The sequence below is a fragment of the Podarcis vaucheri genome (genome assembly GCF_965113315.1).
Source record: "Podarcis vaucheri genome assembly, chromosome: 6".
NCBI lineage: Eukaryota > Metazoa > Chordata > Lepidosauria > Squamata > Lacertidae > Podarcis > Podarcis vaucheri.
This window is the reverse complement of record NC_138764.1, coordinates 76,437,799-76,554,898: the sequence shown is the minus strand read 5'-3', so window position 1 is coordinate 76,554,898 and position 117,100 is coordinate 76,437,799. Positions and strand designations below refer to the sequence as shown.

At 44.8% G+C, this 117,100-nt stretch overlaps 1 protein-coding gene across 4 annotated transcripts; it reads right to left on the bottom strand.

Annotated features, from left to right (window-relative positions):
• Positions 1-12,369: 12,369 nt before the first annotated feature.
• Positions 12,370-110,034, bottom strand: MTCL2 (microtubule crosslinking factor 2). 4 transcript variants are annotated; one of them, XM_082228623.1, is made up of 15 exons: positions 109,619-110,034; positions 86,015-86,239; positions 73,376-73,534; positions 60,632-60,694; positions 53,039-54,268; positions 51,875-52,048; positions 51,337-51,462; positions 49,713-49,943; positions 44,811-44,918; positions 42,950-43,120; positions 32,558-32,809; positions 31,131-31,202; positions 29,845-29,915; positions 26,435-27,893; positions 12,370-25,144 (listed from the first exon to the last, which is right to left on the bottom strand). In XM_082228623.1, the coding sequence occupies exons 2-15, from the start codon at positions 86,210-86,212 to the stop codon at positions 24,995-24,997; spliced, it is 4,464 nt and encodes a 1,487-aa protein (XP_082084749.1). In that variant the 5' UTR covers positions 86,213-86,239; positions 109,619-110,034; the 3' UTR covers positions 12,370-24,994. The 4 variants fall into 4 exon arrangements, with proteins under 4 accessions (XP_082084749.1, XP_082084752.1, XP_082084751.1 ...); XM_082228626.1 differs by having other exon boundaries at positions 31,131-31,196; XM_082228625.1 differs by having other exon boundaries at positions 42,950-43,117.
• Positions 110,035-117,100: the final 7,066 nt, after the last annotated feature.

Below are 117,100 nucleotides of genomic sequence, written 5' to 3'. Positions count from 1 at the left end.
TCTGCTGCAGAACTTTGCTGTAGATGCCTGCACTCTGCACCTTGCTGTCAACAGTGGTTTAGGGCTGATCACATCCTTCTGTTCAGTATAGACTGAAATGGCTGAGAGCACTGCTCAGGACAGGACCTTGTCACTTAATGTGGCTGGCAGACGCCAGCAGCTGCATTCACATAAGGCACCTTTTAGTGGCCTTTGAGAGCTTAGTAGAAGGAAGGGGGGGAAGCTTCCCCAGGACTGAAATAGCCTGTGTGATGCACCTGAGGACTTCTACAAACTAAAGAATTAGATGCAGAGATGTTATTCCTTTGAATTGGAGACCAGAAGAAAAGTGCAGCCCAAGTTTGAGTGAGTTGAGGAATAAAAGATCAAGGGAACTGGAAGGAATTCAGACTGACATCGGCAAATGCTTGACATGACTCCACAGTTGGGAACTATTGAAAGGCCAAGCTGAGCCTCTATGAGATGGTATCAATTTACTGCTTGGACAGTGAAGATGAAAGGGCACTGTCAAGGTTAGTTAAGTGAAATAGACTTGTGTTTCCATTGTCTCTTCTGGTAAGTTTCCACTCTTGTACTTCTTGTACGTGTGGAAGCGTGTAAGAAAAATCGAGGGAGCTTATTGTGAGCCTTCTTGTGAGTGGGAGCATCTAGATCCGCCTTTCTCAACCTTGGGTTCCCAGATGTTATTGGACTACAACTCCCATCATCCCTGACCACTGGTCCTGCTAGACTGGGATGATGGGAGCTGTAGTCTAAAAACATCTGGGGACCCAATGTTGAGAAAGGCTGATCTATATCATATCAGAATAGCAATACACAGTGAAGCTGAGCACGGTGGGTGGGTTCTTGTTTCCTCTGGATACTAGAGGAAACATCACACCCAACAGCTTCTGGAGGGCAACAACATTGATAATCCCTGAAGCCAGCTGGGGCTGGTGGAAGCCCTACAACATCTGGCAGACGACACATTGGCTATCCTTGCTGCATACCAATAGTATAAATACAGCCTTCCTTCTTAACTGAACTGCTGTCCAATATTTAAAAAATCCTTCCAGTAGCACCTTAAAGACCAACTAAGTTAGTTCTTGGTATGAGCTTTCGTGTGCATGCACACTTCTTCAGATACACTGAAACAGAAGTTGCCAGATCCTTCTATATAGTGAGAAGGTGGGGAGGGGTATTACTCAGAAGGGTGGTGGGAATGGGAGATTGGCAGATAGCTGAGTCTTTAAGGTGCTACTGGAAGGAATTTTTTTATTTTGACTATGGCAGACCAACACGGCTACCTATCTGTAACTGCTGTCCAATGTAATTAAAGTATTCCTTCTACACATCCATCCCAATGGCATGAACGTGCTGCACAAAAGATTTCAAAACAAAGGCAGTAGATGGAAACACAAAGAGACAGTGGAGAGTCTGTCAACCTGACTTACCTTTCCGATTACTCCTTCCTGTCAACTTCCTGAGTGGGTGCATGAACTCTCTTTGGCCAAACTGCTGAGGGAGGATAATGTTATGGCTGGGGGGGGGGTCATGTGGCCCCCAAGTAGCTTGACCAAGGAGAGCCTCACTTTATTTTATTTTTTTTGCTTAGGTACCCAAAGGAATGATAAATAATGCTGGTTTCCTGATTTTAACCTTTCATTTGGCTGACCGTTGTTTCTGTGTGTGTAGAAGATAAAACTTTCAGCAGGATTGCAGGCAGGGCTTTCATATCGTCCTTTTTGCAGGACTGAGGGTCAATGGAAACATCCTAATGCAGAGCTCTAGAGAAGAAGAGGAAGAAGAGTTTGGATTTGATATCCTGCTTTATCACTTACCTGAAGGAGTCTCAAAGCGGCTAACATTCTCCTTTCCCTTCCTCCCCCACAAGAAACACTCTGTGAGGTGAGTGGGGCTGAGAGACTTCAAAGAAGTGTGACTAGCCCAAGGTCACCCAGCAGCTGCATGTGGAGAACTGGGGATGCGAACCTGGTTCACCAGATTACAAGTCTACCACTCTTAACCACTACACCACACTGGCTCTACATGCTTAACTCTTCCCCTCTAAGTCATTCTGCTCTTCCATTAGTTTTAGATCTTTTTTTTATGGACTCCAGAACCCAGGTGGGAGAAAGTGGCTTTGGGGAGACATTGGCAGATAGGAAGAAGGGGGTGTGGGAAGGGCCCAAGGTCTGTGCAAACGCATCTGTGTTGCAGACATCCACACTGTGCACATAGATTCCAGTGGGCAGCGCAAGCCTGAGCATCATCAGCAGGGCTGTCGGACTCCCCCAGGGCTGACTTGAAGTCTCCAGATTTGCCTGGCCACCCTCAAGTGACAGGGATAGGGCTTAAATTTCCCACTGGGAAGGGTGCCTCTTAAATTTGGATTTATTTATTAAGGGGACTGCATGCAGCTTTGGGCCCTGAAATCCCAGGGTCTGGGATGCTCCTGACCTGGCAGCCATAGACATAATAGAATCATATAATTGTAGAGTAGGAAGGGGTCCCAAGGGTCATCTAGAATCCCTGACAGATGGCCATCCAACTTCTGTGTGAAAATCTCAGATGAAGGAGTCCGCCTTCCATATGCCAGCCCTTAACATATTTGAAGATGGCTATCATATCACCTCTCTTGTCTTCTCTCCTCCAGGCTAGATGTACCCAACTCCCTCAACCATTCCTCACAAAGATAGAAGTGGGGCTAGTTAGCACGGCTCCTTCACACATTTCATCTTCACAATTGATACTTCTGAAGAAAGCTTTTGTTGGCTTTGCTGTAAAGCTGTCAGTCTTAAGACTCTGGACTTAACACAGCATCATCACCTAACTCTCTTGCTTGTTTCTGTTCTGACGTAATCAGCTACCAGAATGTAGCTTTTTGACCAGACACATTTTCTGTAGATGTGCACAGAGGAGAGGTTTGTATAGGAATGGCATGGTCAACTTGTCAACAGAAAAAGTGGGGGTTTACTGCCCTCTGTTGGAGAAACACAGATTCTGCAGGAAGGCAAAGTATTTGACGAATTGGCTTAAATGCAAGCTCTTCAACAGGGGTCCCCAAACTAAGGCTCGCGGGCTGGATAAGGCCTGAGGGACTTGTTTATCTATCCCACAGTGACCCCCGCTACCGCCGCCCACTCTTACCGGTGCTGTGCGGCTGCCCACTTCCAGGTTGGAGGAGCACCGGAAATAGCTTGTGCGCATATGCAAGCGTTATTTGTGCACGTGCAAGCGTTATTTCCAGTGCACATCTGGGTTGGAGGAGGCCCGTGCACATGCGCACAAGCTATTTCTGATGCTCCTCTGACCTGGAAGTGCGCCGGAAATAGTGTGTGCGCATGCGTATGGGCAAGCGCTCCCCCGCCCTCCGGCCCGCCACGCGATCGGCGCTGGAGACGCGGCAAGTTTGCTGACCCCTGCTCTTCAACCTGATGACGAATTGGCTCTTCAGCCTGATGCTTAAATCACCTTTGAGCCTCTCTTATGCTATTCTTATCTGATTGGTGTTTCTGTAGACAAGAATGCAGAGGAGAAGCATTCTGGTCAATACACACTTTACATTGCTATTATAAACCTAAGTGAAACCAGCAAACATTGAGCATTCATTTATCCCGCATCTATCCTGATTTGCTTGCAGGATGTTTAATCATTCATTCATCCCACATTTGTTTCAATACATTTCCAATCCACTTTCAATAGCAAAAACCTAAATTTCCTGCTATGTGCTTGAATCACTCCTACAAAATGCTGACAATCCGAGGACACTCTTAAAATATATATAAAAGTGATCACAGAGATCATCCAGAGGAGAGCTGTTAGTTGCTCTGCCTGTGACAGAGACCCAGCTGACCTCAAGCAGAACACCAAGGAAAATTCTTCTGGCAGAGGTTTGACAGGCATCCTCACTCCTGACTTGCAGGCATCTCTTGAAAACTTTTTTATGTCAACAGGCCTTTGCAGCTGTTTACAAGTTTCTTGAGTAGGCAATCATTTTAATGATTGTTCTGTACTGATTTTCTTTCTTTCTTTCTTTTAGAGTTCTTAATATTGCTTCACAAATTTATGAGAGGAAAGTATATAAATACCTTTATAAATCAATAAAGATACTATAGTGTTATGAGGTACCATTAATATTTATAAATGCTTAAAAATAAATACGACCAGATCCTGTTTTTATTCATTTTTATATGTTTTCATGCTTCTGTTTTATGTTGTACACTACTTAGAGATTTAAAAAAAAATATTAAGCAGTTTATAAATGCTTTTAATAAATGAAGACATAATCCAGCTTTTGCTAGGATAGTCTGCACTTGAGAAGAGTTTTGTTTTGGCCCAAAGAGACCATATATGATTTTGCATTATAGTAACCCGGGGCTTATCCATCCATCACTGGGTATGGATAATAAGCTTCTTGTACTGACATTAATTTTGTGTCACAATGTTAGTCAAGCTGTGTTCACTGTGGGGCTTGGTACTACAGTGGTGCCCCGCAAGACGAATGCCTCGCAATACAAAAAACTCGCTAGACGAAAGTTTTTTCCGTTCGCGATTTGCCTCGCAAGACGAATTTCCCCTATGGGCTTGCTTCGCAAGACGAAAACGTCTCGCGACTTTTTTTCTTTGACTAAAAACAAAGACATGTTTTGTTTATAAAGTTAATTTATTTTCCCTTAAATTTTTGAACTGCTCTTTACAGTATGTGTGACTTTAAAGAGCAGTTAATAAACTGTTGTTGTTCCAAATTTGGCTTTGTTTGGACTTTTTTTGACCATAGGAACGCATTAATTGATTTTCAATGCATTCCTATGGGATTTCGTGCTTCGCAAGACGAAAAATTCGCTAGACGACAAAAAATGCGGAATGAATTAATTTCGTCTTGCGGGGCACCACTGTATAAACAGCTAACTTGTGCCTTGCAACGATTTTATACTCAGCCACAGAGCACAGAAAGCCACTGCCTTGACAAACCCTAATTGCTGTGCACTCTGCAGAGCCTAGGGCAGAGTGGCTGGGGCAACTCAGAAACATGGGCGGGGTATATATATAATAAAATTATTACTGTATTATTATAACCTGTTTGAAGGAAGGTTGTTTATGCTGGCTGAACGCCAGGGGGCAGTGCAGAATTAGAAATTTGCTTCACATACGTCCTCTCAGAAGGGATTTTAAGAACAGGCAGCAAGCATGTAATTAGCATTTTCACTGGACAGCTGTGTGACTGTGCTTACTTTATTCCTGGCCAATCCTCACAATTGACACAAAAGAAATACGTATCCAGTTCCTCCGGTGACTCGAGGGAACTTTCAAGCTATAAGCTGGTGATTTAGTAAAGTACAACCATAGAGTGCTGTTCATTGGGATAGTGCAGGAGTGGGGAACCTCAGGCTCAGGGGCCTAGTGTGCTCCCAGGCCCTCCCCAGCCCCACCCATTTCCCCCAGGAATGGTTCTTCACACATCCCAAGGGTGTTTGTGCCTTGCTGGGACGTGTATTTAAACTCTGATCATCCCTCTTGCTAGCTTGGATGGAGGACAGGGAGGTGTGTTTGTAGAACATAGCCTACAGAACAAAGGCAAAAATTTACATTTGTCGCTCCTCCCATTTTTGCTTCTGGCCCTTCTTGGGCATGTGACCGAGAAGTGAATGCACCTCTTATTGGGCTGGGAAAGGTTCCCCTAACTTGAACGGATGGTAGGGCATCCCTGTGTGGCAACTGTTTATATGTTAGTTATGCAGTTCATATTGAACAGATGTATTAGCCGTAAGCAGAATCTTGCTGTCCCTAAATAGACACACAGGTTTTGGGTCAGATGCAAAATTGCAGCTTTCGCTTGTGGCAAACAATTTAAACGATCTGTTTGCCACGAGCAACTACATCAAAAAAAAACAGCCACGTCTTCTGCCAGTTGCTTCATATGTCATCTGTGCGGAAATGCTCACCCTTTCAAGTATGTTATTTTATATTATATTTTGGTCTTTAGGTTATGTCAAGGTCACATTTCAAGCTTTATTCTGTATCAGCGCTTCCTAGGAAAAAAAAACTCCCATAAGGTCACAGTTCAGCAGAAAACAGTAGCTGTTCTGAGATTTAAACCCAAAGTTTAACTGGACATCTATATTTGGTTTAGATATACAAACAGGGTAAGACTTGGTCTTTTGCCAAGCAACTGCTGCACATAAGCATCTAAGATTCTTTGTAATATCACATAGAATGATTTGTTAATGTGATTGTTTTTGATACTGAATAAATCTTCGTTGAGATTATTATACCACTGCAAAGATTCTGAAGGGCTTTGAAACAAACTCACATCCTAAAAAGCCTTCATGAATAAAATAAATATTAACTTGGCACTGAAAAAGTAACAGAGACAAAGATGAGTGAGCTCTGCTGAGGAATGAGTTCCAAAGGTGGGGAATTGCAATAGAAAAGGCCCTGTCCCGGATAATTCCCTGCAGCTACAAGGATCCACTCAGGGTCCTGTAATGTGGATCTTGGCAGGTTTGTGTGGGAAATGATGGGATATCTTGATATAAAAACTGTTAGGACTTTGAAGGTTATAATCAATAACTGGGCCAGGCAATAGATTGGAAGTGAGTGAAGCTATTCCAAGGCTTCTGACAAATGTGTTCCATTTGTCTGGTCCCAGTTAGCAATCTAATAGGAAGAATAACTCTTGGTTACTGTGCACTCTGACACAGATGGCTGTAGGACATGACCCGAGTTTTCCTCTCCCTCTTAACCCCCTTTTCCTTTTGTGTTGTGGCTTTTAGATGGTTAGCTTTCAGGCATGAATTTCATTTTCCTTGTTCTTACATAAGCCACTCTTGTGAGCCTTTTCACCCGAAAAGCATTTAAAAATGCTTTAAATAACACACACAGAGCGACAACCAGACTCCTATACCTTCATTCTAGAATATTCCTCTGTCCTCTCTAGTCTAGTATAAGTCATGGAATGGACTATCTGTGATTGGACCAAGGAACAGATCTGCTGACACAAACTTTGCACTCCCCATTTATGGCAAATGTGTCTCCTGACCCATTCACAAAGAGAACTAAAAATCTGCATGCCATTTCTCAGCTCCCAGCAAGATGGCTTGGGCTGGTGCACAAAACTACATCATCATCATCATCATCATTAGCCCTTGCTGATCAAGCCAGAAGTGTCCCATTTGCCATAAGCTGAGTCAGGAACAGCTATCAGATTGCAGGGAAAGAAAAAGAAAAAGGGTTGGGTTGGGGAGAAAGAAAGAAAGAGAATTGTACACAGCGGTGACTAGTGCTGGTGGAGACTGGAAGGGTAGAAGGCAGGAGGACCAACAGGAGGTGGTGCCAGAGCCAATGACAGGCAGAGTACAGTGGTACCTCAGGTTAAGTACTTAATTCATTCCGGAGGTCCGTACTTAACCTGAAACTGTTCTTAACCTGAAGCACCACTTTAGCTAATGGGGCCTCCCGCTGCTGCCGCGCCACCAGATCACGATTTCTGTTATCATCCTGAAGCAAAGTTCTTAACCCGATGTTATTTCTGGGTTAGCGGAGTCTGTAACCTGAAGCGTATGTAACCCAAGGTACCACTGTAAACTAATTTTAGTTTTGTCCCTGTCATAATTCCTGCAGGGGCAACACTGAGACTGGGGAGGAGGAAGCTGACAGGCAGTGCCACCTGCTGAACTGGTTGCAAATAGGTCAGCAGGCCGGTGGGAGGTGGTGGACGGAAGGCTGAGGTTAGTGGGGCAGCGATGGGCTTCCACCAGCTGCATGTCCCAGGCCTGTACTCTTGCTCTCCTGTACCATGCTGTGCTAAAACCTCACAATTATTCTGGCCACCCTAACCTAACCCCTGTCAAAATATAGCAGGACAAACAAGGCAGCTGTTGGGTATAGAAGCCACCTCATTATTCTGCACCCCTTCGCTCTTCTTCCCACTGTCCAGTCCAGTTCCAGCTCCATTTTCTCAGGCTGGCCTACCCTGCGCCTCTCTCTTGGATTGTTTTCTCCTCCGCTGCCTGCTCGCCATCGCCTTTTCAGCTCTGTCAGGTTCCCCACATTTGTTTTCATTGCGGCTGAATCCAAAACAATCACCTCTGTTTCTATGGAAACAAATTTGGTGGCTTCTATGGAAACAGGAGCAAAGGAGAAATGGAAGGGGATGGTGGGGCGGGAGAGCTGAAAATCCCTGTAGAGTTGTGGCTTTTAGAATTGCGCCCACCCACTGCTAATGCAGCCGCCTGAATGAATTGATAGGGAGGTGTTGCTGCTTCCCTAACAATAATCTAACAATAATCTGCGGCGCCTGGCCCAGTTGTGTGGGGATGCCGAAGCCCCTACAGCCTCCCTCCCAGCGGCTTCATGTGTGGCTCTTGCCGATATGGGGCTTCCCCTGTATTTCCCCTGGTGGAAATACTGTCCCACCCCCACTGCCAAATTACCCACCACCAACTCTTACAATATACTACTGGTCAGAGGGCAGGAGCTACTCCCTTCTATTGTTTATCTAGGTATTCCTCTCAAAGGGATGCTCTCACCATGGAGCTTCATTCACCGGCCATACCAGGCTAGGAGGCAAGTGACAACCCTTTTGGGTGGACTGAATTTGCTTTTCTGGATCTTCAGTGCTGTATGGGGATTAAGATTACACACACCATACATTCAAAGCAGATTTAAATCCCCTTACTTTCCCCCAAAGACTCCTGGGAACTGTAGCTGTGAGGAGTAAACTACAGTTGCCCCATTTTTTTTTTGAGAAAGGCATGCACTTTACATGTATCATGCATACCAGGGCTTGCCGCTGCTTTTTAAAAAGGAATTTTCATGCAAGTTCTGTAGAACTTGCATCGTTTTTTATTGTCATGTGAAAAACTCCCATTAAACAGGAACTTTCTTACTGGGATGTTCCCTTCGTAGGCTTGTTTGAACACTTCTCAGCATGTTCAGCATTTTAGCCATTGTCTTGCTACTCTGAAGAGCTTTTGTTCATTAAAAATAAACAATTCTACCCATTCATAGTTCTTCCTGTGGAGTAATCCTGTTCCATTTTGCAACTGCTGCATTAGTGATTTAGATTAGATACAAGTATGTGCATCTTCCTCTCGGTTGGGGGTGAATATACTTGTACTAATGATCTATATTGGAAGCAGCAGCCCAGGGCACTTGTGGAAATTCCTTCACCAGATCCAGTTTCTAAATTGTTCCAATTAAAATAAACTATCTAGTGTTTCTGCCACTCCACCTCCCAGCACAATGCTGAGATTAAGGGCCTATACAAATTTTGCCCAGAGAGCTGGGATATAACAAGTAGTCCAATGGCAAAATAATCCTGTTTGGATTATTGAAAGGCCCTCTGTGGGGGGGGGGCAGCCCTTGGCCCTTAAGCTGCAGCCAGTGCCAATTTCTTTGGCTCACCTTTTAAGCTGAACAGGCTGCAAAGAACAGAGTGGCACCCACCCTGTGGAACGCCCTCCCACCAGATGTCAAAGAGAAAAATAACTACCAAACTTTTAGAAGACATCTGAAGGCAGCCCTGTTTAGGGAAGCTTTTAATGTTTAATAGGTTATTGTATTTTAGTGTTTTGTTGGAAGCAGCCCAGAGTGGCTGGGGAAACCTAGCCAGCTGGGCGGAGTATAAATAATAAATTATTATTATTATTACTTATTCAACTTTACAGAGGACAGTCCTCTATCTGAAGGGGTGTCCAGTCCACTTTAGGTTTACAAGAAACACAGGAAGGGAGAGCGGGAGGGGTCTTAAAGTTGCCCTTCAGCATTTAGCAGGATGGCAGACTTGAGTGCCACCCACGGAGATGCATTATATCTCTACTTAAATTATAGTAATTATTTCTGAATTTACATCTTATGAATGAACTTATTCAAATCAGTGCCATCTTTTTGATAGGCAAGTGGTTGCCCTAGGATTCCATATTTCTCCATATTTCGCCTTAAAGAGCCGTCTTTCATATATATTCCTTACCATTCACTGAAGTCCACTGAGAAGACTCCACTTTGGATTCCAGCTTTCGAGGTTACACCGCTGAATGTTGGAAGCTGAGCCTTTTTCATGTTTGCATCCACACTGTGGAGCTCCTTGCCCAGCAAGAGCAGTCTGGCCACCACCCTGTTCTTCTTGCTGGCAAACAAAGAGCAGCTGAGTCCATTCTTTGCACCCATCTTGCAATAGATGCAGAGAGCCAGGAGCAAAGTGACTATATGCAGCAGGTGTGCTTACCTTTTATTTTTCTCCTTTATCTGGAAAGAATACAAACTGCCTATGAACCCCATGTGTGCTGCCATGGAGCAAGGCGAGGATCAGACTCCAACCATTTTTAAAGAACTAGGAGGTAGGATGCAAGATTGTTATATGTAGTTGCTCCCAGCCACAGCAGTAGCTCATTATTTCCTACTTTGCTAGTAGACTGAGAGCAGTGTTAAAGCAAAAAATACTTTTCTCCTACTACTCCATGCATGCATTTTGTAAACCAGAAATGGTGAGATTTGTTGCAACATTTCTTAGCACATACTCCTTTTTTAAGAAAAGCATAGGTTGCTGTTCCAAATGCTTAAAGTGCTAATAAAACATTGATATATAATTTAAAAACAGCTTCACTGCAGGTAAATTTGCCTGTTTGTTGGTTTAGTGAATTTGGCCCTGTACTGTGCCTACCTATATGTTGACATTTTCTCTATATCTTTGTTCGCTGTAGAACAACACCAGTGAAGAGACCTAAGTGAGTCCTTCTGAATCCCAGAGGACGTCTCTAAAAAATAATGTACCGTATTTTTCACTCTATAACACGCACCTGACCATAACACGCACATCATTTTTAGAGGAGGAAAACAAGGAAAAAAACATTCTGAATGAAACAGTGGATGTATCATTTTTGTGCTTCATGCTGTGGCCACAGACATGTGATCTGATGGTGAATTTGGGCTGACCCAATGCAAAGATCCTGAGGATCCATGTGGATCCATGCTTTGTAACCACGTTTTTGCACCATTGCAGCCCCAGACAACAGTGGGTGCATGATTTGGGGGGGGGGGCAGGCTGTAGCCATGGACATGTTATGTGCTCTGATGGTGAATTTGGGGGTGACCCAATGCAAAGATCCTGAGGATCCATGTGGATCCATGCTTTTTAGCCACATTTTTGCACCATTGCAGCCCCAAGCAACAGTGGGTGCATGATTTGGGGGGGGGGCAGGCTGTAGCCATGGACATGTTATGTGCTCTGATGGTGAATTTGGGGGTGACCCAATGCAAAGATCCATGTGGATCCATGCTTTCTAACCACATTTTTGCACCATTGCAGCCCCAGACAACAGTGGGTGCGTGATTTGGGGGGGCAGGCTGTAGCCATGGACATGCTATGTTCTCTGGTGGTGAATTTTGGGGTGACCCAATGCAAAGATCCATGTGGATCCATGCTTTTTAACCACATTTTTGCACCATTGCAGCCCCAGGCAACAGTGGGTGCATGATTTTTGGGGGGCAGGCTGTAGCCATGGACATGCTATGTGCTCTGATGGTGAATTTGGGGTGACCCAGTGCAAAAATCCTGAGGATCCATGTGGATCCATGCTTTTTAACCACATTTTAAGTGGGGAGGGAAGGAAAAACACAGAAGGGCTAAGAATGCAGGAGTGGGGTATAACGGGAGGGAGGAAAGGAAGGCAAAAGTTTCCCCCACGCACCCACCCAAGCCAGCCAGCACACTCTCTCTCTCTCTCTCTCTCTCTCTCTCTCTCTCTCCACCTGCATGTTTTCAGCAGCACCAGAGCACAGAGAGGAAGGAACGGCACTCTGCTTTCCCCTCTTCTTGCCTGGGGGGGAGGGGCTTTCCCTGCTCTTTGTTCCGTTTCAGCAAACACAGCAACGAAACAGAGCGGGTGGGCAGTAAGACCCTGAGGCAGAGTGCAGGAAAGCAGAAACTTCCTCTTTTCAGGTTTCCCTTCTCCGTGAAGCACGGTTTGATTTTTGCCCGATTTTTCGGCTCCAGGGACCACACATTCGCTCCATAACACGCATAGACATTTCTCCTTCCTTTTTAGGAGAAAAAATCTGCGTGTTATAGAAAGAAAAATACGGTATGTGTGGGACTCCATATAACAGTTACTACAGCAGTGATATTTCCTGGGTATTCTACCTCTTTCTTTCATGTATGAGTGATAGAATCCTAAAGATGCCACAATGACACCAGATGTCAGACTTGAAGTTGAAAGCAACAACATAATGACTACTGAAGTAAAATGACAAAATGGAGACAGGTTTTTTTTAATAGAGGTTTTTTTAATGGCTCTTTCAACAGATTTTAGACTCTCATTTTCTACAACAATTCAGTGTAAAACGCCCGGAGACCATTTACAAGTGTTTGAGAACTTGGAGTTGTTTTGCTGTTTTTTTAAAAAAAAATCCAGCTTGTGGACATTGAAGAAATTGACCAGACAGAACCTTTTCAACCTAAAGACTGGAGAAACAGCCTCCCACAGAAACCCTTTGCCAAAAACAACGGTCAAGACATGCCCCAATCCAAAGTGAATATTTACAATCCTCTTGGCAAGCGAAGGCATTAGTTGACTGGGCACATGGCTGCCATGTTCACACAAAACTAGGTCAGAACATAACAAGAAGGTGCAACTACCAGGAGGGCCAATTTGAATCTCTGGACTATAGCAGCATGGATCACAGCAATAGTGGAAATGGTTTCTCTTCCAAACTGAAGAGCTAGAATTTTGGAGGTGGCATCCAGACACTGTGTAAACAATGGAACTCACTACCACAAAATGTTATGATGGCCACTAACTTGGGGGCCCTTCTTATTGTGAATTTGTGAGTATTTGTGCTCATGGTGCTCTCAACCAGGTAGAGGGAGCTCTGGTACAGCTTTAAAAGGGGATCAAACAGATCTAAGAATATTAACAGCTACCAGTACTGTAGGAAGGATGCTTCAGAATACCAGTGCCTGGGAACACGAGTAGGGGAGAGTTGTTGTGCCCATGTCCTGCTTGCAGACTTCCCACAGGCAGAATGTTAGGCCTTTGGTCTGATCCAGCAGATCTTAGCTGGGAATCATAAAGAAACCATAAGCATGAGCTGCATCCTGCCCTTAACAGCACAAACAACCCAATTGTTTCCAGAATGTTAGATTAGGTGTCCTCTTTTTAAAGACAACAACTCTGTAACAGGAGCTGGAAAGGACTGAAGACACGTTCAATTTTTGTTAAGAGACACATACCAAACTTTGCATGTGTACGCCCTTCATACTTGATGGGGCATGTTTTTTCTCCTTGGACATGTGCCCCTAGTACAAAATGTAAAATATCAGCTATTTTGTGCTAGCACTGATGACATATTTTGGGAATGTGGCTTTCCAGGAAGAAATGGCTGCCTCCTACACCAGAATATGGACAAAGGATAATTTACAGAGTGGTGCAATGCATAACAAGACAACCCTTTATGCAGTGGGAGTGTGCAATAAATGCCTCCCCTATTGCACAGCACAAGGAGTGCCTGATATGGATGACTGTTAAATCTACCCTGCAGTGTAATGAATGTGGCGTGTTATTTTGATCAGGGCTTCTTATGAGCTGAAGCCAGGAAATCAGGAAAAGAAGAGAAATTAAGAACTTGGAGGGGAGGGAATTGCCTGCTATTCAAAGCTGTCAAAGGAGTGATGGGAAATATGGAATAGTACCACTACAGGCTAATTTCAGAGAGAAACCGTATCCCTGGAATAACAGAAATGTGTAAGATCTGGAATAAGAAGAGGAAAATGGAGGGTTGCACACATGGACAAAAGGGAATGATAAATGTGTGTTTGTGTGTGTTCACTACCAATGAAACTGAAGGAGCACAATCACCAGCATCACAGAGCAGTAAATGTCGATGGTGGACCAAATAAGAAATGCAGAAAGAAGAGATACAAGAGCATTTGAATATGAACAAGGGGACTAGTATAAGTAAAAAAAATATCAGGGAGCAATGTGGGACTGGGGAAGCCAGGGTTAAAGCAGAAGGACAGTAGAAAAACACAGAAGGGAAACGGAGATACATGACTGAAGAAGTACAGAACTTGTGTGCATGGAAGATGGTCAGAGAAAAAAGCAGGATAGAAGTGTTGAAAACAGTAAAGGGCCTGGGAGATGGGGTATTTTGAAGGATAAAGAGAGGAAAGATGGGAGGAACCACAAGAATGTGAGAAAGATAAATGACTCAAGGAGAGTTGAGATGCTTTGTGGAAAGTGACTGATAAATGAAATGAACAACAAGAAAGACTAAAAAGAAAGGCATTTGAGGAAGGGTTGGGAATGTACTCAGGGAGGGAGCAGATGGAAGATAAGGGCAAGGGGGAAAGACAATCAGGACTGCCAGGGCCTCTGGATTGAAATTAAATTGAGGAGCATGAAAGCATGTGATGGGCAGAGGGAAATTGGGATGAGAACAAGGAGACAGGGAAGCACAAAGTGAATGTCTGGTGAACGCTGTGAAAGAAAGAGGCATAAAAGCCATGCACTGTATGCAATGCAGAAGTTGAAGTCAAAACAATGAGAAGAAATGATCACGTGTAAGGAGGGAGTAATGGAATTGTTGAAGGAGATGAGGAAGCACAACGTGCTCTCTGAAAATGTGGAGTAAGCAAGCAAGCAAGCAAGCAAGCGTCAAAGGTGAAAATGTCAACAGGCCAAAATACATTTCCCGATGAGCAATTATGGTGGCTTAGTAGGATCTGAAAAGGACAAAAACAAGGAGAGCAGAAGATTAAGTAGTTGTCAGACTCTGGAATACAACTGGGAGTAGTGACGCTTGAAGAATTTGGTGGTTCTGAAATCAAAAGACAACTCGGCTTATCTGCACCAATATGCAGATTGGAATGTGGTCTGCTTTGGACTCTACACCTTTACCAAATTCCACAAGTTGCTCTTCTGCCTGGCTTTGCACATTATTTTTAACTGATAATGGGCACTTGGAGTAGCTAGAAATCATGGCTCTGGCTGTACATGTTGGAAATGGAGCAGCAAATGTCCCTGGGAGAACGGGGATGTGATGATGTGCCATCCTTTCCAGGGAGACTGTTAAGAAGGAAAAAGCATGACTGCACTCATGGACCCATTGTGCAAAAAAATGGCTACCCCTATGGCAGTTGCCATGTTTTTCCTCAAACCATCTCCCTGGGAGGGATAACTTCTTATTATGTACCATTGCTCCCAGGGACACTTGTAGCTCAGTTTTCAATGTGTATGGCATGAGTTGCTCTAGGTGGCTATGACCTGTTTAAAAAGAAGGAGCAAAATGAGCAAAAATCAGCCCTTGAGCTACTTCATAAGACAGATAGATGATAGATAGATAGATAGATAGATAGATAGATAGATAGATAGATAGATAGATAGATAGAATTGGTGCAGATTTTTGGAAGGGTTGGGGATGCACCATATTTCATCTGGAAACTGGATGGAGCAGATTTACAGGTGTATACATGAAAGAAACACAAACCAGTTAGGAATGATTCAACCTTCTAGAGAACAATGCTTTTAAAGCCAAGGACCATGATTTGTGGTCAAGCAATAATGAATGGAAGGCATATGAGGTGGAAGAAAATGCTAAATAAAAAGTTGCAAAGAGGAACAAAGCGCTGAAGAAAAGAGAAGCAGCAACAGAAAAAGAAAGATGAATGGTAAGACAATGGAGCAAGTGGTGATTAGCAGGAAGAAAAGGAAGAGGGGGTGGATTCAGGAAGATACAGAGGGAAGAACGTAATATATAACATATGAGGATTAAAATAATAAAATTGGAACATTGAAATATGCATGTGAAATAAAAATTAGACATATACATTGCTGGGGACTACAGAGCTCTGTTCACACTGCTGAATTTGCCCCTGCAGTTGTGTGCTAAAAATGCAGCAGCCACAATCAGAGAGTAAGTTTACATGTACAGGATCATGTGGTGAAATTTAGTGATTTGAATCAGCCCTGAGACAGCACAGTGGTGCTTATGGTGGAGATGAGGAGTGCCAATGGGACGTCATGCCAAGGAGCATAAAGCATTAGGGAAGTGGAAAAGTGGAAGAGGGCTACAGCAACCTTTGCTAACCTGGGGCCTTCCAGACGTTTTGGACCACAACGTCCTCCAGCCCCAGCCATGCTGGCTAGGGGGAAGATGGGAGTTGAAAACATCTAGAAGGCACCAGGTTGGCAAAGGCTGAGTGAGAGGAAGGCAAATAAAGACTAAATGATCAAACAAAAGAAGAGAAGCAACATCAAGAATGGAAGGGAATCTCCACTGCAAACAAGGAGGTGAAAACAAAGGAAGAGGCACCTGCCAAAGCAGGGAGGGCACAATTAAAGCAAAACATTGCACGAAAAGGCCAGCAGAAGAAATGAGGCCAAGACTCAGTGCTTGCTGATGCAACGAAAGCAAAAGGGGGAAAAAGTGTTTGAAAATCTGTGAAGGGATATTGCAAAATCCAAGGGAATGGGACCTGGTTGAAACATGATAACAGCACATTAAAAACGACGACACAAGAGTTTACCCACATGGCATTCCACTAGACAGACATCACTGTTTAAACAGGGGCACCAGTCACTTAGGCATTTAGCATAGGTAAGATTCAAACCCCGGCCATGGATCCCTGGCACACACCTGAAAGGGGCAGCAAAAGCAGTCATATCATGGCACTAGCAATATGCAGTGTTGTGTGTATCAGTTTGTCTTGAAAACATGCCAGAAACGTGTTTAAACTGGGTATGAATAGGAAAGTTAACAGGGTAAGAGGAGAAATGCCTCTCCTTAAAAGTCTAGTCTGAAAGCTAGGATAGACTCTTGTTTCCACTTGAGGCTCTAGGAATTCTTCCCTTACACGACAGACCCCCTTGCCTTTATTCTTTTTAGGGAATGGGAATGGGGATGGTTGTAACAGGAGTTTGGCCATAGCCTGACCACTTCTAAGGTGGCAACATGATAAAGTGTGAGCACCTGTTGTCACTTGACTCCCTTTTATTAGGCAAGAGGGGAGGATTTCCCTATAAAAGCCAGACAGCTGCAAGTGCTCCATGTTCTACCAGCAGGAGGCACAAAGCTTAGGGTATGGTCTGCTTGTGGTTAGCTATATTTAGGACCAGCATTCAACAGTAGTGCCATGATGAAATTCCAGGAGAAAAAACCCACCCAATGTCAGTAGGTCACCTAGATGCACACCCACCCGACTGATTAATAGTATTGTAATCTGGAAAAGTTCCTCTTCTTCTAGTTTTGTATGTGATTATTGTGCCCTTCAGTACACAGACTGGCCTTATTAGCACACCGTTCAGTGCTACGTACATGAGTGGCAGTGAGCTCCTCTCCTTGGCTGCAATTGCCTAAGGAGATTGAAAGCTTTCCTTTCCATTTTCAACAAACTGTGGTTGTTATCTCCGAACCTGGACAAACCATGCCTCGCGTTAATTATGATTTAGGGAAATAAGCCGTCTTCAAACCACAGTTACCTATCCTAGCTTGTTTTCCTACATCACAGTTAACACAAACCACAGTTCTCAGTTCAGACATAATGAGCAACATTGGTTAGCTGAAAATGAAAGCGAAAGTTTTCTGTCTCCTCCTGGCTGAACACAAGAGAGGAAGCAGGAGCCCTTGAACCTGAGACTCACTGCTGTTCATGGGCACAGTGCTGAACTATGGTTTAGTAGTAGCCACTTCCTGTGATCTCTGTTCGAATTGGTTTTGTTGTGCTTCAAAAATCCGGCAAACCCATTTTACTATAGCAGGATGGGAAAGGGGGCAGATAAGTGTGCGTAATACAGGCATCTATGGCCCTTTCAGACTTGGGAAATTTATTGTATGTACTCGGCCCCAGACTGTTGAAGCGGCAAAGTCCTCACACAATTAATTTATTGCCTCAGTCTCATATGGGAAGCTGCTTATGTGTAAAGAGTTGTAGTGGTGATGACTTAAGAACCCTTCAACACTAGCTTGCTTTCCTCTCTTTCTAAGGCGCCATTTATTTTACCCTTACTCGCAAGAGACCAGCTGGATCAGACAAACATCCCTCTAAACCGGTGCCGTTTCCCACAGTGGCTAGCCAGATAATTATGGGATGCCCATAAGCAGGGGGTGAAGGCAACAGCTCCCCCCTCCCATCAGCAACTGGTATTCAGTGACATAGTACATCTACACATGGGTGTTCCATTATGTCTAACGGTCACTGATATAAAGATCCCCATTCACAAATTCATTTAATTGCCTTTTGAATCTAAAGAGTGGCCATCAGCACACACTGGAACAGAGAATTCCATATATTAATTGTGTGTAGGGTGGAGAAGTTTTGTTTTCACCTGTGAGTTGGGCTGGGGGGGTTGCAGAGAGAGCAAAGAGGTGACAGAACAGATAAAAAGAGTTGGCAGAGTTATCTGTGGGAAGACTGCCCCAGTTTGGGAAGAAATGGTTGCAAACCAGCTTTCTAGCAGAAGCAGGAGAAAATGGCAAGCAGAGCTTTTTCAGACAGACCCCTGACCCCTCCCCCCCTACTGACAAAAGCCAGTGTCATGGGCAAATGAAAAATTATATGTAAAGTGCCCCCCAAAAAATCTTCAGGCGGTTGCAATTTTTTGCAGAGTTGCGGGAGAAGGAACTCAAACCTTTCACTGCAGATTGCTGCTCTGCTCAAAATGCCCCAAGTTGCTTCATCCTTATGGTGCTCCAGATACTCATTTATCCTTGTATATATACATCTGGAACTGCTCATGAGGAAAAGCAAGGAGGCAGTTCTGAGCAGGGAGACAACTGAAATGGAAAGGGTTAAGTATTTTTCGAATTTATTTGACACTCAGAATTGCAGCCTCCCGAGAATCCTTTCTATAAGAATTTTTTTTCCTTATATTTATATGCCACCTTTCACCCATCATGAGACACCGCTCCCAAGGTGGCATACATACATGGGGGTTTGGAGATGGTCACCATCCATGCACTGACCACATCCAGACCTACTTAGTTTCAGCAAGATTGTGGCCTCAACTGCCTTCAGACCATACACAAGTGCTGTGTTGCACACAACTCAGTTCAAAGTAATTGCGCATGCACAGAGCTAGGATCCCTGCAGGAAGCATGAGAGCAAGGGGTGATGGACAGAGATTTCAGCATGAATTGAACTGGCAATAACTAATAATCCACCTGTACATTAAGTGCTGCAGGGTTTTACATGGGCTGAGAGCACACATGGGATGCATGGGAATGGAGGAAGACCAAGACCCTCAGCTATGCACAGATTTTCTTGGAGACAGGGGGGAACTAGAAAACAGGACAGGACCAACTTAACCAGTTGTGAGCACAGGAAACTTAGTAGTTGAATTAGCTCCTGTAAAATTTGGATGGAGCCATTTTTACAACAGCCAGTCCCCCCAGGGATGCTGATCAGGGTGGCCCAGTTTCTGCTGAGATTCCTTCAAAGCTGTGGATCAGATTGCACCCTCTGTCCACATCTCAGGATGTGCTCAGTAACAAGCCTTCCACACCAACCTTGCCAAGGTAAAGCCCAACTGCTGTGGGAATGGAGACATGTTGCTGATTGGAGCGTTGCTGGCAAAAGGGATGCTGCAAGTTTTCTTTTGCCTGGGGGCAAGAGCTGCTACTTGCTAATGACAAAGTATCTCAGGATCCATAAACTCCAATACTCAAGAAATAGCACAGTTATTTACAGAGTAAGACAAACTTTTAAGAATATACAAATAATTAAAAGGCATTTTTGTCAAAATGGGGGATGGGAATCACAATCCAAAAAGTAGAAGATTCTTTTTAAAAAAGGATTTCCCAATGAAAATGCTAAAAACCATCTCAAAAGGAAGTATTTACACCAGGAGTTAGCAAGCATGTTTTAACCCCCACTCCCTGCCCACCCCGTTTTACAAACTCATGCAAGGAATAGAAAGGGGCTGCCCCAGAAAATCCTGCCCAGCCCTGAGCCGGACAGCTGCCAGTGTCTGCTTTGCATTTCTGCTCTATTGATGAGAATAGACCCAGCTTCTGCCCAGCTCTGCATGTGGAAGATAGCAAGAGCAAGGCAGACCATCTCCGTTCCCCTGGCACAGTAAGGCGCTTGGTGGCGACGGCACAGCCTAGTTGCTACAAGCTCTGCATTTGCTAGTGGTAACTGAAACACTCACACAGTTGGATGGAGACAGAGAACAAGGCCACAGATGTGATATTTGCATGGATCTTGCTGGCCTGCCAAAAGGAAGCAGCTCAGCCACCTAGGAAAAGGCTGCAGCAGTTCACAGGAATCAATGCTAAATCGGCTGTGCTGAATAAATAACCTTCTGAACCCACAGCCCTGAGAGTGAATAATGTGAGTCCCACATTATCGGGGGTGGGGGGCTATAATGTGCTTGTTGTAGCTCCTGCCCGACACCATTCCTTGTGTATTTTGCCCCATTGTCTTTCAGTAGCTGCACGCTATTTTGATTTTGACTTACAGTGCTTACCAATAGTCCTTATGTCACTTTAAATGTGCTTGCCCACAGAAGCAATAATGCCTTGGGATTCAGATTCCCTGCAATTTTGCCTGAAAGGGAATGTGGAGGGCCCTTGCACTTTTGCAAGTGAATGCCGTTCAAGTAATGCAGGAACTGGCTTCAAGAGAATCCTATACCTGGCAATGTGGTGCTGGCCCTTTTTTCCCTTTGCTCTGCCAAGGCAGTGTTAGCAGCCTGTCTGTTAAGCCAAGCAAGTATATCCAGGCAATTACCAGCATACAGGTTCTTAGGCTGGGAATGTCTGGCCGCATTCCGCAGAGTTGCTTCCAGCCTCCTCCAGGCCCCTGAAATAATTTTTCACCAGCTCCATATTAGATGTCAGGGCTGATTTTCTCCCCCGAGAATGAGCCAAGTATCCCCGTGAAACACAATCAGCAGATCCACAGACTGTCATACAAGGACAGTGCCCCCGGCTTTGCACCTGCAATCTCATAATCCAATAGGTATTTTTATTTTAGCTCATCTTCTGCCTGCCTCACCTAGCTCCCTGCTCCCAAATTTAGAGAATAGCAGTATTTAAAGAAACTCCTTCGGAGATCAAGGATTTAAAGATACGCTGGTTTCTCTGTCCCTTGGCCAGTGCTCAACATAGCCTGTTGCTGCATCAAAACAGGAAGCAGAGAGACGCTTTCAATGAGCCTTCGCTGGGATTTAGTTTAACCTCACCAGCTATACATTCTGAAGGTGCCCAAAGCACAGGAAAAAAGTATACTAAACTGATCAATTGGCTGCAGGGAATACCAAAGCCCTGATGTTGTTTTGCTTTTCCTGCTTTTAATGCAAACCAAACAGAGACATCTTGGAGAGCAACGCTATGGGGAGTGAAACTGTTATGTCTCCCTTCGGCTGCAATCCTATGTGCGCGTCTTTGAAAGCAAGCACAAAGAACTCAGGTAGATGAAGTTGCAGGTCCCCCTGAAGCATCTCTGTTGCTAAAAATAGGAACATGGGGTAGAATTCAATACAGCACAATGGAGGTCACTCCATCAGCACAAGCATTTACTGCCCGACAGAATGATCTCAGCTTTCCTCCCACTGTACACTGCACTGACCTTGCAGAGCAGATCTGGAGGAAGGCATGGGGGGGAGAAGAGCAGGGAGAAGCCCCAAAGTGCTAGTGAGAGTCCTTGCACTGGCTTCCGGTGGTGGAATGGGCTAGCTGAATCTGACCCATGGACCTTTAATAATAAACATAATGGACATGCACTTCAGAACAAGGAAGGCTGTAGGAGGATCAGGTGCCCGTCACTTGACGAGAAAGCAAGCAGTAGTTTTCTGTAGAGTAAGAGGCACTCAAGATATGATTCCCAGAGGAATCATTCATTCCTCAAATACCATTTTATGAATGGCTTCTTGGTCTCTTTCAGCTAATGTTTTTGTAAAGAAACAATAGAGCTTACAATTGAAGAAGATTCAGTGGAAGGACCAAGGCAGATGGACTATGATGTGTTAGTGATAAGTGAGCTGCAAATATTTGAGACCAATCAATCAGAAATATTCCTCGTTGGGGATGTGGAGAGATTGCAACAGCAAAACCTCTCAGTTCTAGCTCATATGAGAGCCACTCTAGTCCTTAAAGCAAGGATGTGCATGAAAGTATATGAGAAATGGGATGAGTGGTCTTAGTTAATTCCGAGGAGCAGAGGATATGGGGCTGAGCTGGATCTCCAGGTGCCAGGGTGAAGTCACCCTGTTCTGCCCAGAAATTGCCCCTCTCCATGCCTTGGAGAAGCAGAATAATAGTAGGCAAAAATAAGCAAATATAGTCAGCAGAATTTATTCACTGCAAAATTCAGCTTAGCTTGGTGCAGAATTTAGAAGGAAAGAAAATTAGCACAAAGTACACCAAGCCATGTCTATGGTCTCTTCAGTTGTAAACATGTCAAAAGTTTACAAAAAATAAAACAAACAATATTTTTCCTGTTTTGCAAGTTATTTTAAATAATATGATGTCACAGACATTTACATTGCTGCATTACTAATTAGCTACATAATGAATTGAACTTCTGAATTTTATCACACATATGACAAAAACCTAAAACTCAAATTAAAAATACAAATTAAAAATTATGACTTGCAAGGTATCAATTGAAAGTCAGCCAAAATGCATGCAGGTTTCAGAAGATTATTTTTTTTAAAAAAAGTTGCCTGCTTGCAAAGATTTGTGGGTTTAAGAAGCTTCATGTTCATTTCAGCTTTCCAAGCCTCTTTTTTAATCTCACTGATAGAGGCGGCTGTGATAATCTTCTCTGCAGACTATAAGGACGACCCGCTGTTTTATAATAATAACAAAAAAACTGACCCACTGAGCTTCTGATATGGATCAGTGAGGTTCTACTGCACCTCTAAAGAATATTCCTCCCGAATCCTCTCTGAAGGCAGATGTATATTTTTAAACAAAAAGCCACATAGTACACAGCCCTTCCATGTGACTATACCACTTCACGAGTGGGTGACGTGGCTAGTTTAAACAATTGCTCACATCATGTGTCCTGCCTGTGGAAAGCGGACATGTCAGAGGTAGAGTGTGTTCTAGCTGATTATTCTGCCTGACATTCAAGTTTTCTATCCGCTGGGAGATTTGAGTTGCTTTTTCTCTTTTACATGGACAACCACTCTAACTTCTGATCCCCCAGCTGCAGTCTCAAGTGGTACAGTTCCTGAAGAGCCAGCTCTCTTTGGAAGGGTACTTCCAAGGAAGCCAGGGCTTGCTCTCGCATACTGTCCTACCTTTCAGATCACATCCCTGCAGAAGTGTTGCAATACACACAAATCTGTGCTACTGAATCTGGAGGTGGGGAGAAGCAAAACCTGCCTGCTCCCCAAATCCCTCAGCAAAGCAGAAGAGTCCATGAAAAGAGAGATCCTTTGCTGGAGCCCTGAAAGTTGTTTGTATGAGCAGATAATGCACTACACCGGATGCTGAAGGATCCCCATTAATACCTTTTCTCTAGAAGAGGGTTGACTCACAGGAACTAGCAACCATCAAAATATTTAGTAGAGCACTGGCAGCAACCATTGGAGAGTGTGACATAGGAGAAGCTCTGCCCTGAGATATGCAGCTGGCACACAACCCCCAGCCTCCTGTGGAACTTGGAATGTTCTGCAGCACTGAAAAGATGGTACCTCTTCTACCCATTCACTGTCTCACCTGTGTTTTCATTCTATGGGCTCTGTGCTTGTTCACCTATGCACTCAAGCAATTTCCTCTCTGTTAAACTATTCTTAGAGGCAAATTGATCACAAAGGGTTTTGAGATTTCCAGTTGAAAAACAAGCAACAACAAATGACAGAAGCAACTCTCCTTAGGAATAACTACAGCTACCCATTGTGTGGGATATGGAGAAATGGAAACAGACTGGAATTGTAGACATGGAGGACTCAGCATAATCTTTCTGTGAACTCCTGGTGCTCAACTGCACCGCAGCAGCCAAGCACAGAGGCGGATACAAAGCAACAATTGTTCTGAGCCATGGAGATGGCATCAGAGGCCTGAAGAAGAAAAAGTCCAGGTCTACTGATGCTTTTCAGTAATCATGGGAAGTCTGATGCATGTGGACAGGAAGGCAACACAGACCATGCTTGCATGGCTGTTTCCCACAGGTCAGGTGCAGGAGAACTGGTAGTGCAAAACCGTACTCTTGTTTTATTAAGAGTGTCAGCACTCTGAATAGACCACAGTGCAGGCTGGGTGCATGGCCCAGTGCTGGTATTGTATGCTGGGCACACCTGGGGAAAACTACCCATGCAAATATGGTTGCAGAGCAAATCCAGGGCTTTCCCAATCTACTTGTACACAACGGCCTGGAGCACTTATGCTATGGTGGCATTTCCTGGTGGCAATTTTGCTAGCACCCTCCCCCCGCCCTCTTTCTCTGTACACCATATTGAATGCCTCGTTCTGGGGAAATCCTATAGTACAGCTGTTCTGAGAGGAGTTCTTAAGGCTTTGAAACCAGCTGTCTAGCGTTTCCTGAAGGACTGCTGTTTTCCTTCCCCACCAAGGCAGGGAGGGCCAAGCAGCTTTGTTGATACTGCGCTCCTTAATCCCTCACTGTGATGCCTTTTTCACAAAGAAGAGAGATGCATCTCCTCGAACTGGCGACACACACTCTCTCTCTCTCTCTCTCACACACACACCCAATGCCATGGAAACAGCACCGACTGCTTCACGAGACTCTGGCAACGTCCAGCTCTTGTAGGTCATGTTCCCACTGAGAGGGGGGAGGGACAGAAAGGTTTTCAGTGACCGAGAAACCACACCTCTAGCAAGACTCTCCCACTCTGTCCCCTGCCCACGTAGCACAGCCTCTGTGCTGCCGGTATCCCTGTTGAGCTGAGGTGAGACAGGAGATGCGTGGTGTCACCCTGGGTATCTAAGAGCAGAGCCCCTCATCTGCAGCTGGCTCAGAAGTAGCCAGTCCCAGAGGTGTCAGAGGGACTGGCAGTTCCAGCGCATAGGTTGCTCTTCCATCAGCACGGCAGCAAGCACAGCCCTCTCACTCACTCAGAGGCCCTGCTTTCTCTTCTACCCGGCTGCCGTCAGAAGGGTGCAGCTTGCACCTGGAAGGGGAGTGGCGGACAGCTGAGCGGGACGGCCGAGCAAAACAGGAAGTCAGCGACTGGGAGCTGCAATCACAGGCAACATCCTGCAAAGAGAGACAGAAGGAAAGGGGAGCGTGTGAAAAAGGATGGACAACTTGAGATCTGTCACAGCGTGGCGGTTAAAGGACATGAACCTTGTTCGGATCTTGCTCCAGCAAGAAACTCCCTACATGGCCTTGTTAAGGTATACCATTATGCTCTGACCCACCCCCTGCAACAAATCCGCAATATGGAGATGATAATGCAGTAGGACTTCACAGGGATGATATGAAGATAATGTATTTGAAGCACAACGAATAGCTGAAATGCATCATTCAAAGCCTAGCAACAGGTGAAGTGCTGTTTTTAACTAAATAGTTTAGGACCCGGTTATTGCCTTCTCCCGCACGTACCTGCTTAGAGTTCCCCCTCAGAATGAAGTGAGGCAGGTAATTACCAGGGAGAGGGTCTTTTTGGTAGTGGCACCCTAGTTATGGAACAGGGAGGTTTGCCTGGTGCCACTGGGATTTTTCTGGAGCAAGACATTTCTGATTACCTGTGCCTTGTGTAAGCTGAGCTGACACAGCCCAACCCTCTGGAACATGGCACACACAGGAAGAGGAGAGAGCAGGGAAGTTCCACTTGCCAAACCTGACCCCTTGTCTCTTTAAGTGCTTAGTGGTGGCCAAAGCAATATACGATGGTGGTTGTTGACATCCTTGCTTCTGGCCCTTGAAGTATGCAGTGGACAGGAGATAATGCTACAGTGGTACCTCGCAAGACGAATGCCTCGCAAGACGAAAAACGCGCAAGATGAAAGAGTTTTCCGTTTTTTGAGTCGTTCCGCAAGACGAATTTCCCTATGGGCTTGCTTCGCAAGACGAAACGTCTTGCGAGTTCTTGCGAGTTTGTTTCCTTTTTCTTAAAGCCGCTAAGCCGTTAATAGCCGCTAAGCTGCTAAGCCGTTAATAGCCGCTAAGCCGCTAATTCGCAAGACGAAGAGACTCGCGAAACGGATTAATTTCGTCTTGCGAGGCACCACTGTATGCTACATTTCAGCTCACAGAAGGGCTGAAGGCAGGGGCAGGTTAGTGGTGGAGAACCTTTTGGTTGGAACAACTGATGTAAATTATACTTTTGTACAGCAGGCTAGTTTCTATACACATGCACACCATCCTCTATCCAGGCAGCCAAAAGGGGTTATCAGAGTTCAGATATATTTTAACCATGCATAAGCACTTGGGGTGTGAAGAAGGGTCAGCAAGGGGTATATTCTGGTTCTGAGAGCCAGGTAGAGAGATTTGGTCCCCAGGCCTGAAGTCTCCCACCCCTGTCTTAAAGCAAGCAAGCACTACCTCATTGGCAATAATAGCAGAGATGATGTCTGGCTCCTTTAAGGCTCTGTCCTTGCCACCTTGGCCTGGGATGGACAGCTTTGGTTCCTCACTGCAGCTCTGCTTCAAGGGCTTTTTGTCAAGGACCTTGGGGGCGTTTTCCGACTGCTGGAGCACAACTGAGGAGGAATGCTCTGGCTTCTTGCTGCTGCTGCTGTTGTTGTCTCCTCCTACCAGGTCTTTTTTCTCTGGAGCCAAAGTGGGGCTCTGAGTTCTGCCACACACATTCCGGAAAAACTCCTGCACTATCCCGTACTTAGGAGTTTCTGGCTTGGCTTTGCTTTCCTGGCATCCTGGCTTCCAGATGGACTCTGTGCTCCCAGAATGCTCCACAACATTGAACAAGCTGGACAGGCCGTCGTTAATGTTGCTGAGAACAGGGCTGTCTCTAGTGGTGGTGGAACGAGCCCAGGCTGAGCCATTCTGTTTAGTCTGATGGAGGTTCCACAGGCTTCGGTCCTTGGAGTTGTCCAGCTTAGAAGATGATCTTCTTTGGAGTTTCGGAGAGCCATACTTGGGGGAGCAACAGGGCCGTTCGATCCTGGAGTGGACTTTGTCCAGAGAGGTCGAGATCTGCTTGCTGCGAACGGATATAAGGGAGGAGCTTCGTGGGGACCAGCTCTTGCTGCTGTGTATGCTGCCCCTGGGCATGTCTGTCTGCAGACCGATGCTGACAGACTGGGTAGTCTGGGTACCAACACTGGCCAATCCCACTGTCTGGCTGGAAGTGCTCTTAACCTTTCTCTCCAGGGAGCTGGAGCGGATAGCTTGCCGGACACAGTTGGTGATCTCCTTCATGTCATCGCTCATGTTGCCGGAGATCTCAAGGTCATGCAAGGAAGGCGGAAATCTGGGCACAGGGGCCACAGCTTTCTCGCTAACAGTACTGCTGTCAAGCAGCTCTCGGTGCTGCTTAGAGAAGTTGCACAGCCACCGGCTGTACATATTTTCGGAGCTGTCCGATTCTTCCTTGGGCTTGGCCATGGTGAACAGGAAGCCAGGCTCAACCATTATCTTCCCGTCTCTCTTGTGTACTAGGGGCGATTCCAACCTACGTACCACCGGTGGGCTATAATATATGCGGATCCCAGTCTTGTCGGGAGCAGTGTGGCTTCTCTGCACATGTTTCTGGGCCTGATCCTGCACAGAGAAGCTGCTTGTCTGGGTGAAGTTGCATGACGAGACATCCAGCTTCTCTGTGGTCAGGCTCTCTGGCATGGGCTGCTCACTATTCAGATAGGCACAGTTATTGGGGGCAAACCCTGCAGGGTCCTTCAAAGTGTCAGGCAACACCTGTGTAGCTGGAGAGCCCTTTTTGCTGCGGACGTTGTCTGCGATGACGGGACTGGTTTTGCCAGGAAGATAAGGAGAACAATCAAGCAAACTTTCAAATTCAGACATTGAGGAGACTGACTTGGTCCTGGATAGAAAAGAGAAGGGAGCAAGCACATTTATTAGGGAAGGTGTCTTATTTCTACCTCCAAGCTCTGTCCTTCCTAAGTAGAAGCTTTTTCCTGGTTGGGCTATATCTACTTTCCTGCTTCATGGTTCCTACAGATGATGGCCAATTCTCCTATTATTTTCCAAGTCATCTCTTAAGATGACCAGGAAAGCAAGAAAAATAGGATGGAAGGCATGCCTTCAATAATGTCAGAATGGACAGAAGACAGATGGATGTCTGCAGACCCGCCTTTCAAATTTTGTATTCCAAACTTCCATTTGGACATTCTGACATTAGAAAGGCTAATGTCTTCTGCCATTCCCCACTATCTCCATTATCCCATGAGTTATGAGTAGGGTAAATAATGTTGGGAAATGACCCCCAGATCCATAATTGATGCATGTGCAGAGAAGGCTGTGCATTGCCAAAACAGAAGTGAGAGTAACTGTGGTGAGTTCATTGTATTCACATTAATGCCACCTAATCCTGTCTCTCTCTCTCTCTCTCTCTCTCTCTCTCTCTCTCTCTCTCACACACACACACACACACACACACACACGGGGTGTGATTCTTTGCACAGAGCTTTAGTCCTAGGCTCTTATTGCCTCTGAAAGTCGTGACTCCACACAGAGAGAGCACTTCTCTTGCAGTAGAATTGCTGTGAAGCTCAACAGAAGGTCCCACTTCCCACTCCTGTATTGTCCCATACAGTGTGAAAAGGGAAACAACTCATTTTGCACTAAGAATCTCCTAAAAGAATATATGGGGTACTCTTTTGCTCAGGCTCACTAGGAATTATTGTCTGCATTTTACATATTTTTTTTCTAAATCAGGAATGTGGAACCTGTGGCTCTCCAAATATCGCTGGGCTACAGTGCCCTTCATCCCTGACCAGCGTTCAAAACTCCCATTGTTCTAGGCACATTTTGTGACAGGGAATTTCATATAGTTTGAGCAGTTTCTGAGCTCTGGGTGCAGAGCTCTGGTACTGCACTTGAGATTTCAAATTAAAACTGCAGAGTGGTAGGAAAGGAGGACCTTTCTCTGCCTCCCCACTTCCAGCCACTCTCTGAAGACTAGAGAAGGGACTCTCATAAGAATATCAGGGGGGCAGTCAGGGGAAGTATGGCGTTGGTGGTGGTTTTTTTTGCAGTCTTCAAATGAGGCCTAGATCATGTGAAAAATGAACATAAGGTTTTAGTTGCAGTTCATTCTTTTTCAGCTTTGTATTCTTGTTATAAAAAAGCACACCTAGACACTCCACTGTGGTGCCTATAACCTAGGTTTAAGGTGCTATTTAGCTCCTAGCTTTCATATCTCAGTTTCTAACACTGTCCCTGACCAGTAACCTTGCTGACTGGGGCTGATGGGCATTGGGAGCCTAACAACATCTGGGTGGCCACAAAATCCCTACCCCTGTCCTAAATAATCACCTACAGGGAACACAAGGAAGACAGGTGGGGGGAAATAATAGCATACAGTGATTAAAAGGCAATACCATTATCAAGGTAACATGTTTTGTGTTTTCAACAAGGGAGTAGAATAAAAGCATGATAAGAAATATGAGCATGCACACCATTTAGTTCTGTCCCTGAGAGATGCAATGAGGGTCAAATAGTTCCATGGTAATATGCATCTTGTGTATTTACACTTGCTGAAGGCAGAGGTATGGAAGCTGGTAAATTATACAGATAGACTCACATGCAAACAACCAAGCAGTCTATATTTTCTGCCCCAATGTGGCATCAGGTATTGCCAGCTACCAGTTATACACAGAGAAGGAAAACATATGTTACCGCACCCCATGGCCTCAGTGTGCTTTTCTCGCCAATTGTTAAGCTTGAGTATGGCTAGAGGAGCCAGCTGACTGTTTTCCAGATGGTGAAGAGTTGAAGGAAGAAGCAAAACTTAGAAGCTGCACACATCTCACCTTTTTAAGTTGCTTCCTTTCATGTCTGTTTCGGAAACAGTTTCTTTGTCGGTGATTTTCTCATTGAGAGTCTGAAAGGAACATTAGAGAGGCCTTTTATCATCAGTAGTGCCTTGCAACATCATGGCAGGCCTAGAGAAGCTTAGCTAAAGAGGGCAGAGGGGTCAGCTTCCCAGAGGAATGTAAGGCTTCACTTTGCACTTAAGCAACAAAAAAGGGTTCTGTGGGGATTTCCCCTAAATTTCAGAATTCAGTGCGATGTCAAGAGCTCAGTCAAAATGCTCATTGCTCTAGGTCATGGGTAGACAAACTAAGGCCCAGGGGCTGGATCCAGCCCAATTGCCTTCTTAATCTGACCTGTGGACGGTCCAGGAATCAGTGTGTTTTTACATGAGTAGAATGTGTCCTTTTATTTAAAATGCATCTCTGGGTTATTTGTGGGGCACAGGAATTCATTCATTATTATTTTTTTCAAAATATAGTCCAGCCCCCCACAAGGTCTGAGGGACAGTGGACCTGCTGGAAAAGTTTGTTGGCCCCTGCTCTAGGTGTTACAGTTTTCATAGAAATGCACTGCAAAGTTAGCTGAAATCGGAAGTGCTATTAAGAGATCAAAAATAGCAATCATGACCAAGGCTAGGATATTTTAATGCATGCAGGTAAATTCAACAAATGCAGCATTCCTCAGCACAAAGGCGCAGAGTTGGAAATAGCTGGCCCTGTTGAATTTCTGTCTGTCACGCAGCCCCTCTCAGGAAACACATTCCTAATATCCTCACCATAAGTAATAAGAGACATATAACCTATTAAGTGAATGCCTTGCTGGACCAGGAGAAGGTAAAGCTAACTCTGCATCCAAAGAAGAAGAGGAGTTTGGATTTGATATCCCGCTTTATCACTACCCGAAGGAGTCTCAAAGCGGCTAACATTTTCCTTGCCCTTCCTCCCCCACAACAAACACTCTGTGAGGTGAGTGGGGCTGAGAGACTTCAGAGAAGTGTGACTAGCCCAAGGTCACCCAGCAGCTGCATGTGGAGGAGCGGAGACGCGAACCCGGTTCACCAGATTACGAGTCTACCGCTCTTAACCACTACACCACACAGCCAACCATAGGCATCTGGAATGCTCACAAGTATCAAATGTGATCATTCCCTTATAATTTGTCCCCAGCATAATTCTACAGCTTCCATTCACCTTTCTGAGGAAAGGTTTTAGTTCATACCCAACACATGTCATCTCTGCCTGAATTTTACAGGTTAGGACAAAGCCGTTCCTGCCCAGCTTACCTCTTTCCAGCTACTGCCATGCTTCTCCATTTCAGAGTTTTTCAAAGCCCAGAGGTCAGCTCCCTTCTGCAGCTGAAAGACAAAGCAATTCTAGTGCTGGGCCTGCACATGAGCCAATTTGTCCTCTACGTGGCATTGCAGTGGACAATAACCTTTTTTTTGTTCAGTTTCTAATGAGTGCATTGCAAAGTTCAGCCCCTGCAGGGACATCCCACTGGCATCACAGTACTCGGGGGATATTGGGTGTTCCTTGCAGCACCCACATATTTCTGGCAGAGACATTGTTTCAAAAAATCAATCACTAATAGAGAAACTGGAGCTTGGGGGCAGATGTGTTGCTTAGGATCCATTTTGACAGAGGGTCAGGCTGGGGATCAGTCAATGAAACATTAACTGCTGGCAAAGGAATGTGTTTAGTGTGCCACTGGGGGACAGGCGGATCTATTCCACTGTTGCAGATCACACAAAATCTACAGGAGAGATGATAGAGGGTCTCAATTTTATTTAGGTGCCTCATTTGTAGCCTACTGATGTCCAAAACACACATGCATCTACAGTAACATAGCTGGTTCACAATTCATGAACCTTGATTTCTCTGCATGGTTTGGGATGGGATGTGTGGTGGTGGAGGGAAGGCAGGGCTTTTGTGTCTGTAACAGCTGTGAGGCAGGCAGAAATGCAACAGGTCAAGCCTCTTCTAGTCTGGAAATCATGGGGAAAGCTTAATATGTTGACACTCCGGCTGCCAGTCAGCTTATTAATTGTGTGTGGATCCAGATTTATATTTGGACCCTGTACCCCATCTGCAAAAAAGGACATAAAATTGCATATAATGGCAAGTGCAGTCAGATTATATACAAATTTATCTTCTTATATAAGGTTGTATCGAATGTTAGTCCTACTCAGCATCACCCAGTAGAATTTTGTTGGAACCTGGAACCAGAAAATCATGTTGGCAGCTCTGCACAAGAGGGGGGTTATGTGTGCCCCGCTAGCGTGTGTGCTACATGCAAGCACATGCATGTATTCATGGGAACAAGGAAGCCTAGGGGATAGGCATTTGTTGGCCAGCATCATTATCCTGATTCATATTATTATTATGCTTTTATCCTGCCCTTCCTCCATGATGCTCAGAAAGCATGCAGAGTTGTCCTTCTCCCAACCACCTTGAGAAATAGGCTAGTTGATAGTGATTGGCTGGAAGTCACCCAGGGAGTTCTGTGGCTGGGCAGGGATTTAAATCCAGGACTGGACTTGATCCCCAACACTCTGCATCTATACCCACACTTATGCTCATGCAGGAACATCCATTGCTGCCAGCCTATATTGATTCTGCTAAGGGTATGCACATTATATTCACACTTGCTGAAATACTCGCTGAGACTTTGAAGGGCGAGTTGCACCCACAAAATGTATTCCGTTCTCACCTGATTTATTTTGTTCTGCAGCTCCTTCACTTGCTGCTCTGCCTGCTGCCGTTCATCCTTGAATCGGTCCAGGAGCTCCAGTTTCTCCTGGTCCCAGTTCTTCTCGCTGATCTGCAGCTGCTTGGTCAGGTCCATGACGGCGCTGTACGACTCAGCCAGGAGGTGCTGGTGCTCCTCCCTCTCCCTCTTCAGAGCTGTCTTCCAGTCAGAGAGCGCTCGCTCTGTCAAGCCTTTCCCAGGCTTGGATTCCAGCTGTGCGGGACAAAGGGAGTGGCTGTGTCAAGGAACCCAATTAAATCAAAGGCTGCAGCTTCCTTGCCTTTGTCTAAGATTGGTTATGGGAGACTGTTTGGCTTGCTGTGCTGGAAAGGTGGACAGGTTCAATGGAATATATTCATGGTAGAATTACTGGTTAGGAATTGGAGAGAGATGGAGCACTTCATATCCTTTCTCCAAAGCAGCCAATATTTAACACTGTCAGAACAAGGTATGTCAAAGTAACTAAAAACTTGGTTATGTTCCCCTTTTTCCATTTGGCAAAAATCAGACTTGGGCCACATTCACACCATACATATAAAGCACTATGATGCCACTTTAAATACTCATGGCTTCCCACAAACAATTCTGGGAACTGTAGTTTGTTAGAGGTGCTGGGAGTTGTTAAGGGACCCCTATTCCCCTCACAGATCTACAGTTCTCAGTGTGCATAAGCAAGCAATCCCTCTTCACAGGAAACTCTGGGAACTGTATCTTTATTTTAGGGAAGTGTGGTGGGGATGAAACAGGCAGTGGAGGAAAAGAGATCAGGGCAGCAGGCAACCATGGTGCTGGCAAGTTGGGGCAATCCACGGCTACGTTTGATAGCACTGTGTAGTCAGAATCGGGAGACTGGCCAGCCCCATGATCTCCAGCTTCATCTTTGACAGCCTCCTGGACTGCACAGCTAGCTATCAATTACAGACAGAGACTGTGTAGCTGGCCAACCCCATGATCTGCAGTGACTGCACAAGTGAAGTGCAAGTCCCAATCTGACTCTGGGTAAGCCTGAAGGGGCACTGTGTTTGCCTTTAATTGGAATTGTTCTCATTCAAGCAGTGGTTCTTGCATTTCTGAGCACTGCTGCTTTAAATAATTACCTATTTCTAGCAGGACTTAATACTAATACGCATGAGTCTGGGACCCAATGAGAGAGTTATAAAGGTCAGCTTTTTAGATGTTGCACATCATTAGTCCGCTTGCAGGAGTATGATCTGGGCTTTAGCCCTTTTTATGGAAGGAGTTACTTTAAGGAGAAAAATACTCAGTTTTCTCAAGGATCAGCACATAGCTGATGCAGCAACCAGCTGTCTGGAAACAGGGAGATAATGGACAAGGTTCCATAACATGAAGGAATGACTCCCATAACAAATGGAGATCAAGGCCGGAGAACTGCTGGAGAAATAGTTTGTTCCCATAACATACTAACCGTAAACTGCCACAGACAGAAAACAAATTATGATATTCCCCTTTCGAATATGATAGATTAATTGCTATTGCTGATGCAGAAGAAATAGAGGATTGTGTATGGCAAGCTTAAAAAAAAGTTTAAGCATAACTTTACGAAAAATACAGAAGCTTTTCTACTAGGGATAACGGACACAGGTATAGCAAGAGAAGATCAGAAAATATTCCTCTATGCCACAGGAGCAGCAAGGATCCTAACTGCTAAAAACTAGAAAAAAGAAACTGTTCCATCAAAAAAGGAATGGCAAGATAAACTGTTAAGAGTATATTGAACTGGCCAAATTAACAGACAATTAGAGATCGCACTAGAAAAGAGTTTCAAAAAGCATGAGGAAAATGCAGAGAGTCCTTCACAAAACAGTGCCCTAAAATACATACCTGGACTTGTTTCGATTAATGTCTGCAGGAGAGTTTGTGGATATTTAAGTTATAATTAGAAAAATCTTAATAATTATTCATAAAGGAAACAGTTTATAAGAAGTAAATAAGGAGGCCAGATACAGGATAAAGGAAATCTTTTATTTGTCTGTATTGTTGTATGTTATGCTCACTGTATGTTATGTTAATGTTTAATGAGCGTGGATTTGTGTATTGGAGGGGTGGGGGGTTTGTGGTATGTTGTAAGTAAAATTCCAATAAAAATGAACCTCACCAGAGAAGAAATAGAGGACAGTGTTAAATCCTATTAGAGCTTCTTATTTGCTTGATGTTTTGGGAGACACTGCAAAAGCCGATAATACTTCCAGGACTCTAGATGTCTCTGGAAATACCTACCGTCTCTGGAGGACTCACCAGCTACAGTGCTAAATCCTACTGAAAGCCTCCATGAATTAGCTCCCTCATTTATCTGTATGTAACAGTGACCATGAGGATGATTACCACACTCCTTCAATTCCACTTAAAACATCGTGCAAAAGAGACTGCTGCTTCTGAAGTGTGGTGTGTTAATAATGGCAGTAAAACATTTCTATAGTGGTAAACATCTCCATAGGTAATATGCTTTTCAGAGGTGGAAAAAAGGAGGAAGAAACATGAAATCTGAAATTATTTACAGAACAGAATAGCTCACAGCAATCGTAGAATCTTTAGATGAAACATGCTATTCAAACATGCCGATATCAATTAGGACATGGCTAGTACAAGAGCGTTCCATTTGTGGATCTAAATATATTCAATAAAAGCCACGCTGGCCAACAAACTGCAAAAGCCACGCTGCCCAGCAAACTGCAATTTCTGAAAGGGGAAGCGTGAGCTATAGCAAGGAAGAGCCAGCATCAAGGGACTTCCAAAGCAGACGCAGAGACAAATGCCTTGGGAATGATTGGCTCAACAGTGCAATCAATTCCCTTCTGAGCAGGCCAGGCCCCCAAATCATGATGCTCAGCAAGTGAGCTCTTGTAATCAGCTTACAAACAGAATACCGGTGTTGTGGTCACCCAGGAGTCAGAGACTCTCCAACAGTCTTTCCTTGTATATGATGGACAGAAGGTGAGTCGGCAGCCTCTGCCAAAACTGCTTTCGGGTGTCCAGTAACAAGCTAACTGCATGCTGATGCCAAGGAAGTTGGTTACATAACTGCTATCTGGGAGATTAGCATTAAGGGCAATGAGAATCCTTGGGGTTAACACTTTGCATACTACCCATTGTTACAGCTGTGTGAGATCAGAGGCAAGCACGACGTACTAGGTGTGCAAGTTAAATGCATGTCCCAACAAAATAAAGGCCACAGCACTGCACTTCCAGAGAACAGCAAGCTCATTCTAGGAGCCCCCTTTCTCAGGCCTGCAGGCACTTGACAGCTCAGACAGCTGAATAGGAAATGATTATTCTAATCAGATAATAATTGGACATGTTTGCTGCATTTATGCATAGCAGCAGTTCAGTCAGATGCCATTCTGGGTGAGTAAACAGATAATGGGCATCTGGGGGAATCCATGGAAGATCTAATAATGGCATCTCCAGAGCAAAGTACCAGCAAGTGGGTTATTACTTGAGACTTCATTATTATAACCCTAATGTGTCTCCATGCAGCTGCTGAAATGAGGCTGTAATAAAAAGAAAGTAGCATCAATTTACAAGGGCTCAACCACGAGCTGCCACCTCATTGTATAAGTAAGTGGAGAGATTATGACAATGAAGGACTAATGCGTCAGCAGCTCTATTCCTTATCCCCACCCCCCACTTGCCTGTTCAACGGCAGAACAAGGGCGCAGAGGAGCCACACTAGGAACAAGAAATGCTCCTGGATTTGCAGAATGACTGTATGCAATGATATCTTGGTTTTAGCACTACTTTTATCTTCTAATGCTATGCTGGAAAACCTGTGGCTCTCCTGGTGTTGTTTGAGTCCTGGCCTGGACAATGGAAAGGGATGGTAGTAGCTGAAATCCAACAACATCTGGAGGGCCACGCATTCCCCATCTCTGTTCTAAGGACTCACCCAGGCAGCAGTTTCTACATTTCTTGGGCACTTTTTCTGCCCTAGGATAATACCATGCTTAGCACAGGGAGTCAGCTGCGCACACTGTACAACCCGAGCTCCTGGTGAAAGCGCATCCTGTCCAATGCCAGTGCAAGACGAAGTGTTCCACATAGCTCTGTTGCAGGGGCATAGCATTCCCAAGGCTCTGCATCAGTTCCATTTGGACATGCCCTAGAAAACTATTCTAGTAGGTGCAGTATCTGTTTTATCACATTTATCAATTGTCTGGGCACACTGAATTTGTTTCCGGTAACTGCAGCTTATTTGCCAACTTATAGTCCATTAACAAACTTTGCTATCTGGGTGAAAAGCCAAATACATGAGTAGAGGGCTCAGGCGGTGCAGTCTAAACACTTTTATTTAAATAATATTTATTGAGTTTCCAAAAATTTAAACACTACAAACAAATAAGCAAAAAGAAAAAACAAACAAAAAACAACACAATACAATGCAAAAACACTACAAAACACTAACACATAAGACAACTAAAACAAAACAAAGACCATTTAAAACACATTAAACAATTTCGATGTCATATCTTTCGTTCGCTTATTTCCACGACTTCCTCACACCTCCCTTTTGGTATTCCACATCAGTTAATTACTTCAGCAATTCCTTTCCATCTTCCTCTGTTTTCTATCCTATAATTATCTTAACACATTCTAACCTTATTTTGTTCCCTTTAATGCTCAATTGATCTATTTATACTTAATTCCTTATAACATATCTGCTAAAGCCATATAGCTTCATTCCAACTTTGTTCTAACATTCATTAATTTTGCAGTATTTCTATAAATAGTCTTTAAACTTCCAGTCTTCTTCCACCAGCTCTTTTCCCTGGTCTCGGATTCTGCCGATTCTCTCAGCCAGCAAAAAGCAGATGATTCACAACAAAATTTAAGGGTCTGGCAGGGCAAGTCCACCTCCTTCTTTAGCATCCGTTAACATCTTAAATTTTACTCGGGGCTTCCTGCCCTGCCAAACAGATCTAGGGACGTCCCTCTGCCACCTCCTGAAACAATCCCTCCCATCCAAAACTTGCAATGCAGCCTAAACACTTTTATGTGCTTGCAAAAATTACCTCCCCCAACTCCCTGCCCAAATTCCTCAAACTACTCATTGTGTAGCATGTAAATTGCTAGCAACCTAAAAAGCAGGAATCTCCCAGAAGCAGAAGCTGGCATGTGTTCACTACATATAAGGCTACCTGTGGAAGAAGTGGGTCAGATTTGTTAGGCTGGGGAAAAACTGGGAGCCTGCTGCCTGCTCTCCTCCAATACAATAAGCGTCTATGTCTGTTTTCTTCTCTGAGGAAGTTGTGGCAGGTCTCTACTTGTTGTATTTGTTCAGCTAATACTTCAAATAGATAAGCTGTGCATTATCTCTGATCTGTGAGAACATTTATTCATGCAAGCCATCAACTTGTAATTTTTTGTGGTTGCATTTTTTGTAAGTGTACATTTTTAATGCTGTGTCTTAAGATTGTTGTATGCCAGCCTGAGGGTGAATTATGATTAGTAATACTAGTACCCCAGAAAGTTCCCAGTCAGAGACTGATCAAGACCTTCAATTAGTCAGCCATGCTGGTGAGAAGGAAATCCCAGCTCATGGCAGCTCCTCCTTATATGTCATGATGAGAGAGTAAGGTTCTTTGGTATTAGTGCACAAATAAGAATGGATTCAGCCTCAGTTTTACAACTGCATCTCATTCCATGTTGGGGGGGTGGGCATGGAATCAGTTTGGCAATGAAAATATACAAATCTATAATTTGAATAGGTGTGTGCATGTGTGATATTTTGGCAAGGCCTGCCCATCAAGGCCTATAGAACTGACTCCTGTTTGGATTGTTCACTGCTGTTCCATGAGCCTTACACTTCCTTAGTAATGTATATCAAATGTGCTTGCTAGGCTTTGTTGGAAGGAGTGAATCACACCTATAGTATTATCTCCTGCTCAGGAGCAGGTTCCACTTCTCTCAGTGCTGCAAACCACAAGTTTCTTACAGTTCAGCTTGACCAGAGCAATCAGTATTGATCCCTACAACCCTGAACAAGGACAAAATTTCTATCAATTGCCTATTTCCCCAAAGACCCTGGGTAAGGTACACATAATGCTGCGTATCTTTCCTTTCATCTCAGTCAAAGCAGGGAGGGAGGGGAATCAATAAAATGCATGAATAAAGCCAGCTTCAATTGCTGCCATTAAGATTCTGGTGATGTTAGTAATAGAAGCTAAAATAGAAACAGCTTAAGAGCTGCACCCAAATTCTTCATGTGGTGCTGATCACTTGGCTGGCTAGAAGATGAGTATTTATAGACAAGAGTGATTGATGATGGAAGGCAAGGTGGGGCCAAGCATGTGCCTTCCTTAAGGGGAAAGCCCACAAAGCAGATATTACTACGACAATGGAATGGCCCTTTGCCCACCTAAGAAGACAGATCATCAATAATAAGCCGAGTCATCACCAGGAATCTTGTGAGATCAATTACAGTGGTACCTCGCAAGACGAATGCCTCGCAAGACAAAAAACGCGCAAGACGAAAGAGTTTTCTGTTTTTTGAGTCGTTCAGCAAGGCGAATTTCCCTATGGGCTTGCTTCGCAAGACAAAACATCTTGCGAGTTCTTGCAAGCTTGTTTCCTTTTTCTTAAAGCCGCTAAGCCGTTAATAGCCGCTAAGCCGCTAATAGCTGTGCTTCGCAAGACGAAAAAACCGCAAGACGAAGAGACTCGCAGAACGGATTAATTTCGTCTTGCGAGGCACCACTGTATCTTGATGCAAGCTTTGAGTGTATTCCAAAAGGGAACTAAAAGTGGAATTGGTTGGTTTGAAGACAAGGAACACACCCAGCATGCCTATCCTTTTAACCCAGTGGTTCCACCACTTTCTTCCCCATGAACCATTTGAAAAATGCTGAGAGTCTTGACAGACCACTTAATGATTATTCTGCCTTCTATAGCAATTGCGATGCACAGTGCTAAATGCTATATGACATTTAATTGTATTTTTGTTGCTTCTTTTTATAAATTGAATTCAAATTGTAATGCAATAAAATACAAGAAATGAAAGAAGCAATGAATATACAATTAAAAATCTGTATGAATTATCATTTATTTATTCAATTTATATCTCATCCTTCCTCCTTCCTCCCAAAGGAGCCTGGCCAACAATATTTAATGCAATGGATGTGTTGTCTCTTGTCTTCAACCGCAAATCCATAGACCTAAGTGAAACTCACAGACCACTGGTGGTTTGCAGGCCACAGTTCGGACTGCAGCCTCTGAATCAGTTTCAAGACTGGCAGTGTGTTTTGTAGATTATGGTCCATCCCCTCCTCCATCTTGAAGCAGAGAATGTGTCATTCTTCTACCATTTCAAAGTAAGCAGCAAACTAAGATAACCATTTAGCACCACTATGCCGAGTGTTGCAGGGAGGGAGATGGAGTGTCTTCTGTTGGAGCATTTCCTTTCCACATTTTATGTTAACCTGAACGATCCATTTAATCTGTGTTCACAGAAAGCAGAGTATCCTATCCTTTTGACTTCATGCTTCACTTCTCACCTGACTATTTTGCATCAGCGGTATTCTTAAATTTGGGCTGCTTTTATCCTCTAGTTCCCTTGGAATCCACAGTAAGACAGAAGAGCTGTTTGAAGGAAGAGTCACTCCAAAACCAGCTACAGAAGAGGATTCACACTTGCTCCAGCTGACTTAAAGCAACAAAACCAGGCAGTGGGGGGGACGGGTTGGGGGGGACGACAAAGGCTCACTGGAACTCCCAGGTCCATCCAGACAGGACACATGAGTTGCTTTTCCCCTTAAGATTGGGCCTAGCTCAGACTTGTCAGAGCTTGTTCAGAAATTAAGCATTTGAACATTCTTTTCAATAGAATTTTGGAACTCTCTCTTTAAAAACAATAGCACAGGATAGTAACATAAGGACAAAAGCAAACAGGGGCTTTGGAAAAAGAAACCAGAGGATCGCATCCAATGGTTGTATTTAGGCTTTGCCGGAAGACTTTAGGAGATTACCAAGTCCCAAACTCAACAACAGGTTGTTATCTTTTTTAAAAAAATCAAGGTTTTGTTTTTCCCCTTTGCAGAAAGAGTCATGGGATTTCTCTCACATTCTACTAGAAAGGTACCAGATTTAAAGCAGGAGAGAACAGAATGGCACTGTTCTTATGAGGACAGAGTCCTTGCCAGTACTGTTCTGCATCTATGGGTAAAAAACTGGAAGTGTTATATGCACAGCAAGATGTGAATTTGTGCTTGGGTTGAGTTATTTCTGGGTGACAGAAGTGGAAGGGGAGATGACTCAACCCTTCTCCAAGACTGATAATGTTACTGTTGGTTTTAGCCACAAAACCAGCCAGGAGGCAGACACAGTCTTCTCACTTCCGTCCTTCAAGCTCCCCCCAGCTCAACACACATGTTATTTAGAAAGCTGCTGAATAAGCAACTCGAAGCATTAATGCTGGGCATGCACCTACATGAATGTGAATACACTTGAGACAGAAGATGTGCTCTGTGATGTCAGGGTGACAGATCTCCAGACATCAACTCCAAGGCACATTAAAGAAAAAGGTTCTTCGATGTGGAGAGGTAGCTGTCATACTATCAAAATATTGATGTGTTGGTGTTTTCCTATCCCAGAGGGGAAATCTTATCCAGAGTTCAGGAACAACCAGAACACAAGAAAGCAGAAACAGAGCAGCGAAAGTGCAGAAGAGAAGGAGAGAGACTCCTGCCTCCTCCCTTCATTCTTACTGACAGACCACTGGACCTCTGGTAGCAAAGAGGGGGCATAAGAAATAGTTCTAAGGGCCCTAAGGCAATGCCCTTGTACACTTTTCTTCTGAAGAATAATTCTTATAACAACTAGAGTGGACAGCTGGCAATGCCACATGCTCCCAGAGTAGTTATATGACCCTTAACCTGCCTAACAGATCAGGGTTTAAAAGACAAACACACTGGGGATAGTGGCATTACTAGGGCCAACTCACATAAGCCAAAGCTGCTATACTGTATATGTTGTTGCCAAACTGTCCCAAGGGTGCAATTATGTGCTGAATGCAATGTGCGACCCAGCGCATACCTGGATACAAATGCAACTTCCAGTATCTGTTGTCATGACAACTTGAAAAAGTGCCACCAAGATCATGAAAAATAGCTAGCAGCGCAGTGCTGTTCATGCGCTACATCTGCCGTGCGGTTATAGGAATGTGCACACATGAGGACAACACAGGTTACACTCTATGGACAACCCCTAGGCTGTATGAAACAGACCACTGTGTTAACAGGAGGTGGGGAGGGAAGAGGACAAAGGATGCCCAGATGCTGCCGTGCCGCTTGTGAGCAGACAGACTCTTCTTAGTTGATGCAGCGGCAGCCTAGGAAAGCCACAGGATCTGCTAAGGAAACCCTCCTCATGAGTCAGCTGTATGTGTAGAGGCATAATGCCAGAGGCAAGGTTTGCAGCTGCTGCTTTGTACATATCTGGAGGCTCCCTCGTGCATCAACCAAGAAATGAGAACACATGGAAGGAAAGCCCGTGGGCTGGCTTACAGCTTCCTCTGAAGGGAGCTCTTGGTCAGAAGCACTGTCACTCAGCCATTTCTGCAGCAGGCTCCCACACAGCTACAGTCAGGAAGCTTGAGTTTTATTACCTCTTTGCAAGAACACACTCTAGGGCAGAGTGCCAGATTATGTTAGTCCTGGCTGGCAAAAAGGCTTTTCTTGCATAATACACTAGATATAGCAGAAAGAAAAAATATATAAATACAAAAGCAGCAGAACACCCTGATCCATTTTGGACCCATCTCATGTACGTACCACCTAGATACAACACTGTCCTCCCAGTGGTTCCATTGGGATAACAATGGAATATGAAAATGGTTCATAATTGGGTCTCTGAAACAATGGATCTTTTTTGTTAGCCAAGCCCAGTTCCAAATCACAAGCTGTGGGACCCATTCCCACTTTATCAAAACATGCCCTGAGTTTGGGTATTCCACTTCACCATAAAGCATCACTTATTTCACTCCCGATGGCCCCAAAATCATCAGAAATGACTGAAGATCTCAATACAGTGACAGACCTCTCAGGCAACAGGCTGATCTAAACATAATGCCAAATGATGGCATAATTGGGCTTATGTGCTTCCTCATCCATTTATGAACCCCTGATGGCCCCCATCACACTTGGTCAGACATGCCATTGTTTCCTGTTACATACGAATCGGCAAACTATGGTTTGCACTTGCCCACCCCTCGCCAAACCTAAATGAAGCTCATGATTTGAAGCATGCAAGGTAACACAGAGAATGTGGGCTGCTGCCTGTTTAGAGTGAAGATAAACTTTAGGCAGTTTGAGAGAGTAAAAATGTGATGTTTGGATATCTGACCTGTGCAATGAGACACTTGAGCTCAGTTCTCTCCATTTCCCAGGTCGCCTTAGCCTTGGCAAACTGTTGCTGCAGTTCGTTCATGCCTCTTCTCTCTTCACGCAACTCTGTGCACAGCTCCTTCAAGGTCACCTTCATGTCTGATAGGGTCTTGATATACTCATTGGCCTGCTAGAAATACAAAAAATGCATAATAAAGTATGACTGCCATACACACACCACGTTCTAGACAACGGCCATCACTTTTGAGAATCCTTATGCAGTCAAAAAGAGAGGGGGGTTTGAAGGAGAAGCATGCACTCTGAACTAAAGGAAGGGAGAATAATAGAATCATAGAGCTGGAAGGAACACCTAGGGTCATCTAGCCTAACCCCCTGCAAGACAGCCCATGTGTGTTCATGTGTAATAGTTAGGGTGCTGGACTAAGACTGGAGAGACCAAAGTTCAAATCCACACTCAACATTCTGAAGGGCCAATCATAATCTCTCTGCCCAACCTGTTTGGCAGTATTGCTATAAAAAAGCAGTGGGAGGGGGCCTGCTACGCTTAGCTCCTTGGGGGAAGGGTCAGATATAAATGATAGTGAAGAGAAAGTAATAAATGCAATAAGGAAGCTCATTAACTGATTTGAAAAAAACAACCAAACCTGAATTTAAACTATGCCACTTCTCTCCGAGTTGGGAGTTCATGGGAAAAGCAGTTTAGTCTGAATAATCAGTTTAGGGTGAGCAAAAGCAGACATCTGTGCCCTGCCCAGCCTCAAAGTACTTCTCTGTGGTTTGTGGGGATTGGTTAAAAAGCAGGAGAAATAAGCAGCCCAGGTTAAACTGACCTGAGTAACCAAGTAGTTACTGAATCAGCAGCCAGAAAAATGCTGGTGAAGAACATCTTCCCTGGATAGGTGATCTAATGACTATCTAAGACTTTTTGCACACATGGGCATTGGCAGGAATTTTTTCTGGGAGAGCGTGGGGCAAAAGTAAATACTCCAAACAAACAAAACACAGTGAACATCAGAGAACAGTTCTAGCATTTATGGTGGCTGAAGAGTGTGGCATGGTCTGGATAGACAAGCCTTCTGAGCAACTTGTGCTCCAGCTTTACCCCTCCATTGGTTCTCAGTGAGTACTACTGCTGTCCATCTAAGGGTTCTTTCCCTTCACCCATTAATTAATTGCACTGCTGCTACAATCAGCTTCACAGAATGAGCCCCTCTTTGTTAGGGAGTGCACCACTTGTTGCCCTCATCCCTCCTCTCTTGTACAGAGAATGTGCACTGTACAAGAGAGGGGAAATTATCCTGGAAGGTAAAAAAAAAAAAATTGCACTAACCCCTCCCCTTCTTTGGTGCTCCATGCAAAACCAAAGGATTACTTAGGGTCTAAGTCTCAGGAACAGACATAGGAAGCTGCCTTCTATGCAGGCCTTTGGGGAGCATCCAATAAAGTCGCTGTGCGAGGGGAATGATTTGCACAACAGAACTTCCCCTCCTTCTCTTCTCCCCAAGCACCACCTCCCAGATCTGCGCAGGTGGTTTTCCAAATCTGGGTGGGAAGAGCAGAGTGACAGGAACTTCTGTTACACAGACAGAAGTTGTTCCACCAGCACAGCTTGGTTGGACTCAGCCTATACTATCTGTCCTCCTATCCCAGAACTGTCTTCTGTGACTGGCAGAATTCCAGGGTCTGGGGAAGGGAGAGGTCTTTTGCACCTCTTGCTACCTGATCCTTTTAATGGGAGATGCCACGGATCTTCAGCTGCCACAGAGGTACAGGCCTAAGTGCTCTTTGTGGGGAACTTTCTTCACTGCATACCAAGCAGAAAGAAAATTCCCCCAGCAGGGCACCTCATCACATCTCACCGAGTCCTGAGACCAGGTATCTCCGATACACATCTTGTTATCTGCTTGCTGCTGGGGGTTCAGCTCCTCCTCTTCAATCAGCAGGTACAGTTCTTTCATGCTGTTCACCTGGAAAGCACAGGGCAGGGCAAGTAGTTAGTGGAAGTCTTCAGTGGCTGCATCCTAGTGCTTTGTGCATAGAAAAGGATCCAACAGTAGTAGCCTGACCTACTGGATCCTTTAAACAGAGGTAACAGGTTTAGGATGATTAACAGTGAGATAAAGGATACAGACTGTAACAAGATAGGAATGTGCACCCTCGAGAGATGCTTCTGTGTCACATTATCACAGTGACTTTCAACAGCATTCTTCTCTTTGTGTTTATGTCCCAGGTACATTTTCTGTACATTTGTGCCTAGCAGAATCATCTGTTGGATTCCATGCTAGCCTAGTTTACCAAGAGGTTGTTGTTCCCAAGTCTTCAGTCACTAAGTTTATGAAAAGATGCCTTGCGAGTCACTTCTCTTAGAGCAATTTAATCTGTGACACTAAAAAGTGCATTTATGCCTCTCTTGTGATTCTCCGTATCACTTATAAATGTAGTTCATGCAGCAGAGAAGAAACTGAACACACACAGAGATCAATGTAGAGACTTCATATTTCTGTGAAGAACCTCACTTTTTCATGAAGAATCTAAAACAAAGTCCATTTAAGCCTCATGTGTAAAACTGCCTTGTACAGTAGTGCCCCGCAAGACGAATGCCTCGCAAGACAAAAAACTCGCTAGACGAAAGGTTTTTTCGTCCGCGATTTGCCTCGCAAGACGAATTCCCCTATGGGCTTGCTTCGCAAAACGAAAACGTCTCGCGACTTTGTTTCCTTTGTGCAAAAACCGTTAAAACCAAGGGTGCTTAGCTTGAGCAGCTGCAGTTGCGACTTGGCTTCGAGGAGCAACTGTTAGCACGTGGTTTGGTAGCCTTTTATCAGACTTTGCTCACTTTTGAAGATTTTCCAGAACTTTTCCAGAACTTCTCTTTCATCCATTTGGTAAGTTAAACTTTTATAACTTTTTTGGGGGGTTTTGGATTTTGGGTTGGGGTGTTTGGGATTCAAGGACTTGGTGTTGGGAAGGGGTTTGCGATAATCTGGGGGCTTGTGGGCCTTTTTTTGGAATTTTTATGATTTTCTGTGACCATTGGGCCAGGTTGTTTATTTTTGAAAATTTTTCTGTGTTTGAATTTCTGAGTGCTGGCTGGCTAGGGGAACAGTGGGGGAGGTTTCTGAAGAAATCTGGGGGCTTGTGGGCCTTTTTTTGGAATTTTTATGATTTTCTGTGACCACTAGGCATGGCTGTTTATTTTTGAAATTTTTTTTTCTGAGTTTGAATTTCCGAGTGCTGGCTGGCTAGGGGAACAGTGGGGGAGGTTTCTGAAGAAATCTGGGGGCTTGTCGGGGTGTTTTGGAATTTTTATGATTTTCTGTGACCACTAGGCATGGCTGTTTATTTTTGAAATTTTTTTTCTGAGTTTGAATTTCTGAGTGCTGGCTGGCTAGGGGAACAGTGGGGGAGGTTTCTGAAGATATCTGGGGGCTTGTGGGCCTTTTTTTGGAATTTTTATTTCTGTGACCACTAGGCATGGCTGTTTATTTTTGAAATTTTTTTTTCTGAGTTTGAATTTCCGAGTGCTGGCTGGCTAGGGGAACAGTGGGGGAGGTTTCTGAAGAAATCTGGGGGCTTGTGGGGGTGTTTTGGAATTTTTATGATTTTCTGTGACCACTAGGCATGGCTGTTTATTTTTGAAATTTTTTTTTCTGAGTTTGAATTTCCGAGTGCTGGCCATGTTGTTATTTTTTGAATTATTTTTTTTGTCTGGGTGGGGAAGCAGTTGGGGAGGGGTTTGCAGCAGTAGGGGAGGGGCTGGGGGAGCAGTTGGGGAGGGGTTTGCAATTTCTGTGTTGTGGGTGGGTTGGTGCGTGTCTGTGGGAGCAGTTGAGGTTTTTGAAGACATTTTTGAAGCCTTTTTGAAGCTTTTCCTAAACTTTTTTTGCAGCCATTTGAGGTTCCTGAGGACTTCGGTGGTTGATTGTTGAAGCTTTTCCAGAACTTCTCTTTCATCCATTTGGTAAGCTAAACTTTTAAAACTTTTCTGGGGGTTTGGGGATTTTGGATTTGGGGTTGGGGTGCTTGGGATTCAAGGAAGGCCTTGGTTCTGGGTTTTAATTTCTGTGTGGTGGGTGGCTGGGTGCTTCTGTATTTTTTGGGTTTGAAGCACATCACTGATTTTTTTTCCTGTTTCTTAGTTTACGAAGGTAGGACCTGTGCTGCCATGGGACCCAAGAAGACTGCTGCTGCGGTGGCCGGCGAGAGGAAGAAGGAGAAGGTGACGCTGGAAATGAAGAAGGACATCATCCGGAAGCACGACGGCGGAATGCGTGTGACGGACATCGCCAGGGAGTACGGCAGGAACCCATCGACCATCGGGACCATCCTGAAGATGAGGGAGAAGATCATGGCGACTGATGCAGCCAAGGGAGTCACCAGGATCATGAAGAACCGCCCAGCTGTCCTGGAGGAGGTCGAGAAGTTGCTGCTCATCTGGATAGAAGAGAAGCAGCGTGCAGGGGACACAGTGTCTGAGGCCGTCATTTGTGAGAAGGCCAAGGCCTTGCACGCAGACCTCGTCCGGGAACAGCCAGGAACCTCAGCCGAGCCAGAAGTCTTCAAGGCTAGCAGAGGTTGGTTTGACCGGTTCAAGACAAGATCTGGCATCCACAGCGTGGTCAGGCATGGAGAGGCTGCCAGTTCTGATGTTCCTGCGGCTGAAGAGTTTGCAGCGGAGTTCCTGGAGCTTGTGAAGACGGAGGGCTACGTTCCGCAGCAGGTCTTCAACTGCGACGAGACCGGGCTGTTTTGGAAGAGGATGCCCAAAAGGACTTTCACCACTCAGGAGGAGTCCAGGCTGCCTGGCCACAAGCCCATGAAGGACCGTCTGACCCTGCTCTTCTGTGCCAACGCAAGCGGCGACCTGAAGATCAAGCCCCTGCTGGTGTACCACTCGGAGAACCCACGGGCCTTCAAGAGACACAAGATTGACAAGGAGCGGCTGAGTGTCATGTGGCGATCCAACAGCAAGGCTTGGGTCACACGTGTGCTGTTTGTGGACTGGGTCAATCTTGCTTTTGGCCCTGCTGTCAAGCAGTACCTGCTGGACAACGACCTGCCGCTGAAGGCTTTGCTTCTGATGGACAATGCTCCTGCCCATCCTAAAGGCCTTGAGGTGGACTTGTTGGAGGAGTTCAGCTTCATCAACATCATGTTCCTGCCGCCTAACACCACGCCACTGCTCCAGCCGATGGATCAGCAGGTCATCGCCAATTTCAAAAAACTCTACACCAAGGAGCTTTTCAGGCGATGCTTCGAGGTGACTGACTGCACCACCATCACCCTGCGGGAATTCTGGAAGGACCACTTCGACATCGTCACCTGCTTGAAGATGGTCAACACGGCCTGGAAAGGGATCAGCCAGAGAAATTTGAATTGCGCTTGGCGCAGCCTGTGGCCGGACTGTGTGGCACCAAGTGACTCTGATGCACCAGAGTCAACAGTGGTGCAGGACATTGTTGCCTTGGGGAGGACCATGGGCCTGGAGGTCACGGAGGAGGACGTCTGCGAGCTGGTGGAGGGGCACGACGACGAGCTGACCACCGTGGAGCTGGTCGAACTGCAGGCAGAGGCTGCGCAGGAGCAGGTCTCACTGGAAGAGGAGGAAGCAACTGAGGAACGGCTGTCCTCCGAAAGACTGAGGGACATTTGCCAGAGGTGGAAGGAGGTGCAGACTTTTGCAGATCTACACCACCATGAGAAGCACGTGGCACATGACGCTGGGAACTTTTATGATACGAGGGTCATGTCGTATTTCAGGGACCTGCTGAAAAGGCGGATAAAGCAGCAGACTATGGACAGGTTCTTGACCAAGAAGCAAAGAGTGGAAGAGGAGCCTTCTTCAAGTGGTCCCCCAGAGTCTTAGAAAATGTACTGTATACTTTGTTGATTTTTAAATGTTTTTCTGTCATGTTTATAAAGTTAATTTATTTTCCCTTCAATTTTTGAACTGCTCTTTACAGTATGTGTGACTTTAAAGAGCAGTTAATAAACTGTTGTTGTACCAAATTTGGCTTTGTTTGGACTTTTTTTGACCATAGGAACGCATTAATTGATTTTCAATGCATTCCTATGGGAAACCGTGCTTCGCAAGACGAAAAATTCGCTAGACGACAAAAATTGCGGAACGAATTAATTTCGTCTTGCGGGGCACCACTGTATTTCAGCAGCCAACCTTCCCCAAGCTGAACTTTATTCACAGTTGAGAAAGCAGCTTACATGCTAAAGGCAAGATAGCAGTTCTTGAGAAGGTCATATGGAAGACAGGAAGCAACTGATAAATTGGAGCTGATATGAGCCTCATTCTTGGCAAGTTTTGATAGAGCCCAAAAGAGAAGCCAGGATACCACCCACTGCTATCTAGGAGACATAATATGTAGTCTAAGAGTGGCTAACCTGTGGCTTCCAGATGTTGTTGGACTCTACCTCCCATATGGCCCAGCAGGAGCCAATGGTCAAAGAATTTGGGAGTTATAATACCACAATATCTGGAAGGACACAAATTAGCCACCTGTGATGTAGTTCATCCACACTATTATTGCAGTCTCATTCACTGTGTTTCTCTCCCTTCTGTGATACAGCAAAAATACATGGGTTGTGGCTATCTATGCAATTTATTGAAGTGTAGAAAAACAAACTCAAAGCAATTAATAGAAGCAAAAACACATGATTAAAACAAAAGGTTAAAATTATCTGCTTTAATGGAAGAAGTATACTTTTGACTAGTCAGCAGAGAAGCTCATGCTCAAAGCCTGCCATACCTCCAAGAAGTCATTGCCCTCATTTTGTAGGATCTTTCCCTGCCTCCAGTGCTTCAGAAACCACTTGAGCTTCATGAAAAGGAGCAAGAAATTTTGCTTGAACTGCTGGGATTCCTGCACCAGAAGGTTCTTCTCCTGGCTCCAGAACTTTTGCTCCAGCCTCCTCTGAAGATTCAGACTCTGCAGCTCAAATTCTCGCCTCAAGAGGGCCTTCTGGTGATCTTCCTTCAACTGACAGAGGATGGGAAGAGATGGAAAGCAGGTGTGTTATAGGGAGAGAAGTAACAGGGTGAGTACACCAAAATAATCAAGGATTGCTGAGCAAAGAGGAGACATTCACATCCTTTTTAAAAGAATTTTCACATCCACACAAGTTCACTTTAGCTGCTCAGTTTTGGGGCTATGACTAGTTTTAGGGGGAATGAGTATTTTGGAAAGGACCAGGATGGTGGCAGACAGAGAAAGGATAGAAGCAGGATTGGTTTATGAGCACATGTCAGGGGTTACATCAATGAAAAACCACAAAGATGGCTTCTGGGCTAGGACATAGCCATCATCCTCCCCATCTCAAACTTCCAACTCAGTAAATGTCTTGACACTTCACATGCTTCCCAAAATTTCTGCAGCTAGAAATCCCAGACTTCTGGGGTTGCTACTTTTGTGTTTATCAACTGTATTTCCCAGGCAGCTGCAATTCATGCCTGTTGCCTAAATACAAAACTCACAGGTAAAATACACCCAGAGGCCTGACTAATAACTCCCGTGAATGGCCTTTTGCCACAATATTTTACTGGCACTTGTTGCTGTGGCTGATGCATCTGGGCAAATAGCTAAGTTCCAGACATGACTAGAGGATTCTAGTGATTGCCATTCATCACTCAGAACAAAGTAGGCAAGAGAACAAGAAGAACAAGGTTGAAGGTCCATCTAGTGCAGGACTGTGGCTCTTTTCACTGTGGCTGAACAGATGCCTATGGGAAGCAGAACCTCAGGACAACAGCACTCTCTCCACCTGGGATCCCCAGCAACAGAAGTATTTAGCCTCCAAGAGTGGAAGCAGAACACAGACTTCATGCCTAGTAACCATTAATAACCCAATTTTCCATGGATTTCTCTAGCAGTATTTTAAGCTCATCCAAATTGACAGCCATCACTATAACCCACAGAAGCAAATTCCACGATTTAACTGTGGGCTGTGCGAAGAATTACTTTCTTTTGTCTGTTCTGAATCTTCCAACATCCAGCTTCCAAGTTTGAGAGAGATTTGAGAGACAGAAGAGGTCTCACAAAGAATGGCTATCTTTATATGGAAGCTAGAGAACCCATAGCTGACTCCACCAATTCTGCTTGGCTGCTAGAGGACTGCCGAGTTCAGGTTTGTTTTGGGAGCAGGCTTGTTATGGATAATGTACTCTCAGCATGTTGAGGGGTCATATGGAAGCATTTGCCTCTTTCCTGGCAGCCAAACAAGGTAGCAGCTGCTTTGTGCTTTCATACAATGCTGCACTAGGATGTGCCTGAAGTAATGGGAGGGATTAAGCCCTGTGCCTTTAGTCCCTCCTGTACTCTTGTTGCATGTCTCATCTTCCAGCCTGGAGAGTGGCTCCAGGCAAATCTCACTGACCTGGCAGATTTTCTGGGTGAAGTTCTCTGCTTCCTCTTTCCTCAGTTGCCTCTCCTGGGAGAGCTGTTCTTGTAGGCCCCTCAAGCTCTCATTAGCCTCTGAAAGGACCAGTTGCAATTCTTTGATCTGCGGGGAATAGTTTAATCAAAGCCAACAACAGTCAGGTATGTCATCCTTGCAAAAACTAATCTCTCCATGTCTTTTTTAAAAAAAATATTTTTATTAAAGGCCCATGGAAGAACAGCCAACTTCTTGCAGGGAGTGACCTTGGCCTGTTGTCATGGTGAGGAACCTCCGATCTGTAGGTCAAGTTAGGCCCATTAGGCTATTTCCCCAGTCTCCAGCCATGTCCACTGTTTCTCACTTGTCATATGACATTGGGATAGGTAACACAAGATTTGTATATGGGCCATGCCATTCTTTTTTCCATCCACATGAAATGTGTTGATTTAGTATTTCTGCAGACAACTTATTCTCCCCGGAGTCTCCAGCCTTCTTGCCTCCCTTTGGAAACATAATCACAGACTTTGACACCTACCTCAGACACATAGGAGTCCTTCTCCTCTGGTTGATATGACTTGTAGCTCCGGTCAAGTTCCATGTTGGGATCCACATCCATGGTGGCGGTGCTATTGCTGCTGCTACTGCGGTAGAGATCAGAGGTCCTGCTCTCCGTGATGTCCCAGTCGGGGGGCTCCCTAAAGTCAGACTGCTGCATGCATGGGCAAGTTAATGAGAACAAACCAAAAGAGCAGAAAAGAAAAGAAAAAACAAACAAAACAATGGGTCTCAGGAACAATAAGAGCTACAAGACAACAAAAAGGATGAAGAGGAGGAGGAACTTCACTACCATGGCAGAAGACAAAGTGGAAAACAAAAGGAGACACAAAATGAGCAGACACGTGGGCTGGATTGTTTGGGGAGGGGGGAAAAGAGAAAGAGGGAAAAAATGTGCAAACACCAGTTATGGTGCCATGCAGTGCCTGGGGTGGGGCTAGTTGAGGGAGGAAGGGAGGGGGGCCAGGAGCATGCACAAAAATAGAACTCTGAAAAACTGGAGTGTGCTTCAGGAGGTTGCAACCCCTCCCCAGATCCCCTTCCCTTTCTTAGGTCTTACCTTAGATCAGGAGCAGCCATAGGGAATGGCAGCAGCATGTACCTGGCCTCCTGGCAACAGCAGCCGTACCGTTTACCAGAAGGGATGAACTGGAAGGGAGCCAGGTACTACATGGGCACATTGGTGGCACCAATGCGGTGCTGTTGCTGATGCAGCCCATACAATGCCACTACCTGCAAGCAGCAGCAATTCAATTGCCAGGAGGCCAGGTGTGCAGTGATGCTCCACTAGCTGCTGTTGTCCTAGACCAGTCTTCTCCAACTTAGTGTCCCCCAGATGATGATGGACTGCAGCTGGTACTAAATAATTCTTCAGCAGCAGCTGTAATGTGGTTTCCACTACTCAAAGCAATCTTCCTCCTGCCTCATGCACACTCCACTAAACCAGAGTCCTACCTTGTCACTAGCCACAGTTCCATGCAGTGAGCCAGTTGTTAGTTGTCATTTCAGAAAAGAGAGGCAGAAAAGGGAAGTTACATTAACAGGCCCAGGTTCTGATTTGTTAAAGCAGGAGAAAACAGCATGGGCAAATAAAGCAATAATCACTGCCAGGGAGTCACTGTTGACATCTCAGGGAAAGCCTCACCTGGAATTCAGAGCCATGAGCTTTCTGCAGAGCCTCTTTTGTGGAATCCTGGGAGCTGGCGCTTGGCAAGGAGTCCTTCTGGTCTTTCAGGTGGTCTCCAATGTAGTCCACCTTCCTCATGAAGGTGTTTAGCTCCTGCTGAAGGACCCCAAGCCTCATCAAAATGGCACTGATCAGCTTAGAGTCAGTCATACTCTCATTATCCATGGCGTCGCTCAGCACCAGCTCTGCACAGTCATTGTCCATGCAGAGCTTGAGACTGGAGGTGAAGCCATTGGCATCAGAGATCAGGACATCAATGGCTTTGCTGACAAGCGCAGCCTGGTCCCTGATGTCAAGGAGGGTCTCAAAGTCCTTGGACTTGAGAAGCCTGCAGGGGCTGCTTTCATGCGACTTGCTAAAGCCATTGCCAGGTGCTCTCTCCTTGGCATCATTCTCTCCCCCAATGGGCACCTCTCTCCAAAGTGACGTTGGGATGCACTGGGCAGAGTCACCAGCCTCAGCATCCGTCTCCAGCATGGGCCGAGTGGTCTGGCAGGAAGCAAGGTCACAGCGCTGCAAGTTGGAGAGCAGGACACGGTTCTCATACTGGAGCTTCTTAACCTTGCCACTTAGCTCACTGATTTGGACCTTGGCCGTGGCCAGTTCTTCTTGGGAGGTCTCACTAATCACTGAGCAGCTGTCCTCAGACAGAGTGATGTCCAGGTCATGGTCTGACTTGTACTTATTGAGCTCATTCATGAGGAGCTTGTTCTGCTCCTCCAACTCCATCAGTGAGCGCCTCAGCAGTTCTGCCTCCTCCTCCACAAACTGCAAGTGCCGCCTAAGCTCCACCACACTGTCCCCAGAGTCCCCGCAGTTTGTCATGGAGAAGGCAAACCGGATGTCTTGCCCTAAGAGTTCTTTGTCTCCTTGGCCCCTCATGTCTTCCATCTCTGCTCTCAGCCCTCGGTTCTCAACCTCAAGCTCTACTATCCTCCGGCTCAAGATGTTGGCTTCTTCCTCTACAAGCTTCAGGTGGACTTTTAGCTCTGCCTCTCTGGAATGAGGGGAGTCAGCCAGTTCCTCTATGGAGAGGGAGCTCTCCAGGTCCCCATACAAGGATCTGTACTTCGTCAGCTCCTCCTTCATACTGTCGTTCTCTTTGGCTAACTTGGTCAGTTTCTTGCACATCAGAGCAGATTCCTCCTTAGCAAAATGCAATTGACACTTGAGGTCTGCGCTGTCCTCCTAGCATAAAAGAAAGGTACAAACGGTGCAAGCATTACTAAAAACGACACTTTGGGCAGGGTGCTCTGTGCAAAACAGATTATCCTTGAGGCTAACCTTTATTATGGCATGACGGTTAAAACTAACAATCCACATCCTTGAACTTTGTAACATCTACATCCATGTCACACAGGCAAGCCAAGATGGGGCAAAATCTGCTGGCCATCTTGTTTGTTTCCAGTGATTAACCTCTTTATCTCAATGATCCTGGAATATTGTCTTGCTTCCCTTTTGCTTGAGTGGCGGAAAGTTTGGTATACCTTATGCTAGGGGCAGCCTATGTGTTGCCTGGCAGATGTAGCTGGACTACAATTCCCATCATCCTTGACCACTGGTTGTGCTAGCTAGGGCTGAAGGGAATTGGAGTCCAAGAACATCAGGAGGGCACGATGTTGGCTAGCCCTGCCCAATAAGGAACCAGTTCCTTTTACACGAGTACACTGTGGTATCAGTTTTACTACCTTTGAAGTATACATGTGAGCCTTCCTACACACACTGCAGATTGATTGTTTCCAGATACAATACAAGATTTGACACTCCTGCTTTAGCTAGTCTGGTCCCTTCTGCCCCCAAAGTAGCCCCCTCAGGAACTTTCCGACACAAGTGGCAACAGTTTATAGAAAATAGTGTTTCCCTTGCCATTCCAGTCCTCAAGGCCAGAATGGTCACACTTTTCAATTTCTAGAAACTTGTCCTTTGGGCTACATTCTGTAGAATATAAACAGAATGAACAAATCTAGTAATAGAACAGCTTTGCCCTGGGTCCACAGTGTTGCACATCTCTAAGTTAGCTTAAACTCTGACACACAAAGACTGCATTTTTAGGCTGTACAATTTACATCTATAATCTGTGATACTATTTGCAAGAAAAAATAAAATAAGGCTTATTTTGTCTGTGGATTAAAAGTGCCAGCTCAAACACAAGGGGTTTTTTATTGGTATGGCTTCGAACAAAGAAAGCCTTGTCACAGAACTCTTTAAGTATTTGGTCTTTCCTGAAGTTCAATAACTGAGGGGAGATGAGAGGGGAATAAGATTGGGCCCCCAACTCCAAAACTGGGGTGGAGAAGACTTGTCACTCCCCAAGTAGATCACCCTGCCTCATATTACTATCATGTGAAAATGCATATGCTGTGTACTCCCATGCGTGTTTGCTCAGAACAAAGCCCCACTATGCTCAGCTGAACTTATTGCTAGTTTGGAGTTTGGGGCTACAATTCTAAACAGATCCTTAAAAGAGGCCAGCTGTCTAAGACGAACACTGGCCAAAGGAACACCACTCCCACCAGGAGAAGAGAGATTCGTCTCTCCCATAATTTTGAAAATTTGAATCTTATACAGATGAAGATTTTGTGCTTAACCCAGAATGAAGAGGGTAGTTTGCTAGGGAAGGAGACAGTCAGTCTGACAGACTAATCTGAATAATTTTAAACATATACTTTTGATATATTCACCAACAAAGAAATACACCCTCCACCCAAAAGTAAAGAATCGATCAGCTATTAAAAGGAACAATTGCATCCATACAAAGAGAAATACTATAAATGAGACTCAAATGATCCAGAATCACCCACATTCTGGATAATCTATTTTGCATATGTGATATTTCCAGAGCTGTACTACTAATTTTTAATGGACTATATTGGGTTCTGAGGGGGTGAAGTACAGGACTTTGAGAACCAGAGATGATCTGAAGCAGATACAATGTATCCTTTTCCATAACGTTATATTATCTCCTGTCCCCAAACTGCAAATGAACTGATCCATCACTGTCTACAACACACAGTATTTTCTTCCTACCCCCTTCTTAATTTTCCTTTCCTTAAGATTTCAGTAATTGCCCCGAGAGGCACACTAAATATGATGTGTGTGATCTGTGATTGGATCTCCCAATGCCTTTTTGTTTTCCTAAAATAAGCCACAGGGGATTATTTGGATTTGGACAATTGCACTTGGGGTGGGGGAATTGAGAGTTTAACACTTTGCCCATCAACTGTTTCCCCAAGGGGAATCCTTCCTCTCCAAGCTGCAATTAGCTGCAAAGAAAGAGAAAAATCAGGTAGCTCTATGCACCCTTCAGAACTAACAACCAGTTTGCCGAAGGTTCAGTAATGGAAAGGTTTAGTCATGCTCCAGGTTTCAAGAGAAGGAAAAAATTCTAAGGAGTCAACTTGCAATTGGTTACTGATTTAGCAAACAGAAGAGAGCTGATCAAATTCCAAAGTATCTAATTCTCCATCTATCCTAGCATCATCTTCAAGTCCTCCACCAAATGCTTATGTTCACATGATCACAAAAAAACCATGATGCATTTAGTACTAAGTGGCATGGTCAGGACAGCCTGTTCAATACATTTTTTAAATGTATGTTTGAATCAACTCTAAGATTATGTAGGACCGCTGGGGGCAGGTTGAAGTGGGTAAGGTTAAGGAAACAGAACCTTTTTGACCTTTCTAGGTCTTACGAGGGCTTGCTCCTAAATAAACCCCACAGATGAAACCAAGGCACGGTTTTTGTATGTGTGAATTCACCTCAAAGGCGGAGCAACGTGCTGAAACAGAGGAAAACATTTCCCTTTTGAAAGGCCCCATGACATGGCAGGGAAGGAGGAAGTCAGCTTTTACAGTTGGGAGTGTGTTTTGGCTCATTCCAAAACAGAGCCAAATAACTGTGACTAAATGCACATTGCTAACGGTTGAATCTGTTCTCTTCCCTGCAAAAGACAAGGGCAGAGAGAAATCCCCGCTCTGCTCTCACAGATCTCCCAATGCCTCCCCTCCCCCGCCCCACAACCCCCGCCCTCCAAACCGTTAGGAAATACTATACAGTTTGGAGACTTATTTGCTCAAATTCCCTGTGGAACTCTGAGGATTTGAATTTTCCCCTCAAGGAATATTACCTCATAAGAAATGACTGTTTGGTTATAAAATTAGTTCATTTCCTGTTTCCATAGCTCACTGAGGGAGGGAAAAAAACTGACAAATTCCTCCCCAGAAAAGAAACTCTCCACCAGGCACTCAATGCCTCCTTTGCAGATGGCCAATACAGTGTGAACATTCAGTTGCAACGGTCAGGCCTGACATTGCATCAGCCACAGTTGAAAAAGGCAGCTATTATTAACTCTCTAGAATGTCCTGCATTGTTGTCCTTGCGCATGCAAAAAAATTCACCGCACCAGATCCAGGCACAGAAAAATCTCACATGAAAGAGAAGAAAAGACAGTGACTGTTTATCCTTTGACGCAAGCAAGTGAGCATTCATGCTGCTTTGGAATTCTAAGCACAGCCTCCACACCAAGGTTCAATGGAAATCCTGCACAGCAAAGTTAACTTACAAAACGTAATGCTTTTGGAGCCTGGTTTTCAAATGCTTGAACATCCCTCAAGGGGTTTAAATGTCAAGAAGACTTCAGGCTGAGGCCATATGGATGTGGGCATTGTAGCTGTAGTGCTCCCAGTTTGGAGATTTAATACCAAATCAAGGAGCCTGCCCCGCAACGATGAATTTTACTGCTACTAGCAGTACTAGTAGTAGTATTAGCCTCCTTCGGCCATACAGATTTGAAGAGATGAGCTGCTATCTGTTTACCGGGATCTATTTACCCCACCCTTTGTGAACATTTATCTCAAGGAAGTTTACAATAGAATTTAAAATCCAAAACAAACAACATGAAAGATATCCTATAAAACTCAGGAGTCCAAAAAGAAGGTATGAGTCAAATGGACAGGGGGACAGGGTACCCCTACAAAGCACAAATTTAATCCCAGTCCCAGTCCCACTCTCCTCTCCCTATATATCCATATCCTCAACAATACTTCTTCATGCCTCCCATCCCTTTCCCTTGTTTTCGGATTTAAAGAAACACAGACCACGTGCAATTTGGCAAACTGCATAAAGCATTTAAATTGAGGTGATTTTTGAACACTGGCCATATTTATGTTATTTATTCAAAGAGCATTTTTTTGGACATAGAATTCCAAGCACAGCTACACAGAAAGTTTAGCTACAATATTTTATTTGTACTCAACAACTGCTAATCTATCAGCCTGGAACCACCAATTAAACATATGGCTGCCAAGCATTTGCACAGAGAAGGTAGATGGACCTTGTACAGTAATTTTCTGCTAAGGTTCTTTTTCATTTCACACAAATCATATATTTATATGTAGCTAGATGTTTTTCCAAAAAAGGGGGTTGTGCAGAGCATGCTTGCAAAAGTGTGTGTGTACATAATAGTCTTATTCATATATTTAAGTGCAGCAGACCAATATAGGTGAACAGGAAGTCTAAGAACTCTCAGGAAGAGTGAGGAGACTGGGAATTCAAACAGACTCAGATTACAGTGTATAAACTTTCTCCTAGGACGCTACATCCTCCCTACAGATAATTATTCTCTTTGCCTGATAATAGAAGTGTCAGAAAAGGGAAAGCGCTGATGCAACATGGACTAGATCGTCTTTCCAGATGTTCTGATAGTACGTCTTATAACTGTACAAATGGAGGATCTTCAAAAGGACTGCTTCAAACACTGTAAATTCCCACATGGAAAGCACTTCATATGCGTTGCCTAATATTTAAGCTCTGCTAAAATACCATTAATAAAACTCACCCATCAACCCACACCCAGTTCAGAACTCTTCCTAGGGTGTGGTGGAGGCTAATGCTTGTGACCCTATCCTTTCATCAACATTTATGGTATATAAAGCTGCAGTGTATATTACAGGACAAACCTTGGTCTTAGTTACAGCAGCATTTGAGGGAGACATGCCTGTAATTATTTCTGTGAAGATGATAAGTCTACCACTGCTTCAATCTATCATGTGCTATAAGCATGCATAGGTGCTATTGTTCCTTAAATGTATCTGGACAAAAGCATGAATATACAGTACCTGCCAGATCACTGCTAACTGGCCAAAATGAGGAAGGTGCGAAGTTTCAGCAGAACCATGTGCATTTCCCCCAGCTATTTGTGTAACAAATGGTTGTATTCTGAATACAATTTTAATTTTGGTTTCAATTTGGGCTTCAAGAGAGGCAGGAACTCAATTTAAAAATTACCAATGCAACGCAATGGACTGGAATTCATTCCAGCTTTGTTTTATTCTGTCACCAAGCTATTTCCTTTGCATCACTGCATCTTTCTAATGCCACCCCCTGGCATTATTACAGGGGATTTGGATAATGTATTCCAGATATTCCACTGCTACTCAGGGTCAACCAACGCGATGCAGAGCATTTAACCACTAGAATCCAAGAATCGAATGCAAAGGCAATTTTAAAATAATAATAAAAATGCCAGCCTGTTCTTCTACCTGATTAAAATGTGGTCAGTACCTTTCTGTATAAAAAATAATAATTGCACAAGCACAGAAACAAAAATATCACTGGTGCACAGTTTCAACATCAGCTTTTATCCTTTGCATCATGGTACCAGCTGCACTTGAGGGCATATAGGATAACCTTTCACTTTTCAGAAAGTAAAAATATTTATTTGCCAGAGCATGTTGCAACTGGTAAATATGCCGAGGCAGGTGACATGCTGGAACATTTGAAAATTCGAAGGCCTGTTGCCTATTCCTCTTACAGCGCACACCTCTGCTTGAACCCTAACAGCTAAAAGTGGCATCTATTGCAAGAGAAACAAGGCAGGGCTCTCTGCTTTGCTTACCTACAAAATAAAAAATAAAAGATCCCGAACTTGCACTGCATACTAGCACGGTGGGTCCACTACCCAGGACTCTATGGTGAGAAAATAATTACGGGCAATGGTCAGTTCTATCCCCTCCTTATCTTGAAAAAAGATATTTGCACAACTTTCTTGCTAGGGGGAATAGGGCTGGCACCCTATGCCAGGTCATGCACACAATAAGCTGAACATACCTAGTTTAGGTACATTCCAATAGCTGGTGTTAAGACAACTAAGGCAAATATGTTTGCTAAGGCAAACACATTCCACATATCTGTTCCTCAGGAATTGAAGACCAGCCGAAATGTACATTTTGAAGTAGCCAGGTGCTAAGTCAGCTCACTGTTGCATATAGACTGGTCTATTACTCAGACTAGCTGTGGTCCTCCAGGTTATGATCATTCTCAGCCCTGCTAGCAAAGTTCCTTTTCACTGGAGGTGCCAGGGATTGAACTTAGGACGCTCTTTATGCAAAGTGTGTTGCTCTACCAGTGAGCTGGAGGGTCTCCCTTGATGGGGTTAAGAGAAAGAGAAGGTCGTCCTCTGGTACAAGGTGAAGCAACTACACGAGTGCCCAGCACTTCAGCCCTTCCGGCAAGTGCATTTTGCAAGCTGCTTTGCAGGAACGTGTTAGGTACCTGGACAGATGACTTCTTGTCTGTCTTCCCAAGAGAACGTGATCCTCTTTTCTTCAGAGAATTCTGAAACAGAAGAGGTAATGGAAAGGATAGTTATTTACTGAATTTATTTCCAGCAAAGTTTCACAATACGTTGCACACATTGATCAAAATTATTTTTACGTGATGAATCTGTTAAAGAGGCAATGAGTTTAAGTAATATGAGCCCTTCATTAATGAAATATTGTGAATTATATGGATATTTAACAAAAGTATTCATTTTCATAACTACATCACTCTTTCTATATCCTACCATATTGTCTTTTATTACAACCCATATATTTCTTTGTTCTTCAGAACTTATCAAAACCATACCAAGCAATATATTATAGAAAGAGTCTGCATTTCCACAAATTTATTCTATTTTAGGCCCATTTCTCTTGAGCTTATATAGTATTTTGACATTAAAGCCAACTCCTAAAGTTTGTTGATCCAGTCAGCAGCTGGGAGTACTTTTAGGGGCTTCCTTTTTTTTTTTTTTAGCATTCTACATTTTTACTCCCAGAATCCTATATAAGTTTAATTCTGTATGTTTTGTATTTATTGAATGACACATATAATTTAGCAACAAAATTAATGACGCTGTATTATATTGTAATGTCTCAGATATTAACTTTGTAATAATCTTTAAGCACACACAAAAATGGAATTAAAAAAAACCTAGAAAACGAGCTGAGCGCTATTAACAGGCACAAGTCCTTAACATATTCCTCCTCCTTTTCTATCACCGTGAGTAAGGGCATTATCCTTCACTCACAAACTTCTGTAGAAACTGACATGGCTGGAGTCCACAACAGTCTGAGATTCCACTTCCCCACCCTTAAAAAAAAAGAGAGAGTATTTCTGCCCAACAGCAATAGTATGCATAATACAGTGGTACTTTGGTTTTTGAACATCTCCATTGATGAACATTTCGGTTTTGAACGCACCTCGGAAGTCAAACATGCCACGCGGCTTCCGCTGAGTGTGAGATCCTGGGGCCTAGCTGTCGGCTGTTGAGTTTTCGGTTTTCGAAAGTTTCAGAACTCGGTCTTCAAGAACGGATTACGTTCGAAAACCAAGGTACCACTGTACTTTTAAAAAGGAATCTGACAAGACATTTCCTAAGACTGGCAAGGTTTCACTAAACTTTGACCATTTCATGAGAACCCAAGCAGGAGGAGTGAAGGAAATAAGTATGAGTGAAGCTGAGAAGGCTTTTCTTGAGCCCAGTGAGGGTGGGCCAGTGAAGAAAATGGCCATGCGACAGAAAAGCATGGTAATGCAGTGTATATCTCATTATTAACAATCACCAGTCACATCGCAACAGCATTTAATCTGAATCTAGTTTTAAGGAAGTTTGGACTGGCATCTGGAGTAGGCAAGCATCGCACACTTTCTGCATAAACTGAAGTAAGTGTGGACCACAGGGCTGGACCATAATGGTAGAAGTGGAACAATTGCACCAGAGCCTATGTCTGTCTGCAAGGGGCCATCTTGCCTCCATTTACTCACTGCTATTGCACCCACTGTCTGCCTCGCCACCTCTGTCTGTTGTGATATACAAATATGTATATTAAAACTAACAAATGATTTTAATTCAGCATGGGTTTTGGGTTTTTTTTAAGTTCCTGCACTCCTTTGGGGGATGGGGAGGGACCCTTTCTGAAAACCGCACCTGGGTCTTCCCCATCACCTTAATCCAACCTTGGTTGTTATGCTTTAAATGTCACAACTTGTATTCAGGTGTGCTATGCATTAATAGAAGCCAGCGGATGAGGGTGGGTGGGATATTCCCGAGTGATAATTAAAGCTCTTGGAAATCCATGCGTGACTTTTGTTGAAAACTGTCGTTTTGATCTGGGCAGGCACAATTCCTGTGCGCAAAGCCAGAAGAGCAGCATACACAAATGACTCTAGCTTTCCTGACAAAATTGGAAAATAGAAGCCACTTCGTATGGGAATCGACACATCTCTATAGCTAAGTGGTGTCGTCTGACATTTGGAGAGCAGCAGAAACACATCCTACATAAAAACACAAAGGAAAGGAAAGCACTGTAGAGAATAAGGTGCCATATCTGAGATATCAAAGGTCGAGATTTCTTTATAAAGGGCTAGAATGCTTTGAAGATTCTTGATCATATGGGCACAGCCTGGCTATTCATAGTCAAGACATGTGCTTTCAAGTTGGAGAAAAGAATAACAGTGCAAGGTCCAATGAAAAAAAGATTACATCTTAATCACCTTGGCTGAAGCTTTACAGAAAAACCACCTTTGCAAGGCTCAGACAAAATGCAAGCAGTTGATTATTACCTTATATTTCCAAGTCACTATGCTTCCCATAAACTAGGGTCTCCTCCCTTCTATTTGCACGTTAAACCACTTTTTTTTGGGGGGGGGGTGTTGAATCAATGCCCCAGTAGCCTAGTAATCATTGGAATGCCTTATTCGCCAGGTAGTTAACAAACCAGATTAAGTCTTCCAACAAAACAAGAGATAGAAGTATTCCGAGATTCTATTCACTCTCCCAGTAGAACACTGAATTGGGGAGACGACAATGAATCCATCAATTTGGAACCCAACTGTTGTGTTCGCATTATGTTGTATAGGAATTGGTAACATCCAGTGATGAAAGCTATCATTATTCTGTGCCAAGCAAGTAGCAGGGGGCACACTGGGTTGTTCAATGTTCAGAATTCCTCTGATTATCTGATGCTGGGAATAAACAACGGCAGAGCTGCTTGCCTTCATACCCTGCCTTTGTCTGATGCAGCAAGATAACATGTATGTCCAGATTCCAAAGGAACAAGGATCGTACAATTTTAAAGTGGCTTTAGAAATTGGCTGTGCTTGATTCAGAACTTCCTCTCCCTCCTCCTTTTGTCAGGAGCTGCTAGGATCTGTGGGGTGGCTGCCCCATATGGTGAACCACTGGACTCAGAGATTGCAGCCTTTTTGGCAAAGAACCAGAGAGAAATTCACATTCCTTTGGTTGTTCTTCAGTCCTGACTTCTGACTTGCTCTATGCCTATGGCTTATTACTTGACTTGCCCTCACACTGGTGCCCACAGCCCAGCCCTGGCATCCTCATAACAGATGACAGCACAATCCTAACCAGGTCTACTCAAAAACAAGCCCTAATGGGGTTGCAGTCAAGTAAGTGGGTTCAGTGCATCAGCCTATCTGCCACCCTTTGTGTCAGAGAAGAAGAAGCCCACGTGGTCACAGAAGATACCACATTTGTCTTGGGAGTGTGGAGACCTGGGCTTAAATTCCAGCTCAGCCAGGGATTCATTGGGCAGAAAGAGGTACGCTGCCACCACTAAGCCTCATTCCCCAACCAGCAAGTCTGAAATAAAACACAAATTTGCTGTGATTAGGATTATAATGTCATGGAGAACAGGGCTATCAATGACTGCTAGCCACAATGGCTGTCTTCTAACTCTGCTGTTGGAGGTATGTCTCTGGATGCCAAGTCACTGGGAATCGTAAGTGGGAAGAGTGCTGCTCTGCTCCGTTCCTTCTTGCAGGTTTCTCACAGGCACATGGTTAACCACTGTGAGAACAGGATGCTAGACTAGATAGGTCACTGGCCTGATCCAGCACAGCTCTCCTTATAAGACATCTTATGCCCTCAAATTTATTTTACTACTAGGTAAGACTATAGCCTTTTGCTGGGCCAGCTTTTGAAGCTCCAAATCTTGTAAATACTTGCCAATAAAAGGTTTCTCCTTGCCTAATTTATGTCTCTCTTCTGCCTCCTAACAAGCACCTCCTCACTCTGCAGGAGAGACGGAATGCAGCCAGTGCTATTAAAACGCTCGCTATAATGAAAAGCTGGTCTGCCGCTCTAATACTCCCACAAAGCGTTCAGTAAACCAAGCAGGGAGATACGCATCAATAAAAGTCATAACACAGGTCAGAATGATGCCCCTTGGACGCCATTCTGTCCACATATAGTGAGCCAAAAATATTCAAAAGCTGGTGCTACAGCTCCATAGCCAAGAAATGCTGCTGTGAAATGTGAGCCGCTGCTTGTGCCAACGCTCAGAGATCCAGGCCACTCCTATTAAGGACAAACCTATTCTTCAAAAGCCACAGCTTCTCTCAGTGGCTTGGCACACCCTAGACAGAAAGCTGGAGGTCCAAGGGAGGGATATGGAGACAGCAGCACCCAAACAGTGCTGCTTGATCCCATCTCCAGTAGAAATCCAACACATTTGCACCACAGCAGTAAATGATCCCTGATGAGGTTGGTGAGCCAGCCATTCCAGCTCCCACCCTTCCACACAAGCCAAAAAAAAGAACAAGCCAGTGATGAATTTCACCAAGGCCAAGAACACACACCCAGCAAGCTGCCTGTGAGATAGAGGCTAGTTGGCTCTGTTTGCCGGACAGACAGCTTTGCGGGGTCCCTTCTGCAGCAGTCTAGAATTCCTTGTAGTGTTTTAGCACTTCCAACCTCCACAGACTATGGCAACCCATTCTGGTGGTCTCCACTCAGAGCTACAGGTATGCAGTGGTCATATTTTTCTGTAAACTGCCTTGAGTGTTTTTTTTTATTATAACCAGCAGTATATAAATTCTATGAAATAAGTAATAAATAAATGCATGTTTTTATGGTTTATTTATTGGACAAAGGACCCAGCATTCTGAATACCGAGCTCTTAAAAGCTGAAGAGTGTACGAATAACGCACAGGGTAGTAGAAGAAGGGGTCAGAGGATTTCCAGTGGTCAGGGGGGCCTGTCTTTAATGACCTTCACCATGATTACAAAAAGCACAATGATGCAAACAAGTGATCATGTGCAAGGATGCAATTTTAAAAAAATATAAAAAGCAAGAGAGAAATGTGCAAAACGCAAAACAAATTGCAGAATGAAGTTGGGGTTTTTTGCACAGGACATGGCTCACTATGAGTCAGGAGTCCAATGTTTGTTTTATCACAGAATATGTACAAGTGCAGAGCAAATAGCTGGTTTTCCACAATGAGTGAGGGGTGTAAGAAGAGGAAATGCTCCCCCCCATTTTTCCAGGGGAACTTCCTGTCGATGGACATGCTGCATCAGCAGTGCAGGAGAATATAATAGTTATAGTCACTCTGTCATCACAACAAGCAATTCCCATGACCAGCATTGCGCTGCCGAGTTGGCTGCCACCACTGGCTGCCAGACTGGATCTGGCTGGTTTTATAACTGCTTTGGCTGCCCTGCTGTTTTCAATGCCCCCCCCTTTTTTTGCTGCAGTTTGTGCACATTCGATAGCAAAAGCTAACAAATGTGATTAAATGTGACTGCTACCATGTTGATGCAACCAGACACACACATAAGCTCCCTTTCAGACCCCTCCAGGCTCCAGCATAAACAAGTCTTTCTGAATCCCTCCCCCCTGCAAGACAAATGAAGCCACAGGTGCAAACAGTGCGCGTGACAATTAATTGGCCTTTCCAACACTTATCCAATTATCAGAGATGCTCCCTCCAGCTGGAGAATAATCAGCACATAATCCCCTTAGGAGCAAGCCCCCTCCCACCGCTCAGAAGCCTTCCAGAGGTAGTTTGTGCATGCCCATAGCTGTCAACTTTTCCGTTTTCTTGCGAGGAATCCTATTCGGAATAAGGGGGTTTCCCTTTTAAAAAGGGAAATGTTGACAACTATGTGCATGCCTGAGCACCATTCTCTAGGTTAACAGGCAACTGCAAAAGACAATGGATGGGATAACTGAAGCTGCACTGCAGGAAATAGACCCTAAACTGATTGTTCTCCAGAGTCTCCACCTCAAACATATATTGAAGAAATGCAACTGCTCCAAGTTTGCACCTAGCTGGTTTCTTCTTAGAATGGTGGTACACTTGGAACCATTGCCAAGGATGATGGTATAAATAGGCTGCTGAAAGGTGTGAATATCCTAAGGGAAGCCAGCTGGATTTCATCGACTGCCATCACCCAAATATTTGTGCTGCCTGCACTTTAAAAAAATGTAAGCGATTCAATGCTGAGTCCCTAAGCCTAGAAGAAGGAGCTTCCCTTCCCCACCCACCAGCATTTGAAAAAGGAAGCTGGCTTACCTGCCCACTGAAAAAGGAATGCATTAAAAAGTAACAGGTTTGCAAAGATTTAAAAGGGAGCCTCCCCAAATAAATGATCAACCTTTGGTCAAGTTGATAAAAATATGACAAACTGACCCCTTCACGCAATACACATGTGGAGGGGGCTGCTTATGTCTTAATGAACTTGTTTCCAATGACACACAAGAATCTTGGGGCAGCTGCATATTGTGGCAGGTCACTGAAAAATGGCAAAACATAGTAGCTACAGAAAATCCAGGAGAAAGTATAGCAAAATTTTTGGGAAAGAACAACAGCAGCGAGAATGTTGGCCGCTGAAGATTGGAAGGGAGAGAAAACCCCAACGAAGGAGGAATGGCAGATAAAATTGTTTGATTATTTGGAACTTGCAAAAATGACAGAAACAATCAGGAATCAAACAAATCCAAAGTTTATAAAGGAATGTGAGTGTATTTTAAAAAAAAAAAACATTGTTCCCAACTAAAATCTTTAGTATGCTTGGATTAATTTTCGCAGATTACATGATTGATAAATAATGCATTGGATATAACATAGATTATGATAAAGAACACAGTAAAAGGGGAGGGGGAGAAAAAAGGGGGAAAGACCCACAGTGAGGTAGATGGAAGTCACCTGTAAAAAGTAGAAGACTATTTAATCATGATTTAAGATCCTGAAGACATATGGTGTTGAAGATTTTCATTAAGTATGGGCGTTTCTTCATGATCTTTTTGCTGTGTATTTTGTGTATCTTGTGTTGTTTTGAAGATGAATGAAATACTTGTAATATCTAATGAAACTAATAAAAAGCTTTGTTTGTTTGTTTGTTTGTTTTGCAAAACAGGGATTCTGTGATTAGATATTAAGTCAAATGCCTCTTGGCAAGGAAGAAAACAGAAGGTGAAATTGGTGACTGGGCTTGAATCCTGCCAAGTCCCCAACAGGCTAGGGATCAGCCCCCTTCTCCCTCCATTGAAAGACATAGCAGCTACATGATGCAAAGTAACCTCTTCATCTTCCCAGGAGGTGCCAGTTCTTGAGTGTGAAACCCAACTTATATAGAGCTAGTCTTACAGTGCATTAATAACAATGAAATATGTAGTCATTGGAGACAGCTGCACAGCTGGTTGGAGCCAATGGAGACAGCTAGTTAGCCACCTCTTAGACCAGCGGTTCTCAACCTGTGGGTCCCCAGATGTTGTTGGACCACAATTCCCATCATACCTGAGCTCTGGCCTTGCTAGCTAGGGGTGATGGGAGTTGTAGCTCAACAACGTCTGGGGACCCACAGGTTGAGAAAGGCTATCTTAGACCATGGGTAGGCAAACTAAGGCCCGGCAGCCGGATCAGGCCCAATTGCCTTCTAAATCCAGCCTGCGAATGGTCCAGGAATCAGTATTTTTACATGAATATAATGTGTCCTTTTATTTAAAATGCATCTCTGGGTTATTTGTGGGGCCTGCCTGGTGTTTTTACATGAGTAGAATGTGCCCTTTTATTTAAAACATTATTTGTGGGGCATAGGAATTTGTTCATTTTTTTTTCAAAATATAGTCCGGCCCCCCACAAGGTCTGAAAGACAGTGGACCGGCCCCCTGCTGAAAAAGTTTGCTGACCCCTGTCTTAGACAAAAGTACTGCCTTTCATAAATTTGGGGATTTAGGAAGTGGAGGTGGGGAAAGGATCTAGATGGAGCATAGAGACTTACAATTTTGCCTGCACACACACTGGTAATTCAGAATGAACAGTTTCAGAAATCAACTGCTTTCAACCCCCAGATGCAATCCCAGCATGCACACACAAGGAAGCAGTTGACAAGACACAGAACTGTAAATACATGGTTAAGAGGTGCTAACCAACAGCAGGCGGGAAAAAGGCAATTCACCCACAGCACCAGCACATCCTTACAAAAACGGAGCTCTGTGGAGAAAATCAGTATTAACAGCATCCTGGTCTGTGAACTATGGAACACTCATCCTAGAATACAAAACAGATTCTAATGGAGCAAGATATGGTTCTGCTCCAGAATGCCACAGAATCAATAGCCTTCTCTCTAAGATATAAATTCTCAATATGGGATATAATACTCCTAGAACTGTGGCTGCTAACTAAGAAGTATGAAACTTAACACAACACTCTTGCAAAAGCCCAGCAGCATTATAAAGCTCCACTTTACTCCACCTGATCTTAAGGAGGCATCAGACGTTCAGCAGCAATTTGGATTTTGAGATCTTCCTCCTCTTGCCTTGCTCTTCCAGTTTCCTGTCTTTGCTTTGGCCACAATGCTTAGGAGTATTATATCCCACATTGAGAAATTAGATGCTTTTTAAACAAGACCGCACACCATTCTGGAGCTATAGCAATGCCTTGGGGAACCTACTGAAGAGCTTTCCAACGTGATCCAGAAAGCCGATGAGTTCTATTCTCATTTCTCAAGATATATTCCAGGGGTGGAATAAGAGGAAGGCATGGCAGCAGAAAGAAAAACTGGGCTGCAATGTGTTCCAATCCTTCACTTTCACAACAAAGATGCTACTACACTCTCTCCCTCCCTCTGTGTGTGTGTTTGTGTACACACACACCACCCAAGTCATCTGTATGCAACACCAACTGTTCAGGTCTCTGTGTACACACATCATGTGACTCCAGTCTGGCATGCTGGCCACAGGACAACCCTCTCCTCGCCTTCATCACCCATCTCCCACTGACAGCTACTGCACTTCTTTTCACTTGCTATTCAGATCATGCACACAGACTGCTCAGAAACCAATCTCATGCCCATTAGTACTGTCTGCTGTGTGGATGGGCAGACAGGCTGCCTAGAGAACAATAAGCAAAGGGAAAAGCTGCAAGTCCTATCCAGTATTGTTACGGAGGGCTGAGGCTTCTAAGCTGCCCTTGCGGCCATTTGCTCTGTTCTGAAATTTGTCCTAGGCATTACTGCAGGGATTTACAGGTCCACTTGCACCCACTAACATTTCTCCATACAGCTGTGCAAGTAGATACAGAACTTCAGGAATAAAAAATTAAAAGTGTAGGAAAGGGGTTCCAGCAGCCTGTCACCATGGCTGTGGTCAAGGAAATGGCTGTGTGTTCCCTATGTATACACCAGCCTTTCTTCATACTGTTGTATACCCACATTTATAATTGCATATTGGAAATTAAATTGTCAATAAGAGCCTGTTGCAAGTCTGTTAGCCATTCACATGATTAGGGACAAACCCCCATGTATCTGCAAAGAGAACTGAAGACTTTGAGAGAAGGCAAGATACTGCAGTAGAACCAAACTGCCCATTAGCAGCAATTCTAAGTCAGGGCAAAGAACTATTATTATTATTATTAATTATTATTATTATTATTATTTATATAATGCCCTATACCCACAGATCTTAGGGCAGCTCACAGGATAAAATCACAATATAAAATCACAAAATACATAATCAAAATAAAAACAAGAACAACCCAATAACCTCCCACAATTAATCAGGGAGGGAAAATAGAATTTAAAACACACACAAAATATCTGTAATAAAACATATAAAAATAAGTACCCATCAGGTATCATCAAGGAGCAGGTTAAAAGATCGATTTAACTGTCTTTCAAATCAAAACATTTTAGCCATTGGGTTTTTTCCAATTGCAACGATTCAAAGATGCTCTTTGATCCAGTGGATCAAAGCCTACAACATGCAGAAGGGCTGGCTGGGCATTTCCTATGTGTTAGTTTTATTTGCTATAAGATTTAAGTTCACACAGAAACAGCACTGCAAGTGCAACGGAGTACTGCTCCGGAAGGGTTTAGTTTTATAGAAAAAAGGTAATACGAAGGTGTGTCAACTTTGGGCTAAAAAAACTGGTCATTGTATTTTTTTAATGCAGAATGAATCAGGATAGTAAAGCAAGGGAGTTTGCCTGGCCTGACTCCAGCTAGGGTAATTCCATGTTGCAGACACTTAACTCTTGCTGTGACTGCAACTGGAAACCAGATTCCTTTTGGCCTACTTCCCTGACCTCACTCACAGTTCCATTCTACACCACGTTTTTGGCAACCTTGTGAGCACCAAGAACTGGTTGCTCTCCCTTAAGATAATCCTGTAGGGAGCTATTGAACATGCATGTTTTGTCAGCTTTGCTACCTAGCACTTCAGCAAGCCCCAACTATTTTATGTTACACTGCCACTTTCCTGCAGTGAAGTGCCTAAATACAGCATCATTAAAACTATACAGCATAATGGTACCAGAAGACCGTTATGCTGAGAGACCAGAAACAGAACCTGATGCCAAGGAGATTGTTAGTGGTCTGAGATCCATTCACCTACACTTCCATGACCCCATTTGACTGCAAGTCCATCAAATGGATATGAAAAGTGCCTAAACTATACATAGTTTCTCTTGGAGGAAGCAAGGATATGGCACATTCCAGCTGCTGGCAGCAAACACAAGAACCAAAAGGGCAGACATGAAAAAGATAAGACCACAATGTGTTTTAAATGGCTAGCCTAAAGCTATTGATCACCATCAACCACAGGTCAATATCCATTTTGCTCTGTTCTTCCTTGACTTTGTAGGAAAGGTTGACTATACGTACCGTATTTTTCGCCCCATAGGACGCACTTTTCCCCCTCCAAAAATGAAGGGGAAATGTGTGTGCGTCCTATGGGGCGAATGCAGGCTTTCGCTGAAGCCTGGAGAGCGAGAGGCATCGGTGCGCACCGACCCCTCTTGCTCTCCAGGCTTCAGGAAGCTATCCGCAAGCCTTGCAAGCCCAGCGGGAGTTCCCGCGGGCTCACAAGGCTTGCGGGCAGCAGCCTGCAGCCCCGGTGAGTGTCCGCAAGCCTTGCGCGCCCGGCAGGAGGTCCCGCCGAACCCGCGAGGCTTGGGGCGGCAGCCTGTCGCCTGAAGCACGGGGAGCCCTCCGGAGGGCTCCCCCTGCTTCGGGCGAGTGTCCGCAAGCCTTGCGCGCCTGGCAGGAGGTCCCATCGAGCGCGCAAGGCTTGGGGCGGCAGCCTGCAGCCCGAAGCACGCGGAGCCCTCCGGAGGGTGCCCTGTGCTTCGGGCAGGTATACGCGCCTTGCGGCAGCAGCCGCAGCGGGGGGGGGGGGGATACATTTTTTTTATTCATTTCCCCCCCCAAAAAAAAAAACTAGGTGCGTCCTATGGGCCGGTGCTCCCTATAGGACGAAAAATACAGTAGTTCTCTTTTACTGCTTGCATTTGATTTCCCAGAATTGAAATTACAGCCTTCCATTCAATTCCAATGATTCATAATGTAGAGTCCAAGAGAAGCCCTCCCTTCCTAAAGAACCTCAGCTTCAATCATCTGGCTAGGATGCAATTAGGGGAAATGGTTTTGCCCTGGTACCACTCTTATCTGGAGGACAGTTCCCAGAAGTTGATGCTGGAGAACTGACTCTTGGCTACATGGCTACTAGCCTATGGTGTTCCTTGGGGCTTCCTTTTGCTTCTGTTGCTGTTTGATATCCACATTGAAACACCAGCAGAGATTGTCTGTGGATTTGGGGTTGGGTGCCATCAGCATCTCACTTTTTCATCAGATACAAGGGAGGTGGTAGAAGTTCTGAAATATTGTTTGAGTGTAGTTGCAGGCTGGATGTGAGCAAATGTGTTATCCGGACAAGATGGAAGTGCTGTTGTTTAATAGGAAGACTAGTTCAGGATTAGGTGTACAGCCCATTCTGGATGGAGTTGCACTCTGCTTAAAGAGTCAGGATCAGAGTTTGAGGGTGCTCCTTCATCTGGCATTGCCCTAGGACATTTAGCCCCTCAGGCTCTCTACTAGGCCCCCAGGGCTATCACAGGCCCTCCAGACCACACACCACCAACCCAGGCCACTCTGCCCAGGCTCTGCTCCACATACCCCTTTAGTGGGTAGAATGTGCCTCTTGAACAGCACCAAGTGCCTTTTGCTAGTCTGGAAGCAGAATGCAGTGTGTGTGTGTGTGTGTGTGTGTGTGTGTGTAGAGAGAAACCTCTGGCTTCTGCTTAGCTGGAATGTAAACCCAGGGGTAAGCATCACCTATGTTGCTCCACTCACTTTTGCCTCTTTTCATCACTGGTATGTGGCCCCGGAAGATTATCTGTGAGACGATGTGACTCTAAGACTGGAAGAAACACAAAATACCCCTGTCCTAGGCACTCACAGATAGCCACTGCAGCAACTTTGTACATCTTTGGCTAGTGCCCCAGCCCTTTCCTGGAGATCAGCTACACATGCCTTGGTCACACTCACATTAGATTACTGTAATGTGCTCCACATGAAATGGCCCATTGAAAGTGTATTAAGGAGAGAAATAAAAGAAAAGGGGGAAAGCCAAAGATACAAATCTTTGTACAGTAGATGTGTGTAAATTTGGAGAAACAGGGAGCTTTAACAAGCAAGGAACTTGATGGTCATCCAAGTTCATGTCTTTTGCATGTTTCATCCACTTCCCAACACATGTTTAGAACACAACTTACTAGTAGCAAAGAGGTAAGCAGGAGACCTGGGAAGATGTAATGTTGTAGATTCTATATGCCTTGAGCAAGTCACTCCTCCTCAGCCTAAGCTAACTCGTGGGCTTGCTGTGAAGCTGAACACTGATCAAAGCTCCTTGGGAGAAAAGAGAAGATAGAAATGCAATCCCTTAGGATAGTACTTACCTCCCGTAGCTTATCCATCTCATTCTGCAGCACCTGCTTAGCCAACTCACTCTCAATGAGCCGTTGGCGCAAGTCCTCATTCTCATCCTCCAGCTTAATCCGTTTTTTCTCCACTGTCTCCAGTTCATTATGGAGCCTCACAGAGACATCTTTGGCTACCTATAAACACAGCAAAAAGTAATATGAGGTTTGGTCCTCAGATCTGATGCACAAGTTAATATTACCAGCAGTACTGGCATTGGGCTTTAGTTTCTATTTTGATCAGGGATATATATCCCACCTGACTGTCCCTCTTCCAAAATCCTCACTGGCATTTAGCTTTCCTGATCTATTTAGAAAGAAACAGATTTTCTTCCAAAACGCATGCTAACATTCAAAATTGCTTAAGTAGGAGCTACGGCTTGCAGTGTAAAATTGTAGGTAAGCATTTTGCACAGATTTCATTTTTAATCCTTTAATTCAAGTTGTACCAGCATAATTGTGTTCAAGATACGAAATGTTAGCAAGAGACACATTTTGCAGGTCCCTCCCTCCTCTTATGTGGCCCGAGACTTTATTCTTAATGAAGAATGCAGCCATCTTGGGAACACAACATGGCTTTGCACATTAGAAGCATGCACTGAAAAAGGAAGCAAAAGTGATGATATCGGACAATATAAAAAGGATTTGTGCAACTCTTCATGAGGGAGCACAAGAGTTGTGCCTACATTGAATATATACAGGTCAGTGCTGCTTCAAGATCCTAGCTCACAGAGGATCACGCTAGCCAGCGGTCACTTTGTAAAAGTCTTTATTGAGTTACAGTTTCCATTCTCAAGCGGCTGCGTGCAGCTCTACGTCTTAAGGGTTAGACCGGCGAAGCTCCGTCTGAGTCTCCGCCCCCTGTACACCAGCTAAGTACCCTAGCCTTACTCCACCTTTTCCGCCTGACCGTTCTTCTCTGGGTCCCTCTGCCCCCTGTGGTCTCTTCCTTTCGGGACGCTTCTGACGCTGACCCCCCGGACCCTTCTGTCTCCTTGCGCCGGGCTTTAGGACCTGGTTCCCTTTCCGGGCTGCTTACTGCGCCACCTTCCTGTGTATTTGAACTTGGCGCGCGCGCCCAACCTTCCACTTTCCTCCAGACCGTTTCCTCGCTCCCCGATGGAGGTGTGGCCACTCCTGACTCATGTCCTCCCTCCTGCTGCGAGCTGCCAGAACTCGGTACCTGGCGCCCTTCCTCCCCACTGCGTTCTGCTGGTGATGCTGGCCCCGATTTCCAACTGCTGCTCTCTGAGCCCCCTCTGGACCCTTCTTCCTGGGGTGCCCCCCTAAGCTCCCCCCTTGCCCTCGCCACTGGCGCTCCTTCCTGTGAATCTTCTGATTCACTGGAAAGACTAGGAGATCTCGGGTCGTCGTCATCACTCATCTTTTCTTCTGCCTCCTCCCCCTCGCTCTCTGTTTCCTCCCTTGCCCTCGTCTCTGCTCCTGAACCCCTGACATCCATCCCCCCCTCGAAGCCCCCCCTTCCCCCCTCCCCTCCTTCCGGTGCGGGAGCTGGGTGCTGCAGTGTCCCGGGGACGAACGTCGGATACAGTTCGCTTCCCGTGGCGGGCCTCCAACTGAAGACTTCCGGTTCTTCCTCCCCGCTCTCGTCGACGACGGTCACCTCTGCCTCCATCTCTGTGCTGCCGTGCTCGAACCCAAAATCCTCCCCTTACATGTCTGCGTCCGTCTCTGCCTCAGGCGTTCCCGGGTCCGTCGCTCGGCTTGGAACCTCCAGCCACTTCCTGCTCTATAAAGTCAGCATTGCTTCCTGAGTCAACGGTGATTGGCACATCCAGAATGAGGCCATTGGGTAGCTGGAGCGATGCAGTGAGCTGCACTACCGGTTTGGGTGGGAGGGGATCCATGGGCTGCAAAATCTCTGGGGACTGCTTCACTGACTTGTCTGGCTGGGCCCCAGTGCCTCTGTCTCCAGCCAGACTCCGTCGTTTCCCTGCTGTGATTCTCCGTGCTGAGGAGCTGCAGTCACTGTTGCAGAGGCTGCATTGAGCTTGTGGATCCTCTGGGGACACTCTTTCGCCATATGCTGCGGACTTTCGCAGATGTAACACTTCCGGTCCCCTCTAGGAGGCTTCGCTTTGACTGCTCCCGGTGCTAGGGCTCTGGTTGCTGACCTCCATAGGTTCCGCTCCCCCTCCTGGCGGAGGTGTGGATTGCGCACGCGCAGCTTCCCTGGGAACGAAGGAGAACCCTCTCGCTGGTTCGCGCCCTCCACGCCCTTCGTCCCTGCTCCATGGACGTTCCTCCAGCCGCACCCCAACAGCCAGTGCCCTCTGAACGATCTCCTGCGTGGTCCGGGGTCTCTCCCCCCTTGCAATTTCGTCCTTAACCGCGCTGTTCAATCCTTCCCAAAACAGGTCTCTGACTGGAGCCGAATCTCTGTCCCATTCCAGGGCATTGACCAATGCAAAAAAGCAGGCGTGGTACTGTCTTACACTGGCCCTCCCTTGCTTCAGCCCATGCACCTCTTTCCGGGCAAGATCCACGTCTATGCTTGATAAAAAGCACCCATCCATCGCTTTAATAAAGGCATCCGCATTTTGGAGTGCTGGATCCTTATCCCTCCACAAATTGCGCAGCCACGCTTTAGCATCTCCATGCAAATGGGACATGATGAATCCCACCTTCTCTTGCTCATCTCTAAAGTCTTTGTTCAGCAGTTGCAGTGCACACTTTACATCTGCTCTAAAGTTGGGGTACTGTTGCAAATTCCCATCGAAGTGAGAGACCAGACCGCCTGTTCTTCTCCCCAACCCAATCCCCTCCGGTTTGGGTGTCAGTTGCCCTTGCTTCGTAAGCATTTCCAACCTGACCTGGAGATCCCTGTAGGCGGCAGCTGCGTCCTCCTCTCTCTTCCTGGATGCAAGCGCCTCGGCATTCAGTCATGTCACTGCTTCTCTGAGTTCCGCTATCTGCTTTTCGGCCGTCATATTGCCTGCCGTTCGTGAGCTCACAAGTAGGCACCCGCTTTCTCTCCTCTCCGCGAGGCCGTAGAGGCCCACAATACTGAGACGGAGCTTACTGTCAGTGCTGCTTCAAGATCCTAGCTCACAGAGGATCACGCTAGCCAGCGGTCACTTTGTAAAAGTCTTTATTGAGTTACAGTTTCCATTCTCAAGCGGCTGCGTGCAGCTCTACGTCTTAAGGGTTAGACCGGTGAAGCTCCGTCTGAGTCTCCGCCCCCTGTACACCAGCTAAGTACCCTAGCCTTACTCCACCTTTTCCGCCTGACCGTTCTTCTCTGGGTCCCTCTGCCCCCTGTGGTCTCTTCCTTTCGGGACGCTTCTGACGCTGACCCCCCGGACCCTTCTGTCTCCTTGCGCCGGGCTTTAGGACCTGGTTCCCTTTCCAGCCTGCTTACTGCGCCACCTTCCTGTGTATTTGAACTTGGCGCGCGCGCCCAACCTTCCACTTTCCTCCAGACCGTTTCCTCGCTCCCCGATGGAGGTGTGGCCACTCCTGACTCATGTCCTCCCTCCTGCTGCAAGCTGCCAGAACTCGGTACCTGGCGCCCTTCCTCCCCACTGCGTTCTGCTGGTGATGCTGGCCCCGATTTCCAACTGCTGCTCTCTGAGCCCCCTCTGGACCCTTCTTCCTGGGGTGTCCCCCTAAGCTCCCCCCTTGCCCTGGCCACTGGCGCTCCTTCCTGTGAATCTTCTGATTCACTGGAAAGACTAGGAGATCTCGGGTCGTCGTCATCACTCATCTTTTCTTCTGCCTCCTCCCCCTCACTCTCTGTTTCCTCCCTTGCCCTAGTCTCTGCTCCTGAACCCCTGACAATACATCTTGCCATCTTTGCACAAGAACCAGAAGTATGGAGAAAACCAAATCCTCTTGAATCCCTCTTCCTTGTAGTAAACAATGCACCTCTTGTTATTCAGCAGCATTATGGTGTATGCTTTGCTGCACAGCCCCCCAAAATCAGAACTTTCACAAAAGTTCTATGCCCTTATGTCCATGATCTTATGCCCAATGGTTCTCTGAATGCCAGCTTCTCTGGATACAGAAGAGGGAATAACTGTCACATACAAGACTGAGATGCCAGTCACTTCTGAGTTTGTTCGCTGCGATGGCTGGCAAGTTTTAGATGCACATCGGCAAGTTTCAGAAACTGTGCAAAACGGGAATTAAAGGGAATCTAGACACATTTAGATGCACCAAGGTCACCACCTAATAATTCTCTGTGAATCCACAGGCATAGAAGGGGGAACAAGTTGGTGGTGCTACATTATGCTCTCAGAGCTTTCCCCATTGACCAGGATAGATTTTTTTTAAAAAAAAATATATTGAACTGAAGAGCATGCATCAAATATTAAAGTTACAAACAGGTTCACTAACGTGAATATTAATGGTGCAATGGGTAGTCTAGCAATTACAGTAGCACACCAACCATACCTCCTACTGTAATGTGAGGATATAAAAAACACACGTAATTCTCTATCATGGGTGCAGAAGCATCAAATGGGCTTTGCCACTGGCACTTAGATATGTCAGACTCAGATTGTGCGACCAAAGTATAGCCAGGAAGAGCATTCAGGAGGGAAAGGGTAAGTCAAATGCCAAAACTGTAAAATGGGAAAGACCACAATTCATGTGAATCTGTTGAGCAGACTGAATAATACTGAATCTAAACTATTTGAGACTCAGGATTCAGACTTTCAAACGAAAATGTCAAAAATGGGGCATGGTAGAGCTTTACTGTCTGTTCCATGGAAGAGTCATGGAACACTGAATTACTCTTAATATGGGGCATATCTCTTAAAGCATCTGTAGACACAGGAAGTAGTTCCACAGTCCTGATGACCTTATGTTCACAAACATTTTCCAGCAAATCCCAAGCAATGAATTCTGGTCCCCAGGGACCCTCTGGGCTTGACCTCTTCTGCAGTAAAGCTCTCACAATATGGCTTTATCTGATAATTAGGGTCATAGGTAGTCCTTTATCACAGCCCAAGGAAAGAAGAGAGGTTATTCACTGGGAAGGAGGAAATTAACTTTACAAAAAATGAACTTTTGCAGGGGGCGGGGGAAGAAACCGAAAGACCAGATGGCAAAACATCAATATCTAATTCCAAGACCCTCCGCAGTGTGTGATCCCAAATAAAACAGGGGTACCCTGTATGGAATCTCTAGGAAGCACCACTAAGCCTATATAAAACTTTAGACTGTATGCTGCCAAACCTGCAAACATAAGTGGGTTTTCCAGCTGCGGGTTGAGTTCTGCTTTCCACACACCCACACAGACTTCACCCATTATAAGCACATAGCTTCCAATGAATGTTGATTGCCTCCTCCTCTTTTTTTAAAAAAAAATATTTTTTCTTTATATTTTCATTTTACAATAAACACAAAACATAAATTTGAATTATTCCACATCATATTTCAACTCCCCTCCCCCCTTTCAGAGGTTTCTTACACTTATACTGTTTTTTTACTGCATTTTTGAGACTGACACAAGGGCTAGCCAATCAGTACTGTGCAAAGAACAAGTCTCTGCTGAGCTCAATCCGAGTGGGGTTTTTTTTTGGGGGGGGGAGTGCGTATTGAAAATGTTACATGTCCCCAAAAAGAAATGAGAGTCTTTCCACAGCAAGCTTACAATTAAAATTGCATACACCTCTATACACACTTAATACTGGCACTACCTCACTGTACAGAGAACCTCCTTTGTTTCTTTTGCGTGATGGTAAAGAAACTGCAAAGGTTAGAGAAGGCCATTACATTTATATTCAAGTGTCAGGAGGAGGAACTTCGGTTGACAGGGCTTTCTCCCTGCTAGACAGGAAACTGGCATGGGTTTTACACCACAAAGATGTGAAGGGCAAAGGACAGAAACCGAAGGCATTACCAGGGCAATTGTGATGGACAGGGCAGGTTGGAGAGGCAGAATGCTACAATGGATTACGGAAAAAAGCATGCAGTGACCTACAGTGCACAGCTGATGCTAGAAAAGTCACCCTGTGTCCCACATTTTGTACTTATTTATACAAATCCCCAGTTGCATCCTGACTATGGGAACTGAAAACTGAGCTAGGAAAGAGGCAAATGGTAGTACAGCTACTAGCATGGAATCAGCTTAGCCAGAGGCTCCAGCAACACCATTAAGGTTGGGGGGGGGGGAGTTCCAGTTATTTCCTGCTCCTGCAAGGAAAACACTTGATCATAGCAAATGGTAAGGCAACCAGGAGGCAGCTGTTACGGGGTTCAGGGAAGGAGGAGAGCGAGAAAAATGCACCGTGACAAGCATATGGCAACTATCACACTACATCTAGCTCAGAAGAGGCCAGTCCATGCAATGACCTCTTTGGAAGAAACTACAGTGGACGCTCGGGTTGCGAATGTGATCCGTGCGGGAGGCATGTTCGCAACCTGCAGCGTTCGCAACCCTCAGCGTTGCGTCTACGTAAAGCGCAATTTAGCACTTCTGCACATGCGTGAGCACTGAAACCCGGAAGTAACGCGTTCCAGTCCTTCCGGGTTCAGCGTGGTGTGCAACCCGAAAATGCGCAACTTGAAGCATCTGTAACCCGAGGTATGACTGTAAAGGGTGAATGGCTAAATCAGGGGTCAGCAAATGTTTTCAGCAAGGGGTTAGTCCACTGTCCCTCAGACCTTGTGGGGGGCTGGACTATATGGGGGGGGGGCAAATTCCTATGCCCCACAAATAACCCAGAGATGCATTTTAAATAAAAGGACACATTCTACTCATGTAAAAACATGCTGATTCCCGGACCATCCGCGGGCTGGATTTAGAAGGCAATTGGGCTGGATCTGGCCCCCAGGCCTTAGTTTGCCTACCCACGGGCTAAATAAACACTACATTTTGAAAACACAACCTTCTTCTCTGGAAATGCGACATATACTCCTACAACATGTATCAGCTCATGAATCGATAGCTATGGCTATCAAAAGTTCTAACATCCCTAATATCCTCATTATGATGTGATAATGCAGTTGAGATTAAATCTGCTTGTATATCACTAATTATGGCTATCTAATTTATAAATACAAATGGTGGTGTAATTAACATCTGGAATGTGAACGTGTTTTCTTCATTGTTATTTTTTTAAAAAAAAGTGTGAACATGGTTTTAACATTTCAATGTATTTTCACACTTAAACGTCTTTTGTTACATATTATAATGTTGCTTTTTGTAACTTTTCTATGTTTCCAATTAAGGAAATCAGCCCCCAGGCATCACACTCGATGAACACAGCATGCGTGGAACTCAGGGGTGGGGAACCTGTAGTCCTCCAGATGTTGCTGGGACTCCCATCAGTCCCAGCCCACATAGCCAACTGGCAGCAGTGATGGGAGCTACAGACAAGCAACATCTAGAAAGTTGTAGGTTCCCTATCCCTGATAAAACTGGACATCATGCACTATAGTGGGGGAGCATGTGTCCCTTGACCTGTCTCCATACGGCTCTCAACCCAATTTCATAAGGTTGCAGCAGACCTCTGGCAAGAGCAATCTGTCCCTCCCCAGACAGCCTGCTGAGGGAGCAAAGGGGTGCCCCTTGTCACCTTTTAGCTCAGTATAAGGTAGCTCTATATTACGTAATTGGCAGGGTGTTGGCCTGAGACTAAGAAAACGCATTTCAATAGCTACACTTAAACATTTGGGCACCTGGGATGTTTTTCTGCCTCCAGGGGTCTAGGCTTTGCTCCTAGTCCTCATTCAGAAGCTCTGGAATGACTAATAGTTTGCATACAGAAGGTCAAAGATCAAACCTTGACACCTCCAGTTAAAAAGGTTCAAGTAGCAGGTGATGGGGGAAAGACCCTCTGCCTGAGACCCCAGAGAGCCATTCGCAGTCAGAGGAGACCATACTAGGCCAGATGGATCACTGATGGTCTGTCTCAGTACCATGTGGCTTCATATAGTCAAAACATATGGTCAAATACTTTGAAGAACCATGTGTTAAAAAAAACTACAAGCTGTGGAACAAGATGTTATCATTCCCAACACCAAGACAGAAACCCTAACTGAGTGGGGGGGGGGCATGGAGCAAGGGACTCTCCGTGGCATTTGCAGCCTGACTGGCTCCTGCTAGCCAGGAGGAAAAAATGGAGCGCAGTTTTCCCAACTATGTTGGCTGCACCAACTCGCAACATGCGCCCAAATCAGGTCCCTTACCAGGAACTGGACTGGCTTTGGATCCAGAAGAGCCATTGCTCTGCTTCCACCCTATCATTGAAACACCCCCATTGGGGAGCTTTATTCCAGCTACTGCTGGCAAGAACACCAGTGGCAGCATATACTCCTCCATCATTTCCCTGGGCACAGAAAGGGCCTCCATGGTGGCCAAGTTCCCCTGCCGGTGGTGTCAATTTCTAATCCCTGCCAGCAGTATGGATCAATGGTTAGGATTGCCCCACTCATTCCAGAGTATCAAAGCCTCTTCTCAAAGCTATGGTGATATAAATACTGAGGGGCAGAAGGCATGGAAAGGAGCTGTTTGGACCAGAACTGCTGGCCCTTTATAAAGAAATGGGTTGCGTCCATAAGTAGACCCACTGAAATCAAGGAGTATGAGTAACCTAGGTCCATTGATTGCAACGAGTCTACTCTGAGTAGAACTTAGTTGGCTGCAACCCAAAACCTGCAGCCGTTACAATGATCAGGCAGTAACGCCTGCCTTGTTTTGGCCTATTTGCATAAATAAGCTTCTAAGGACATGTTCCCTGCAGTTCTCTCTTTTCGAACTAGCTGAGTTGTGGCATACAGGTTAAATCCTCAGCTTGCATTCCTCAAGTTGCTAATTTAAATCATACTGCAGACTCAGATATTGGCATATGGAACTGGGCATTGCCAACATGTAGCACCCACAATAATGGCAGCTGGAAATTTTTCAAATGCCCAAAGCTCTAATCAACAATACTGAGCAAAGCAGTATTGCCCCTCGGGATCGAAACAGGGAGGACAGTAGTGTTTAGTAGGGCAGGATATTTACTACCTCATTCCAATGCACGTATCATGCTGAGAATACATTCTGTTGGACCCCATCAGGCCCAGGTGGTAGCTACATTTACTTTTAAACAACTGCACAAGCATATCCTCTTAATTACAGAGCAGTTAGCGATGGATGCTTGGGTGGAGATTGTCATCCGTCACTTGTGGCAGGCTTCATTTCCAGAAACTGCCATTTTCTGGAGCCTGGGGCACTTGGCAGCAGGTTCGGTCCTTTGTTTAAAAGCTTCCATTTGGCTCAATCCCAGGCTTTGCTGAGCTGGGATAAAAGGTACTGCAACAATGAAAAAGTGTTTTGTAGCTGAAGAAGAACAGCATTCCAGTGTAAGTGGAGAGGCTGCTGCACTTACTCTCACTGAGTCATGACCAAATACAAGCACAGGTGCTGCTACAGAAAGAGTTACAAGCAAAGGCTGCCCCCGCAGGGAAATGGCCAGCAGTGCCGGGCATTGATTGCCCTTCTCTCCTCAGATGGGTAGGTTCGAAAACACCTGTTTTGTTAATTAAAATTGCTCAACAGTTGATTGCACAGAGAGAGCTGCATACTTTGCCTGCCATGTCTCTATGCAAGTAAAAAAAACCACCTCTACATTTTATTACTATTTTCTCTTCCCCCCCCCAGTCTACTAGAAAGGGGGACCATGCACAGAGTCTGGGACTTCTGCCCAGTTGAAAGGCTTGCTGATGTGGACTGACAGCACAAGGGTTGCTTCTCAAATTGCCAGCTCTGTAGGGCCATGAGATGGCCAACTTCTCACACAGCATACTGCCTTCCTTGACTCACTGTGAGCCCAGAGGATAAAAGACCACAGAATATGTGACCAGAATAAGCAGGGGGATGATAATTGTACCAGCTAAATGCTTCCTGTTTTCAAGTCTATGCACCACAACAGGGGAACTCACACAGAGGCCCCGTGGAAGGGCCAGGGGCACAACTAACAATGCAGGTGAACTTGCAGATTCATTTTTAATTGTAAAGGGGGAGAACAAAGTATTTGCAAAGAATCGAATTCTACTGTTTAGACAGTTATAAGGCTAGCCAGTGCTATTTGCTTAGGATGTTCATCCAAGTCGCCCCTGGAGAATGTCCAAAGGGCTGGAGCTCTGGAGCTAACATGTCTGCTTTTGTTAATCATGGGGGAAATGCCCCCCCCCTCCACAAAGAGCACAACCTTCCCAGTATTTTATTCTCTCATCCACACCATGCCGGTCGCCGTCGACATGCCTAAACATTTTACAGACTCCCTCATCCTGCCCTTTGGTACCCCAGCTGCTTGCGCTTCCGCTCCCTATCAAATGCAACCCAAGAGTCACATCCCTTTGGATCAATGTTCCAGGGGCCTTGTGACAGTGGTAGGTGGAGCCAGAGGCAAAAGTGGGAGGAGCAACAGATGTAAATGTACAGTAGGCTAGTTTCTACACACACTCACAAACCTCTCTCTATCCTCCATCCAGGCAGGGGAGAGGCATTATCAGAGTTCAAGGACACATCAGGAAAAAACACTCAAGGAGAATATGAAGTGCATCCAGTGAATGATATGGCTGGGGGAGGGGGAGTATGATGTAGGGAGAGGCTCAAGGAACAGATAGAGAAGCTTAAGGACTGTATTTGGGCCCCAGAGCTGAGGTTCCTCACCCTGGCCTATGCCATTAGGCAATGCAGCTTTGTTCAAAGGGCTACAGCAATGGAACAGGCCTTGGAGGCAGCAAGAAAGGAGGCATTCCTCCAGCAGATTGTGTTACTGTGCAATGCCAATAAAGTGCCATGCCTAAACAGCATATGCACCACCCAGCTGGCCTGTGCAATCATCAAGAGCTAGCTAAGGCCCTTGGGCAGCTCAGGGAAGGGGCTCAGCCTCTCTGGTCAGCTGCTTAGTTCCCATGACTGTAAACTGAGCTGACAAGAAAGCATATCCTTATCACTAACCCTTCCCAGGTCTGCACCTCACAAGAAGCCTAGTGTCTGTGCAATGGAAAAGGGAGTGAAGTAGAAGCAGAAGTACAGCAAGGAGTCCAGCTGCTGCTAAAAATAGGCCACATTGTTTGGGGAGCCCAGGTTTCAAGGGATATGCAGCTATGACAATGCACACAAAGGTTGCATGCGATATGTGATGAGCCAGATTGTAATAACAGCACGAGGAATTGGAGCAGGGTTAACCCACAGTCCTGATCAGAATCCTGATGGGAGCTTTCCTCCCAGTACAGATAAATAGGAGTCAAGTCCAATCAGGAAAAAAGCAGGAATAAAAGGGAAACGAGGGGGGGGAATCCCCTCTCCCACCATGCCATGGCCCCAATCTGGCTCAGGAGCCCCTGTGCTGGTTATTTGTTCAAGAAAGACCAATTACACAGCAAATGTCACATCTAGCTTGGTCTTAAGCTCTATGGTGGAAGTATGGGATAAAGGTGCAGGATTCTATAGATCCCATCACTAGTTCTGTTCTCCAAGGCAAAGAGATGGGTTTTCTCTCCATTTCAGCCTGCATTATGTGTAATGCAACACCAGCTTAAACCTGGCTCTCTGCAGGATTGGTCAACTCAACAATATACAGTAAACTAGACAGCAATTAAATGCTAAAGGGGCCCCGATCCTCAAAGGAATCATTTCAAGCAGAGCAAGCTGCAGTTCACTCTCACCACCAAGGCCTGAACTAGAAAGAACTTACGCAGAATTGCCTATGTGCAGGACCATCAAAAACAGCAAAAAATAAACAAACCACAAATTCTGCAAGAAAATGATCAATTCCATGACATCTATGCAAATTAACAATACATGCATATATTTGCTTAATTTGCATATTCTATTCTGCTTCTGTTGGTCATAGGAGAATGGAGCCATGGCGGGTAATGAAACCCTGGCCTTTCTGTCCCCCCACCTACTTGGCTTCTGAGATTTTACTTAGCATTGCCCACACTTCCATGCCTATTTTCACAGTCACAAGGGCCAGAAATATGCTTCTTTCAAAAGCTGAGATTCTCAGGATACTTCATTCTGCACCCAATGGAAATTTCAATGTTTGCCCAGTAAAATTATGGAAGCATTAAAATATAAAAGACTTGATCTGCTGCTGCCTCTTACTCAGATCCAAAAGGGCATGTAGATGAATTGAGTCTACTCTACCACAACTCCAATCTCTGTTTGTCTTTACTTGCCATTATCTTGCCCTTATTGACTTAGTAAGAGGTGGACTACGTTTGTGCAAAGGAATCCAAGCCTCGTGGTTTCCTCTGGGAAATTGCTACAATGCCCAACAGCAGCATTTCACAAATCTTCCAAGTTCTGCTCTAGGTCAGTATGGCAACAGATCCATTTTCGAGCAAGTCATTTCTAAGCAGTTATTTTTGCAAAACATAACTTAAATGCACACCAAATAGAGCCTGTACCCCAGCACTGGCGGAACACATGCTTCGCATGTAGAAGAGCAAAGGTTCAATACCTAATACCTCCAAGTTAAAGGATTTTTGGTATCTGAGCCAGGAAAGGCCTCTGCCCAAGACCTTGGAGAGATATCAGTAGCGAAAATAAACAGCACAATGGACCAATAATCTGAAACAGGACAAAGCAGGTTTTTTAAAAATCCCAGGACCATTCAAATGTCTTCTCTCTTGTAACTGCAGGCTTACCTTGACATCTTGTTCAAGGCCGTGGATGAGCTCTCCATCCACCTGGCCAGTCTGTGCCACACGAAGGCTGCGCCGCTCTGCCTTTCGCAAACGGTATTGCAAGATGCGGCAGGTCTTACTGGCTTGGTCCAGTTGCTGCCGGAGCTCCTGTAGCTGGTAGACATCTTCTTCCATGTAGACATCTCTCATCTCCAGCATCTCAGCCCTCAATTCCTCAATCTCATCCTAAGGAAGAAAAGTACAATGGTCAAAGAATGGACAGGGCAAGCGTTACAAAGCTTGCATGTGACAACATCAGAAAAGAATACGACAAGGGAGTGAGGAGGGCAGTTAATACCTGTGTGTTTATATATTCTACACTGCTTGTCTACTATAAAAAGTCCTCAGGCAGCTTGCTTGCTTGGTTTATTAATTAATTAATTAACCAACCATATTAAGAATCCTAAAACAAACTACTGTATGATCCAACAGAACAGCAGGGTCCTTCTACAAAGCTATTTCTTATCAGGTAAAACCAGTAGATTAACGAACAAAAACAATACCCCTCACAGTTTAAAAGGCCATATATGGTTTAATTAGCCAAAGGCCTGATTATAAATATGGTAAGTAGATAGATAAAATGTGGGTTGGGAGGTTTCAATGGAGAATCGATTTAAAAAACCCCTATTGTGAAGGGGCAAGAAAAAGAGTTAATAAGAAGAGAATGAACTGCAGTTCCCTCCAACCCAAACTACCAGGGATGTGGACAGTGCTTTGCCCTGGACTTCTATATAACAGTATATTACTATTATACTATTATTAGAATAGTATTCTACTGGTTTACTATTACAGTGGTACCTCAGGTTAAGTACTTAATTTGTTCCAGAGATCTGTTCTTAACCTGAAACTGTTCTTAATCTGAAGCACCACTTTAGCTAATGGGGCTTCCCGCTGCTGCCGCGCCGCCGGAGCACAATTTCTGTTCTCATCCTGAAGCAAAGTTCTTAACCTGAAGCACTATTTCTGGGTTAGCAGAGTCTCTAACCTGAAGTGTATGTAACCTGAAGTGTATGTAACCCGAGGTACTTCCTTTACATCTATTTATAAGGGTGGGGGTAAATAAGCGATTTGTGAATGCTTTAAAACAATTACCTGCATTGAAGTAACCAATGCAATCCTGACATGGGACTGTGAACATGTCAGAAAATGTTTCCACTGCAGCACTAAGAAAAATTCCTCCACGTGTCTGCACTACATAATTCAGAACATTTAGGCACCAAGCAACGGGTGAGATTAACAGCTAAAAAGCCACCATTTACAGGCAAAATTGGGGGTTGGGGTTGGGGGGGAACTCCCTACGTAAGACCACCCAGAACTAGAGTGCAGCCAAGCAATGCCAATCCAACTAATTAGCCCTAGGAGATTAGAAGCAAAGGCACTGAGTGCATAACATGCAACTCTAGGATAAAAGACTGCACAGCAAGAAGAAAGCTACAAAGCACCAGTTACAAGGCCCAAGAGCTGTCTCCCTGAGAAATTGTCCTTATACTTGCAGTAGCATCCTTACTTCTGACTTTATACCAACAGTAATGTCAAAAGGGCTCCTGTCCTTTCTGGAGCTCCTGGTTCCCCTAATTAATAGGAAGTCTCAACTGCTCTGTCCCAGCTAGTAGACTGTAAACCTTGGCTCTAAAATGGCTGCTAAAAGTCATTAACAGCCATGATAAAAAAAATACATGACAAATCAGAAAATATATATTGTGCTGTAGAGAGGAAAGACTTTTCCTTATGGATCACAAAGTTATTTCCTTCCTCTGTCTGCCCCTGAGTATCTTACCTGCAATGCTCAAGATCATGAATTTTTATTGGAACTCATCTTAGAATAAGAACTGGGTTTAATATATTGTACAGCTGCTTATCACACACAGAATTGTTTTGTTTTTTTTAAAATCAAGACCCAAGACATGCTATATAATTGTCAATGATAGCACAGAGAAACTGTTAACTCTTCAGTACAATGGTATATGTGCCTACTTCAAAAGTAAACCTCTTTTCATTTATTGGGGCTTACTCCTAGGTAAGTGGTTACAGGGTGGCAGCAGAGGCATTGGTTTAGGATTTGCACTTGGGAAACCAATATTCTTGTGCCTTTGACAGCTCTTCCTCCACAGTCAGGACCATCAATACATAGCTGATTTCCCATAAGATTGTCAGGGTGGGTGGGAGAGATGAAATTAGCAATGATTGTACTCTCTAATCTTCAGCTATGCCATGTCCCCCAACAGCGGCCATTTTGTGACTGGCGCTCTCAGCACTCCCTCAAAATGTGCCCACTGGTCTTAAAAGGTTGCTGATCCCTATTCTATTTGATTGTATTACTTTCTCTTTTTTTGCCACACCTGCTCCTGCATTATTCTGATGGTGGTGCTCAAACTGGAGATTTACAAACACATAAACAGAAATTTGTGATGACTAGCCATCAACTCCACAACGTATGTTAATAAATTTCCAGAAGTCCGCACCCTGAAGCAGTGAAAAAAAGAAGGGCTTGGGAAAATAGTCACTTCCCCAAGAAGGTGGTGTTTACAAGTATGGTTAAGAGCTCCAAGGGAATTCAAAAGATGCCAAACAGCAACTTGAATGCCACTGACATAAACTCAAGCAATGGGCAATAGCTCAGTGGTAGAACTTTGCATACAAAAGGTCACAAAGCATCTTCATCCTGAATAGAAACTGCCAGTGAGCAAAGACGGTATTGAACTAAATGTACCAATGGCCTGGCTTAGTACGAGACAGTTTCCTATGTCCCTTTGGAGTACTGTACTCAGCCAATATATCCTTTCTAGGTCACAGAAATATGCTGAAGCACATCCACGAGGGATGTGGCATTGTGGCAGTGGCATTCAAGAGTATAGAAACATCAAGCACCAGAATAGGAAACATTTCTCCAGTAACTGTGTTTCCAGAGTCAGAGCCAATTGCCACAAAGTTGTACTTCCCTGATCCTGGAAAACCCAGAAGATCCACCCAAAGAATTATATAAACAAAGTCAGTGAGGCAGAGAATGTGGGTGCATGCCAGGGCCTCATGGGAGCCTTTCCAAGTGTTCTGGAATGGAATGGGAAGCAGAACAGCCCTGTGAAAGACTGAGCAGCCTGTGAGTAGCTAAAAGTAGGTTTACTTCTGTCAAAGTAATATGAAATAAAACCTTCAGTATACTTCAGCAGCTCTAGTGCACAAAGTTCTTTCAGTTCAGATTTAGTCAAAAATACTACCAGCATGCAGTGTCCTGGGCAGTGATGCATCTGGTATAGCTAATAATGGATCTATTCTTCCAGAAGTGGACTGGCTCCAGGCTGCATCTGATACCAAGCATGCTTGAAAAGGCAAAAGAGCCTGAATTCCTAGCTTGCCAAGAGTCATGGTCAGGGCTCTTCCTCCGCAAGGAAATAGGCCTTGGAGCCTAATTTGCCCTCAGAATTAGCCTACAATATCCCTACCTCCCCAGGTGTCCCAGCACCAGAAGAGCCCATGGCGGCAGTGGCCTGAAGAGGTCCCATTACCTTCCTCAGACTCTAAGCACTACAGCTTGGAAACCTCAGCCTTGCCCACGCCACTCCTAAATACCTCCTAAAACTGGTTGGACCCCTTGAAAAGTAAGAGGCGTCACTCATCAGCAGTGGGGCTAGCTGGTGAGAGGGAGAGTTAATTCTGGTTCAGTCTGGGTTTACTGGTTGTTGTAGCAACACCCAAGCCTGTCTTGCCTGACTTCCAGTATATAGGTGCTACTTGGACCCATCCAGGATGCTAACCACTATGCTTGTTTGCCTTTTGGACTGTGGCCTCTGCTTTGCTTAATTTCAATTAGCAAGAACTACCCTCTTGCTCTATCTGACTCTTGCCCAATCTGACTTTGCTTCCTGGGTCTTGAACTGGTACTGGTGAGCAATACGCAGCCTGACGTCCCCTAGGAGCACACAGTCCTCCTTGGCTAAAAGCCTTTCTTCTGACTGCCTGGGACAGGAAATCCAATTGCCTTAGTACCCAGATCCCTAACAACAATGGGGCTGCAGAATATAGCCAAATATTTTAATACATAACTTTCAACTGAGGCCTGTTCACAGTGGGTTGTATTCATTATCTGGGGACAACATGGGCCATTGCACAGGCTTCATCTAGTGCAATGGGTCAATCAAATGCAACTCAGTGTGTGTGCATATACACATTTTAAGGCATGTGGGGGAAACCTCCAGCCCAGAGCAGGTACCACATCTGCATATTCATAAACTAGTCAGGGACTTCTGACTATGTTTTTATGGCTTTCTTTCATATTGTCCTATCTGTGAACAACTGCCTACTAAAGAATACAGTGGTACCTCGGGTTACAGATGCTTCAGGTTACAGACTCCACTAACCCAGAAACAGCACCTCAGGTTAAGAACTTTGCTTCAGGATGAGAACAGAAATTGTGTGGTGGCGGCACAGTGGCAGTGGGAGGCCCCATTAGCTAAAGTGGTACCTCAGGTTAAGAACAGTTTCAGGTTAAGAACAGACCTCCAGAACGAATTAAGTTCTTAACCCAAAGTACCACTGTACTGGTTTGAAGGATTCTATTCTGTGGTTTCACCATCAATTCCCTAAGTGGTTTTCAGAGCACCATTTCATTAAAAATTGACCAGACTACTTTCACATGTTGGTGCAGAGGTAAACAAAGCTCCCTTAGGAGTAGGTTCAGAAGTCACATTTTTGAAAAGTCACACTACCCCAGCCTGCACAACTCTACCCCTTTCCACAATAAATGCCTCATGAACGCAACTGGATATTTAGTGAGAGCTCCCAGGATCCCTACAAGGAGTCCTGGTACCCAGTAAGAATACACACATACATAGTTTCACCAAAAGAAAGGTTTACCAAAGCTATTGAAGAATTTTACTCTTCTTTATGCAAGTATGGCACTATCAAAGCAGGCTTGAGACAGTTTGGGGCATAAAGTGAAATAACCAAATGACCCCCCCACACACACACACACTACTTAGCACTGTCACACTTCACCACAAAATCCTCATTTTGGATAGAAATCACTTCGAAATGAATGGGAGCTGCACAAGAGCGCATTAATGCTCTTTCTCAAGCTCTGGCTCATTTCAGTGAGGCTTGCAGAGACTATTGTTGACAATCAGTCACCTCACCATGGCCTCATCCTGGGCCATGAGCTGAATTATGAAGGTGGTCCCTATAAACTAAAGGATGAATTCTGAACTCCATCAGTTGGTTCAATAATTCATCTCCTTTTCATATACACAACTAAACCTACTGCCTCCCAGGAGTGACATACTTCAACCAGTTCAGCAAAAGTAGCACACCACCTTCCCTCATGAGGATCAACCATTAAAACATAAAACAGACCTGACAGCCTGGAAGAATAACTGTGAAAACTCCAGTATCAGAGGGGAACGCGCAGAACACAAAGAGCCTAGAGCGAGGGCACTTGAGAGAGAAAGGACTTATTTCTATAAATACTTTACAGGGAGATAAAGTGGAAACTGTGGGTGGGGATAGGATTCTCCTCAGTAGGTGGGAGGAACACCTAAACCAAAACAATGTTGTTCAGCTATAGGGGGGAAACTCCTTTCTTCCTATTGGACAGATGAATGATGAATAAGCTGTGAAGACACAGCATTTCATTCAGAAGGCACAACATGAAGAAACCTGACTTGCTCCAGTTTTCTCTGGACAGCAACTAAGAAAAATGAATGGGACTTGATTTAGAGGTCCAACCAAGTAGTTTACTCAAGCCAAACTAAATTTTGATTGGGTATTTGTTGACCCAAACTTAAACCACACACCTTATCAGCAGATCAAACCTATTCCTATGAATTTTCAGTACTTGGGTTTAGATAATAAATAATAATAATAATAATAATAATAATAATAATAATACTCTGGGCAGCTCCCAACAGATTAAAAACAGAATAAAACTTCAAACATTAAAAACTTCCCTAAACAGGGCTGCCTTCAGATGTCTTCTAAAAGTCAGGTAGTTGTTTATTTCCTTGACATCTGATGGGAGGGGATTCCACAGCGCAGGCGCCATCACCAAGAAGGCCCTGCCTGGTTTCCTGTAACCTCACATCTCGCAGTGAGGGAACCACCAGAAGGCCCTTGGAGCTGGACCTTAGTGTCCGGGCTGAACAATGGGGGTGGAGACGCTCTTTCAAGTATACTGGCCAAGGCTTTAGGGCTTAAAGGTCAGCACCAACACTTTGAATTGTGCTCAGAAATGTATTGGGAGCCAATGTAGGTCTTTCAGGACCGGTGTTATATGGCCTCCACAATCACAGACTCACTGTTAAGACCGTTTTCATGGAAGACAATATTACTTGGCTATGGGTGATTGCCAAAGAAAGAAGACTTCAAGGGGTGCACTTTTATCTATGGATCAGGATCTGAAATATCCGCCCTCCCCCCAAAAAACCTATCACCCAATTACACCACTAGGTATGTCTATGAATGGGAAAATGCACAAAACAAGAACTATTTAGAAAGCTAATATCAATATAGTAGCAATTTTCTTCCAGCTGACCAACGTACCGGCTTGCCACTCTACCCCCAATCCAACAAGACAGCAATGGGTTTATTCTGTATCATGCTCCATTTAGAACCATCTCCAGATGGCACAGACCCAGTCAAGTGACCTGGACCTATAGAGCCTGCAGCCTGGCAGAGCATCAGACTTGATGGCTCATATAGATAAAAGGAAATGAAAATCCAAAATCACTTCCACATACTGGTATCACAAAATAAGACCAGATGGCGAATGGGATAGTCTATATTGTAAGCTAAGGGATGGTATCAAATCCCTCTTGCTTGTGCTCTCCCCAGCCCCTTTGCCTATTGCTAATAGCAACAGGGAATGTTGCTCATACCCTGGGGTTCAAGCCATCTGTTGCTCCCTGTTTCACTGGCAGTAGCTCTCCTACAAGAGGGCTGAGCTCTCTTGGCCACTTCTGGCTGGCCACATTCCCTACACCCCCTGGGAGACCTTCAGGCTTTTGTCCATTTGAATTTGAAGAGTGGGAGCAGGTAGATAATTCCCCTCTTGCACTTCATGGATCAGTGGTTTATCTGCTTATGATGATCCACACAGGAAAACCAATCACAGAATGGCACCCATTAGGAAGCCTTCCTATTGAGCAAGCAAAGAGGGTACACAAACAATGGCTTTGAAAACCTGCCTCCCGGCCAGCATGTCACATCCAATGATGAAATGAGGCATTATATCCAAGGGCACCAGAGGATTCAGAGTTCTCTGCAATATCCTAGCAAATTGCCATCACAGAACAATCTTCCTCACCCCACTCCTTTTAAATTAAGATATGAAAAAGAATGAGAAAGCTACTTAAAAGCAGCACCCCAAACTAGTTAAAGGCACACACACACACAAACCAGTTCCACATGCATATTTCATCTTGTTAATCACCACTGGATAACTTATTTAGTTAAGGCATTAGTACCATTCAGCAAAACTATTAGTGCCATTCAGCAAGTACTATTCAGGGCAACAAACCATTAAAAAGGTAGATCAGGCTACTGTGGACAACCATCTACTTGGAAGGCCTGGCAGGAAAGGTCAGCAAAGCAGACTGATACGTGTTGAATTCCATACCCTAGCAGGGGAGAACACTATAAATCAGCAAAATAATGCCACTTTCCTATAGCTTTCTTCTAGTTCACTGGGCACTGGATTTCTAGTTAAGTGGTCCTGGATTATGGCTCCAAGCAGTGAGTTCTAATAGGAATTATCAGCAGCTCTGTGGGCATGTTCAATCTCCCTAGCAGTACAGCAGCAGTCCCTAGGCCAGGCATCCCCAAACTCTGCCCTCCAGATGTTTTGGGACTACAATTCCCATCATCCCTGACCACTGGTCCTGTTAGCTAGGGATGATGGGACTTGTAGTCCCAAAAACATCTGGAGGGCAGAGTTTGGGGATCAATTGGCAGGAAGCACAGCAGAAACAGAGAGCCAGTCCTGTTGCAAGAATTTACAGAACACACAATACTTTCAAAAGAGGTTAGCTCCACATCATTGAAGATAAATATTGGCCTCCAAAGCTGAAACTGTCAACTTTAAAATCGTATGACCACTTCCTAGCTTGTATTCAACAGCAGGGGATCCTGATTAGTGTGGTTGGGCAGAGGCATAAATCGAAAAGAATGCACATTTGGATCAGAGAATTCCAGGGGGCGGTATGTCCAAGCACACAGTGTGAGAGGTGCCCATTGTTGAAAAACACTTCAGAAAGAAGATTGCTTCTGAAAAGAAACCTACATTGTCTGGGATCACTGCTATTGCACAAAGCCTCTCTCAGCAAAAATGCCTTGCATGAACCATGATCAGGTTTCAATTGGCAAGTATAATTAAAGGCCATACTGTCTGTAATGATGCTTACCTTCCTTTGAAAGACACTATTATAAATGATACTTATATCAAAGCAGAGTCTGGTACTGTAAAAAAAAAACAAAAAAAACCCCACACTAATAAGCAGAGCAATTCAACTCATCATTCTAGAAGGCTCGGCATCAAAGCATTGCACCCAGGTATTTATTTCTAGGGAGGAAGTGGGTGGAGAAACCTCTGTTCAGACAGCTGCAATGCACAACAAAAGAGGGGAGGAAATTGTTACTGGGCAGAGTTCAGCCTGAACATGCAAAGAGAACTCCAGAAGCCAGACAAACCTCAAAAAGAGCCAGGACTACAGCAAAAAAAACCTGCCAAACGATTAGTTAAAACAGGTTGCCTGAGCAATAAGATAGGGACATAGGAATCTGCCTTCTACTAAGCCAGAGTATTGGTTCATCTAGCTACACTGGCAACTGTTCTCCAAGGATTCAGGGAGAAGTCTAGGACTGCAACTATTAAAGATTATGTAGGTAGCCAGAAATAAGAGGGCTTTTTTTCAGCTGTGCAACCCCAGTTGTGCAACCCCCTCCCCTTGATCATATCAAGTCTTGCTGGTGGCAAAATGCGGGTGCCCAAGAAGAGTCTGGAAAACTGCATCTGTTACAAGGTACCATTTAATCAAATTAAAATTTCCACCAGGTCAAATCCATTAAAGGAAAGCAACTCCTTGCATTTCAGTAGGTGATATTTTTGTAGCCCTTTGCCCAGTTTTTATGAAATGGAAGAATCTTAAAAGTATAATACTGTACACATGCAAGTAGTCAGACGTGGGGTAATGAGGAACATACACAGCAGACAAAGAAGACTTGTTTTGGAAAAGGTAACAAAGTATTTGGTGAGCAAATAAGACATATTGACTGGATCTGCATTTTGGAGGCCTATATGAACAGTTATTGCAAACTGGAATGGATGCCGAAGAACTTGAAACCCTCGCAGCTAAATATCAATTTGAGTAGAGGTGTCTAGGACAAGGGCTAACCTTGGTTCAAAATGTATTCTTGCTTCTCAGTGAAAAGTGGGAATATTCAGCTTTCAAATAGAACAGGGATGCAGAACCTGTGATCCTCCAGACGTTGTTGAACTCCCAACACCCGTCAGCATGGCAAATAGTTAGGGATGATGGAAGTTGTAGCCCAACAACATCTGGCTGCCACAGGTTTCCCATTTCTGCAGTAAAGCATACTGTTCACTTGCAGCCTTCATTAACCATAAAAGTACCAGCCTACAATTAGATATAAATTTATCCCAGTAACTGTATTTTCTTTTGCAGCTGCTATGGAACAAGGACTTCGAGTTCATATTTGTATACAACATCCGACGCAGCTGTACAATACCACTAGTAATTTCCCTTTGAATGGTGACTGTATGCTTACACGTACACTATTTTAGGATGGTGGGTGGCATAAGGAATGGTACATGGAGTAGCAGTTGAATACTGATAAAGGATGCTTGTATGCAGAAGGCTAATGACTTCATGCACTAGCAATGCCAGAATGAGTCTTATATGTATTGCTAACACCTACTGTTCTGCATACCATTGCCCTTCAATGATACATTGGAAGGGGGCAAAAAAAACCAAACCACCCTCAGTATAACTCCTAAGACTGGTGCTTTCTCCAGTTAAATCAAGAGTCCACCAACAATCTCAACATGTGTTAGGGGAGACCCAAGAAAATCTCTAATAAAAATATATATTTTAAAAAAATGTGTTTGGGGAGAGGCACCACTATTGCGGCACCACTATTGTTGCTTGTGTAAAATTTTACCATGAACCTTTCCAAGAACATTTTCTCAACAGAATTGCTTTCAACGCCATTATTAAAAAGACCACAGTAAGGCTGAATTTCTATATCCACTAAACAGAAGTAAACATCATAGAATTCAGTGGCACTTATTTCTGAGTAACACTCCAAGACATTTTTTAAAAAAACCAATTCATTCAAACTATGTAACTTCCTCTAAAAGAAGTATGTCAAAGCCTGAAATTAGAATTCAGAAAATCATCATCATCATCATCATCATCATCCAGATGAACTTTTCTTAGACATATATCTGCTTCCTCACATTGATTTCTGTTATCTCGAGACCCTTGGTCAACCTAGTCGCCCTCCTCTTCACACCGTCCAACTTGTCAATATCATTCTTAAATAGTGGTACCCAGAACTGGACATGGTACTCCATGGGTGGTCTGAAAAATGCAGAGAATAAAGGGGTGGCACCTATGCAGGTAGAGCTGTGGGTTAAACCACAGAGCCTAGGACTTGCCGATCATAAGGTCGGCGGTTCGAATCTAAGATGGGGTGAGCTCCCAATGCTTGGTCCCTGCTCCTGCCAACCTAGCAGTTCGAAAGCATGTCAAAGTGCAAGTAGATAAATAGGTACCACTCTGGCGGGAAGGTAAACGGCGTTTCCGTGCACTGCTCTGGTTCGCCAGAAGCAGCTTAGTCATGCTGGCCACATGACCCGGAAGCTATACACCAGCTCCCTCGGCCAATAAAGCGAGATGAGCACCGCGACCCCAGAGTTGGCCACGACTGGACCTAATGGTCAGGGGTCCCTTTACCTTTACCTATGGGGAGCCCACAAGCAGGACCTAAGTGCAATAGTCATCTCCCACTTGTGATCCCCATCAACTGGTATTCAGAGGTATATAGCCACCCACAGTGGAGTTAAAACATAGGCATCATGACTGGTCTAACCCTCTTTCAAAGCCATCCAAGTTGGTGGCCATCCACTTTCTTCACACCATGAATAATTTTATAAATCTCTGTCATGTTCCCCTGACTCACCTTTTTTCTAAACTTAAAATGGATTACTTGTGGCTGTCCTGAATCTCAGGCACAAGTCTCTCTCAGTCCTGTATCCTGAGATCCTTTTAGGTGGAGATGCCAAGGATTGGATTTTGGACCCTATGAATATGAGGCTTGTTCTCTAATACTCAACCATGGCTCCCAATTGCAAAGAAAAATTTCAAAAGTACTTCAATTCTGCCTGTCTCATATTTTTAGCACCAAGTATTTTATTCTCAAATGAGATTAAGTGATACTTCTCACTGCGCCCTATGCAGAGAGCAGCAAATTTATTCAAGAACCTTATTGGCATTAACAATTGCTGCTTAACCCTTAAGAAACATTTATAACAAGACTTCCTTATTTAAGAGTTTACAGCAGAAACTCTCATATTGGTGTTGCAAATATTAAAACCTATTTATGGATGCATGCCCCTAAAGGTATTTTAACATATTAAACTACTGCCGCAGGGAATATCAATCTACTAATCAGATCCTGAAACAGCTGTATACAAGAGACCTACCCAGAATCCTGAGTTCTTCTCTATTAGACAAAGCTTGTTTTGCCCTAGCATGTGCTGCCAAGAGGTCAATAGGAGGACACGCTAGGAAGGGTTAGTACAGCAGCCTTAGATTGGCTGTGAGATTGGGTGCGATCCAAAATGCCAATAATAAATCCATCAACCTGTCTACAACCCCAGCTAGACAGCCCTATAATTCTAATCTGTAAATCTCTACATCCAATACACTTTTTGGCAAATAAATGGACCACAATAAACTGTATATGCACAAGCTATTTGGAGAGAAATGGACAGGAACAAAGGAAGTAGGTAAGTTCTACAACCATCAGTTGGGCTACAATATCTGGCTTGCATCAACAGCTGCTGCCCCAGTATACCGTATTTTTTGCACCATAACACTCACTTTTTTCCTCCTAGAAAGTAAGGGGAAATGTCTGTGTGTGTTATGGAGGGAATGCCTACGGGTGGCATGCCTACGGATTTTCCTCCTCTAAAAACTACGTGCGTGTTATGGTCGGGTGCGTGTTATAGAGCGAAAAATATGGTATATGCCACAACGTTGTTAAGCAACAGACAAGCAACAATATTATAAAAACCCAGAAATCTACCTGCTTCTAAAAGAGAGCTATTACCGGTATTTGTGGCTAGTTAACAGTGCTTTTTTCAGGGGGTACTCAAGGGTACACAATACTAGCACTGCTTTTTTGGGGGGGGTTAAAATTGTGACACTGCAACAACTTTGTGATGAAAACCAGCACCTATTTTTCTAGAAGAAAAGCACTGCCAGTTAAGAACAACACTGCATTGAATGGGCTAATAAATAAACCAGTCCTAAATACCCTGAACCACGACAAGGTCTAGACTGAGCAGCAGCCTAGATAGAATCTGACTCAGAGGAGGAACCAGCCATATCAGAAGAGTCAGAGACACCAGCAGCAGAAGTGCTGAACCCAAACTCTAATGCAGAGTCAACGCCTCAACCTGAAGCCTGCTGAACCAGAGTGATCCCTGAACTACCGCCTTCCAAAATAGCTCCTCACTGTTTCAAATAAATGTTTCTGTTCTCCATAATCTGAAACCCTCTCTTTTCATTCAAATGAACGATTTTTGTCTTAATCAGAAAGTATTTTGTACTGATGTTAAATTGCCTATTATATCCATAATGTCAGTGAAAATTACATATACCTAGTAACATTAAGGAAACACTGAGAAGTAACTATAGTATTGTCGAATAATCTTGTACGGTTCTCCCCCCTCACCGCCAAAAGGCAGTATTAATTCAGGGAGCCCACATTTTGAAAAACATGGAAGTTGGAATGCTGCATTGATCTGACCTAGTATGGCAAGGGCTGAACTCATATTCTTATGATCTCGCACTGCAACATGGAAATTGGTATCAAGGGATAACAAGCGAACATTTCCTTAGAGATTAAAGGGAACAAAAGCAGCAGTTTTCAATTAACTGCCAGCCACAGACTGACAGAAGGAACAGTACTGTAATTCACACAAGGCAAAGATAAGGAAAGATTTCCACAGGGAAGTCTTAAGACAGGCCACCATATGACTGCAGTAGTTTCAGGGTCTCCAGGTTAGGTGGATTAACGTGATGAAGTGAAAAATACTCGTTTCCCAAACAGCAACTGCTACAAAGGACTTTATGACCTATTAAACAACAAGGATGCAGCTTAGTGGTAGCACACGTGCTTTGTATGCAAAATGTCAGAGGCATCTCCTAGTAGGATTGGGGGGGTGAGAGACCCTGCTTGAAACCCAGGAAAGCTACTGCTGTCAGTGTAGACAATAATGAATTAGCAGAAATACGAGCTGACTCAGTATAAAGAATATAGACTACCTTTCTTCAATTTTACCACCACAGATTTGATTTTCCAATCCAATCCTATGCAGCAGTTTCCAAGTTCAGTCTGTCTCCCATCTCCTGAAATGTAATCCAATATATAAACTACAACAACAACTTTGGGCTTTGTCTAAAAAGAACTCAACAATTTTGAGGTCTTCCTAAAAGGTTTTTTGCTTTTTGAAATATGGCAACCCTACAATAACACTGTGCCCACATCTTGCCAACAAAAGAGCAGACAGCTCAGAAGTTATACAGTGGTACCTCAGGTTAAGAACTTAATTCGTTCTGGAGGTCCGTTCTTAACCTGAAACTGTTCTTAACCTGAGGTACCACTTTAGCTAATGGGGCCTCCTGCTGCTGCCGCACCACTGCCACGCGATTTCTGATCTCATCCTGAAGCAAAGTTCTTAACCCGAGGTACTATTTCTGGGTTAGCGGAGTCTGTAACCTGAAGCGTATGTAACGCAAAGTGTCTGTAACCCAAGGTACCACTGTAATGAGAAGGAGCAGCAGGTGGGGGAGGGGAGAGATGAGAGGAAATCATGTCACAGATTTACACCTTCCTGTATAAATTAACAACCAAACAACCACAAGCTTTCAAGCAATGCTACTGCAAATATGCTCTATCTGAAAACTAAAAGGTGCCACAAGTTGCTTTTCTTATTACATGCTGCATTAGGGACACAAATAACTCACATGTTATTAGTTTTTTGCACCAATGTGATGAGAATCAATGCAAACTGATGAAAAAATTATAAAACGCAACTTTCCAGATTGTTTATGGAAGTGGTAGTTCTGGGGATCACACTTTCTGAATCACCTATCATGCCTTCTTCAGCTCCATTATTATTAACATTAAGAGGAAAAGCAAGCATAAATTAGGAGCTTAGAGCTTATGAGATTCCTGCAGTGTGGCTTTCCATGGACTAAAGGTTGGATATACATAAATAATATAAGAAAGCATTGGCTGTTTGAGGACCAACATTTCCTGTTGCTGACTTCTGGTGTATATCCCTACCACACTTGCGGAAGACAGAAAAAGCAAAGCAGACTCATAGCCAAGTTTTGCTTTTTACTAAGAAGGGAGGGTTGAGGAAAAGGCATGAGGTGATCACCATTAATGTGGTGTGTATGAAGACAAAGCAAGCAGGAAAAGCCTGAATCGGAAGATGAGCAGAAGGCCAGTTGGGACCCCCTGGGCTAAGGCCACTCCGAATCCCATCTGTCAGTTATCTAAGGCATATGCTTGTTATTTTGAAACGTGATTGGCTTGGAAGATTTCTCCTCCCCTTGTTGCAAATGGAATCTCCAGTGCCATTCTTTGTCTTCACATCCCTCTGCAGCTGCCGGCATATCACATCTCACATTTTCCATTCTGCTGAACAGGGACTCAGAGCTCTTGTTCCCCCCACACTGGGATGACAAGGCGGTGGCTCGTGGCTGGCTGCTGTGCTTCTTAAAGGCACAGTGCCTCTCAAGCATGAAAATGTTCCCATCTCCTTTTCTTAACAGGTCTCTGAAGCCAGAAAGGAAAAGGAGAAGTGGGTGGCTGGTCCTTGCATGTTTATTCTACTAGTCAAATGGAGTAGCTTGCTCGTCCCTTATCAGTATAACTCCTCAGAAACAGGAAGGAAAACTTCAGCTACAGAGCTTAGACGGAGCTTCCACACACGACTGCACTGTGCTCCTCGGATCAATAGAATTGAAGCAAACATATAGAGATATAGATATTTTGAGACAGACGTTTCTGACAAGCTTGTGCATTTCCCCCCAGAAACTACAACTAAAAATCCAGCAACAGATTTAGACGCGAGAAGGAACAAGGGCTAGTCTTTGAAACCAAAACCCACAGAGTAATCTTGACTTTGTCCACATTTTTACAGCTTGGGTTTGGAGAAGGAAAATAATAATGATAATCACTTTTTTGCCAAAGTTCAAATGTACATAATCTGAAGTTGCATTATTATTCCCTTTTCTTCTGGAAATAGCAGGCCCCAGGGCAGGTGATCAGTATCAAGAATTTTATTTATTTATTAAGTCAATAGTTTTCTTCTCCTGCTGTAATCCAGGCAAAAACTGCTCCCCACCATGATCACTGAAAGCTGCTATTAACTCCATGAGGGAATCTTCACTCACCTCACTATACTGACAGGTTGACACCAGCGAAAAGCTTAAGAGTTCAGTTGTTTAAAAAGTAGCCTGCAAAACGTTTACACTAACCATCCTTTCCTATAAAAAGTTCTCTAAAGAGAAGCAACTGCAGGCAGAATTCCACCTTATAGGCAATGTCTGCAGTGATAGCACAGGTCACGGGGAGTGGGGGGGTAGGGTGGTGTCTTTGCACTAAAGCTCCCGGGTTCTGTGAATAATGGTACGTGCACAATCATGCTACTTACCGGTACTTGCAAGGAGGTTAGAGCAAGGGAGACCATACATTTTCAAACCCCTACTGCCAACCAATCAAGAGTGAACTCTAACAGTTTCCTCCTAGAGAAACATGTTTTTAAAATAAACATTGTATCCAAAAAGAAGTAATTGTTGTGCTTAAATGTTCTCAAACACAAGCAGCTTTTTGTGATTTGTCTGAGTTTTTAAAAAAAAATCACAGGGATTGTTATATATTTTCATTTATACATTTAGTAAGAGCCATTGCAAAAGCAAAGTGCTTGGGCTTTGGAAATATTTCATAAGCCCCAGATAATAAGTTGGGCATGACAGGGTGATTTATCAAAAGCATTAATAGGGGGATGACCTTTAAAGGCAAGAAAATTCACCTCAAGCCCTCTCTCCGTCTTGCAGACAGCAGCTTACCAACCACATCCCAGGAGCTTTTTCACTTTCTTTGAAACAACCAAGCAATATTCTTCATTTTGCTTACTTTCCTTTTCAGTTTACAGTGGAGCATTTCTGTCCATCTGGGGCTTCTGACCAGCTGGAAGAGGCATCAAAATAATGCTTAGGTCTTTGGAAAATTAGCTAAACCTACAATTCTGAAACTAGGTTTCTCCAAAAATGAAAATGCAAAGGAATAATCAGACAGCATATGCTTTTTGGTAGGCTACTACTCATTCCCTTGCCTTGGAGTCAACCAGGGATTAATTTCCCAATACCAGGTGTAAGTCATAAGAATAGGTTCCAAGGAATAATTTTTTTTGCCCATGGGTCCCCCATTTCACTACTATGACTTCAGAAACACTTGACTATGCATGAGAACTCAAAAGTAAAAAACTAAACAGAAAATACTGTCCATTACAGTGAATGGACTATGCAACAAAATACACATAAGCTTCTAGCCCTCGTTGCATTAGTTCACATAGAGACAATCTGCAGCTCAAGAGCCACATGTGGCCTGCAATGCAACTGATTGGTGCTGGAAACAGCTGAAGACTAGAAGAATCAGCACACCCCTCAGCTGTTTCCAGCACCAATCAGTAGGGAAACAAGAGATGGTGCAGGATGAGATCCAGATAACTAGCACTGGGAAAAGCTGATGAGGCCAATAATTAGCTCTCTCCACAGCTGTTTCCAATGCCAATCAGCTACAAAATGGGATGTATAGGTTCCTCCCAGTCGAAGAGGATGGAAAGTGTTGAGGAGTATCCTAATCTGCATAATCCTCAACTGTTCCCAGCACCAATCAGCAGAGGAAGGGAGGGAGGGAGGTGGAACAGGAGGAGACCTGATGGGATCTCAACTCTGTGTGCCTCTATGTATGAGTGAGTGTGTAATAATGAAGCTTGGAGGCTGTGTATAGTGTGTGTGTGAGGAGGGAGTGGAGAAATTTACTCAACAACAACAAAGGCATCCCCACACACTGACACCATGCAGCCCTTGATCAGTAAGTGACAAAAAAATTGCCCGCCCCATAAGACAGGTTTCTCCCACCGTTCCGCATACTAAGATTAGATGCAGCTGCAATGGTGCTCAGAATATCCTCAAGGAAGGAGTACACCCCAAGTAACAGCAGGTTTCAGATGAAAGTGGAGTGTGTGCATGTTTTAAAAAGGGCAGATACATTATTTTTACAGCTATTAAATATTCCAAAATTCTATCTTTCTTAGTGCCCCAGGTGGCATAAATACTTACTGGCATCACCACCATACTTATTGTCTTTACTAGGAAATCCTATCTAGACCTTGCTGCCCATCAGATTTGTATACTTGTGGCTACCTAGACCAGGGGTCAACAAACCTTTTCCGCAGGGGGCTGGTCCACTGTCCCTCAGACCTTGTAGGGGGGCTGAACTATTGGGGGGGGGAATGAATGAATTCCTATGCCCTACAAATAACCCAGAGATGCATTTTAAATAAAAGGACACATTCTACTCATATAAAAACGCGCTGATTCCCGGACCATTCGCGGGCCGTATTGAGAAGGTGTTTGGGCCAGCTCCGGCCCCCAGGCCTTAGTTTGCCTACCCATGACCTAGACACTGCCCCAGATTTACTTTTGCATCTGAATTGTGCATAGATGCCTCGTAAAGTTCACTTCTCAACAATTTTTCATGGGGGGGAACTCTGCAACATTCTCATCCAGTTTGCACGAAATCAAATACTAAAACTATGTCCACCTTTGTTCTGTGCCATCAAGTCTCCACCCCACAAGTCAAGAGTTCTGCCTCTAATTCCATACCCACCAAGCAATCCCTTCACAAAAGGTGTACTGGACAGCTAAGTCAGCAACCTGGAAAACAGCTGTAGAGGACGGATATAGAACACCGTGTTTACCATATACATGAGAAAGGGTGAATGGGGGAAATAAATGACTTGGGAAATCTGTTCCCTCAAATGAGGGCAGCACTGTCAAGTGAATCCTAAGTATGGTAAGTGGATGGAGGCTCCAGTCTAAGCTTTGTTGCTGCAACAAACAGGATCACATCTGTATACAACATTGGAGCAGATGACAGGCTACAATTCAACTAACTTTTGAGTCTGTTTTTAATTCTTTGTAAGGTCAGCTTTGAGTGCCAAGACTGGCAGCTCAAACATACTTGACTTGGAAATGCTAGCCTTCCTGAAAGTAAATCTAATAGTTTGCATTCATCCAGATCTCTTGAGATGTTAGACAGGGGGGAAAAACACATTGTGACACTTTGTATTGCTATACAGTATTTTAAGACTACTGTGAATTGAACGTGTGGTCTTTGTACTACTCTGTTTTTATGCTCTAGTAAATTTGAAAAGCTTATCTTGATCATGTCAATTAATCAAATAGAAACTGAGATTTTGCAAATAGGTCTGCTTTGAAGTAGCAGATCAGCTCTTGCAAAGTTTGTCTTTCTTATCTTAGTCACCAATCATATTACCAAAATAAATATTTATAGAGAAAAAATAATTTAGCTGAAATTGACTAGAGTGAAAACAAACTACAAGGTGATAAGTTTCAAAGGCTGATAAAATCAACCCTTACAGTAGCAGACTTATCGCCAAACATGCAGAAATGCCAAGTCTCAAACAACAGTAAATGTCCCTAAGATTTTAGTGAGTGTGTGAAGTGCACACTTAATTATATCAAACTAAAATCAAGTGAGACTTAAGCTGCAATCCTATACTCCATTAAACCCTATGGGACTTAGTTTTAAGTAGACATGTATAGAACTGCAGTATTTGCTACAGTCCTAAGCACATTTACTGCAAAGAAACTGCAGTTAAACTCCTTAAAATTTACTTTTAAGGAATCATATAGGATTGCCCTGTTAATCATGCCCACAGATTTTAGCATAAATGTCCTTGTGTATTTCTAATTAGCATGGCATGTTATTACATTACCATGGCAACTTTGAATCTGCACAGCCGTTTTATATCAGAATACTAAGAAGGGCCAGTCTAAATTAAGTCTTGACTTCCTGCCAGTTTCCCTTTTGCTTAGAAGGGAAGAAAATTACCAACTACTTTATTTGGCTTTGTATGAACTGACTCTACATAAGCAGTCCCCAGCCCTATAGCTCAGAAGTTCACCAGCCTCTGAAATCAGAATGAGCTGCACGCATATAAAATGTGTGGGTGTAATGGGTTTACACTATAAGCCTGTGTAATTCTAGCGTAAAAAATATTCAGATCCATAACTTCCAAATAAAAGCAGGGAGAACATAGTGGTGGCCTTGAGGCAGAGAAAGGGCATCCATGAACTAAGAATGTCACAACTGCAAGGGGCAAATCAAGAGCCAAGATTTGTGTACTGGAACTTCTAATGTGGCTGTCCCTTGAATCATGCCACCGGGTGTAGTTGTCTAATCCTATGGAAGAGCTTAGTGTGGGTGGTGTTCAACTATGTTTTACATAGCATAAACCCACTGAAATTAATCAACATGGCTATGTTAAGTTCATTAATTCCAATGGGTCTTCTCAGGGTAAAGCTTAATTTAATACCACCCCCGATGTTGTGGAACTGACATACTTTCAACAGGTCTCTAAGGTGCTACTGGACAATTTTATTTATTTATTATGCTTTCAACAGTTAGAATGCAGATAATAATAGCAAGGAATGTGAAGTCAGGTGTTTTGTATTTAAACCATCAAAACAACCCTTGTTCTACTCCTCCCTCGCCCCTCCCCCCCCAAAGGTAAGGTTGACCTGAACAGACACAGCATTTGTTTAATGACAAGGAATGCCTGTAGGAAAAATAGGAGCCAACACTTACTTGAACATAGTAGTTAGAAATCATGCACATTGCAAACCCAGGACACAGACTGAAAGTATATGGGAGTAGGAATGACCAACACAGTAATTAAATGGGGGAGGGCTGAGTCACCAAGTGGGTCAGTAAGGACTCTCAGCCATGGATGTTGCAAAAGATGACTTTCTCAGGTGCGATATGCCACACATGGATGCACACCCACCGAATGCCGGATTCCACTGCTGGCTCTTCTAGCTAAAAGAGTGGAGAACAACTGTTCTGAAAGGCAAGAACAAGACCTGGGTAGATAAAGCATCCCCCAGAAAAATGGTTGCACAACCATCTTCTACACCTAATGATTTTTTCCCTAGCTTGTTTTATATAAATCAGATTAGACCAGCATATTGGTTGCTTTTTCCCAAATACTATACAATATAATCTTACACTTAAGGGACTCTTGCTCTCCACCCTGCCAGACCTCTCAGAGGCACTAAGAGCCTGTGCTTCAGCCAGCAAACTAATCCACTATCTGAGCTCGTTGTTATATGCAGCCATTCAATAAACACCTACTACCGTTGCCATGCCAACATCATCCTGCAAAATAAACCCATCACTGCTCAGTAGTACTACCAAGAGAAGCAAGGCAAAAGCTGAGCTTGGCAACAGCCCAAAGACTCCTGCACTCCCTACCATTCCAGAAACCACAGGGATACATGTCAAGCAATATTCTTACGTTATCCAAATACTACTGAAACAATTCCTCCAAGTCACTCTATGGGCACATCTGCAAAGTAGCTTTCCATGCTATTAATTAAGCTAGAAACCAGAAGCATGGAAAACATCCTCCAAGAAAGCAGGTACATTTTCCCCACTTTGAAGATGGAAAATGCACTGACATTGTAGAATGCATGACTGATGCCAATATCTGACAGATCAGCCCATCTGCACATGGACAGCCAGGAATATAAGAGAATGCTGAAGTTTCAACAACAACATGTGGATGTATGGGAGAGTCCAGAAGCATACTAAAAGTGCTTCTAAAACTTTTAGAAATTTCCATGTGGATGGGCCCTGAAAGTCTGTATAGAGCTGTATAAATATACTGCATCTTTCTGGGTGGGGAAAGGGAGCACATACAACAGGACCAAGTGTGTGTCTGAAACTAAATAAACCCTGCAAAAACTTAATTACCTCCAAAATGGGAAATTCTGATACATAGAGATGAATGCAAATGCTGCCCCACATCAGATCATCTGTTTGCCAGATTGGGAATTTCAAAACTAATAAATATTATGAAACTTAGAGGTGCACCACCAAGTGTAATTAAGAAGAGAACCACACATTACAATAGAAACATGGGGTTCACGATTCACTCATCATGCTATTGTAGGAGGGCATTCACAATACAGAATTGGCAAGTGGAAAGAGAGCGTGCTTGCAGGAGAGAATCACTGGATCTTCCCTGCAAATAGCCCCCAGCTCCCACAAGGATCAAACACTGTCTTCCCTACCAGTCAATTTTTCCATACAAATCCCTCCACTCCCTGGTCATTTTTCAACATTTTTGGTCCAGACAGGCTCTGAAATCAGAAGTAAGCTCAGCAGAAAAAGGAGGATGGGAAAATGTCTCCAGTGGGGATTTACAAAGAAAAATCTGCAGACATGTGAGTGGTTAAAACATCCCTTTTCACCATTTCTCCCCTGGAAATGCCATATACACCAGGCGTTTGCAAATGTAGATTTGGGAACATATCTGTCAAAGGATGTGCTTCAACACATTCACCTGGCTTCTGCACAACTCTGTGTCCCAGCTGTCATAACTAGTAACACTCATCATACAGATTCCTCAGATTCTACACAGACCCTCTATGCCACAGCCAGGCATTCCTAGAAACACCCAGTAATGCAGTGGAAACTCTTCAGCAATCAGGGGCTGTGCTTTACATTACGACTTGGATACAGAGTCACCACAGGGAAGTGGCCTCCCATGATGATAAAATAACCTGCAACCAGCCCTAAGAAATTGCACATAGCCCCTGGAAGTATTTGCTTAATTAGGCCCCAAAGTCTGCCTTCCTTGGAACACTGATGTGGCTACGACTTGTGCTAGAGAGTCAAGCTATTTATTACAAGAGAAAATCCTGGGCACCTTTTAGCATGACGCTGACAACTATGAATTTGATTCCGGCAGCAAAGAATTTGAAATAAATGCCGGGATGTGAGGAATTAGCTTTGATTTCAAGATAGAAGATATCTTCCTCTAAGGATATGCAAGTTCTGTTTGATGAGACGAAGAATATTTCTCCTTGGGGCTTTATGATGCTATACAATACCTTCTTTAGGAATGAGAGGCATCAGTACCAACATGGCTTTCTCTGATACCAGAGAAGGTCTTAATGTCACTAGAAGGCATCTGGTTCTACATATGTTGGAGCTCTGTTGTACTAGACGGTGATGCAAAGCCTCAGTTACATATGGCCGAGGGGCAGTTTTCCATTTGATTCTAGAGTAGAGAAGTAATTGACACTATGGAGCGCCTGCTCCAAGGAACTGATGCTGGGCTGGGGGAGGAACTGCCCCATGAGGCAGAGGAATTCCAATTACAAGGAGCTTTAGAAAGCCAGCAGGTGCTGCCTCTGAAGATGGGGGCATGTTCCACATAACCAGCATCCTGTAGATGCTGGGCGGTGGAGATCATCTTTCATTACAGAGCGCCAGTTCCAAGGAAGCATTCTGAAATTCTGGGTGGCAATAGGTCTTGCCTAAGGTCACAATATATCTGCCACGTAAGATTTGTTACAAAGGGGGCATTAATCCTACCACACAGCAAGATAGAGAAGCCTTTTTCAGTAATGCAATGCCAGGCACAGAGGGGAAGGCAAGAAATGATCTCCCAGTGGTACACAGCAAGACGTTTGCTGCTTTTAGGAACACATGAAGCTGTCTTATGTACCTTCTGCATGCAGACCAGGGCTGCAGGGAGATGTCATGTTTGAGGATGCGCAACATGTTCCACAGGGATAACGGCCTGCAAGCTTAAAATATGTCTTCCCTGTGCAGGGGGGTGTCAATGTTTCACTTTGCTGAAAAACACCTGTTTAATTTAAAATTTAGTTAAGGAGGGTTCCTCCTTTTGGGGAGGGAGGGGTGTTGCAGAGGAGGGGCGTGACTTATTTTCGGATGAGGACACGCCTGCCCCTCCTGGGTCCGCTTGGTGCCCGCTCCCTTGTCCCACGAGGCTCGGAGATTAGGGTCGGGGAGGGGATCTGTTGCACGATGCTGCTATGGGGAAACCGGCGGGTGTTTTGTGGGGAAGCGCAGCTCCCGAGAGCTCGTTCTCTCCCCGCCGAGCTGCCCTGAAGCGAACCCAGCGCCCCTCACCTTGAGATAGTCGTTCTCGGAGCGCAGTTCCTCCAGCTCCCGGGCGACGCCCGCGTCCAGCAGCTCCTCGGTGAGGTCGGAGAAGGCCAGCGAGGCGCTGAGAGGCAGGCGGCTGCTGGCCAGCGAGGCGGCCGTCGACGGGTCCTCGGGCAGCGGGGACGCGCCGTCGGCGGAGGCGCTGGCGGGCTGGGCCGGGGCGCTGCTGCTGGGGGGCGACTCGGTGTCGCTGCCGCCGCCGCTCAGCCCGCCCAGCTCCAGCAGCGACAGCAGCTTGGCCTCCTCCGAGGCGCTGCAGTCCGACACCTCCGAGCTGCTGTCCGTGAGGGCGAGCGGCAGCTGAGGGCGCGGCGACCCTTTGGCGGAGCCGCCGGAGGTCGCGGCCCCCTCGCCCCCCGCCAGGCGGTTCCGCCCCTTCATTCGGGCCCCGGCGCGGCCTGCCGAGCCCTTCCCGACGCCCCTGGCCCCCGCCGGCGGCGTGGCCTTGCCCTTCTTGTCGCCGCGGCCATCCTTGGCGCCCCCAGCCCGGCGCGAGTGCCCGCCCCCCGCGCCCGGCTTCCCGGAGGAGAACGAGGCGGGCGAGCCCGGGTGGTTGCCGCGACGGCTCTTGGCCAGCGACCAGCCGGGGACATCCTTGGGTCTGGCCGGGGACGGCGCTCGCTGGAGCTTCTTCTTCTCGGGAGGCGGCGGCGGCGCTGGAGCCGAGGCGAGGGGCTGGCTGGACTCCGCCTCAGCCGGCGCTGCCATCCCCGGCGGGCTGTAGGCGCGCTGCCGGTTCCTCACTGGGGGCCCCGGAGCGCTCTGGGGCCACAGTGGTTTATCATCCTCGCGCCGGAGGAAATCCACTCCGTCTTCTCTCCTGAGCTGCGCGCTCCCCGGGCAGGTCTTTCCGGAGCGAAACAGGGTCAGGCTGGCCGCTAAACTGCTGCTGCCGCCACGCCGCGACGGTGCTTCCTTCGCCGAAAGCAGCAGCAGCAACAAGCTCCTCCGCCTGCCTCCCCTCCTCGGCTTTCTCCGCCCAGCCGCTAAGCCGGTGACGCGCGCGCGGTCGGGGAACAAAAGGCGGAGAGAGGCGCCCGAGGGGGGCGCTCGGATCCTCGAGGCAACAGCGACCTCCTTCTCCGGACGGCTGAGCGCCGAGGCAGTTTTCTCCCCTCTGTGAGTGGAAAACAGAGAGAGAGAGAAATATGGCGTGCCGGCCTCTTTCGTCTTTCTCCCGGGATCCTGCAGACTGGGCAGAAAGGGGCCAACCAGAGCTCTCAGCCCTTAGCTTGTATTTTACACCGGGGTTCAGTCCTGGTACATGCAGGGTAATGAGTGCTTCTGAGCACACGCAGAGTACATTAGCGGCACTACAGTGGCGCTTCGTATTGTATCTGGGATTAAGAGGCACGCCTTCCTTCCAGACTGCAGGATTTGTAGTTTCCGGATATGCCTGAGCGCCCCCGACACATCTGTATTTTTAACTAACTAACTACTAGGCTGGAAAATGCTGCTCCCCGTCCATGCCCCCCCATCAAGTAAATAAATAGAAATAATTAACTAACTGACCAGTTGTGTCACAGATAACTCGGTTTTGCCCCCCCCCATAATGCCTCCCCCCCCCAAAAAAATATCTTGACTACACCCATGTCCCCGTCTCTGCAAACTCCGCTAGATTTTTTTTTCCTATAGAAAACCAAAGGACCAGCAGGTTGGAAATATCTCGGATCTGGCCCATCATTGCAAAAAATAATAATCAGGAAATAGCCCTACAATTGTTGCATTCGGGAGAACGGACAAGAGGCAGACCCTGCAGGTGAACCACAGAACAGACGGGGGAGGGAGAGAAGACATGAGTAATTTAATACGGTTTGCCTTTGTTTCTGCAGAAGCAGCCTTTATGACAGATTTCCTTTCGCTTCTGAAAGTAGAAGCTTGCAAAGTAAGGGGAAAGAAGCAACCAGCCACATCACTGGCTTCTATACTCTCTTCATATCCAAGTCTCCATTCTTCGCGCATTTCTTCCTATGTCCTGCTGTGTTACCACTGTGTAAATAAATCTGCTTCCTGGGCTTTCCTAAGCTAGACTTCCATCAAACTGAACACGTGTGTGCATGTGTGTGTGTGTGTGTGTGTGTGCATCATTATACTACAAATCCAAATATATATATTTTTTAAATAGTTCAAAGGCCAGCTCCACTGCTGCGGGACCCTTGGAGGTGAACTTCTTAAACCATCTTCCACCCGCCCTCTTGCTCATCTGTTTCTCCCACTGTGCTACACACAGTGTTTCTTCCTGAAAGCATCTAATCAGGGGTCCAAAGATGCTCTCAGAATCACTCCTCGGTAAAGAACTCTGCACATGCTCTAAAACGCAAGACTTCGCTCAAGCAGATGATATATACATAGCTAAATTAGACTGACTGTGTGGCTCAGACATGTCTCAAGAAGAGAGCCAGTGTGACTGTGGCATAGAAGTTAAACTCACAGTGTTTCTCGAACTTGGGTTCCCAACTGTTGTTGGACTACAATTCCCTTCATCCCTAGCTAGTACCAGCGTTGTTGTTGAGGATAAAACAGAGAAGTAGAAACCACTTACACTGCCTTGAGCTCCTTAGAAAAAAGGCAAGGTATAAACATTGAATCCCTATTGTAGCACTGTCTCACCTTGTCCAATGCCAGCTCCAGACTGCCATTATTGCTTGCATGCACACTGACACTCCTTTTCTCTTCTTGATGGGATTTACTTTGATTTATTTTCAATGCAGGCCAGATGTTCAAGCTGAACACTGTTGCCAACTATATTGCTATTTTATTTAAATCTGTAAAGTGTTAATTTATGAAGATGATGATTCTACATCAGCCAGCCTCTTGATAATTAAGCAGCTAATCAAGACTAGCATTATCTTCAAACTACTTGGAATAATCTGAAGAGAGTTGCATTATTCTGCAGTTAGTAGGCTGGCTATCAGAAATACAGCCTTTCTGTTTATCTACAATGGCTGTAATGCCAGAGGTTTTTTATGCTATGGAATACTATTTATATCCATTATTATTACAGTCAGTTGCCAAAGGTGCATTCCTTCAGCTTGTTTGGATAAAGCCTCTCTGGTTCCCTTCCAAACACAATCAATCCAGGTTAGGGTTCTTCCCTTACTTTCTATATATAGCCTTAACTGAATCTGAATATTATCCTGGCTTCATCCTACAGCTTTAACCTCTTCCTTGTCTGAGTTTTGGAGTTTCATGTATTCCAGCAGTTCTTTTTTGGTGTTGTTGCTGATGCTGCTGTCGTTCCATTTCTAAGAAAGTGCAGCCCATGGTGATCTCATCTTTGTGTTTCTTCATGTGAGAAAATTCCCATAAAACATTGGGTTAAAAATTAAGTTATGTAAAACTCCCTTATAGAGAATCGTAGCTTAAAAACTGGCTTGTTCTTATTATTTACATTTATACCCTACCTTTCCTTCACAAAGCTAGAGGAAGCATACGCAAGTAGCTCAAGCTGCCTTCCATTCAGGCACTGACCCGATGCAACTCTGCTGAACTTCAGTGATGCCGTTGCATCAGATTCTTACTGCAGGGCAGGCCAAACTAGATGTGACGCCGTTCATATAATTAGTACTTGGAATTAATTGCTTTTCGAAAGTAAATCGCAGGTGCAAGGGTCCCAATCAGGAGTAGGACCATGGTATGCAGGTAGGGTTTTTGTTTTATACCTTCTGCCCCCTGCTGCAGTTCTGATCCAGATTGCCACCCCCCACCCCCCCACCCCCCACCCCGTATTCCTGATTTGCATTGTGGATACAGCTGCCATTTAAAGGAATAAGAGTTTTCACCCCAAATGCAAATAGCAGGCACAAAATCCAGATGGGCTGCAGCAGGGGCAAAGAATTTAACAAAACCCGCTTCCCCACATCAGAGTTCAGATGGGAGACCCCATGCCTACAATTTGCTTTTTCAAAACTAGTGAACAGTTGCTAATTGCATCAATGACGTTGCATCTAATTTGACCTGGACCATGTCAAGTCTGCTTCTGATCAACATAAAGCAGGAATTTCCAACTTCTTAAACAGGGGTAGGGCAAGTACTTTCACATTGACTGGTTCAAAGAAATAATTATTTTGCACACACTAGTTTAGGACTGCCCATGTTTAAATCCCAACTCAACTGTGAAGTTCACTAGATGACTTTAGACCAGGCATCCCCAACCTTCGGCCCTCCAGATGTTTTGGACCACAGTTCCCATCATCCCTGACCACCGGTCCTGTTAGCTAGGGATCATGGGAGTTGTAGGCCAAAACATCTGGAGGGCCGCAGGTTGGGGGTGCCTGCTTTAGACCAGTCACTAGCTCTCAGCCTAATCTAATTTGCAGGGCTGTTGTGAGGGGAAGGGGAAGCCTGGATGTGTCGCCTTTAAGCCCTTGGAAGAAATATGAGATGGTGGTGATCTTGACATCAGTTGTGTTAAAGAGGACAGCAAGGATGGTCCAGCCCTTTAAAAACACAACACAACACAGGCGGGGGGGGGGCTTAGCAGAACTCGCATATGATGCATAACTCCCAAAGCATAGGGCAGGGGTTGGCAACCTAAGGCCCATGGGCCACAAGCGGTCCACAGGGGTCATTTAACCGGCCCCCGAGCTGCCCTGAACCCAGCCGCCCACTCAGCGAGTCCCTGCACGCTGTGCTAAACCGGCACAGCATGGGGACTCGCTTCTGCGGCACCAGAAATCGCATCTGCACAGATGCAGACACCAGAAAACGTGTCTGCGCAGACACTGGAAATCACGGGCGGGCGTACTCATGAGCGCACGTGATCCAGCCCACAGAGGGATCTCCGCTGGAGTGAACTGTCCCAGGCGAGGTAAACCTTGCCGACCCCTGGAATAGGGATTCATTCTTCAGCTCTACAGCATGCACAGAATATGAGGTTTATTATTCTATTACAAAAAACTCCTAATAGCCAGACAAAGCCGTCTCCTGGACTGGATGCTTCTTGCAGCCTTCCAGCCCTGACTTAAGATTAAATTGATGTAAACACAGTGCTTTGCAAAATAGCAAAAACAACTGTGGCCAGGGCATTTATTGAGTCTATGTGTGGCTATGATTCATATTACCGGTACTTGCAAGCCAGAGTTATTCTAACCATTCAGGGATGGGACACTTGTTGCCTTCCAGTTGCCACTTGTGGTCTTCCAGACTCCAACCCCCATCAGCCCCAGTTGCCATGGCCAATGGTCAGGGTGATGAGAATTGTAGTGCAACACCATCTGGAGGGCCCTATCTTGATTTAATTCATGGAAGTGCTAAGAGTAGATTTAAAAAACAACAACCAAAGACTCCTGTGACAAAGGCTAACAAATTTCTTGCAGCATAAGTTCTTGTAGACAGGAGCCTACTTCATCAGACAGTGAAGATAATAGAGAGAGATCTTGTGGGGGTGGGACATTTTGCAAGATGAGATTAAAAGACCAGCAAATACAGGAAAGCAGAGATACCATACAAGTCAGTCAATTCAAATTAGTTGACATTAAGAAGCCCACAGACAGGCAGACTCAACCCTTTGCTGGGTTGAAAGATAAAAACTCTTTGTTGTTTCTGCTGCAAAAGACAGACATGGCTTCTCTTTTGGGAAAAGAAGATAGCATGCCACTTAAAAAAAAAAAAGCAACCAAAAAACACCAGCCTGGATTGTAGCACTTCATTCCTTTGGACATTTCTCATTATGCTTAAATTATTCAGCTTCCACTTTTCTGAAATATATTTTTGTACTTCTGTGCCATGCAAATCCCCAGCTTCATCCTCCTTTTTCCACCTTACAATAGCATGAATAGTGGTGGTCATTTGATGCAAGATGTGCAGTCTGATCCTACACATCTGCACCAAGATGTCAAGTCCTATTGAGAGCAATCACGAGACTACCCAAATTAGGAGTGCACTTAAATTATGTACCAGGCAACTATGAATCTTGATTTTCAATAAATAATGGAAGGAGTTGGAGGAGCGCAATTCTCACTGTGAAGGCAGCATGGCAAGGGGAGGTTTATCACTTCATTCTCTACTGAGATCTGAATGGGGACTGCCCCCCTCTGGATGGCTATTAGCCTCAGAAGAAGTAAAATTCCCCTTTGAAATAGGATTGCAGCCTTCACTGTGCAGCCGTGAGTTCCGCAGGTTTAGGTGGGACAGTCAAAAAAGCCTACAGCCAATATATTGAAGCAAACCAACAGCCAGGAGGCCTGATCTTTATTGTTGCAACAATGACTCCAAACTACAACATAGAAGAAACATAAAAAAGCAAAGTTACAGGGAAACAGGCAGAGGGCCTTCTCGGTTGTGACGCCCTCCCTGTGGAAGGCCCTCCATTCAGATGTCAAGGAGAGAAAGAACTACATAACTTTTAGAAGACATCTGAAGGCAGCTTTGTATTGAGAAGTTTTAAATGTTTGATGTTTTACCATGTTTTATATGTTTTTGCCCAGAGTGGCTGGGGAAAACCAGCCAGATGGATGGGTGGGCTTCTGCTGCTGCTGCTGCTGCTGCTTCTTCTTCTTCTTCTTCTTCTTCTTCTTCTTCTTCTTCTTCTTCTTCTTCTTCTTCTTCTTCTTCTTTCAGTTTTCATTCTCTTTGGAGCGCCATCTCATCACAGCAAACATGTCATTGAAACTGACGCAACCTTCCAAAATGGGCAGTTATGCAATAAGATGGCAATTGGGAAAATTATCACTATTATGAGGTCAGAAGCCTTCAGTTTTAGCCTTATGGACTAAAATATCAAAGTATCTATTTTTCAATGTAATGTTGCACCCCATCCCAATCTCTGAGCAGTGTAAGATTCCAGGAGGTTCCAGGTGCTTACCAAGGGTTTGGTTTCCTCGGAATGAGGTACAATGGAGACTATGGTGTATGTATGAAAAATGGTTTATTTACACATGTACATAACCTGAGCCTACGATGAAGGGGCTCACAGCATTAATACCCCAGAAGGTTTTGCTCCTCCCATCGCCACAGCCTTGGATTCAAGCAGAAATCGATCTCACTCTCTGGCTTCTGCCTGCTTCTAGTTCAGCTCATACACACAACTCTAGCTTTTGTCTTTCTTACTACCAGCCAGGTGAGGGAGAGGAGCCCAGCCATTTGCTTTCTGGCACAGAGCAGTATCCTTTCTTAGGGTCCATTTCCAAGAAACTGGCCTGGCTGCTTCAACAACTGAATCCACCACCAGATCTCAACCCTTGATAGATGCAGGGGATTAGAAGGAACTCAAGGCCTCATATACCCTAACCCCACCACAACTCACAACAATCTCCTCCCCCCCCCGTCTCTGTCACACATACACACAGCTTTTTATTTCTCTCTGAAACACTTTATAGTCCTAATTTGTTTCAAATCTACATATTGCCGTGCATCTTAACATTTTTACTTCCCTGCCTCTTTTCCGGATGCTTTGTCCTTTGAGAGAGAAAATATTATAATAGGGAACAGTATTACAGATGGTCC

Excerpts from the sequence above, each read along its gene's own strand:
- MTCL2 (XM_082228623.1), bottom strand. The coding sequence starts at position 86,212 with ATGCTGGAGATGAGAGATGTCTACATGGAAGAAGATGTCTACCAGCTA. Across the intron at positions 54,269-60,631 it reads ACAAGAAGTCATCTGTCCAG|GAGGACAGCGCAGACCTCAA; the intron begins GTACCTAACACG and ends CTTTTATGCTAG. Across the intron at positions 29,916-31,130 it reads ATGGCAGTAGCTGGAAAGAG|ACTCTCAATGAGAAAATCAC; the intron begins GTAAGCTGGGCA and ends TGTTCCTTTCAG.